Raw genomic sequence first — 115,528 nt, 5'->3', positions numbered from 1 at the left:
GACTTCCTGTTCACTCTCAACACTGAACACATATACAATCTGGATAAGAATTCTCATTTAGGGCCCTAGTGTGAACACAGACTCTACGTCTCATTCTCTCTGGCAGAAATGTACTAAATAGTTCAGATTTACCCAAATTTCACAACCATTTTGTACTTACATGTGGGTTTGTTTTGTTTTTTATTTTGGGATCAGGTTGTTTTAATTTACCACAGCTAATTTAAGATGGATTAGAATGATTCAGCACAATGAGCATCCTTTTCACTAGTGGCATCAGAGGGGAGACCAAAAGAACTGCTTCAGGGCGGCAAACATTCCTGGCATAGTTACAATAGTTGCGTGATGGTGAGAAACTGATGCACTACATCTCCAAAAATGGTGTCACGGACAGGAAGAGATAGAGAAAGTGAGAGAGAGAAAGAGAGAGAGTTGACTTCGGTCTTAAAACTTTCACCATGGAATTCAGCACGAGATTTCGACTCCTAAGTCACAGCGCGCTCCTTCCTCCCCAGGCGGACAGGTAAGGCGACAACTATTCTGCGTGCGTCAGCTGCGTCCTCGAAAACGCCCATTACGCTCCGGTGCGCGGCAGGTGTAGCCCCGGACCCACCCACAAGACAAACTCCCGTCAGGCAGAAGCAGCAGCCTGTCAGACTTCAGCAGAGCAACGCAGAAGAGAAGAAGCACCAACAGGTAAGAGGCCGATCATTTACCCGAAGCATTTTTGTTGAATTTTAACCCGTCTGCCGCTGCGTTTTCACTGCGTTTGATTCCGCGGGGTCCTGCGCGACTTTCACTTAGAATACTTCAGAGAGTTGGCGGCGAGTTTCCTGGAGCTGGAGTTCAGTATAGTGGCTTTAGAAGGACAGCAGCTGAATGTGTGGCTCGCCTTCTGTGGGGAAAGAGGTCGAAACCTTATTGTGATCAGATGGAAATATAGTCAGGGATGGTTCAGATCTTGTTTAGATTGTGGCGAGTACTGATACAAACATGATGGAGTTAGTTTCAGTATAGACTGCAAACACAAGGCACCAGGAATATTGCATTGCTATAAAAATATTATATAATATTTGAGGACAAATAACCACTGTTAACCTTTTACTGAATGATGATAGAAGTTGCCATGAAGGATCTTACCAGATTAAAGTTAATAAAACACAGCCTACTGTACCTGCCTACAGGGACAAAGTACTGGTTCATAGAACACCAGCTTATACACTTTAGTTTGACACTATGTACCATGAATCACCAATTTCCAGAACACGTTGTGACCCTGTTGCCCTACCTGGAAAGTATGAAAGTCAAATCGCACGCGTCCTTGCAGGAGCACCCACAGTTACAGCCACACTGAACTTGAGATTGTGCCGCACATTACGCCCTTAGCGTTGTGTTGACAGCATATATGTACAACTGTGTGTTTATCAGGAACCATCTGTGTGAACTGGAATCATTTTAAAGTTTTGATATTACCCTTAACACACGGTGGACCTGTACCTGATACATTTATGAAGCCCTACAGCCTTGATGAAATCAGTGTGTACTCGCCATGTGTGCAGTATGGCCAAATGTATGTGGACACGACTGGCAATGGTTTGCATTGCCATGGACCCATTACTTTCTGCTAATATAATGCTTATGAAATAGCACACAATTTCGGAATCTCCTTTTAAACACATGGCCTCGTGCGCCACTTCACTGTGGAAGAATGTGACTGTCCTGAGGAGAGCACTGACCTCAACCCCATCAAACACCTTTGGGAAGAATTATGTGGAACATCTTTTTCCTTTAAGTTGTTCGCATTTAGTTCCTGTAGTTTGGTGCAACTGTCACATGCAGTCAGGGTCTAATGGATGGTAAACACATACCTATGGCTATCTAAAGAACTTCCACAAATATAATGTTGGCCACTCAAATAATATCTTAGGAATAATGTAGTGTAGATAGATTATAGTTTAAGTTCCAGGAAAATGAAACCATGTAAAGCACAATAGAAATCTATTTGCTTTCGCTTATTTCCAGATGCTGTTGTGAAACTTAACAAATCTCTGCAAGACCAAACTTGGAGCAGAGACTGAAACCACTGATGAAACCATTATTATTTTTTTTTTTTTTTGTGCTCAGTCAAAGGGCAAGTCTAACTGTACTCTGCACTCCGATAAGAGAGCAACAAAAATGAGGAGTTATCTTTATTTCAGCTGGGTGGAGAGGGTATTACCACTAACAAAGACTCCACGTGGAACCACAGTGTGGCTTTTTAGTTAATTAATGATGACCATACTGACAATGACCAGTCCTGACTGGACCACGCGCTTTTTAAATGATATTTTACAATAAATGAAGTTACTGAGTGAATCATTTTAAAGCATTTTTAGCGTATACCTTTGGTTTTCTGACACATTTGCAGTGTGGTTGACGTGGCAGTTTCATGGATTTGTGTGGCTGCGTGTTCAGTCTGCAAACTGTTGCTGTCCTGCCTCCTGTGTGCAAAATGTTGTGCTGCTGTTGTCTTACCAGCTTTTGATCAAACAGCCGTCAATCACGCATGTGCAAGAGTTTTCTGAGCTGAGGAATACTGCCTGCAACCCTCGTCTATTAGCATCTCCACCTAATGCTTTTAAGGGTCTGTCTCTGTCTTTTCCTTATCTTTCATTCCATCTCTTCAGCTGCATTTGTCTTCGTCTCTCTTCATTCTCACTTTCTTTTCTTGGGTCCATTCCATTAATCCATTCTCTCCTTCATGTATCGGCCCTTCACTTTTTTCCATTATAAAACCATCCCTCTCCACTTATAAGTACATATAATGCATTTTATCTTTTCCCTTTTAATGTATTTTATTATGATAAATTGGATTTCTCATTTCTACTGTTATTATCAAGTCTGTAGCAGTGACCGAAACAACGCGATGTGGAGCAAATGTTTCCCTGAATTTCTTCTGCACTGCTTTTGCTCTTTTTTTTCTCCATGATTTTTCATGATCTCTATTTCCTCTTTTGTCACCCACACTTCTTTCACCATTCCCTCAAGTCTCTCTTTCTATTTCTGTCCCCCTCTCCTCCTCCTTCACTTTCCCCTCGCTCACTTTCACTTACTTTCCGTTCTGATTTCTTCACACCGCCTTCCTGTCTTCGGAGTGTTCCAAAGTATTGGAGTTGATTTGATAGGACTAATATTACAGTGGGTTGTAAATTTAAAAAAATTAATTATTTAGAGTTGTTTATATATTCATCAAGCTCTCTGTCTCTCATATAGGCACACACCCATGCTCTCTCTCTCTCTCTCTCTCTTTCTCTCTCTCTCTCTCTCTCTCTCTCTTTAATGCGTTTAATGGGAGCACATTCTTTCCCTTGACTCTGGCCAGACAGTTAACCAACCAGACCAACGAGAAAACACCACTGTTCTCTCTCACAGTTTTGCCCCCTCCCTTGTCTCTCACACACACTTGCAAGTAGTCCACAAATAGAGACGTATTAAAAAAAAAAAAAAAAAGTCAAAAGGGTTTCCTGCTTCCCACTGACGTTTCTTGTGACAGTGAGTGACAATGCTGGACAATGAATGGACTGTTCCAGCTAATAAGGCTGCTAATTGATCGTGGGTTGCTCTTTGTTGCCGCGTTCTCTTTGTTTTGTCTTCATGTATTCAGACTCCTGTTAAGGATTGGTTTTAAGTTTTAAGATTAAAATCAGATTAAGTCTAGACCTGGGATTTAGAGTTTACCGTGACAACATCCTTCTACAGTTTGTGGCTTTCAAATTTAGGGTAATGATTTTTTTCCCGCTTTGAAGTGTCTGAGATTAGATTTTTTTCCCACAGAAGTGAACAACTCCGTCAGATCAGATCTGGACCGCTTAGATTAGATGCAATTCACTTCCTGTCGGAATCAATGTCAAAACCTCACATGATTTTGTTTTGGCAAACTGTCGTTACTCTTGTGTGCGTGCAGTTCACAGTTCAGTTAAATATGTGTAAATATGTGTGATCAGATAAAATAGTCCTCATCAGTGTTCATGCTGTAGCAACATATTTGTCATTTACAAACATGAATGTGAACCTTTGATGTGAGGAAAATGGGCACAAGCTCACACAGCCCACATCTCCCACATATTAATGGGACCTACAATGAATGGATCAACGATACTAAAGGGGGTTTGGTTTAGTGTGAATTCTAACATGTTCAGTACCAGCCTGTGCATGTGTGTGAGACTTTAATAAGATGGTAGATGATGTCATTGTTTTTAGAAAACGTGCTTCCCTCCCAACCTGTTTGATACCTGTCCTGTGTGTTCTCTTGCCGAATCCTCCATTACCTCATTATTTATCTACTGCATGTCACACTAAGTGCCAAACCTATGGCATCTCAGCATCAGGGCGATGTGCAGTGAACGTTGGTACATAAGTGCTCCTTGTTGTCGACGCAAGAGTGACTGACTAATTCACAATCTCTTAGTCATCCCTTAAATATGAAAATCCAGACAGTCATCAGTTTCAGACAAAGTCTGTCTGATCTGATGATCTGAATTATTGTCTAATGTGAGGAGCAGTTATTCAAGGTATCTGAATTGTACAATGGTCAGAGAAATGTTCCCACAATGGCAAGAAGTGTGTGTTGTCATGCTGCAGTATACTCCCATGACAGAGTTTTTGATTAGGGTGTTGTCTGCCTGTCACCACATTGGGATGTTTTTCAAAGGAGAAAAGTATGTCTGTGTTTGCTGTCACTCTGCTCGAGCTTTACTCCTGTTCCTTTCATGTTTGCAGAAGTGACAGTAGGTATCACACAAGCCCCACTGAGACATCCGATAGGTACCGGTCCCGTATGAACTATAACTCCATGTTTGTGCAGCTTAGAAATAAAACATTTACTTATTTTTTTGAGCAAATGTTTTCCTAAAGAAATTCAATTTGTCAAAATGACCAGATACCATTTATTTGAAGGGGCTTGGCTTGCATAATAATTTTGAATAACACAAATGCAGATAATAATAATATCACTTTTAATCTGTTTAATCTCTACTTGCTGGATCAGAAGATTCAGACGTCAAATAGCATCAAATGTATCATAAAAATATATAATTGATTACTGCTATAGTTGAGATCTTTCACTGTTTGGTGGACGGGGCCATTGTCACTCGCTGCTTCTGCCAGTTTGCCAGGCCTCGATTGGGAAATTTGACACAAGGACACAATCTTGGCTCCATAAAGCAGTGTAATTATTTTGCTTCTGATGGGCTTAGTCTTAGAACAAACCATCTATTGTGCTGTACATTCATTTCTATTATCTTCACATGTCAAGTCGTCTGGTATGAGGAACACCCAAAAAAGGCATCTGGTCTCTATCAGTCATTAACACAATGGCATTTATGTACAGGAAAAGAACTCTTCTCATAAACACCTTTCTGTGCTGTCCATTAGTGATGTGCTCTTTGGTAGAACTTCGACATTAATCTACTTTTCATTCTTGGCAATTAGCAAAAGTTTAACATTGAACCTTTGTTTTCCTGTATTTTCAGTCCTTGTAAAAGTTTTGTGCAGTCACTTCAGCGTGGCTGTTGGAAAACTCTAGCCTGGAAGCCAGACCAACCCACCTGCCCACACAGATTGTTTTTGTGAAAAGTTGTCCTGGAGTGGCTCTGTTTGGAGCTGATTGTACCCCGGCTAAGATCTGGAGGGCCAGTCACACCATTTGAATGAGCTTCATGCGGTGGTGGACATATGAGTACCAGCAGTGTATTCATATGCACCGTCTGAGCACTAGAGCTGAAGTTGTTTACAGCAAAATGGTTCTGATTGGTTGGAGGACTGTCCAGTTGCATGCAGAGGTGTTTTTGTCGCTAGCAGTATGTTAGCAGACTCACATTCTAATGAGAATTCAATCTGGCTACAACAGTGTAGGAAAACAATCAGTTATGCAGGACAGGTCCAAATACTACAACACCCATGAGCGTTGAGCAATGTTTCTTTACAGATTATACCAACTTGGGGTGCAATCAGAACATTTGGGTTCCATTACTGCAGTTGTTAGCAAAATGTGCTGAGTGCTATGAGGAATGACAGAAGCTGTAGTTTATGTGAAATCAGTGGTGTCTCATATGGCAGACTTGCAAGCATAATGATCTGCTTTCCCTTGTCATTTGGGAGTCATCTTGACTCGTTCCCTCAGGGGCGATCATAATAATATGGAAAAAAATGGTTAAGTCGAATAACCAAATCTATTCTTCATGTTATTTACCTCATCCATATCCTCTCCTTTTATCATCCAGATAATATTATATTATTATGGCACGGACCCACGGTGATAAAAAGCCTCTGTCATTTCGAAGGCAGAGGAGGAATAACAATCATTGGACCCTTAATTGTTAATAAAGGAAAGGTCCAATTTTCATCGAACAACACAATCAAACTAAAAACAAAAGTGAAGGCATCGGGGGAAAGCCTGGTGACTGAGATGTGATCTGTCACATCTAGTAATTTGTGCCTTTTTTGTGGTTCATTCTTGGATAGTTGTAGGAATCAAGTGAATGTGTCATGAAACCACAAACGGAGGATAGAGATGCCAGGAGGAAAGAGATGTCAGGTATGTTAGAAATGAGGGTGTGAGCCTTAAAGGACACGGTAACACACCGACCAGTTTGTGATGGGAACAGGTGTGGATATGAGGTACAAGACTTACAGGTACAAGAAAAATAGTAACTTGACATGGATAGTGGCTCATCATTTCCCTTGGATTTGAACCTTGTTATGTAAAAATCCATAGCATCCACTTCAAACCACCTTGTATATTACTTCACCGTATTTTTTTTTAATCTTCTTTTTAATCTTCTGATAATATTCTCTATATATTGATTGATTCTTTTGTAATGCCCTCTTCAGCATTACACCTTTGAATGAGAGCCTCTTTGTGCAGTTAGTTTTTGTCTTCTTATCAAGGCATTACATAAGTCAAATATCAGTTTGGTGGGGAGGCTGGACATTTGTATGTTGTTATCTCAAACTATACACAATCTGATAAACAATCTGATAAACCGTTTTCTGATACATGCCTGTTCTTAGGACGGCATTGCCAGAAGTCTTTTCTGTTGACTTCCTTGGAAATCTCTCTTTGGGTGCGTTGGTAATGCCTCAGCCATATGGCAAGTCATGTTGATGTTATTATTTCGAGGCCACTACACACTGCGTGACAGGATCACAGTATCCGTGGTGAGTTATATAAGACTGACTGGTAAATATCATACCTCCACTATCTAAATGGAATAAAGATTAAAGTAAAGATAAATAACAAAGGCTCTCATTGCAGCAGCAGCTTAAGATGTGTGCGGTGCCTTAGGACCAACACCGTGTTAACAGATCTGACGTAATCCTGGGTCCACTTTGAGTAGTAGATGTTTCAGAAGCAACATTTCCTTCAAAATATTGACCAAATGCAAATTGTTCAAAAGCCTGCAAGAGTAAATGGGAATTACCGGAGTTTCCATCCACTACTACTAGGAGGCTGGCTCCAAAACTCCACAGGTGCCAGTACAGCAGGATGTTCTAGTCAAAGTTGAATGGAAAGAATGGAAAAAAACATTCATGACTACGGATTATTTGTGGAACATCGCCTGTAAACCTGAATGCACTTTCCAGAATGGCCATGACTCATATTTCTGTCATTCTTCTTCTGGGGAAATATCCTGCTTAATGGTCTGTTCACCCAAGACACATTTTGGTAATGGAATCAACAAGTCTTGAGCAAAAGGAGAGAGTGTCCTTTGTAATTAACATGAAAAAAGCCTCTGTCAGCCTCTCCTTCTTATTTGTCTGTTTTAACATAACCCTACCAATTTCCCTGAACAAGTTGCTGGGGTGTAGTTTGTTGAGAAATTACACACCCTGCAGTAGGGGTTGTACAGACTTGTCGGTTTATCGACCTCACTGCCGTGCCGTGACGCTCTAAGCATCATGGCAGTCTCTGATCACGTGACATAACAGCTCCCAGAAGACGAGATGAGGAGCTCAGTCAGTTGCAAACTAGCAGCAGTTCATCAGATGTGTGGATGAAGATCATACTACAGCGGCATGTAGGATAGTTAAGTCCTTAAAAACATCAAAAGTCCTACTGCAGTGCACACTCATCTGAAAAGGGACGGTTCAAATCCTCTCAACAGCGGTTAATTAACAGCTGCACCAAACATCCCACAGTGACATTGAGAAGACGACTGAAAGATCAACAATCTTTAGCTGCAGCACAGAAAAGATTTCAGAGAAAAAACACATTCATCCCAACACGCTGTGGGTTACTATTGAAAGAGTGCAGCCTGTTTTTATACAGGATATACATATTTGCAAGCTCACAGTATTTAGCACATGATCAATCTGTTCTTAGCATATGTATTCAGGTCAAGAATAGAGATTTCATTGTTGCCTTGTTGCAGCATTACCTTCGACTGTGCTTTTGTTAGTGATGTCATCTGCACCTATATGAAAAAATATATATTTCTTAAAGTTAGAAGACGGATAACACTCTCAAGCTTGACTGGCTAATCAAGCTAGCCTAATACAGCTATAGGTGGCAGCTGGTAGCTTTCATTAAAAAAGCTAACTTGGTATACTGCCAGGACGAGTTAGATTTTGATATCTTATGCTTTATAATGTTTGTGGATGAAGCCAGTCTGTTGATAGAAAAAGTCCTTGGCAGTAACTGTTTGGATCTCAGGGTGTACCAAACCAAGGAAGTCTCATCCTGAAGTGAATGTCCTGTACCAATATGTGACAAATGAAATGGTTACCCTCCTACTAAAAATATGCTAATGCTGGTAATGCTTTTATTTTTCACCATTCACTGGTATTTTCTTACCTGTAAAAGTAATTTACTATCTCACAAATCACCGTTATTTGTTTGTTTAACAGCATGAAAATCTGCCTGACGCTGTTGTACAGTCTCATTAAGTCTTTCATTTTTTATCTTTCATTCCATTTCCTTTGCACATTCCCCACCTTGACAAAATGTTCAGGTCAAATGGTTTGGTTTGGGTCATGAGTGTACTTTAGAGCCCATTTTCTACATCTTGTAATTCCTCCCGCTAATGGACACCTGAGAGCCCTAATTATTCATCGGCATCCTTTAGAAGCTGCTTCAGAGCGTCTCCTGGAATGCATCTTATGGCATTTTTGCATTTTACACCTCCTTGTATTTTTTATTTTTTTTTCCTCAAAGTTTAATGAGTGTTGTTTTGCATTATTCAGTACCTCCAGGCTTCAATTTGGCATCTGGGGAAGTTGGCTTAACTCCAAGACTGTGGTCACCCAGTGCTTATTACTCATTAAGCCTCGTCGGAGGGCCGAGTGGGTGCAGGCTGGGTGGGTGGCGGGTGGGAGTTGCAGTGCTTGGAGATTTGATGTTGTTGTTGTTTATGTTCTAGTTTTGAAACTGAACTTAGAGATGAGAAAGTGAAGGAGTCTGAAAAAGAAAGTCTTCATTTATTCCACAGTCTATTTGAAGGCTTAGTGTTAATATTTGTGCACATCATGGCTTTATCATTATTAAAAGTTTTAAAATTATCATAGTTTTTGCTTCTACTGTTTATCTATCTATCTATCTATCTATCTATCTATCTATCTATCTATCTATCTATCTATCTATTACACTGACATTGGCAACATTTCTGGCATATCGGTTGGACATATAAACGTGGCAGTGGCCATTGTGGTTAATTTGTGATTTGTGTTGAGTAACAGAAACTTCTTGGTCATGGTTCAATCATTAAAAAAAAGAACCCAGCCCGCACTCACTTTCAGTACGTAAGCTTAGCCTTTGGCATGTACGTCTAATCATTACTAAATCATCCACAACCCAACCTTTCACATCAAATAGAAAGGATAAAAGAAATGTCCAGAGTTTATAGCTATAAATGTTGGGGTGGAGGTTTAGTGTTGTAAGGCCTGCATATTTGGTTGCGTTCCAGCTACTTCCATGTAGAGACGTGCCCCAGTCATAATTACTACACTGATGATGTGAACCTGTTCATAAATTGTACTATTTCGTGCCATGGCGTTGATCACTTTGATGTAAACTCTGATAAGGTCTATAGGCAACAAAATACATGGTTGAAGTTAAAACTTCAGCAGCCAGGAGCTGTTTTACACCTGAAGCTTGTTAGCCGTAGCACCGGTAATGCTGCAGACATGAACTCTTACACTGCACTATGCCACTGTCCTAAACAGGAAGGTTTACCATCACAATATTATTATCATTATTCTTTCTTTTTTTTTATTTTATTTTTTTTACTATAAATGACTAATGTCTGTTGTCATCCATGCTTGTGGTGGTGCCATTGTTAAATTAAATACAGGTCAATTGTATGCTTTGCAGACACCTTTCATGCTCTATATTTTCCAGACCGGTTTGGGGAGAAGCTCCACCACATAAAATCGAGGAACTGCATGAGATAAATTCCACCTGTAGCCACCAACCACCTGCAGAAAACAATTTATGGTCGCACTGACAGATGTGTGAACATCTCGTGAAATACAATCAGAGGTGCACTCCCCTTTGTGGGCAATACCTGTTGTCTTGAACCTCCTCCAAACAGGTTTTGGAGTGCAACAGTGTTACTATGCCCTGATAATTGTGCCTGGAGGAAAGTGATTATTCATATGAGCACAAAAAGTCCCTCATCAGAGGTTAAAAGTCCAACCCTGCAGTCACCCGTGTATATTGGGATGTACGCGAAATTGAGAGTGGTGGTATAAAAACAATGACTGGAGTATAAGTGGTACATGAAGGAAGATGGGTTGGTTCTTAAGACATCAGGTAATTTATATATACACGTTGGTTCATTTCTACATACACAAAGTCTACATTTTCTTTAGTCTAACAAATGAATCCATAACATGAATAGAGGATTCAACACATCTCTGCTTGAGTGCTTTTCAAGGAACAAATGGGCTGGTTGTTTTGTAATGCTTGACACGACTAATGACAGCGTGAAGAGACATCTGAGCTTGACCTTGTGTAATTGTTAAATTCAGAGGAACTGGTTCAGGCTATGCTTCAATTAAAAGGGGAGGAGCAAAGTGGGAGAGAGCAAACAGAGGTGCTATGTTGCTTGTTCCCCTAATCATTAGTTACAGGCAAACAGGTTTCACTGTTTTTATATAGTGTGCAGCTACAGAGAGGAATGTCACTGCAATGCATCGGACTCTGCACAGTCCAGTTTGAGTTAGGACTGAGATTTCCAAAAATTACATAAAATCAGCCTGACAAGGATTTGAAAGCAGTACATATCAATTTTAATGGAAATCCAAAGAGTCACAACAGTATGAGGCTGGTAAGTACGTGACACCTGCCCACGTCTATGTGTTTGTTAGTCTAGCGCTGCCCTTTCCAGTATAGTCCAATAAAATCTTAACACGTTAGTTTCAAGATTAATATGTTTCCAACTTTTTGGCAGCAGTTCGAAGAAGACCCTTTCTAATTCCTGTGTGACAATGACCCCACGCATGAAGCCAGGTCAATAAAGAAGCTGGGGTGCAATAAGTTACGAAATTCATTGTTTGCTTGCAACTAATTTGGAGTCAAGCTTTTCCAGTTATTACTGTAATTGTATTACTTTAAGTATCTCGAATTCAGTTTATTGCAAGTTAAACATTTACCAAATAAAATATTCCAAGTTATTCCTCAATCCCAGGATATCAGCTGATAGCAGTTGATCTCAGTACGGAGGATCAGCCCACACCAGCCGATGGCTCAGCCAGTTCCCTAAATGCATCCAGGGCACCACGTTTAACCTGCTTTACTCTTCATACCTTCGCAAATTCCTTTGTGTGCCACTCTGATACCTACCTCTTTCTCCCCGTCTCATTTAATCAGTGTCGTTGGTGTCTGCTCTGGCGTATATGCCACTCTTTTTTGCTCCTCTCCTTCTCCTCCCACATGGACAACGTAGGACGGCCCCAGAACGGAGCCACGCCTCCACTAACTGTAGATGAAAACAGCTGCTTTATCTAATCTTCAACCAATCAGATTGTCCCGATCGACTGCTGTCCAACTTAAAACACGCCTGAAGCTATCAGTAGAGGACATGGCAGGATGCTGCCGTGTCCAGGGCAGTTTTATGACCTGTCTTCCAGATACCAGACTCATATTCTGATTAGGCCAGGCTGTCACTTTGAAACTAAGGGATAAAAATGTTAGCATAAAAAAAAAAAAAAGGTAAAACAAAGCAAATTTTTAAACGTGAAATACGCGTCACTTGTTATTTGTGTAAATTTGCATATTTTGTTTTACAGCGCCATGGACTTTGGCAAACAGACAAAAGTTTCATCCTGACGAAACATATCTGGTCAGTAAATAAGCCTGCAAGGCGTCTCCTGCTGTTAACTCCCAGTTTAAAGTTCCTACTGGTTCAAAGTGCAGCAGCACACAAGGTGACATACCAGAGCTCTGAGTCACCAGTGAGGCATTCTGAGTAGGGTAGGAGTTATCTCTTCTTCACAGACAGTTCTGTTTGCCGAGTAATAACTTGTTGTTATCATGACAATGCGACCATTTTTATGAGCTTGAATATCAGCTGATAACGACGTTTGACAGCTTTGTCTACATTTCTAGCAAATCTTTATTGAAAGTCATAAAACCAAGTGTTCAGGGAAAGCGATAAAATCTCAGACAGAATGGATATGTAACAATAGACTTAATATATGCCAAAAATGAGAATAGGTGATTCATAACTTCCTGCGGGTGGAGAAGCAGCTTCACCTGAGTGCACAATATTTATTCATTCAAGCAAAAAAGTAAGGAGTGTGTCATCTGGAAAGACTGGGACGCACCCCTGACATGCTGCAGGAGTTTTAGGAGCAATTTTACTTTCGCCAATGTAAGTTTTTGATTAGGACAAGACAGTTTGACAGTTCTTGACGGTGTTGCGTAATGTAAATGCATCATCTGAAAAGGTAACTCTCGCAATATGAAAACAAAAAAGGCTATTGTATGGCATCAAATGGTTGCCACAATGACACGCCCGTGGAAAACTACAACCAAATGAAGCCTTTCGTAGCTTATTGTTTTGGTTTGACGCAACATTTATGCCGCATTCACAACAGTGGCAAGAGATTACCGAGGAATCAATGGATTTTTAATGGATGTGTAGCTACAAGCTGTTGTCTGACATGTGAGATGAGCAACACGACAATATGAGCTGGATTAAAGTTTTTCTGTCGCTCCACTGACGACAGTCAGTGCCCGTTCAAAACATCCTCCACTGATGATGTAACCAGAGCGCAGACAGACAGACAGACGGACAGACAGACAGAATGTGTTGGGGAATATAGAGGAACATGAAGCAGCTAAAAAGCCAGCTGACACACACACACAACTTTAAATGGGATGATGATGTTGCTCAGTCTCTCCTGGATGTGGAAGTAGGCAGCTGGTTGCTAATGTGTCAGCCAGAACCTTTTTAGGCCATGATAATGTACGTGAAGCTATCTGGGATGCGCAGCTTGTTGTGGAGTTTTGCCACCCTACAATCAAAGCTGTAAGTGGCTTTTAACAAAGGTCATTTCCTCCGTTACTTCCTCTAAAGTTGTGTTGTACACCCTACAAACACACGGACAGTCTTTACTCCACTACAGGCCAGATTCTGTGAACATTTTGCACCCATTTAGTAGACTTGTCCTTTACCAAAAACCTACCTCACCTTCAGCTTTTACAGAAGAAATAGAAAAGGAAACTGCACAACTGGCCTCAAACTCGATGGAAATGATTTCATGGTCCCCAGGAGATGACCTCACATAGAGATTTTGAATACAGTCTCAAACTCCAGACACACTAAATCTTGGGTACGGTGTCACTTCTGTCTTTCAGTACACTGTAATGCAACAACAGTGGAAGAATCAGCAAAAGTTCTAGAGTTTTACTTCTTGTCACCTGGTGTGTTTGTGCGAGTCATTAAAAAACAGATACAAAGTAAAAAAGAAAGAAAGAAGACAGAGCCGCTGCAGACATGCAAGGAGCCTCCACCCTCCTCATACCTGCATGCTTATCAAGGTGTGTCTGATTTGGTCACCTGCCACAGAAATCAGGCTCCACCCAAGCACACCCTGGGGTGGGAACTGGTCCTCCTCCAACTAGGGTGGGGGAGTGAGGTCTGGATGCAGCCTGGATTTAAGTCATGTTTGATGCAGTCTTACTACTGAATGGACTAGGCTGTAACAGTGGGTTGACATTTTAATGATGTGTTTCCAACTTAGATTAGATGTTTTATAAAAAGGAAATGCATTCTTAAACTGGCCTAAATTTCCTGCATATTTGATCAGTCTTAGTAAGGGAACAGTGGATTATTCAAGGTAAGACAATTCACATGTTCATGGTGATTTATACTAACCCTGTTTTAATCTCAAATTTTTAAAAATAACAATTGTGAGTGAAAGTTATGAGGACGCCTTTTATACTTAATAAAATGTAATTGTACTAAAATAAGTTGTTGTTTTGTTGTTATGGTGCTGTTCAGCTGGTTTAGGTTTGTCTGACATTTCCAATAAATCAAATGTCAGGCTGTCCTCCTTTCATTCATACTTTTGTTCCCTCCGTCACTCACACACAAGCACAAATGGGAGAGTTTGAGTAAGCTGACCAATCAACCACGCAGTCCCTGACAAACTTTAGCCAGGCCGGATATTAACCAACAGGCTCACAGTCTCCTTCCCCCCGTCTCCCCCTGCCCCTTTCTCTACCTCTCTGTGTGCTTGCGGGAGGTTGTAGTTAGGGTCATCTCCATGTACACAGAAGTGCAGCCCACCCACTAACACTCACACACACAGAAACCCCCTGCGGTCTGAACTCAGTCAGGAAATTAGTTCTGAGTGTGTCTGTCATCATGGACCCCTCTCTTTCTACCAGCCCTGCAGTGAGTATTTTAGAAACACTCCAAACAGTGAGATAAAGTTTGTGTTTTTATTGCAGAAACAGTGAGCTGGGTTATTTGTTGGTCGGTTAATGATTTGGAGCACTTCTTTAAGTCTGTCCGAGGCTTCAGGTCCTTCGGTGGGTTTCAAAAACAAAAAAGATTTCTGTCCTGTTTCTTTCCACTAACTTGCCTCAGAGGCCATATTCAGCCCAAAGAATACAATCCAGCCAGCCATAGCAAGATAGGGTATAAGTTTAGCTTTTTAAGACATGTTGCTTTAAAGAAGTCTTTTTGTAGAGCTATAGTACGAAAGCACTTAGCCATTCTTGGCTAACATTTGTATGTATTGTTTTACACAAGCTTCTAAATCCTTTCGTGAGCCTTTTTGATGCCAAAGTACAGACATTTATCTGGATGTGGTCAGTTTAATGCTGCCTTTAAATTGTGTAGCGTTTATGTGTTCTCAAGGGAACGCCGTACGACTGTCTTTAAGGCATTGTGGCACGTTTGATGACGATTCGGAAATGACTGAAGATAAATACCGATATTCCTACCTCCCTCATCCTTTCATTATCACTACAACGTCCCTGCTCATAAATGTTTTGTAGCTTCGAGTTGGATCTGGAGCTACTCCATTGGAAAGTGATTATACCAAATATCTGCTGGGCCAATCAAATCGTTTGCGTGGGTTTAATGTGGCATTGCAGCAGAATCTGAATGGGTTGTAGGACTACATCCAACTACAGTGTTTGTTTTTCTTTTGTTTTTTATCTCTGAATCAGCAGAAACATGGCACATAATGTAATTGAAATGGTGTGTTACTAGACTCATATTCTGATAAGAACTGAGCCTGGTTACATGCTTCATTTCTAGCTGGAGGTTAACTTTGATATCTGATGCTATTTGGCATTTTATCTTTTCTGCCATGCGTGAAGTTGACCAAAGACACCAATATGTGCCTGGCAGTGGTGATCTCATAACTTACCATTAACTTTACCGTTAGCTTGCGTGGCATCATGACACAACCATGAGCTCACAAGTTCTATTTGAAAATACTATTCTTTCTCGAAAGGGTACATTGTTTTTATATTTAAAGGTGACTATTTCCCAATCTTAATAACGTGTTAGTTCAGGAATGTCTATTTTTAATTTAATTTAGACTGTCGACAGTGCGTTATATTATACTGACAGCCCTGTCTCTTGAAAATTACATTTCTATACTACTGATTTGTTTCACCAATTATGTTTGCATGGGAAACATAATTGGTGAAACAAATTAGCTGTATATAAACATCACTTTTAGGAGACGGGGTTGGACAGTAATGAGGAGAGAATTACGCCATCGCACATTCATCAGCCACTATTTTACTTTATAATTACCTTTTCTGAAAAGTAAAGGACTTTGTTGTATCCACTGAATGTCGCACTCTGCTTAAATACTACATATTGATTCTTTTTGCGTGTGTGTTACTTCCGTCGTCTTTTAACAATTAAAACTTCCTCTCTGCTCTCTAAAGCTCGTGCCAGTGCGTGTAATCTTTCTCGGAGGAATTAAAACGCAATAGACTTGTTTTGATTGCATTTAATCAGACAACACAGACTCACTGTGTCGTGAACACCCAGCCCACTCATGTTATGAACGCGTCCACTCGTATGAGGAGGAAAGGAATTAATTGCCTGCTGTCCATCTGTAGTCTTTATATACGTATGAAGATTGATGTCCTCCTTAAAGATAAAAACATACTTGTGAGTTAGCGGGTTCGCTGGGTTTCACACTGCGGTGGGTGGGAGGCTCCCACCAGCCAAGACTCTGCTCAGTAGGTAGAGTTGTGTTGCTTCGATATTTGTTAAACCAAGTTAAAAGTGTTGAAGGCGTTTTCAACTTTTGCTGTAACAAGTGGAAGCATAGTTCTTTGTTTTACTGTTGCTTAAAGGCAGCATGCAAATGAGAGATTTGGGAGTTTGTTTGTATTCTGCAGTCAGTCTGCTAGAGATTTAAACATCAGCACAGTTTGGACATGACCCTCTGAGCTCTGTCATTCACCTGATGCGCTGACAGATGGAGCTAAGTCTTTTCCAGGATGCAATCACATGTCGCCCGACAAACTGCACTGTCACCACACATCGTTATTTGGCTTGTCTGTTTGTCTTACCACTATCCTGGAAGCCAGAACTTCCCCTCTCACAAATGTTCTTTTGGTTGTTGAAAGTTGGTCTATTTGGAGCTAATGACATGGTCTCCCAGGCCAATCACATCGATTCCGCGATTTTAATTCAGCGATGGACAGAAGAGTAACAGCAACGCAATCATCCACGACATCTGAGCCCCACGGCGTTGAGTTCGCTTACAACAAAATGGCTCTGATTGATTGTAGGACTGTTTTTGTTCCTGTTTTTCTCTGAATCGCTTGAAACCTGGCCCATAATGAAATCCAAATGGTGTGTTACTAGACCCATATTCTGAAAGGAGTGGAGTCTGGCTACAGGTTCGATATCTGTTTCTGTTTGAATTTTAATACATGAAGGTCAGTGTTAGTGTCAGAAAGCATCAGTGCTGATTTCATCAGGATTAATTTGGATGAAGCACTGAGGTGGGGAAAGCCTGGGCAAAGGAGCCCTCATGTCAAAAGCTCAGATAAAATATCATTGTAGATTTGTGATTTTTAGACATGTCATGTTACCATATTTATTTTGACAATGTGATTAATTGAAAAAAAAAGCTCATTATAAGTTTTCCAGTTGGTCAGTAAAAAATGTAATAACTAATTTAATCACGACAAAAAACACATCAGGAAGTAAGGGTTAGTTAGGGTCAGTAATACTGAATAGTGTATTTTGGTGTTTTGGACACTTTGTTCTTTCATTCAGCTCAGACTGTCTGGTTCTGACTGCAGACAAACACCTGCTGTACATGCGCTGTATCTCAGACGGGAGACGGTTGTGTGCTGGTATTTAGGACACTGAGCCTCAGCGAGAGAAGGTGCATATCTGGTGCGTAAAGTTTGAGGTAGTCACATTCTGCGTGAAGGACGGGATTGACTTAGGTGTTGCCCTAATTCTCAGCAACGGCATCTGGACACGCAGGGCGAAACAATTTGCAGAATGCGGTTTCAGAACATGCTTTAGGTGAAAGACACGCACGTTTAGAGAAGGAGTATGTGGTTTGTTTTTAAACTGTGTTTACCGCCGCTTAAGCAGCCAGTAGGCCCCAGACTCAGAGGTATTCAGTTGCTGCAAAAGCTGCCAGTTGTGAAACATAAGGCAGATTTATTGTATGAGGGTTGCTGTGATGAAAGGTGATAAAATATGCTCTCTCTCTCTATCTCACGCATTTTTTGTAGATTCCAGATTTCCAGAGAAACGGAGAGGACTTTCCTGCTTCAGTGGACAGACTACGGCATCGAATAGAAGACAAGGTTCGCATCCTACAGTCGCACATTGTTGAAGACCGGCAGGTAAATGACATAGAAATAAAAATAAATCATATTCCTCACTGCATTTTTGATGAATGAGCGAACAGTGTCAGAGCACTTTGTAAAGTGAAGTTAATGACTGTTATATCATAATGGAGATTTAAGTCAAATGATCCCATTAGACATATTCTAAAGAAGACAGTGTATCTGTGAAGATTCTCCGTAATCCAGGTGATTATTTATTTAAAACGAATGGAGCTGGGCATGCCTGAGCTCTTGAAGATAATTCATCTCTCATCCGACAAGTGGCTGCTTCAGATCAGTTCACAAGAAACCACTTAGGTGGTGATGACAACTCAGCACTCATTGTCCAGTTAGAAAGGCTAATCTTTTATGAGTGAAATCTAGATCTCTGCTGATTCATTTTCAGCGTAGTCACTTCTGAGTCTTTGCTGAGGTCCGAGTTAGAACTTTTTTCTGCCTGATATTTTTTGAAACATGCTTGAGGGTACAGGGCTAATTGCTCAACACCGCCTCAACTGCATTCCTCCAGACAGCCTATATGTGGGTTTGTTTTTATCTCTATGTGTTGGCTTGATCTTTCTCTTCATCTCACTGTGGGAACCTGGGCCCCATTCTCCGTCTTTCTCTCCTCCACTTTGGCTTCCCCTCTTCTCTCCGCGAGGTCGTGTTGAGGCAGGCATCTCAAATCCAGTTTAATTGCAGAAAGTGAAATAGTTACAACAATGGACTTAAACGTATGTTTGAGCTGCTAGTCAGAGGGTGCCTCATCTAACTACCTGGATGATGGCTGGAAATGCCAGTCCTGTCAAAAAGTGATATGCAATTTTGCAACTGCAAGCTTTAACGCACATCTGGGGAAGTTTTTTTTTTTCACCAGCTCACACAGGGAGGTAATTTTGCTTTCTGATTTTACCTTTACCAGCCTGTTGATGTATCACGACTGGGAGGACTGGTGACTGACTTGCCACGTAGACGTCATTAAAGGACAAACAGAGCAATGACAAACCCTGTAATTTTGAGATTAGCTGATTAATTGTGCTGACAGATTTAGCCACTTTTGAGTTTCAGTGTGGACAGCGAAGACTAAGGATCAAATCCGAAAAAACAAATCAGATTTTGTGGGAACATAGTGCCAGTTTGCCTCAGACTGAGTCACATGGACACAGACAGACAGACGAAGGGGAGGAAGAGGGTGATCGCCGTGTTCTGCCAGGATGACTCAGTCGGCCTGTTGTCTTCCAGCCTACAGCCGCTCTCCGAGGGACTCCGTCACCTTGACAAGTTCAGACACACAGGCAGAATAAATGCTACCTCCCACAACTTTATCTTCGGTTGTCATGTCCTGGAGTGTCTCTTTTGGCTTTCACTCTTGCCTGCCTGTCTTCTTTCCCCCATGTGTCTGTGTATCTGTCTGAGCAGCGTGTGTTCAGCTGGTGATTCGTCACACTCCCCTCTTTTACTCAACGTGTTGCTTTGACCGGCGGAGACAACAGACTACTAAGAGCTGAAAGATATCATGACATTCCCACGCCAGACACTCTCCAGGCTATGTGTTTTATGATGACTTACAGAGCCTTATTTTTCTTATTAAAACAAAATAGTTTTTTTAGACGTGTTGGTCAGCAACAACAACAGAATAACAACAACCACAAGCTCACCCTAAGGTAGTGGCTTTGTCTTATTTTCCGGCAAAGCAATAGTCGGTATGCAGCAACATTGTTGCATTTGTTCTTTGAATGTAGCCTCTGCCAACTTCTGTGCCTTGGCTTATTTATTTGTTTGTATTGCCTGTTGTCAGATGATGGGCTGGTGTCAGTGGATAGATCAGTGTAGGTGTGCCTATAGTTGAATGGTAAGCAGGTGTTGACGTGCTGCTGTAACAAGGTAATTGCTTATGGAAGTGCAGCAAAAAAAATAAAAATAAAAAGCTCAATGATCCATGCTGTGACTAGCAGGTATGGTGTTTGCTTTGTTAGCACATTAACACTAAATGCAAATTTGTTTTGCGGGCCTTTGGCCATAAACCGAGGCAGTAGTACCATGGCAGATGAAAAGTTAAGGAATGGAGGAAGTGAATCTGTATAGAAATTTCTGACAACTTTATTTCATTGGCTTCATTTCATTGGCTCCCACACGAGGAAAGACAGGAGATAACAAAAATCACATGCCGCCGGTACGACTAAGCCTTTAAAGTCTGTGGACGTGTCGCTGGTGATACATTAGAGCATGTGGTTTTTGAATTACCATAACTCACAGTGGTTTGCTCTGTTGACAAAATTCGAAGAGTGGCTGAACACTAGGAAGTTGTGTTTTTGTCTGGAAGACCTTCGTGACATCTCAAGGGTATAACTAGATTTGTTTTTACCGACAAATTCCTCCAAACAACTCTGTCTTCCGGGGGCTCCCTGGTGTTGCATTGCTCCCCATCCTGCAGCCAACAGCAGCGGTGCGTCATCATTACCGTAATTCCAGCTTATTTTCCCAGAAAGTGGAACTTCCTAGTGTTCAGCCACACTTTGGATTTTGTCCATTGGTAGCTTACAGTAATTCAAATACTGCAAGCTTTTTGTTCACAGGCAGATGTTCAGGTCTTAAAGGGTTAATTTGAAAGGCCTTTTTAATTGGAGAACATCCAGGTCCAAACTGTATGCCACCACTAGTAAGGTCACAGTAATTATAGATGACGATCTGCTACATTTCTTGCTGAACAGGTCTCACGTAACCAGCAGGACAATTTAGCAAAGATGTTAACATGCTAATATAACACACAGTTTGGAAAATGAGAACGAATGGAACAAAGGTTTACTGAGATCGGCTAGTTAACAGACTAGCCGTGTATTCACAGAAAAATGAGATGCTTCGTTTTGAGCTGACCATAACTTGATCTTTAAAGCTGAAAGCTTCATTAATGACTTCTCCTTCTCAGGGTTCGGTGTGTGAGGACAACGCAGGAAGAGCAGGACTGTGGAAGTTCACTGCTCTGAGTGAGGACCTGACCTTTCACCTCCAACAGCTGCAGAGGCAGACGGAGCAGGAGCTCACTAACATACAAACACAGTGAGTCAGTGGCGTACTGTATCTCTGGTGCAGGGAGATACTCTGTGTTTACAAAACCTTGATTTCATTATCTCAGCCTGCTTCATTTCAACAAGGACCTTTTCAAATTTTGTCTTGCTCAACGATGCATCCGAAGGCTGAAGGCCTGATGCGTCTATAACCAGACTGGCGGACATACAGCATAAACAACCCGTTCCCAACATCTGTTTTTCAGAGAAACGCTTTTTGAAGACAGTTTTCCTCAGATACTATTACTCCAAGTGTTCTCATGTATAAGATACACAGTACAATGAATACTATTATCATCTTTTTTTGTCTGTCAATCACAGACTCTCCTGTCAGGCCTTTGGGAGCGTTCAAAATAATCATCTCTGACAGAAGTTTTTGAGCTCTATCTTGCTGTGAGAGCTGTAATTATTGGCTGTTTGACCGATTTTCTCTCTGGCTCGTATCCGCGGTAGAGACGTCAGAAGATGCGGGTAAAACCGGACCTTTTGAAAGTGAAGCATGTAGATCTTCCTATAAATGGATTGAAAACACACAAGCCAACAACCCATTCCTAAACTGTCTTTGTGGACGGCCGTGATGCACTGTTGCTCTACTATCAATAAGAGAATATCTGGTATTGTGAGCACATGGAGCACAAGCCTTCTGCAAGGAAACTTCCACTTTTTCAAACTTAATTTCCAACAATCTATTAATCTCCTTATATTTGCCCAAAAAAAAAAAAAAAAGAAAAACTCTGGAGAAGTTGTTGTTTAGCAAGCAAGAAATGCAGTCAGGGTGCTAACCAGTAGAAATAAATGTTCTTCTTTTCAAACATAATCCTGGTTCTTTTAAACGGGAAGTATTCACTAATTTTTATGCTCCTGTGAAGTCGGCGCCTCGATTGCCGTTCATGGAGCTGGACTCTTGTCTTTGTAGGAAGGAGGACCATGCTGTGCGCTGTTTGAACATGGGAGTGGGTGGGGAGGCAGCTGCGTGGGTTTGCGGGGTTTTGTCACAGAGCTGAGACGTGACAGTGGGAGTTTTGCTGTATCTCATAACAGCAGCAGGCTCGTCTGTAAAGGAGGAAACAACAGGATCTTTGCGCGTCCTTGTGTGTTTGTGTGCGTGTGTGTGTATGTGTGTGTGCTCCTGCAAATTCAGATCGTTTTGTTACAAATACTGTTGGTAAATGTAAATGTAAAAGAACGCTTTTTGTAGCTATTTATTTTCTTGTGCGGTCGCATGAAGCTGTAACTGTGCTAACAGACATGAAATTCTGGCATCAACCACACTACAACAGCCAGGCGGTCAAGTTGAACATGAATAAAATGATATATATGATATATTCAGGAAAATGGTTGTGGAGGGATGGCTTGCATAGTGAACCTGCTTAGCTGTCTGTAGTGTTAATGGTCTGTAGACATCAGTCTTTACTTTCCATTTTCACTGTGCATGATTCCAGGAATTTGTGAAGGGGTTAGCGTGCTTTTAATAAAACACATGCACAGTATGACTGTGGAACACGGACTCATGGATTTCCCATGCTTCATAACCTACAAATAACTGCAACACTCAAAGACTAGATGGTTTGTGTACAGCTTTGAAGCCTCAGATGTAACAGAATATGAGCAGATGACCATATAGGGACAAGAGTTAGGAGCTGGGGAGGAATCTGACTAAGATGTTAGGTTAAGTTAGTAAAAACAAAACAAACAAACAAAAAAATTCCATGACACCTCCTCAAAAGTGAAGCTGAAATATAGATCTCCCCCTGGTGGCTGACTGCAGTATAATGAATGTTACTTGGGCCAAACTAAAAGTTCAAAGGTGATTTCTGTCATTTTATGTAGTTGATACAATGCTGATGTGTGTTCCAGCGTCAGAGGTGGAGCAGAGCGCAGTATTCATTGAACGCTGGCTGGTCTCGGGCTATAAACTCAACAAGTTAGCACCGCCCACATCCCTAGCTTTGGGAGAAAGTCATTTTTTACAGTCTGTGCTCCAAGCCCTTCCAAACATTTTTATTTGATTTTTAAAAATCAAAAAAATCAAAATATGTACATGGGAGACTTTGACAAGAGATATTTTGAAACCAGCACCAAGTGACCATCATCAACTCATTTTCGGCCACTTGTGCAATGGCTTCACTTTTCAGACCTGGCTGTAATGCCCATCTGTGGCAACACCTTGACTGCTGAAATAATACTGCATTAACTTCATTACAACACGTTTGAACACAGCACCTCGCCCCTCTCTATAAATAGCTCCTCGTCCCTGCCTTCAAGTGCGGTCGCGCGGTTGAGCAACCTACACTGGCCAAAAGATAAATCAATCCTAAGTCAGGTGTAAGAGGAGTTTGGTTTGACGTATCTACTCAGGCCATCAAGATGTCCAGTAGAACTGTAAAAGTGTTCGTAACATTAAGCAGTGTTGGACTGAACATTTTGCTGCTGTCTGTCCCGCTCCCTGCACTCCCGTCATCAACTGGTTTCATTTTCGGTAGACAAAACAAGCTAAAACACATCTCAAGGTTCAAGGTGTGGCAGCGGATGCACACCTTCCCACACACACCACTGTGATCATATTCCAGGAAAAACCTCCCGAATTCTTAGCAGCATTCGTTGTCAATGCCAGGACTGATCGGCTCTTGTCACAGCATGGATCAAAGGCTTCATGAGACAAGATGAATGGTCTTGTTTTTTTTTTATGTATAAAGCTTTTCTACCTATTGGCACACAGTGCACCTTACTGTCACAGTGACACATCTACCCATCCATTCACACAGTCACACCCCAGTGCCAAAAGAGGACTCAAAGGAGCTACTGGGGGCGCAGTGTCTTGTTCCAGTACACTTCAGCATTTGTCATGTTTCGGGGATTGAACTGTTACCTCATCATCATTTTGCTCTGCCTCTGCTTTTCTTTTACTTGGGTTTTCCCTGGCTTACGGGAAAACTTATGTTGCTTATAATGCCAACACTGACTTGGTGTTGGTGTGGCGCAAGAAGAAGCAGATGAAGCCAAAGACTCATTTAGGGAAAGAGATATCGGATTTTGTTGGAGTGGACGTTAACACGCAGCTTACACATGAAAAACCTTCTTCTAAAACGCTGAAGTTTTAACTTTTTTAGTTCGGCTTCTTTGTCAACGTGATTATAAACTCTTCTCACCCGAAATAGTCTCAGTCTTCTGACAAGAGGACTGTGCTGCAGTTAAAAAACTGAAAACTCTCCGACTCAGCAGTAATCCTCCCAGTTCTAAGTAATTTTACTGGTCTTACACGCCATGCTGTTCTCACACAGAGGAGGACGAAGAACATTTTGTACGATGGAGCCATCCTGAAAACCTGTGACTCAAACTTAGGTATTACAGGCTGCTCCAACATGTAAGCAGTCACGAAACTAATTCTCCAGTCACAATTATGGCTGAGACATAATTTGGTTGACTAAATAAAAAAGCTTAGATCTTTTAACACTGGGCATATTTTAAGATAAAATATTAAAATACCTTTTACCTGATGATACTATAAGCTGATTCTAATGGTACTACTACAAGCTTTATGCAAAATCTTCTGATACTGGCTTAATTTGCTACCGGTGAATGATATTCTTATTGCCCTCTGAATTGTACAAAAAGGAAAGTAAAAGACACTAAATATAATCTAGTCTTTTGTAGGTTATATTTCCTTATTGGTAAAAAAGTTGTAAAATCTGTGCGTGAATCTTCTATTATTTTATGTGCCGCTGTAGTTAGCTTCCTAATCACAGCCCATAGAAGCAAGACAGCATGTTGCTGCGTGTTGCTCAGCTCTAATGGCCACGGCATAACCTTCCATTAAAAGTGAACGTGATGAAGTGAAGGGGAGGACATCACTAGATACTAATCTTCTTGAGCTGCATGAGTCTAAATAAAACAAGCGGTGGCTGAACTGAACCGAAAACAAACAGCTGATATATACAGAGATGGCACGCCAAATATTTGAACTCCTCCTCCGAATATGTTTACGTCTCTAATTTCTCCTAATCTCATGTATAAATATGACTTGTTTTCTCACGACTAGAAGAATCTGAAGCAGCAGGGCGGCCTGGTTGTTGCAGAGGCCGCCTCGGAAGTCGTAGTCAGTGCCTGTCCACGCAAATGTCCATCCTGTCCTCATGGAGTGGCATTCATCTCAATAAGAAATAGGTTTTTAAAGGGTCGAGTTGCTCAAATTACCATTAAAAAAAGCTTAGATATTAATGCATATTATTTTTAAAAGGTTGTTCTTTATATTCTTGCTTGTATTGCATGTCTAGTTAGTGCTGCTGTCACTCTGTTGACTGTAGAATCATCTTCCTCTATCTGCTGAGATAAACAGTCACCCTGTCTTCTGTCTTACCACCGATCATCATCGTGGTTGCGGTTCATGCTTTCCAGTGTTGATGTGTGTTCGGTGACCGCGTGTGCACAGAATGATCTCAGATAATAATCTACTTCCCAAGCGACTCTGAAGAGCTCACTCGGAATAGCTTGATTTGAAACGAGACAAACTTTATCATCATCAGCAGCGGTGGACTGAAAGCTCACACAAACGACAGGACCCATCAGCCCGGACTTATCTGCACATGGCTGTGAATGGGTTGAAGTTTGATTGTGACAGATTATGCGTTGTTGTTTTCCCATAGATAGAGCGAAGCGGAGTCTTTAGTCTGGTTACGTAAGGGGAGCTCTGCCTGTTGCCAAGACTAACAGACAGACTGGCAGTTTGGAAAACACCCAGCCGAACTCCTTCAACCCCTCTCCTCCTCTTCTCGCTCCTCTTCTGTTCGTTCTTCTTCATCTGTCCCGGAACTCTTCGGGTGCCGACCATGAGATCGGATAAGCTCAGATTTACTCAGATGTCTCTCTTTAGCCAGAGGTCAGAGGTCACAGTGAGCAGGGAACTGGCTATGATCATTTATGGTCATGAATTATTTTTTAGAGCAGCGAGCAGCAGGATGTTGGCTTTGATCGTGTTTAATGATTTTCTTTTTTTTCTTTTTTTTTTTTCCTGAAAGCTCGCCGCCAAACTGCCTCTGAGCAGCACGCTGAAACTTTAGCTTTAGCCTCCAGCTGCAAACACAGGTTGCATTTTCTCTTTCTCATACTTTCAGCCACATCTAATAGCCTTCAACAGGAGTTCACTCAGACGTCGTCATAAGACGTAAGAGCTGTATGACAGTAGCCGTCTATAGATGCGTAGATGTTTATTAACTGCACCGTGTGTTTTTCTTCTCATCCTTTGTATCCTTTAATTCTCTCTTTATGTTGCAGTTCCTCTTTTTTTCTTCATTGTCTTTCACTTTCATTTTCTTCCTTTTGTTCTCCCTCTGTGTTTCGACTGCGCAAACAACACATACGGATTAAACCCCGACTAGACATGGTGATAAGACATTTTCTTTTCTCCGCTCCTTTCTTTGTCCGTGTCTGTCCTTCTTCTGCTGTCCTCCTCCTCCTCCTCACCCTGTCAAAACACTGCATTTCATCTTAGCATTCCTCTCATAATTTCTCCCCCTCCTGTTTCAAGTTTTTAGTCTCGTATTCTCTTTCATTGCCTCTCAGGAGTCTTACATTTCTTTGCCCACTCTCGCCCCTTAAACTTCTGGTTTCAACCTTTTCCCATCGGTTCCTTTTTTTTTCGTTCTTTAATTTTTTGTTGAAGACGTTTTCCGCAATTAATCACTACATGTACGAAATGTCAGGTTTTTCAGCTTACCTTGATGATTGTGGATTTAGCTTCTCCTCACAGGGGAGCTGATGCCAACAAACAGCGTGTTGATACAGTGGAACCGCTTCGGTTTTGGAACTGTAACTTCATCTCACAGCTGAGAACAGTTTTCTTTGTGATGGTAAATATAATGCCGGGATTTTAACGCTGTATGAATTAGAAGTAGTCATTAAGACTGACGATTTACATACAGCTTTGTAGCGTCACCTTTGTCCGTGATAGAAATGCTACCTGGAGTGGTTGTTCACAAACACACACACACACACACACACACACAAACAGACAGAGCACACCTTCTGCGTAAACCCAACACTGCGAAAATTATATATGTGACAGGCAGTAAGATACGTTAATGCACAAAAATAAAATAAATAACACCCACACATTTTTCACCTGCAATTATGGAGTGAAATGTGTTTGTCGCATACGTTCACGTAATTAAGTAGCCCTATTCACGCTTCTCTGTACGTAAGCACCTAATCAGAACACACTGACAGCTGGCAGTGTGTGTCCGTGTGTGTGTGTGTGTCACAGAGGGAGAGGTTTGACACATTGTTGCCATGTGGTAAGTGTATGTCTGTTTACATGTTCATGTGAATATGTGTGTGTGCCTACGCTACACACACACACACACACACACACGGATATTCATTGGTAATTACCGTCTTTTCACCGGGACGGATGACGTTCCTCATCGCTCGTCTCTCACACGCTGTGTTTTAATGAAGTCGTTTGATTGGCTAAGATTGGATTTGATTGACAGGTGACAGAGTGGCTCATTTGCATGAACTCCATAGATTTTTTCTCAAGATGTTCATTTCTTCTAGACACTCAATGGAGATATGTAAATTTCTGAGTTCAAATACTTTGTTCTTATAATGTCCATATGCAGCGTGTGCATGTCTTAGTTTCAACATTACTCTGTTGTTGTTACAAACCGAGGCCTAACGTTACCCTGATGGTTGAATCTGACCCAAAAAAATAGCTTTTTTTTTTAGTTTGTCTTCGTTTTCTAAAACTTCTCGGAAATTCTTCAGGATTTAAGGTGCTTTTGTTTCAATACAGATAATAAATGGAGGATATTGGAGCAAGGTCTCCTGCAATCTGGCCAACATGGTGTCTCAGTATGTGCAGTCAGACATGGATTTGTGAATTGCTTCACCGCTGTTATATGAGTAAAATTAATTTTTCTTTTTTTATTATTAGTATTTCTTTGTATTTCTAGAAACACATTTCCTGAGATATATTTTATATATATATATATGAACAGCTGTACAACATGTAGCACCTCTTTTAGAAAGATGTTATGTGTTGCGACATATTGATTTTGGAAATAATTTATATTATATTATTCTGATAAAATGGTTTTGTTTCAGAAATAGACTGTAAAGCAGCCTTGGAAAGACAACCTGAAGAATATATTACAGTGAGGCTTAGCAATAAAACTATTTTCTATTTTAATATCTGAATAAAATATATAATGTATCTCTTTATCTGATGGGACAATTGTTTCATTAGGGTTTCAGACGTCCTTCAGCAGTACACAGCAGATGTAAATCAAAGATTATGGCCATCTATTGGTTTTACCTCATATTTGTGTCTTTCTCACAACAGCCCTTGTGGCACAAAGTGGCACCTCCTTGAAAACCTCATTAACTGAATGTTCGCATGTTTGTCGGAGGGCCTTTGAGTTCCTGTGTCATTGTTTCGTCCCGTTTCTGCTAATTTGTCTTTCTCTACATGTCGATTCTTCAGATAGTTCATCAAAGGCTTGTCAGATGAGCCTCCTCTAGGTCCTCACAAACAAACCTCTTCTCTTCCTCTCGTTACCTGCTCCTCTGACACTCTCGTACAGAGGTTTAGCGCCCCCAAGTGGACAAACGTGGGATTAAAGTGCTTCCATACATGCATTACAGGACTGAAATCGGCTTGATTTGGCCATTTGTGCACGCACATGCAGTGAATTTTACTCTAGTTGCACAATGCACTCTATGTACTAAAACAGATTGTGAACATTATAAAGAAAAAGAGATAACAACAGTGTGGATATATACATGTTATCTGGACTAATACAGATAAGTTTATGTGTAAATGTGAGAAGGATATATAATATGTGTATAAAGGGGGTGAGAAGTGTTTGTGCAGGAACTAATAATTGCAGCAAGTGTATACACTGCATTGCTCATTGCAAGAAGTCGCGTGTTTGCCATAAGTTAAAAAAAGAGAAAGTCACTGCAAATAAACTTATATATAAATGTAATATAAACGTTGTGAGTGTTGTTGTTTGTCTAACCCTAAAAGTATGCGCTAGATAGTAAAATAAATTAATAATTTAACGGAAGAATAAGACTATTAAACAACTGCCCTTCCTCACATGCTGATAGAATCTAACTGTGGCCATGACAGCAGTACTGTTATGTGGCTCCTGTCTGGTTTCGGTTTTGACTATTCATCAACTGTTGACTTTAACACGGAGCCAGGATCACACAATCTGCATCAGCCGCTCAGCCCTCAGTGTGCGTCTGAAAACACGTGTGTTTGTTCAGGGAAGGAACGGCCTCGCGTTAAACGGGAGCCCACAGTTGAGTCGGAAACACTTGATGCGCTTAAAAAAAAAAAAGAAAACTTCATGCTCTCAGGGCCTCGGGTGAAGTGCTTCGAGGGAGAGATGAGACGAGAGATAGGATGATTCAGAGCGCGCTCGGTCTTTAAAGTGTCAGTGAAAAATGGGAGTCTGTACATGTCACTGGTGTTTTCTCAGGCAAATCTCTCAGCTGCTACAATTCAAACAAAGAACGGAAAAGGAACCTTTCGCTCAGTTCAGAAGTTACTCAGGTTGTGTGTTCAGGGAAAAAAAAAAATAGCAGCACCTGAAGGGTAAACACTCCCAGTGTGTACTTTCACTACAAAAAAAAAAACTGCCAGGCTCTCACGCGTGTTTGAATCATCTCTGCATTGATTGTTGCTTGTTGACACTGTATTTATTTATTTTTTTAAAAACCATGCCATTCTCATAACACATGTTATCTGAATTTTTCTTGACATACAGTTAGTTGATAAAGCGTTTCTGCCTTTGTGTTTTGTCAGACTCTTTCAGATTGACGGCCGCCAGCAGCTGCTGACCACTGAGCTCCTTGATCTTCGGGAGAAGAAGAAACAGACAGAAGAAGAGCTGAAGAGAAGTCCGTGCCTTCAGACGTCGACTGTAAGTGATAACTGACGACATTCACACATGCACGACGAGCTAAAAACATGCCATCATATCAAGAGTATCACATCAGCAAATTGGCAAAGGAACTGCTATATTATGATATCTTTTTTCCTGATGATGTTTTATATTTTTCTTAAGTGTTTTATTTATTTAAATTTAAATGTTTGTGTTATTTATGTGGGAGCCTTTTAAGCCTCTGCAAAACTTTGTTATGTTCTCATAATGACAAAAAACCCCAAAAACTTAATTGAAAACAGCAGACATCATTATTGCCGTCTTAATAATTGTTATTCTCAGCCAAGCAAACACATAGAGCACCCTATATTCAGTGCAAACCATCATGTTGATGCAAAGAAAGGGATAATAAATACAAATTCAGTTTAAAAAGTGCAGTAAATAAATGCATATACAGTATTTTTTGCGTAGGAAAGTGCAACATGTGTTGCTAATGAAGAATTTTGTGATTACTGATCGACTTGCCAGCTGATAATTAAAACAATGGAGAGGTCTTAGCGTAAATAAATTCATTGGAAACCAGACATTGTGAACAAACAAACAAAAATCATCTCCCTGATTTCAGTTACTCAATAAAAACAGCAGGATGCTCTGGTTCTTTTGTTGCAAGGCCAACAATGATCTACTGTCCTCAGACACGCAGCATTATTGTAGCATTATTGGAGAGAATTTTGTTGAAGGTTGTTCCTAAGACAATAATAACAATAATATTAACAGTGGAAAAACAATACGAGGAGAAGGATTCTGAGCATTGCAGCAGCAAAGTCGTATGTGTCTCATTTCCTGTGAGCAGCTCCTTCTTGGCCTGCTAATAAAATTTGTTTTTTTTTTGTTATGTTTTTCCTTCCATAGCTTCAGTTGTGTGCTTTTCGGGAGCTTCAGGCCTCCATTACTGAGTGTCTGGTCCAGTCTGAGAGGCTAGTGTTCCAGAAGGACGCACTGAGCACACTGCATAACCTGCTGACGCAAGACCTGCAGAGGTATCAGGAAGAGACTCAGAGACTGAGCTGTTTCACACAGAAGATACTTGGGAAACCCAACAGGTACCCTGCCCCGCGGGAAATGATTGTTTATTTTAACTTTGACAGGATAAATTTGCTGCACCAACAGCCTGGCAGCATCGTTGAGAGTCAATATCGTGAAGAACTGCGGATGGCTTTTCTCTCCTCGATGTCTTTAAACATTTGTGACTTTAAATTTTCCTTCCAGGCCCAACAGAGAGGAAACCTTCACCAGCTGGCAGACTGAACACAGCATGCAAGGAAAGAACGAGACAGAACAAGGAAACAACATGGTAAACTGAACATCTAAGCTCAGTCTTTAATTATCTGTCTCACCTCTGCTCTTTACTTTAATGGCATAAAAACTATTTAAAAACGTGACTTATATTAGGGACTGTTGATGTTTTTTTTTTTTTTTTTGGCCTATCAGTGTCTCTTATCTAACAACACATAGTTTGGTCTTTTTGCAAATAGATAAAGTCACTGTTTGTAAAGTGGTTGAACCTTATTTCCATCCAACACCATCATCTGTTTCCCTGTTTTAAAACACCATTCAAGAGGTGGTTGGGGTGGATAAGAGAGATAAGAGAGGTTTATGTCCAAACTACAGCCCATCATCAGGGTCAGGCCACAAAACATCTCTGTAAAACAATGTGACCAAATGAATATTGTAAAACCAAGATAAATAGGAAAAGACAGGTAAAGAGATTGAAACACTGGCTCTTCTACACTCAAGGAGACAAGATGGAAATCCCAAATGACCACGAGTGTTTGAATATGAATGGAGCACAACCAGGTGCTTTTGTAGACTTTAGAGACAGTAAGCGGGATGCAGGATTTAGAAACAGCTCAAAAAACATGAAGAAGAGCACAAGGTGTTGACCTGACCTCCAAACTCACTAGATCCCAACTGATCAAGTATCTGAGGGATGATCCACAGAGGCCCCTCCCATCAACCCATAGGACATCACAACACAATATTAGGAAGGTGGTCATAATGTTATGCCTGATCAGTGTATGTATGTACACTACCAGTCAAAAGTTTGGACAAACTTTTCCACTGAATTGAATGATATGGTGTGTCCAAAGCTTTGACTGGTAATGTATATTATAAAGCTTCAGAACGATCAAAAATAAAGATTTTTTTATGGAATATGAAGAATTAACAGTCAACAAATACAAATACAGCTTGCTACAGAGTAAGCCCTCACTTACAGCTAGCAGTAATACTATTTTAAATACTGATAATTAACTGAGACATCTGGGGTCTTTGTCCCAGGCTGAGCATCTAATGCTTGATGGGCCCATGTGAGTAGCAAGGCACCAGCCCAATAAACCATTTAGAAGTTAATTTAGACAGGTGGTAGCTTTCAGTATTCTACAGATTTGACACATTGTTTGAGTACGCTCTGAGCTGAGCGGAGGACTCACTGTGGCTGTCAGTGCATTCTTGGAAGGGATTGATCACGTCACAGATCTCTTCCCGGTTCCGTGTTATATTTTCCCTTCGAGGCTGAGAACTGATTGGAGGTCAGCTTTCACACGCTGCCGCCGTGGGAGGGCTGAAAGTTTCATGGGTTTCATGGATGACATCCTGCTGATGAAATGATAGACAGAGCTTCGTGAAAGAAATTTAGAAAAACCTGGCGGCATGTTTGCATTCACCGTCACAATTAAATAATGACCCGGTTATTATTATTTAAAATAGTGAAACATGGCTGATGGAGTTTGACCAATTTGGATTCACAGTGTGACACGCTGAGTTTTACATCTGAAAAATACAACAAATCATTTTTCTTTTCTTAATGAATGCTTCCTAATTTAATTTGAACCGAGATATCGTCCCTACAGTGGAGCCAATATCTACTGTTCATCTAAATTTCGAGGTGGTAAAGCTTTCAGTTATTTTCACAAGGTAGTGTATGCTGTGTGTAGAAGAAAGTACCGCGCGAATAAGAATATTGCTTTGAACAATATTACTAACCAAACACGCAAAGAGAAAACGTTTAGTGCAGGTAAGGCATTGTTACCGCGTGCCTAGCCGCGTGTGTGTGTGTGTGTGTGTGTGTGTGTGTGTGTGTGTGTGTGTGTGTGTGTGTGTGTGTGTGTGTCTGGCATCGGTCCAGCTGTTGTCAGTCTTTCTCAGACAGTCAGAGTAGAGACAGAGGAAACATCTGCCTGCTCATCTGGCTCTGTCTGTCACACACACAGATGCAGACCTACACACACACACACAGTTAGCATCTTTTCCTAAAAAACAACCCATAATGAATTGACAGAGTTGTGACAGGAAACGATGAGGGAAGAAACCTGGTTCGGAGTCTTATTATAACAGGAAACCTGTCAAAGTGTCACCACAGTTTAACTCGTGAAGCTTAAATACAAACAGCAGACAGGCCGGCTGCCAACATGCTGCTACTCCCGCACAGAAATACAACATGAATCAGTCTCATCGTTTGCGGGTGTTACAGATTTCCACCGAGAAATACCAGATTTTTAGAACTGCCCCAGAAATCTATAATATATCGCCGTCTGTTTTCTTAATGACGGGTGCGTAGGTCTAAATGTGAACCAGAAATTCCATGCGCTGTCATTGCCTTTGAAATGTGACAATTGTGTGATCTATGGGTAAATTTTAGACCAGACTTTGGGAAGATCACCATCCAATATACAGATTTTTAAAATGACTGCTGGTAGCAGACCAAACAACGTTCCCAAATAATCTTCAGAAAACAAAAGTTTTTAAGGTTAGAAAAACTCAAAATGATAAGATTAGAGTCGGGCTAAGTCAAGCTAACTTCACACTACTTCCTATCACATTTTAAGCAGTTTAAACAACTGCTCTGAAATATCTTCTAAAAACCGATACAACCAGGCACCTACTTGGGGGAAGTGAACATTAGTAACAGTTGATTTCACCAGGGCTCTTTCACCCTTTGTTGTGTTTATATGTTGAAGGTGGTAAAACTTTGCTTTCAGACTCTTTCAATCCGCTGCTGTTTCTGACTGGTGCACAGGAAGACATCATGAATTATCCTTGATGTCTGCTTGTCACTACTTGTGCCAAATCGTGATCTGAGTTTGACGAAAATACGCACCTGTCACCTCGTGACTGATTCAGTTTCCTGACAGCTGAAGTCACTTGTAATGTGGATTTAAAAGGAAATAGGTCAGCTCGTTGCAAAACTGGATTTTACAGCTGACAGATGTTACAGAATTTGGCTTGTGGCGTTTTTTTTTAACCCCGATGCCCAAAATAATTCCATAAAGCAAGAGGCAAACGACTTTATGCCGTTTCTGATTTGTGCATCAGGTCTCAGTGGACCAGGAGGGTGGGGGTTGCATTCAAATCCCCGACATCTTCAGTCCGCAGTCTCACGCTTTGCCCTGCTGATCTAGACGAGCCACTTTGCCCTAATAGAGGCTCAGTAACCTTTTTATCAGATTATTTGGGGTTAATCCGCCGGGAAATGAATTGGTGTAATCACCAATTCATTAGACGTAAATCTAATAAATTTAGATTGGATTGAATAAAGAGGTTTTTAGACACAGTGATCCATCCCACATTTGATGTTTTTGGACGACTTCTGAAGAGCACACAACACAACCACTGTGGGAATCACTGCGCAGAGTGTACATGAGGTCTGTCTGCTCTGTTCACGTATACTGTATGAGGCAACATGAATATTAATATCCAAAGCCTGAAAAAAATACCAAGTTTAGATGATGTGCACCATGGTCATGGTAAAGAAACAATTCAGTCCAGGGGATTTAATAGTGCAACTTTGCAATTTCAGTGCCATTCAACAAACGTTGGCGGTCAGAAGCTTCAGTCAAAAGACATCGTCATTTAGTTTTCTTACAATCCATCCATAAGTTTTACCTTTTAAATCCTCACAAAGCCAGAAAACGAGGAATTATTGTTGACTTGATGGCTCCAAATATGTGTAAATTACAGCGTAAATCGTGTTAACCCAGGTAACGCTTATCTGCAAGTTTGAAAGTCTGAGAGGAGCAGCTGGATAAGCTGAGCTGTCCCCCTTCTTTCAAACTGCACTCGGAGACAGAGAAATCACACAGTAATTAACAAGTAAAAAAATAAATTAATTAATAAAAAAAAAAATCCATAAAGCTTGGACACAGGTGCAATTAGTCATCAGTTGAGGGTACCTGGTGTGTAAAACAAATAAAACCTCTGCTGCACTTCATCCTCAAGAGGAAACACTTTGGGAAAATAGGATTTACAAAGATCAGTCAAGGATGAGAGATACTGATGATGCTTTATGGAATTTGGTTCCATTATATTTGAGTTATAAGTTTATTTCTGTTTCTGTGCGCTGCAGAGTCATCATGGTTCATTTTGAAAGACATGTTGATTTGGATTTGATGAAGTGCTTCAAATTTTATTTGTATTTCTTGGAAAGCTATTTCTAATGTTCTTTATCTAATTCATCCCTAACAGATATTTAAATACCTCAGTGGTCCTTCATTTATCTTTACATTCATTATCTCTACATCAAATAAAGAGATCCAGGACTAGTTTGACCAGATTCTAGTCTGATTTGTGATAAATATTCCTGCTAAAGGAGGTTAAATTGTTGGCTAAACAAAGTGTAAAATCAGGGAGGCCTGGAGGACAAAGCGACGTGCAGATTGACTCATCTCTGTTATATACAACCATTGAGATGGGAAGAGTGTGGAGGGGCAACAACAACAACAACAACAACAACAACAACAACAACAACAACAACAACAACATGGGAACATATTGCCAAGCAGATTGCCTTGGGCCAAACGTAGCTAGCCACTTTGCTCTCTGCGAGACACATACGTGTCCACCACAAGACTGCTGCCACTAATTGGTTATTTATTTTATTTTTTGGTGCACTGTTGATTTTACTCCCTGCTGCCGTGACTGTGTCATTTTTGGTGTGGCATTAAAGTGCATCTGCTTGTTTGCATCTGTCACTCCAACAACTCGAACAAGCTATTTAATTTTTTTTTTTTTGTTTGTTTATTTGAGGTTGAGAAGTGTCTCAGACTAATAACTGCTTGAGTGGTCTCAACGGTGGCAGGAAGTGAAGTTAAATGAAAGAAGTTAAAGGTTAAGGCCCATTTGCAATAAACCGAAGGTTGAATGCTGAGATGGCATGTAAAACTCTCATCTACAAATCAAATTCAAAAGCATGACAAACAGCATGGACTTTCCCCAGTTGCTCCAGCTTCCTCCCACACTCCAAAAACATGCTTGTTATGTTAATTGGTGATTCTAAATTGGCTGCAGGTGTGCAAGTCAGCATGAATGGTTGTTGTCCTCTTTCCGTGTTAGCCCTGTGATAGACTGGCAACCTGACCAGGATATAACCTCTCGCTCAGTGACAGCTGGGACAGGCTCCAGCCACCTGTAAAAGAGACAGAAGCGATCTGAAGAGGAACACAACTACAACATCTTGAAAAGCACAGAGGATCGCACAGCTCAAACAAACTAAAACCAATGTAATAAATTAAGATGCAACCTGTAGGAACTCAAATGCAGCCTCATACAACTTCAAAATGGAAACAGCGAGCCAGAAAACTGTCTGAAAGAATTTGGAACGTACCATAGTAGAAGAGAAAGCATTAAGAGAGAGGTAAATTAGAATGCAAAAAAGCCAGGAAATAACCCTCCATGGTAGGGGAGACCAGAAGAGGCCAGAAAACTGCGAGTGAATGTAAGGAAAGCTAACAGGCTAAAGGAACTTGGACTGAAAGCTGAAAAAATTAAGAAAGAAGAAAGAAACAAAAATAATGTTTAGTTGTAGATGAACCCCAAGCAAGGAACACAGAGGAAAGTAGAAAACAAAGGTCTAGTCCAGGTCCAGTCTATCTCACTTCTAACACAGAGACAGACAACCATTCACACCTACGAACAATATAGAATCACCAATGAACCTAATGAGCATGTCCTTGTGGGGGAGGAAGCCAGAGTACCTGGAGAGAACCCACGCAGACACAGGGAGAACATGCAAACTCCACTGTGAACGGCCCCATTCGGCCAATGGATTTAAACCCAAATCTTTTAGGAAACAGTGTTACCCACCACACCACTGTGCTGCCCAACAGGAAAATCAACCACAACATAAACTAGAAAACAAGCTTGAAAGCTCTCTCTCCCTCTCAGTCCAGACCCCTCATTCTGTTTCGTCTTTTGTTTGGGTGTTCGGTGCTACCGCGACATCGATCTTCATCTTTGTCCTCAAAGCCACCAGGCGGCCTTGAGCATGGAAATAATGAAATGTTTGAGGTTCATTTAGCTCAAGAAGAGATGAAGGGGGCTCAAGTTTCCCAACTTGACTTGTTCTTTCATGCTCCGTTGTCTAATGTACAGATGGCCTCAAGTTGAATCCCAGATCTCTGAGTAAACCTGCCTGTCTATCAAAGAAATCCATGCAGACTCTCACAAACAATTGCAACACCTTCCACACCAAATTAGACTTCTATCAGTACAATGCCTACTGCCATGACATTTAAGGGAACAGTGATTGTAGCAGTGTTGTATGATGTCTTATATAAAATATGAACAGCAAGGCTGCATTGCCTGTATGAATAAGAGGTGCAGACTATAGGGTGAGCTATAAACTATATGCCTTGTGGGAGATGTAGACACTCGGTTTAGGACCCATACTTGTGTCTCGCAGTCATAATATCTCAAGTTTAGCTGAATTGTTCCTAAAACTTCATGTCTGCATCAGAATCGTTCAGATCCACAGAAATATTATGTGTTTTAGGTTTTAAACAGTTGGCCTCTGCTGACCTTTCACTCTGGACTCCCAGAGCACTTCTGCACCGAGCATCCGCATTCACAGGGTGCATTGCTGTCGTATATCTAGGTCAGATGGTGCACTGCTCCATGCCATATGGCTGTACTGTAGTGAGGCCGGAGGGAATGGACCATTGTGTGTGTGGGTGTGTGTGTCTGTCCAGGACTTTAGTGAATTTGTCCGAGGTTTTCCTGAATGAAGCTATGTCTCCCTGTTTATCCCCCTGTTTGTCCTAACATGAACTGTATTCGAGTTCAGATCCCTGCACTGATCTTACATAATTTAGATACCTGTTATAACAGGGAAGAGGAATTTTATAAAAGAATATAAATACTATAAAATAGAAAGATCATGAGTCAATATTTAGGAGTGACTACTATTGCGAAATGGATGGATGTGCGTAGGGATCCGTTTTTCTATCTCCCCCATAAACTTAGCATTGGCCTTCTTTTAACCATAATGAGTCTAGTAGTAAAAATACTCCTCTACCTTTTTTTTTCTGTTAATGATGCACCAAATCAGAAAGCTCATGGTGATGGTGGTGGTGGTAGTGGTGTTGGTGGTGGTGGTGTTGGGAATGACCTTGTTTGCCATTCACTTCTTAGGATTTTGGGAGTCTGTGTATACAGAATATCAGAGAAAGTTGTGTTCAAAACCACAAAAATCTGTGGATTGATTAATTGAATGGATACTAAAAATCAGTAGCAGCTTGTGGTGGTAAACTCGTTAGTGCCTTGCCAACTTTTCTGGTCATTGTAATGTAATAATCATGGTGGGTGCAGTGTTTTACATTGAAAGCAGTCTGGCTTGTATATACTGCATAAGTAATTAAGATATTATTAGTGATTTGAAAAGGATTTATATTTAGTCCTATTTAAATATATAGTAATTGAACATATCTCCTGTGATGACCTTCTCTCTACTTACCAAGTGACCCCATATGGAATTATGACCTGAACTTAGCTCAGGATTTTTGCCATTACAGTAACAATGCCTCATACCACGAGGCTCAGAGTCCAAACTAAGCGAGCTCAGCTCACAGGGCAAAAATAATAACATTAAAAATCATCAGCTCAGAGCTAATCCCTCCACGGCCTGTAAACATTTTAATACCTCGGTGATTAGCAGTGATCCTAAACCCTAGACACCCACCCTCCCTCTCAGCCGTCTCAGGCCCAGGCTCCCGCTCCCACCCAAGCCCTGGCTCCTGGTCCCCGGGGGAGGCAGCCAGGCGAGTCCCCTGGATTAAGGCCACTCGGTGCTTTGGACCCTCGAGCTCTGAAAGTTAAACCCCTGGATGCTCGCCACTTCATTTCCCTAAGTGGCATGGGCCTCCTTGTTATGATTGTTAATTAAAGTTGGATTTATTCAAGAGGCTTTTTGGCGAAAAACTGTAAAGTGCTGACATTTCCTCTTCTTTTAGCGTTCAAGTTGGAGTGGATTTTTGAATTTCAGCGTCCCACTGCCTGTTTGTTTATATACCTACCCCCCTTTTAATTCCATGTGAGAGAGTGAGAAAGTGGGATGTTTTTTTGTTTTTGGCTGGGAGGTGGGGGTGGGGGGTTCAGATGAACGAGCAGATGTTGCAGTTTCTCAAGAGGGATTTATGTCAGGATAGGAACATGTCCTTACGCACACACGCTGGGCTTCATGTCATTACGGATGAATTACATCAGTCAACAACACACCGTAAAAACACTAGACCGAGATGGAGAGAAAAACTGACTTTTAACATGCTGCTTCCAAGAAATAATTTAGAATTATGAGGAGACTATTCTTCTGTGATTTACTTAATGTTTGGTGGAACTAACTGCCTTCTAGACTACATAATATCGGAATGAATTAGCAACAATCAATAGATGGACAAGCACAGAAGACCCCCCCTTCCTCCTGCCACTGCCGTCTAGTTTTTACATTTTTTCCTTCATTGCCGTTCAACACGCCTCTGACTAACGTTCTGGCAACGTACTCACAGAGCAATGCCGACACATCAGTCCACAAGCGGGCCACTTGTAGGCTACAGTGTAGGTCTGTTACAGAAATATAAACCAGGATTCAGGCAGTGACTGACTTAATTATTCTCCTTTACTGATGTCTCTATTGGGCTGTATTTCAGCACAGGTAAATAATCAAATGACTTTATCACTTCAATAAACCAAAACAGACCGGCCCTTACCGGCTGAAACGTTGGTCGTATCCTGCATATGCTGCCGTTCCACTCGGTCTCTGTTAAGGAGATTAAAAAAGCATTCCACTGCAACTTTAGAAAAGACAGATGTTGTTATTCTAGCAGTGGCTAATTTGTCCTGGAGCTTTAGTCCGGAGGAGAGATGAGGAGCTGGAGTTCCCTCTACTCTCTTTCCAGTATTGTAGTGGACAGTACAGATATTGCACATACACTTCATGTCATGTTTGATAGCTACAACCCATAAATAGTCAGTTGGCAGTCGGCTTGGGCAAATAATTACACACCACATTCAAATATTAAATTTATCAACAAACTCAGTGTGTCACACAAATTAAAAACCTATGCACGTGTTGTCCTCCAACTCTGCTGCAGTCCGTGTTCTCTTTGTGACTTTGTGAAGCCAGGCCAGCACTATGGGCATGTTGTTTTCTTCTGAATTTCACTGTTACTCCAAAATAGTGGTGAATAAACAAGTTTCTTATCAGAGAGAATGGAAGGAGGTGATCAACACATAGTACCTTCCTGGGTGATATGGTTTAAGTGCCATCATGAATAATCAAAAAGAAGCCCACTTATTTATTGAAAGTGAGTGCATACTTTATGGGGATCTGTTGTTGTGTTCGCTTCTTTCAGCATGCACCAGATACCTCCTCTTCCCCGTCGCCACTTAGTCCCCAACAGACTGCCAATGAAAAAGAGGCAGTTAAGAAACCAACTGCAGGCCAGTCCAACAGTTCATACCTGCAACGAGCCAACAGCATCAAAGACCTGATCAGTAAATTCTCTGGTCCACATCACGGCTCTGCTTCCAAATCTTTCGAGTCCAAGTCACTGAGCTTTGCCGCACAAGATGAGAGTCCAGTTCCCGACATCACTGTGACACCTGCATTCGGGGAAACAACTCAGAATGGGTTTCATTTTAAAACCGCTCAGACAACTGCAAGGATTGAATGTCCAGAAGGAGGCGGCACTGAGAAGACAGACTCAGAACCAAGGACCAAAACACAAACCGTAGACTCTGGTAGTGATTCAGTGACTGACTCTGGCATGGGATCGGTAAGAGAATCCAACCATTCCGACGTCCTTGCATGAAATTAAAAGCTCTGCATCGTCTCTGCATGAAGATTGTCCGGCTGCATGGTATTGCAGGTTTTGAAAACACGTTTCCCTGCATGATTAACGCGGCGTACCCAAGTTGCATGATGACTTGAAAGCATGCAAGATTATAAAGCACATCCTCTTCGACTATACTAATCAAAATGGCCTTGAACACTCTGACTAGATCTAATAAACTCTTACTCTTTTCCACAATTCTTTCCCTGAACACTAGATTCACATGTTTCCGTTTTAGCCCTTGATATAAAATAATAACCACAACCTTCCCACTATTGCTGTCTCACTTTTTACTGCATGAAAGGTGATCAAAAAAGATAAAAGTTTTGCAGATTTTTTGCAGTGTTTGCTTGAGTTTATGTCACTGTCACTGAGACAAGCATAATATATTGTGGTAGATTGTTTGAAATCATTGTTTTACAAGTCTAAAGGAAGCCTCCAACAAGCTAAAATTAATACTGAACTCAAAATGATTGTCAGAGGGGACTAATTACAAAATGAAAGAAATGAAATATTAAGACAAATACACATATCTGTAAGTTGGGTTAGGGTTAAAAAATAACATCACTTCGAGGATTACAAGTTAAAGCCAAATTAGAATCCATCTGTTCAGAAGTGTCAGAAGATCGCAAATTGTTCTACAAAAAATTGTTAAAGAAGAACCAATACTTTGGAAGGGCCACGTCAAAGTCCTGACCTCAGTTCAATAGAAATGTTGTTGAAGCAGTATCACCAACATCTCAGAACTGAAGTGGCCCCATACTGAGAAATTGCTCAAAGATTCCTCCAAGCTGCTGTAGAAGACTGGTCAGCAGTTACCGGAAATGTTCAGTTGCTGTTATTGCTGCAAAAGTGGATCACACCAGATGCTGAAGACAAGGATTCCCATATTGTATTTTTCAGTTGTTGGAGGTCAAACCAGGGCTAAAGGCGGGGTGAAAAAATTACTTGAATCAAGCATCTGTTTCCTGGTGCATGTCTGCCAGATCAGCTTAATAAAATAATAATATGGAACATCAGCAGTGTGTCTTGTTTAATCCCAAGATGCCAGATTACAGATGAAACACAGCTTTGAAGTGATGTAAATTTGCACCTCCTAAAAACCAATATTTTCAGGCAAGTTTAGTCTACTATCTCATGTGTTCATGTCCTGTCCTATCTGCTGTCAGTCATTGTCAATGACACACGCTCAGTTGACTCATCATCCATCAGCGATTTGTCTCACTGTTGTAAGTGATTTCAACCCTCCATCAGATGTAGTTTTATGTTTCATCCGGTTTCATTTCATCTTTCTTTTTCTTTCCTCCAGGAGTCAGAATTTGATTCAAACAAGCAGTCAGACAGCCCGACGGAAGAAGAGCCCACCACCCCTAAAGTTGTGTCGGTCAGCAATAATCCCAAATATCAACTGTACCTCAACAATGAGCTGAAGACCAACGGGTTGAGTGGCAAGGATACAGATGGTCTGGGAGGCAGCATGTCGGCTGGGGAGAACGGCCCCAGACTTGCCCAATGGGAGACCACCCGGCAGGGAATGAACCACTACCGTGGTTCCCTAGAGTCTCTGGCCTCACGGGACTGGGACACTATGTCTGACAGGGTGGGTGAGGCAGACCATGAATTTCGTGTGTGTGTGTGTTGTGTTTCAGCTCAGGAAGATTAAGGATCCTTTAACAGCAATTATTAAACAGTGCCATCTTCTGGACAAAACACAGCTTGAAAGCACTGTGTTGCAAATTCAGTGTAGAAGCCTTTAGTTTAGTAAAACCTGAAGGTCTTTTTTTCTGAATCAGGTGAAAAGAAAATGTACTGCTGCACTAATATTTAAAGTGCCACTTCCAGCTAAGCTATTTCATTACAGAATACAGGTACTTTGAGAAACTGTCTCACTTTTGTGATACTTTTTATCCCATTTTTAGATCCCAAAATTATTAAGAATCCCAGCGATTGAACAGTGGGCTTTTGACATCATTTAGAAATCCTGTTATCCTGAATCTAATTCAGCTGAATTATATTAAATGTTTCATATCATGGCACTGTTCAAAAAAATCTTTGGGCTTGTAATGTTGAACCGACAAATGTCTTATGTAGCATTAACATAACACTTTTTTTTGGCAAAGTATACAACCCCTTGTTTTCAGTATCTGGTGCGGCCCACTTGTGCAGCACATTTCGGTAACTGCTGATCAGTCTTATACAGAAGCTTATGATGCAGAAGTGAGAAATCTATTGTGTAACATTCACTTAACGCTATTTATTTTTCCATTTCAGTTTTTGTGCAATCCCATCTACAGGAAAAAACACAGATTTAAGGTTTCTTGTAGGCCGTCCTGGTCACATAACTGCTATCACACCATTGAATCGAGTTTCTCAGCCTCACCATGTCTCCTGTCTTGCATCAGCTTAATGTCTCTAATCAGCTTAATACTACCTGAAGAGGAGATTTCCTGTAAGAGATACATATATCCAAATATTTATTATTGAATGCACACATCTAGTATAATTATTTCACTCAACAATAATTAATGTGATGATTTTTCATTTACAACTAACGATACCACCACCCTGTTAAGGTAATATTGTTTCTTGAAATTGTGTTTCTATGGATGCATTATTGTTACAAGATTTGGCTTGTTTTAATAGCAAGTAATCACATAATCATATCAAAGTGTATACAGATCTCCTAAATGATCGAATTAAATAAAAAATGAAAAACTCCAGTTAAGAAATGCAACAGTGTAGAAATGTATTACATTGACGGGGTCCATGGTAAATACAGCTGCATTTTTCACAGCTCTGCCTTTGATGCAGTCCTATTTTGAAGTGAGAACAAATGTTACAATCACAACCACCTCTGCACATTTGCCTTCAGTATGATTGTTGGCTTTTGCCCTTGTGTCAGTTTTTTTGCGTGCCTTATTGATTGGTATTATGGTGCTTGTGTATTTACAGGCGGGTATCATTGACAGCCCTCCCAGGGTGTTCAACAGTCCGTACGCAACGCCCACCTCTGTGGATTACAACCCAATGTACAGAATGTCTGAGTTTAAGGTCTGTTATGTTATATTATAACTTTTTTTTGTTTTGTTTTGTCCAGCTTTCATGTTCTAGAAAAAGGTTTTTGTCCGTCTTAGTGTATTCACTATCAAAGACCAAGCCTTAATTGATGCAAGGAAGTTTATTGACGGGATGCTAGGGGAATGAATGGAGGGATGATGGGGGTGAAGGGGAAGGGATGAGAAGGGTGCAATGCAGAGAAACCCAAGGGATGGGTGGGGGCAAACCTCAGGAAGATTGCGGCCCTTGTCCCCTGGTTTCTGTAATGAAAGATGGAAGAGGAAGAAAGGAAAAGAGAGGGAAATACAATGACATGGTCTTGCTTCTGAACTTAAGTTATAACAACTTAATTTATTGCAATATTGTAATCCACTACTGAGAATTTACATAACATATGGAGTGAAACAAGGTCACTGACCCTCCTCTACTGCCTGCGACTAATCTCCTGGTCCAGGGTGGATTGTCTCCTGCCACCTCTGAGATGAACCTGTACAGCTTCAACAGTCGCAGCACCAGTCCCGTGAGCATACCTACACCCACCCTCGCCGCTCCTCGACCACGTTTCTCCGCCTACGACGCTCTAGTGAGGAGGAGGCTCGATTCAAACAACACGGTGCGTTTACTGACACATGCACACATATGGAACGCACAGTCTGTATCTCTAATATCACTTCCTCACCGTGTAATGTATTTTCATGTTTGTACATGGACGTATTTTTGTCGCTACAGGTGGTACACAACCACTACACCATGCGCTCTAACACTCTGGGGACACACAACAAAAAGGACTTTATAGAGGAACTGACCAAACAGCTGGATGAATGCCAAAGGGTAGGTATTATTTGAATCTCGGAGATTCACGTAGTTACTTTGCAGGTGTCTGGCATACATGGAACATGGAAATGGAGGAAATACTAGCAGAATACAAGGATATTTGGATGGTGGAGAGAGAAGGAGAGAGAATAACGTACATTTAAGATGTTATCTTACTCGAGTTGAAAATGACAGAGCTTGTAACCTAGCCAACAGAACCCAGCTCCTCTTGACCAACAGCACCTAGTGATGTATTTTGGTCACAGTGGTTCAGCTCAGGTTAGGGTTAGGGTTAATACATAAGCAAAGAATGTACTAGTTTTGCATATGTACAAATCTACAAGAACTAGGGATAAATTATAAGTTGTGCAAATATGTATGGAAGGAGCATTAACAGGAACAACATGGACTTATCTGTTATCTGCAGATACCTGCAGTGTAGTTCGTCTCTTCATGTTCTTTACAAATATACAGTATATTTATTTGTTTTTGTCTTCACATTTTTAAGAGTAATATTCTCTGTAATCCTGTAGGCCAAAGCAAACTGATAACTACTGTTCATCATTATCCTCCCTTATCCACATTATTTTGGTAGATTGACAGCTGAAGTAGTGTTATTGAACAAGGAAGTTTTGGGTTTTAAACCCATGTAGTTTCAGCTATTGTCATTCCACAGTAGGAAACGGCCTTTGTAATGGTGTGTGTGTGATCCCTGTAGCGAAACCAGTTCCTGGAGGCGGAGAGTGTGGAGATGGAGAAGGAGAGGAACCAGATCAGGTGGGCCATAACGTGATTTTCCTTTCATCACTGGTTTGTGCTTAGGGTGTACGTCAGTATAATGTTAGTGTGTAGTATTCTTAAAACTAGAAGAGGCTGGTAAAGTTTTAGGTGGACGACATGCTCCTGCTTGAACAATTTGCATGAATGTGGTTTTGAGCATTAGATTGGTTTAGTTTTTCCCACACCCCACCCAGAGTCACATCCCCTGCAGGTAGTATTTAAGTTCCTTTTTAACCCCTCTTGTACCTTGCTTGCCGCTTCTCTCTCAAGGTTTGAGATGCGTGGTCTGCTGGTGAACAACGAGGACCTCCTGAGGACCAACACTCAGCTGAGTAACGAAGTTAAGAGGCTGAGAGATCAGATAATGGAGATAGAGAGGGGGAACCAGTCCATGGGAGAGAGATACAGAGCGATGGAGGTGCGATGTACAGATGAATGGATGGATAACATAATTCTGTGGATGTACACATGTCAGCTTGATTAACTCGTATTGTGTGCTGTGCAGATTGAGGTGAAACAAGCCAGGGACATGATGTTGGAGGCCAACAACCAGGAGTACGCCTTCAACTTCCTCCAGCAGTCACTCAAAAACAAGATCCAGGATGCTGAGGTACTGGGAAAAACTCAATGAAAAACATAAAGTACTGTTGAGGCGTGGCCTCATTTGCCCTTAGAGTGGAAATCCACCAATGGAGGAGGCAGTACAAGTACTTGAACACTTGATGAAGTACATCAAAATACATCTTAAAAGGGATGGCAGTAACACATGTATGTTGTATGGTATGTAGAAGCATAACTCTAAACTGCATGTATGTGTTGCTGTGTGTTGCGTTCAGGACAACCTAGAAAAGGAGACGCAGCATTCAAAGAAGCTAGCTGAGAAGTTGTGGATGGTGGAGAGACAACTGGAGGAGCTGGAAGTCGACAAAGACAGCAAAGACAAGAAGACATCTGAACTGAACTGCACCATTGTCCGACTGGAGGCTGAGGTAAAGACATAGACAAAGACAGAAAACGTTTGTTTTGTTGGGTTCATATGCAGGTACAGATTTCAACAGAGTCACTGATACCCAAGTAAACATTCACCCATCGAATCAAACCACTGCCTTTCTATCGCATTCCAGCTGGCCGAGGCCCTGCAGATGTCCACGCAGGCTAACGCTGAGCTGCACCTGCAGCAAAAACTGCGCGAGGATGATCATCTCAGGGTGGAGGAGCTGGAGGAGACTCTGCTGGAGAAGGACCAGGAATTGCAGAAGCTGCAGGCTACAGTCAGCAGGCTGCAAGGAGAGGTATTTCCACTTGTTTAACATTAGAGCCTCAGCTGTGCTTTGAGATGCAGAGCCAGGTTTGACAAGGAGGGCAGTTAAACAAGTAGACCTGATTAGGATGTAGACAATGTACTAACAATACAGGTTCAGATACTTGGAAGTAGCTTTTATCAGCACTTTCTGTGGGTTGTAGGCTGCGGATTATTTCTCATATACGGCTTCACGGGATTGAGTCTTTTTTTTTATTCAATCAAAAGATCCCTCTCCCACTACCTCATCAGCCCGAAACTCCCACAATAAGATTGGACATTAAAAATAAAACACTGTATCTATGTGTTCAGGTCTCTGGTAAACTGATTGATAAGGAGAGGACGCTGGAGGAGGAGATCCAGACCAGAGAGAGGCTGCAGCTGATGTGTAAGCAGGCCGAGAGGACGGTGGAGGACCTGACCATGGAGCTGCAGACCGCAAACCAGGCCAGAGATGACCTGGCCAAACAGCTCAAACTGGCTCAGGTACCACTCTAAGGGCAGAATCAAGAATAGCAGGATATATCACACGTAGTGCTTTACACACACTTGTTAGTAGGATAGATTTATTTGGAAATAAATACATTATAGCTCCTATATATACCACAATGACATACATATTTACCACGTACTAGTATAAAAAGTCGTTAACTAGTTTTACATTTTTAATTTGGGATGACTTTAAAAGGAATTCGTAATATTATATGATTTCCTGAACTCATATTTTCAGCCCCATACGAGGCAGCATCCACAGTGTCTTTGTGCACATGACCGAATGATTCAAACAGAGATGTCCACTTGAATTAATCAGTCATGCAAACCATCAGAGTTTGGGGTTAATGGGGTATTAATTATGCAAATCCTGTTTAGCAATCAGTGCGCTAATTCCATAATCCCAAATATACATGTTGCCGTTTCTGAAGATACTTAATCTGTCCCATTTCTAAATAAGCTGAGTGGCAAACAGTTGTCATCGCGAGGAGTGACAGAGTGACCTCACCTCACAAGCTCTTTAATTAAAAGTTCTCTTGTTTGGGTCGTGACTTTTTATCTTTTCCGTTTCAGGAACAAATGATCGACCTGGAGAGTGATGTGGAGGAGCTGCAAGACAGTGAGCAGAGATGGGCCGCCAAGCACAAGAGAGCCATTGAACAGGTGAAATATTAACCCATTGCTTGAAACCAGCGATGGGTCATTTCTATTCATATCAAGTTTTCTTTGGTTTTTGACTCTTTTTTTATGTTTTCCTTCAGACGGAGCAGCTGCAGATGAAGCTGATTCAGGAGAAGGATCTGAGTGACCAGCTGGAAACTGAGAAGACCTTCATGGAGAGACAGGTAAAGTGTGTGCATGTTTTGTGTATTACATTTGTGTATTACATTTGTGTATTACATTTTAAAGAGATACATTGGCTAATATTGAATTTGACAAAAAAAAAAGGCAGAATGTGTGTCAAGCATACCAAAAAGTGTCCCACCATAGGCTCCAATCTGGCTCGCGGGATTAATTTTTCACCTTACTGCACTGCGTGGACCAATTTTAATTTTTTTGGCTACACTGATATTTCCCTTAGCTCTTACCACAGATAGTGTAAAGGTGGACGGTTGAACTGCTCCTCAAAAGTAAAGCCAAAGCAAGTAGAGCACCTCCTGGTTTCTTGGCTGCAGTATAGGTCCAGAAGCTGCATCTGCCATTGTCCATATTTAAGTACAGTCTATGGCTCTGACCAGTCTGCCTGTCCCTGCTGTTGAGGACACACCCGTAACATGATGCTGCCACCTCCCTCCGTGTTTCTGCCTTAAAGTTTGACTTCTTTGTATCATCGCCCAGAGAATACCGTACATTCAGATTTCTATCTATGATCCATTGCTATGAGTTATGTCTCATTCAAGCTGTAACAATCACTGTAGAATACATACAAATAATAAACACTTTGCAAAAGCATCTCAAATAGATTTGTGTCCGTGTGTGTGTAGTTGCGTGACTTGCGTCTGGAGGTGGAGGAGCTGCAGAGCTCCAGAGTTCAGGAGGACGTCATCTCCAGGGCTGAAACTAAAGTCAAGGAGCTGGAGAACACCCTGAGGATCGAGGAGAGGTCAGCCAAAACACACAAAACTCTCTTTTGTCACCAGGCCAGAGCGAAATGTGTTCTGTCCATCACTTTTGACTATAACTTTTATCACGTGTGTTTCTGAAAAACTAACATGCCTAGTAATGTGAAATCACTTTGAAGTAGATTCATATACCTCAACTCCAGAGCAAACTAAAGAAGTGGGATGCTCTGGTAAAACTTCCATTAGTTGGTGACTTGATGGACAAATTCAGATGTGTGCAGCTTATCAGGACAGGTCGAGAATCAGAGCAGAAAATCGTCCCAATTAAAGGGGCCGTGTCAGAACATGGGGTTTGTCTTCCAGTGTGTTTGGAGGTTATTTGCCACTGATCCGTTATGCTTTACATGCCTGTTGACTGTTTACAAGTGCATGCTCTATGCTTTTAGCATTAGTTTCCAGAAACAGCAGCTGTGACATGAGCTACAGTATGTGTTGAGTTTAAACATGCAAAAACATGTGTGGTGCCCTGGTCATTTCAAATGAGCGGCTAGCTGATGTGTGTGCATGTTTCGTGCAGGAGCAAAGCGACTCTGGCAAGCACCATTAGTAAACTGGAAAGGAAGATCAACGAGCTGAATGATCAGCTGGAGGAGGAGCACCGGATATCTAATGAGCAGAAAGACCTGGTAATATACACACACACAGATGCATGCGCACAAATGCATGCACTCTCCCCACATGAGGGCAGTAGAGCATTGCAATAAAACGACGCAAGACTGCGCTGCATGCATATTACCTACACATTATATAAGTAGCATATAACATATACACGTTCCTCATCACACCCAAACTTAATTTAAGGATTATTTGGAGACTGTTTTATACTTTATAGAGTTTTGTGGAAGTCTAAATATGCAGAAAAGTATATTCTGTTTTTCTGTGTACATTCTCATGTGCATTTTATACTTTATGATGTGTTTTTGTGAGAGATTTATGCTTTCTAAGTAGAAATTTCTCATTTCACACACAGTTTGGGAACTTTTTAGTTATTAGACATTGATGCTTGGACATTTCACTAGCTATTACCCATTCAGGAATTTATCCAATGTGTTTTGAGTCCACATTTCTCGTAACAATTCAGATTCCCAGTTTATGTTAAACTGCACAGATACCCAAGCAGCATACAGCTTGTTGCAGTTTACATACAAGGAACTAGGCTGTTTTTATACTCCCACTGCCGCCCGCTAACCGGAGCTGTGTGATGCTGTTCTCCAGCTGACCCAGAGGATCCGCAGTCTGAAGCGGCAGCTGAACGAGGTGGAGGAGGAGGCGAGCAGGAAGGAGGCGCAGTTCCGCCACGCCAACAGAGAGCTGGCCGAGGAGAGGGAGACAAACAGCCGGCTGCAGAGGCAGCTGCTTGACCAACACCTGCAGAACAAGTAAAAACTTTTTATTATCATTTTGAATCTTTCACATATTTCCCTCTCTCTTATTCACATACCTCCCCATAATTTTTGTGCTAAACAAGTAACACGTCACCTCTGTCGCTGACAGGCGTAAGGAGGCCCTGAACATCCGTCAAACGCTGGACAGCCTGAGGCTGGACCTGAGCGTCGACGATGAAGACGAAGACCAGCCCCCGCAGGAAGAGACGACCACTGTCACCAAAGTCTAAACATCGCCCCCCCGACGCCACCGTCTGTCAGTATAAAACGAGAGTGTACATAGAGATATAATGATTGTTTAAGACATTAAACAGATGACTTCTTTCAGCCCGTTCAACTTTTTAAAGGAGAAGAATCTCTGTGTCTCTGGTGTGTTGCTGGATTTTTGGTGTCTTCACAGGACTAAAAAAAACAAAAAACAAACAAACCCTGCAGCACTTTGTAAGCTGTCTTCTCAAAGCTGAAATGTTTGTTAGCATTTTATTTTAAACTTATTGCAATTTCCTAATAATTTCCTCAGAGAGAATATAAATATTCATAAATGATGGTGCTGAGCTGTGGAAAACCAGCTCTACGCTCTTCATGTTGCCAGTTTAACTCCATCACTAGATTATGTTTGAAAATTGCAAATAGTTTATGTTGGAAATCTGCACAACACACCCACTGATTACCCTCTACTAGAAGAACCATATGTGTGAGTCCACCTGGAAGCTCCTAGACGTTCCTAGCTCCTGGATGATATGTTCTCCATTAGCCTGGGAAAGCCATACACAGTTCTTATTAGAATGTGAGTCTGGTAACGCATTTGGGATTTCATTATGGGGCGTGTTTACACTGAGATAGACAAAAAGAGCCTCTACCTGCACTCCATCACCGCATAAAGCCCACCCAAATGGTTTGATTTGCTCTTCCAATCTTTGCCAGAGCATAATCAGTTCCCAAACGGAGCGATTCCAGATCAACATCACGCCACAGAAATTGTACTGGAAAGGAAGTGTGTCTTGCTTCCAGGCTCGTTCTATGTAAGAATAACATAAGAATCATGATCAGCTCATTTACCAAAGAATAACATAAGTGTACAGATTACATCAGTAGCTTAAAAGCTTTAAAGTCTCAAATTCTCAATGGTAAAAGATAGACTTTGTTTTTTTGTTTTTTTATGGGAATGGGAATATTTTTTGTTGGGTTTCCAGAAGAGAAATTTCTTGTAAATTCAACTAACTTCTCCTATTTAACAGTGTTTCTTTTATACGACGTCTACAGTCTGCATGGGGATGAATTTTCCGTGTTGTAGTATTTTGATTATTTGACGGTTCTCAAGTAGAACCCGTGCTTAAGAAATGGGAACCCACGCACACGTCTCATGAACTCACTCTTACAAGGTTGTGAATACCAGAAGAGGGCGCCGTTCACGCAACCAGGTATAACAGAGAGGTAACTGCTGGATGTTCGGAGGTGACAGTAGCTGTTCTCCTTCACACGAAGACCCAGTAAACACATTATTTATATTGAACGTTCCTGCTGTTTTTATGATTGAAGATTATTGCGTTCCCTGCGTTTTCAATTGCTTGCTGGGCAGACGTTTAATTTTAGAGGATGCAATGATTTTGAGAGTTCACTTTCAGGTATTTCAGGAGGGTTTTGCTGCTGCATTGATATAACTCACTACGTTGCCCGCACACAGTATCTGTATATAAGATTTAGATATAAGATGTGTGTCAGCCAGGAAGAGAAAAAAAAAAATAAAATAAAATAAAATAAAAAGCCAGGAAGAAAATCTCTCATTACAGTTTGTATTATTGTATTATCATGATTCAGTCAAACCAAACAAAAACCCAGGGCACCTTAGACCATACAGGAATGATAGTTATATGTTTACTTAATGTACTGTTTGGAAATGTGTTAAAGGGTGGTAGAGGTAAAACAAAAAAATGTATGGAAGTGTGTGGTATTCTCATCATGTTTTCTGACGTTCACCGTGAATTCAGACATTACATCTAACGATACACAGTAAAAAGTACTTAATCGATAGATCAGAGGACAGGTTCAAATACAGAGCTCATGTGCAACTCACTCAATCAAGATGGTGACCATAGATTGAGAAGTGTTGTCAACTGTTTCTTTATACTGCGGTTTCACTGGCAACTGAACTTTGAAGCAAAAGGAATCTTAAAAACCTGTTGTGAGGAGAGTGCCACGCATTTCCATACACATGCTCTGTGGTTTTCTGTCACACCCGTTGAATGTCTTTCATGCTCTTGTTTTAGAGGACATAGTTAATTATTATTTTTTTGTTTGAATAGAAAACGTAGTGCAGAGACAGAAACAGGACTGTGTCATTCAATCCGAATCAACAGTTAAATATGACACAATTCATTCTCAGATACACGAAAGACCCAAAAGACTTGTCAGTGCTTTAATTTGAAGGAGACTAACTTCCTGCCGATTGTCCTGCCCAGTTTTGTTCTCGCTGTCTTCTGCATGTTAGCTGCTTGAAGGATGCCTGTAAAAAAATACATAAAGCTAATAGTTGTATGCAGTTTGAATTCTTGTTATGTTTACATTTGATGGTGTATTTTGCTTTTCTTTTTTTGGAGGGGAACAGTAGCACAAATTCACAAGAGTGTTGTAGTTCAGCTGTAATTGCTAAACTGCTTTTTGTGTGTGTGTGTGTGTGTTTTTTTTTATTATTTTGGTTAATCTAAAAAAAAAAAAAAAAAAAGATGATGGTATCTACAGAAATGTAAAAATTAAATATGTTGACCTATTTTTATAACTACACTTCACATTCTTACTGGTTCATCTGTTTGTGGGTATTTATTATTCATGTTCTCTTTTTTTGGTGAGAAGTTTCTTAGTACAAAATGCAAATAAATTCTTCTCCACTAAGATTTGAGGTACTTTTGTGTGTTTCTTTCTGATGAAAAAATATCCATTACATGCACTCATTTATGAAACAGGTGTATTTTTGTAATATTTCTCTAAATCAGCAAGTGAAGGCCTTTGGTGGTGATGTTGACTGTGTGTAATTGGTCGATATATGTATGTGTGTAACAATAATATAGACTTTATATATAGCAAAATAATTTGTAATTTAAAGGGCTAAAAGTTATACACTGATTATATTCTTAGAATTCTTGCAAAAGTAAAACCTTTGTCATAATACACTTAGATTACAAAGTGACTCACAGCTACACCTCAATCAGCACCTCTTTCCTCACAAAGAAAATGAGATGACGATGAAACAAAGAAAAATAGAGTTTCAGATACATGTGTAAGAATAGTAGATACGACATACACGAAACATCACGTCGACTTAGGATCATGTGTCATGGGAACCAACCAGCTAGTGGCCATTAAAAGGCGGGGCAGTTCTGTTTTCATATAGTTTATGTCCTTTTTTGCCCTTTACTTTTATATTTTGACATTTACTCAGGTCAACGGGTTCACATTTCATTGAAGATACAGTATAACACTTATAATCCTATCTTTCAAACTGAAAAACAGCAGCCTCACGTTGTGGGAAAGAAAAAATAACTCAACACAACAAAGGATATAACCAACAGAGATTTATTTGCAGCTCTGGCATCAGAAACACTGAATGCATCACAGGTCATTCCATTCCCATGGTGTCAAACATGCTGACGGTGCAACAAACACACACAGGCATCAATACACACAGAAAACAAACGAGTACAAACCGCAGGCATCAGAAAGAATTTACACACAGAGGATCTCCAAAAATAAAAGCTCTTAGAGGTACTTAGATTGATATATCGGGCACAAAAACAACACCAGGACTTCTGTTCTCGTTTGCCTCTGCTTTATAATCTATAATCAATAATGCATTAAAATATTAAGTAGCTCACAAACTATACAGAGGATCAGACAAAAGAGTTATAATAACAGGCACAACATGACTGCAGACAGTGTAAACTTTCAAAGTGAACTCGCAAACTACATTTAAGACTTTATGGAGGAGATGTTTAAATACAACATAAATATTAACTTTAACTAAAAGCATTAGAGTGTACATGTGTTGAAGAGATTTGAATAAAAACACACTGAGCAATGTAATGAGAAAGGCTCTGTTAAAAATCAACAATTTGTCCTCGGAAGATTGTCACTCCTAAAAGGCATTTGTTTGAGGAAAATGCTTGTCCAACTTGGGGGTAATGAGAAACCCCAAGTACTTGCAAAGTATATTCATTCAATACATTTTGCTATATCTGATTCCAAATTAGCTGCAAGTCATCTAAATTAGAGGATTCCCATAAGTTTCCAATTTCACCAAACTTAATCAAATCATCACAGATTTGGAAGCCTTCAAAGGAAATGAAAATAATCAACAGTTTTGTTTAGATGTTAAGCTGCACTAATCCTTCCTACCCTCATAGTGACCCCACATTGTATTTTGCAGCAAAGCTTTTTAGCTTCTTTGAGCTCATGTTTTGGTTTTATGGTTTGGCACCTACAGCAAACTATTTCAGGCAGGCACGAAGCTTGTGATTAGCTGGTGAAGAAGGTGGAGCATACAAGCCTGCTGAAGCCAGAGTCTGAGTTGGATTTCATTGTAGTTCAACCAATACAGAGAGAGAGAGAAAAAAAGACCTCTGCATCCAATTGGATACTCTTACAACCATTCAGAGCCACTTCATTATAAACAAGTTCACCTCCACAGGTAAGGTAAGAAAGGAAGAAAGAAAACTTAATTCCATTGGTGAAGACTGAGTCAAGATGTGTAACCAGGAAGCTCAACACAGCTTCTTAAGGTCACTATTGTGTTTTAGTTTATCCTGCCCTCTAGTGGCCAAACACTTCCATTTCAGTTAATGCACTTAACACAAGTCGTCCAAAATATAACTTGTTTCATAAATGAAAGACAGACCAAACAAAACAAAACAAAATCGCAAATGAAGTTGTTTTCACAAATCTGCTTCTGAAATAGATGTTTTTTTTTTGTTTGTTTGTTTTGTTTTTTAAATACGTACAACAAAAGTGAAAGATCAAATCTACAGAGGAAATAAGTAGATGGTGAGCTGGAAGCAGCACAAAGCGATGAAATATTGCTGCGAAGTAACTATGGGAGCCAGCTTTTTTATGTAACCAGCAAATTAATGTTCTGACCAATTAAAACTGAACAGTGGCAAGTGTTTGTTATGGCACTGAGATCAGCTGTTGGCAAATAAATCTGTGTGGCTTTCAAACCAGAACAGGATGGGAAAAATTAAGCACTTAAAAAAATAATAATAATAAAATGTAAAAAAAAAAAAAAAAAAAAAAAAAAAAAATGTTAAGGTTGAGAGAACAGCAGGATGAGCTTTGGGTTTGTGGCATTTCAGTTTTGCATTTGGCACACTGGCCTGCAGTAAATGTGGCTGACAGGTAGGCAAAGCCACAGCTCCATGGATAAATAAGGAAATAAGGGTCAGAGCAGTGTTTGCTAATTGCCAAACATAACATTCATAACAACCACTGGCCACAGTTTGAGTATACTTTGAAGACCAGACATTAATACTATGCTGGGCTGTGCTTATTCTAGATTGAGTGCTGATGATCTCAACTCAGCCGCGCTCACAATTTATCAAGTAGTCAGGCAGATCAAATTGTTATTTGATTTAAGAAAAACTGTTAAATGCAGTTAAACTAAATAATCTAAGACTCAACGTTGATAACTGACATTTTAATAATGGGTTTTGTGTGATGGGGTCACTGTGCTAGAGATGGTATGGCATAATTTGACTGGGTTTTCTGCACAGTATCTACTCAATGGACTGGTACACATGGACGTAAGAAAAACAGCTGTAGTGGCATCAGAAAGTATTCACACAATTGTTTACTCTATTGTAGATTGATTTCTTTACTTTCAGCATGATCCCCATCAATCTAAGCTCAGTAATTCATAATGACAGAGTAAAACCTCAAAAACGATTAAATTGTTTTGTTGTAGCTCCAAACTTTGATCAGGTGCATCTTATTTTATTTATTGAGCTCTGAAATGAGGGTGGAACAGTGCAGTGGTGGTTAGCACTGATGCCTCCCAGCAAGAAGGTCCTGGTTTGAATCTAGGCCCACTGGGGTCTTTGCAGTTTCTCCCTATGTCTGCTTCCTCCCACTGTCCAAAGACATGCTTGTTAATTGGTAATTGTAAATTGGCCATAGGTGTGAATTGTTGTCCATCTCTCTGCGTTAGCCCTGTGATAGACTGGAGACATATCCAGGGTGTACCCCGCCTCCCGCCCAATGACAGCTGCGATAGGTTCCACGCCCCCAACGACGCTCTAGAGGACAAGCAGTTACAGAAATTGAACGAATGTGCTTTGAAATGTCTCTAGAAACCAACTCGAGTCAATCTGTTTCAAACTGAATGAAATGGACATAGTTTTTAAAGGCACACAATTGTGTATGTACACTGGTTAGTGTCAGGACAGAAACCAGGAAATGAAGGCCAAAGCGTCTGTAGCCTCCTGTGATAAAACATTTCTATAGCTCTGTGTTTCCAAGAGGAGATTGGCTTCAGTAACTCTTCCTCAGGATGGCAGAGCAAGAAGGAACTTTGTAAGGATGGCAATACAACAAACCTATTGGTGAGGCACGGTGGTGGCAGCATCTTGCTATGGAGGCATGTCCCAGAAGCAGGGACAAGGGGACTGGTCAGAAGTGAGGAAATTATGACTGTATAACCAGTCACAAAGAGATGAAGACCTGCTCAACAGTGCAACCACATGAGATTTAGCAGCAGGTCACCAAAATTGCCAAGACAACACAGGAGTGGCTTCAGGAGGAATTACTGATGGGGCTTAAACTCATTCAGTCATGGAGATGTAATGGCTGTCAGAAAAAATTCAAACTGAATTAAGCACCTTTACTTTGGTGAGTGAGACATTTCAATTTGTGATGTTTAATAAATTGTCTAAAAAATATATTTTCACTTTGTCATTATGGGTTACTGAGAGCTGATTGATAGGGGAAACCGTGACCATTTTCATGAGTTTGAAATAAAATCTACAATACAACAAAGTTTGTAAAAAGAGAAGGGGTCTGAATACCTTCCGAAGCAACTGTGTAACAAAATCCCATTTCAAAGCAATAGAAAATAATTTTCTATTGTACTTCTTCAAGACTTTATAATAGTATATTTTTTTCCTCTATCTTGACATTCAAAATGAAATAAAACGAAATGGGAGGGTGGTATTTAAAGACTACAAAGGAGCATGACAAAAGAAATAACAATACATGTTTTACTTTTATTTCAATATAAATAATTGGTCGCCATGTAATCTAACAACAGGTACAGTATGGGGCGCAAAACCAGAATTCACTTTGCCACTTTGAGAGGGCAGGTCAAAATCTAAAATCAGCTGCCGTGAAGATCGGATGTCAGCTGATTGACATTTGGTATCTCACTATTTTCATGATATGTAACAGTTCTAAGGCATTATTCAAGTGACTCATAATTTCATTTACTTTTTTCTATCGTATTATTTTCTTTTAGGAATGGCATTACAGTTCAATTAGTTTTTAATTTAAATGGTAGCAGATTCCAGTGACAACGCATCTCCAACGCACGCAGTATTTTTAGCTGACTTGACTCAAACGTCCGTCACGCCACAGTGGAATAATGCTTCAGAAGCCAAGGCAGTTTGGAACAATACATCTATCTGGGTAAACACACTATTAATGATATATTATGTTGGCCTTTTTTCTTCTTAATTGCACATGTGCCAGGCTGTACCCATACTGGTGTTGGACAGTTTAATGTAGCCGGACTCTAATGAGAATGTCAGTTCATTATGTTTCAATCGAACCAGAGAAGAAAAAATACCTCTGTGCTCAATTGGATAGTCCTCCAACCAATTACTCTTCTGTCCATCACTATAAATAAATGTATAAAACCCACATAAGCTATTTGATTGGCCCAGCAGGATTGGCCTTTGTAGGAGCATAATCAATTCCCAGTGGAGCAATTCCAGTCGAACTTTCCGTAGCACAAAATGTGGCACACTGTGGCAATTTTTTTGTGGCAGACAGCTTGTCTGGCATCCAGACTAGGTTGTATATGCAAACAATCAAGTCTGGCATACCATCAAAATGTAACCTGATTTGGATGTTAGCTAACTGAACCAGTCGTCTAATGTAAGGCTGGGAAAAAATATAATACTTACAAAACAACTAATATGTATATATGACATGTAAAAGTATGCAAAATAACAAACCTGAACCATTAAAAAAACATCACATGGCAGTTCTCTATTAATGCACAGCAAAATGTGTTACGTTAGCGTAATTTAGCACACGCTATTGAGTTGATATCATTTATGCGACACAAAGATGGGACACACACTCCTTTAGAGACAACTTTTGGCACATAAAGTCAGACAATAGTGTCTTATACTCAGTTGAGAAAGTGTTCTTGAAAAGTAGCAAGAGGCTAAGAGAAATCTGCTCTGAAAATAACACGATATTTCTCTGTTTTTTTGCGTTTTCTTGAGGAAGTTTTTATTTTTTACTAAAACAGAACTTTGAATAAAGGCCTGCTATTTTGCTGCACTGCTCATTGTGGAGCAAGCTGTTACATATGTCTTACATATGCTAAATATTACATATGCAAACCTTAGCTAGAGAAGCTAACAAGCAGACATTAGCCTGTGAAGGTTCTCAGTCATCAAGGTCATGGCAGAACCAAAATATCAAGCTGGACTTGCAGGGTTTCTTGAAGACTTTTTGCCACTAATCCAACTAGCTTCTCGAGTTCTATGATTGGTGACGATCTGGATGTGTGGTGAAATGTCTTCAAGAAACCCTACAAGTTCAGGTGCCCTGGTTTCAGCCTTTTTAATAAGTAGACATAGTAAGACAGGTTGTACAGTATGTTTCCAAAAACAAATAATTGTACTCGCCAACGTGTCAAAGACCTTTGACATAACACCAGTTACACAAAACACAACGTGCCGCATTAATAGTAAACTTCTAGCCTGTGTGAACTGGACAAAACTGCTCTGGACTGAAAGATCACCATGTGTCTAATACGGGTACAGCACAGGACATGGTGTGAAAGAGGGAAAACATAAAATTAAAAACACACTGGATCCTCAATTCCCCACAGACACGCAGCCTGATATTAAGCTCTTTGTGACCCAAATTAAACATAATGTTAAATCTTTCTCCCTGATGCAGAGTAATGAACTGATCACAAGTTAAAGAGTCCAAATTAAAGTTTGAAATGTCTCTGTCTGAGGGTTTGGGTCCATTTAAAGCACTTGCGAGCAGAGAAATTGGGAGCATGCAGAGCTTAATTCCCAGGCTGCATGTATCCAATGAGGCACATTATATTTCAGACAGTGATGAAACGTTCCCCTCCTGCTTTAATTCCCCCCTAAAAGGCAGTCAGGCCGTCGCTGCATTACCTTGAATGTCCATTAGAGGGGGATAGAGGGGTTTCATGGCAAACAATTTAGGGAATAAGGAAGAACAAAGATAGGAAAATCAGACTGTAAGATGGCTCGAGGTTAGTTTCAAAGAGAGTGAAGATGAAACAAACATGCTCTGAAAAATGTAGTACCGAGTGAAAGAAAGAGGGGATGTGAAGAAGAAAAGGACAGAAGACAGAGGAGCGCTGACTGGTTGTCGTCCTGAACCGCTTCTGGATCTAGCACGCACATTTCTTCGCCTCGGGCTGTGCTTCTGAGAGCTTCGTAGCCCCGTTTCCATTGGCCGGCTCGGCGGGCGGTTTGTCAACACACTGCTCCATCCTCTTCATGACCAGGTCCAACAGTGTTATCACCGCCTTGTCCACCTCTGCTCCGGTTGCTGCGCTTGTCTCAAAGTAGGGGATCCTGTCAGGAGCAAGAAGCAAATGGTGTATTTTTACAAAGTTTCTGTGAGGTTTCATCTTATCATATCCAAATGCTTCCATGATTTCTATTAAGCCAAAACATGAACGGTGAATAATTATCTCCCGACAACAGCATATATCAAGGTCTGGGATATGTAATAACAGAACAGTCAGTTTTCATAGTCAGTGCAGAAGGAATACACCCAGACAACTGGGCTAGAGCTGGCTTGACTGTTTGCAGTCCCCAAGTAAATCAAATCTACAAAGCACTAAATTCAATGTTTCTTCAGTCACAAATGTGCAGCACATTCTGTAACTCGTTACTGAGACAGTCTTTTTAGAAAGCCAAAGTTAAGCATACATGTGTGATCCTACAGACAGTCCTAAAACACACAAATGACAAGATAAACAAGAGATCCATTAATAAGAAGTAAATCTACAAAAAAAAACTTTCCCCATTTCATTCTTTCCTACATAAATATGAAGACAACATTTAAGATTCCGGCGATAATTTCATTTTAGACAGTTCATTGACTGAAAGACTCATTAATCAAATTAATATTTTATTTAATAGAGTGGTTTGACAGGTTGACTACAGAAATGCGGCAATTGAGTTCTTGATGAAACACTGTGGCCTGTGCCTCCAATGCTTTAATATTCTAGTCATAGTCTGAATAAAAAAATACCTAGACTAAATAATGTACATGAAAGACAAACTTGCCCATATTTGTCGGCCAACTCCTTCGCCTGTTTCTCCTGAACCTCCCGCTGGTCGGCAAGGTCCGCCTTGTTTCCTACCAAAACAATATCTGGGTTCTCACAGTAGGCGTTGGCCTGTAGCTGGCCTGGAAATGAATACAAATAAACAACAACAACAAACAAATCATTTTGTAATACTGAAAAACTGTACGCTGTTGCTAGATTTCCTGTGTCTTCTGTCCAACCTTCATTGTCGTCCTTTAATTCGTGTGCACATGATGATAAACCCATGTTTGGAAGCACTTACTATTTTGATGGCAGTGCTCGTAGAAAAAGATTCTGATCTGAAACAAGCAGTAAACATACTCATCCAGTTTCTGACGTTGAGAAAGCTCTGCTGGCTGGTGAGATCGAACATCAGCAGGAACCCCATTGCATCCCTGAAGAAAGCAGTTGTCAGGCTGCGGAACCTGCAACAAGAACACCAACAATATTGGTATTGTATTCAACATTGCACAAAAGCAAGCTAAATTCCTAACTTGTAAATAGGTCGTGCTATATATATATATATATGTATATATGTGTATATATATGTGGAATAAGGGCAACTGGACTTGTAGGGTTTCTGAAGACCTTTCAAAACTCACCCAAGTAGCTTCTTCCATTATAAAAGACTGGTGGAGACCTGTGGTTTAAACAGGATGAGGTATGATGAGAGTCTCTAAGGACCACATACTTAACTGCAGTTGGAGGAAACTCTTTTGGGGAATTGCTTAAAGAAGGAAAACTGGATCAAAACAGTCCACTATGCATCTTGTAGAACTGAAGGAGCTACCTCGATGAGTAGTGAAACATATTCAAGAAACCCAACAAGTCCAGTTGCCCTTGTTTGAGTATACAAAACAGCAATGGTTATGATACATTTCTAAATATATAAAAGAGAAAAAGAGTGATTAGTGGCAACAAATAATATACTCTTCCACAAACGAGCTAATAAGCTAAGAAGTAAGTGACCCGGAAAACTGAAATGAAAATGTCATATGTACATAGACATATATAGGAAGGTTTGCAATGAACTGTACTACCAAATGATCCCTATAATATGCCGACAATCAAGATAAAGAACCAGCTGTCAGGGGAGGTTTCCATGACATGAAAGACTGATCTTATAGGTGCAATAATGACTTTAGCTGCTTGATTAAATGATCGCAGAGATTGGTTTTTAAATGCAGGAAACTGTTTTGTTACAATGAGCTGAGTAAATGCAATTAAAATTGTGCAACTAATACTGACTCATCCAGCAGTGACTCATAAGGCCTTTCTAAACAGAACAACAGATCGCTGTCAGTTCCAATTAAAGACCACACACACATAACACGTTCATGATTGACACATGCAGTCATAAATAAAGATCTGCTGTTTCCCCCTCCAGCCCTTTAGCATACTTATACATGATGTATTTCAGCTATGGGCAATCTTTCTTTGATTTTACATTGGCTAACCAGAGACATTTTGAAAATATGAGAATTAAACCTAAGCAAAAAAAATTGATTTAATATGAAGTGAGAATGAAAAAGTATCCTAATTAACAAGAGCTGTTTTCCCCCATTCATTTCCATACAGCCAGCCTTCATGGAAAACCAGCCTAACTCATAGACTGTAGGAAAAAATCATGACATTACCTCAAAAGTGAAGCCAAAACATGCGGAGCTCCCCCTGGTGGCTGGCTGCACTAAAAGTCTTTAGCCGTATCTCCACATTAGTGGATGAACCAAACTAAAGTACACGGCAAATCCTTCAAAAATATAAATAAAAATCTGCTTTCTGATATTTTAGGTAGTTAATATGATACTGATGTATGTTCAAGTCAATTGTCTGCAAAGTTTTGTTTCAGTTATTTGATGAATTATTTGAACAGCATGTGACATCATGATAACTAACAATTGTCATACCAACAGCTCCATGAAGCGGTCTTGAACATGAGAGTAGGACCAAAAAAAAAAAAGAAAAAAAGTGCAGCATACAATCCGACATTTCTTTCTAACTGTAACAGGGTACAGCGTACTGTGGGGGATGGGTCTGAGAGTGCTGTGCAGACTGTGGCTACAAATTCACAAGATGGCATCAGTTTGACCAATGGGAAGAAGTAGAGACGAGTCATACATTTTGTTCTACAGTCAGTGTTCCAGCTCATCACACAAAAGTGCTACATTGTCTCTCAGAGACAAAGTAGGCGGTCCTAATAGGATAAAAAACTGCCCACCTCTCCTGTCCAGCTGTGTCCCAGAGCTGAAGGTGAACCTTGAAGGTTTTTCCTGCGGTTGTCCCATTGGGGTTAGATGCTGTGTAGAGCTGAGGACAAAGCAACATCACATGTTTAGTTGTAATGACTCTTGATGAAAGGTCAAATGGTTATATCCCAATAAGAGGCGTTTTTAAATTGATCTCAGTTCCTATGAACGGTGTACAACAATAGAATTACAAGCCCCCAAACTTACGCTCAGTCACAAGGTTAACTTTTAAGGAGCAGCCAGGGACTGGCCTTAGAAGATCTTTATGAATCCTTACAGATGGTGCTCTCGCAACAAAATATATTAAAACGTCATCAGAACATTGGGTCATACACTGAACAATCAATTATGCAGAAGTCGGGCTGGGCAACAAAGGTGATGTATTTGATTTATTTACTTTTGGTCTGTTTGGATAATCGGTAAAAAATACTTTTTAGAACCTGAACTCAAAACGCAGATTAGAAGTGACTCACACCAGTAAAATCATTTACCAGTAAATAATTGCTTCAGAGCTTGAAAACTGTTGCAAGATGATAGTTTCCCACACTTGCTAAATCCTTCCTTCTGTATCACTGTGCAGCATTTTTGAAAGATCAGTTTTCACTAAGCATCTTTTCACTTGCTATTTGAAGAGAAATGTCCCAATTAAAGCTGTTCCTCCATGTTTTCCCCTCTCCACTGCTTCACTGTGGTGAACATCTCAGCAGTTATGTCTAACACTCTGGACAGTGGTCCTGACTGCGTAATGATGAACTCTCGGGTGATGCAGCTGGTTTGGTCTCACCAGCTAGCCTCAGGCATCACTTGCATCTGTGACTCTTCCAGATGAGTCAGTCTGTCACCTTGTCTGACACTCTCTTGATGCCGAGTATACAAGGGAAACATTCACAGCAGTGCTTTTCCATTCAGTTTTGCAGGTGATAACTGACCTTCGGTTCAGGAAGCAAATTATGACACATTTACACTAGACAGCAAGTCCTTTGCCCTGAGTCACAACTGGGCCGAAAACACAGTCCAGGCCGAGCGATGCTTGGTCTCTTCAAGAGTTCTAAAGGTGTCATGTGGTATGTGGACCAGGAGCATTTTTAAATCCAGTTACATAGTAAAGTGACTGTAGATCAGACTTTGTTTATACCTCCTTACAACTCGCTCAGCTTGCTTCCTGTTCATGGTTTTTACCTCCTTGGACCACTGTGACTGGGTTCTCAAAACTGTTGACCATGAGCAATTTTATTTCTGACTGGATCTGCATTCATTATGAGGACAAAGCTGTTCATTTACTATTGTGTGTATATATCCCAGACCTTGACATGTAGTTAAGAGACACTCAGTGCCATTCATTTCATGAGTGTTCATCGTGTGGTTCGTCAGTGTATAATGAAACCTATGATGCAGCTCATTACTGTGGCTTAGGATTGCTGGAATACAACACTGGGTTTTCTAAACAAAAAGTAGGTGCGTTGGTGTATTTGAATGGTTTGTAATACTCACAGACAGTATTTCACTTCTAAGGAAAATTATCATGGTGGTAATTATTTTATTGTTTTTGCCATGATACACCAGATATATAGGTAATGTGGCAAAGTACACAGTACCCTAAAGGAAGACATTGTTTTGCAGAAAAACTGAAACCTGGGTCAATAATTTTGTCAAACTACATGTAGTGTGTTGTTTTTGTGTCGTTAAAGAGGCAGCAGGCAGTTTATGTGTTTTAATTGGTACATACTCCAAAGCATCATAGGAGCCCACCAATGAATGTGTGTATATATATATAATGTCTCGCATTTGGCGCATTAGGCCCCACATGGACCCCTAGGAGGATCCACTGACAGGAGTGAACAACAACTGTGATCACACATCTGACAACTTCTGTCTGAATCAGGCTAGAACGGTTTGAAAGCTGGTGTGACCTTAGCACACGCACAAAAATACATACTTAGGGGAGGTGAAGAACTGTAATCAATGTTATGAGTCATCTGCAGCAGTGGGATTAAAGCGGCAATGACTGGATTTCAGACTTCCTATGGAACCAAAGAGTACCCACCCTTTGATTTAGGTAACATCTTACACTGAGATGTATGTTTGTCTCAGATCATCAAACAAATTTAGATATTAGTAACACAATTAAACACAAAATGCAGTTTTTAAATGAACTGTTCAACAGAAAACTCGTGTGCCTTGTGTGAAAAAGTGATTGCCCTAAACCTAATAACGGGTTGGCCACCCAACAACTGCAAATGATCATGCAATGGGTTTTCCAGCATGAACTGCCTTTTTAAGGTCATGCCACATCATCTCAATAGGTCAGGACTTTGACTGGGTCTCTCCAAAGTCTTCATTTAGTTTTTCCTTAACCATTCAGAGGTGGACTTGCTGGTGTGTTTCGTGTCATTGTCCTGCTACAGAACCCAAATTGGCTTCAGCTTGAGGTCATGCCACAGATGGCCGGACATTCTCTTTAAGGATTTTTTGGTAGACACCAGAATTCACGGTTCCATTTATCATAGCAAGTCTCCCAAGTTCTGAAGCAACAAAATAGCCCAAGACCATCACACTACCACCACCAGATTTTACTGTTGCTATGGTGTCCTTTTTCTGTTACTTTTACGCCAGATGTAATGGGACACACACCTTCCAAAAAGTTCAACTTTTGTCTCGTCAGTCCTCAGAGTGTTTTCCTTGAAATCTTTTGAAACATCAAGATGCTTTCTGGCAAAACTGAGATGGGCCTTTATGTTCTTTTAGCTCAGCAGTGGTTTCGTCTTGAACTCTGCCACGCAGGCCATTTTAGCTCAGTCTCTTTCTGATGGTCGGGTCATGAGCATGACCTTAACTGAGGCAAGCAAGGCCTGCAGTTTTTTGGATGTTGTTGTGGGGTCTTTTGTGACCTCTTGGATGAGCTGACTCTGAGATCGTGGGCAATTTTGGTGGACCGGCCACCCCTGGGAAGGTTCACCACTGTTCCATGTTTTCACTATTTGTGGATAATGGCTCTCACTCAGTGCGTTTACATGCAGAGCTTAATCGAGCTATGCCTGAAATTCGACTTTCTGACTACAGTCCTTGTCCCAGTTTACATGCAGCGGAGAAAATTGAATAACTGTTCACCTCCTCCATACTAGGTGGCGATATGTGTCTTTTCAGCAGGTTAATACCACATTAATATGGCTCACTTTCCCGAACTATGACGTCATATAATAAACAAGATTTGTTCATGCGGCAGACTGGCATTTTAAACAACAACCAGACGGATAATACTACATTTTTTAATCTTGTACGTAATGTTCGCGCTACTTCTGGTGCAGATAAGACGCGCGCTATCCCTCAGATCGTTCTTCTACCAGCTCTGTTTATCTTCTGCGACCAGCTGTCTTGGATGTTTTTGTTCCGGGGTTACATGCCAGCATGGTGGTTGTGAAGCATGCGCACAGGCATTATCCAATTGAAAACTTCGATTCATTGTATACATGCCGGAGAAAATCGAATTTCAATCGCATTGTCTGGGTCTCAATTGGATAATGAGACGCAGAAATGCGTTTACATGCACTTAAGTTCTCCTGTTATAGTCCGATTAAGGCACTAATTTGTTTTTTTCACTGGTTGAGGTTCACTGGAGGCACAAAGCTTTAGAAATGACTTTATAACCTTTTCCAGATTAATAGAATTTAATGACTTTCTTCTGATTTGTTCCTGATTTTTTTGGATCTCTGCATGATGTCTAGTTTTTGAGGATCTTTTCATCATCTGTTCACTTTGTCAGGTAGCTCCTATTTTAGTGATTTTCTTGATTCAGCAGGTGTGGCAATAATCAGGCAGAAAATGGATCAGAAATGAAATTTCTCATTAGCCCTTTATAGTTTAAATACTTGGAAATTCTAAATTTTAACAGTAGAGTGTTAACGTAGGTCATCAAACTGTGAAATTTTTCTTTTTTTTAATTAAATTACATTAAATCACTCATTAATGTGCTTATCCATAAAAGTGGAGCTGACCTGTGCGAATGCGTCACATTAATATCTGAATCATAGGACGTCCTCAGGTAAAACCAATCCTGTGTGAATAGGGCTTTAGTTATGTTGTTTATGCCACAGTAATTCGTGTATAACCAACGCTATATCCTCACAGATTTATTTTAGGTTATTCCAGGATGGATGTGACACCATTTTGATATCCATATGGTAGTTAAATTAATTTGACTGTGATTCAGCCCAGTAACCATTGTAGGAGGTAAGCAGCACAAAATCCAGACCTGACCTGACCCACTGTTTGTTCTTTGATAAGTGGAGTCCAGAGAAAATGCCACAGTAACTATGGTAACCAAGCTTCCATATTCGGCATGCAGGGGGTATCAGAAAACTGACAGGAGACTTGAGATGAGCTCATTCAAACTACAAGGGCAAAAATAAATTACTCAACTTCACAACAAAAACATTGACCAGATTTTCCTCCTAAAAACTCACCACTCTCTTTTCCCTGAAGTCGATGCCGACTGTGGTAATAAACTTGGGGTTGAACTTGTTGTCTGTGTATCGGTACAAGAATGTGGTCTTCCCTACACCGGAGTCCCCCAGGGCAAGGAGCTTTATAAGGTAGTCATAATCTCCATCAGTCATAGTGATGACCGCAATAAACCTGTGGAAAACAGACAGAGACACAAAGTCACGTACTGGCGCAAACAGAGAAAAATAAGTCACATCCTCCATGGTTTTTCAGTATGCATCTGAAAAAATAGATAATGACTTAAATAATGGAACTGAAGAAAAGAGGAAATAAGAGACCATTCAACAAACAAGTAAGTGGACAGAAAACATGATCAGAAAGGAGTATGTGTTTGTGTGTGTCACTGTCATGTTGAATTATAGTAGTGGGGATCATCAGGTCATCTTGACCAGAACACAGCTTTCTGGGAAAAAAATAGGTTTGTGTACGTTTGTCTGAGAGCATGACAGCCGGTGAGAAAAGTGTATGTGAATATAAGAAAGCAGAAGAGACTGTGAAAAAGTAACATACTGTATAAACAACTCATTTACCAGGTTCAATACATCTATTAGTTTTGTCTGTGTTCATCTGTATGTATTTCAATAGTGAATCATAGGACAAAGGCAGTTGGAACTTAATAATTTTATTCTGCACCTGCAGAAGTTACTCCATTTTAATCGAAATGAGGTAGATAAAAATAACGTTTAGTCCCACTCCGAAAGGATTGATAAAGGCGTCCCTCAAGGATAGCAAGTAGGCCCACTGCTATTTATTTTGTAGCAGTAATTATTTTATTTTGTATCAACAGTATAAACCTCCACCACAAAACTTGTTCTGAAATATAAACACAATATATGCATCTCATTGCAGCGTGTGCCTTGATTTTGCCCATCCTATACAAGCTTTAAACAGACATAGATTCACTGAAACAGCATTTTAAATACTTGGGAATATGACTAGCCAGGAGACTGCCCTACAGAACATGTTAAAAAAAAAAAAAATAATTAATTAATTAATTAAAAATTTATTTTGATATTCTCAGGCTTGACTATTAAAGGTGTCCCTCAAGGACCAATATCTGACACACTACAACTTTTTTGTAAGTATTAAGTATATATTAAGTATTAAGTATGTATTTTGGTACAACAGGGCACACGTCGTTGACGTTTCAAAGATTTAAACAGACATCAAGTCATTGATCCCAAGTTATAGATACTTGGGAATATAAGTGTTCGTGGATCTACTGGCTTGAGTTTGTCTGGGGTTGGTTTGCCTCAGAGTTAAATGTGGTATATTTAGAGACAGGATCACAAGACACTAATTCAGTCAGCTGAGAGGTAGCATGTATAACACTACACTTTATTATAGTGATGTCTGGGATTTAGCAGGAACTCTGGTCTTCTCACAATAACCTACTTGTACATCAGACAGTACAGTGAGACTCAAGTGTGGCCAAATTTTCTGTAACATTCAGACTGAAGCAAAGATAATATACTGACATTCATAGAATTTTCAATCAGAAGTTATTTTCATAAAGCTAATTACCGTAAGGTAATTGACAGTGCCATTGTATGCTCTTAATCCGCGCACTGGTCACAGTAGTTATTAACATGCTGTATTTGTAGCCTTCTGCATTATTGCGCTGCATTTTACATTAGCACACCAGCATACTAATGCAATAATTCCTACTGAAGTACAGCAACAGAAGGCTCAAACGTCTCAGCTAACGGTCTAACAACTCGAAAATAAATAATCTTAAAACTGACTACAACAAACAAATGCTATTCCTCCTTGGTGGGAACACACAAGTCAGTAGGTAGCATCAACTCAGTTAGCTGAAAAGACTGCATTTAAAATGTTATGTTCACATCAGAAATGTAGAACTGCAAGGTCTGGAATAATATTCAGTGTCTGGAAAACACTGGTCAGTAAGTAATTTGCCTTGATTCGCGTTTTCTTCCTATATTAGGATGCACTTATACTTTATTTTTTATGTTGCTCCCACACATTTAGCCTCCTTTAGTCCTGGTATTGATGAAGGCCTCTGAAGGCGCACAGGGGTGATACAATGGAGATCAAGTTTATTGATTTGCTGTCATTGGTGGAAAACTGGGAATGCTTGTTGTGTGATCAAATGTAATTCCCCCAGGCTAAAGAAGTTAACAGCAGCTTGGTCAGCTGAGCCCAGAAAACGGGACAACACACAGTAACCCCGACAACAAATAGAATAGAATAGAATAATTCTATAAATGTGGCAATGTTGTTGTAAAAATAACTACTTCAGACTTAAATTGACATTTTACATTGACATTTTTCTATTTTTGGATTCGAGTTTTGATTTAGCTTCACTACTGTAGCATTAAGCAGCTAGGCTAAAGACACCAGTTTACAAATTTGTTACATTGAGGGTATACTATCACAATGACAAGCAACAGCAAATAAAATACACAGGCATTAAATGTTTATGGTCAATCACACAACTGGAGGAAGAGGAAACAAACAGTGAAAGACAGGACGAGAGAAGAAATTCTTTCTGCAAAGAGATCACTTCTCTTTGTGTGAAAACACATCATTACTGTCACTATCGTGACACCCATCAAGGAAGTTGTGTTTTGATCTCCCCCCTCTGTTACCCTTTAAAACCATGTGATAAGAACATACGGCTCCAAGTCACACTCTGACACACAGTCTGCAGATTCACAAACTAATCGAGTTGTGTAGCTCTAGGTTACCAGATTGAGCTTATGTATAAGATGGTAATGCTGAGTAAAGGACGAGCAGCCTTTTGCCACAGAGAACTAAAATGACTATCTGAGGCAGCATGCTCCGTATCTTCATGTTTGTGACCTCAGACCTCCACAAGGCTGACTGACAATACGTCAGTAGAAGCATCTAGAATCTGATAACTACTTGAAAGCCTAAAGCAACTAACTTCATTACGTGAAGAATGTTCAACCAAACAAGTCAAACATGTCTTATACGGCAGAAGTTCGGTTACAGTTATGCTTTGAACTAAATGCTGAGTTGTGAGTTATACAAGAAAGCTCAAATACGTGCAGTTGCCTTTGCTGTAGCTTTGTTTAAGAACACCATTAATGTTTGCAAGTTGTCCAGATGTCTGAGTCCATACCAAAATGGTCAGAATGTCATTGTAGAACGTTGTTGCCAACATTGGCAAAAAAGAATGAGACAAAGCAAGAAAGAAAGAAAGAATGGAAAACGGAGAAAAGTAACCGAGACACACACTATATGTCAGAAAGACTAGTTGACTTTGGTAGATGAGGTCACTGGTAACATCTTTACTGCATCTCTGACCAATGTTACATGATTGTATGTTTTTTTAAATGTGGAAACCACCTTTCCCTAACTCGAACAATTGATGACAATATTGTTGACAATATGATGGTAACCATCATAAAACCACAGAAAATAGTTTTAGTTTTATATATTTATAAAGAAAAATTTAGTTTTATATATGTGATACCAATCTCACTGGCCCTCGATCTCAGTTCTTCAGTATGTAATGAATGAACATCATGGCCCAATGAAGTACAACATATATATCTTGTGTCGCTTTTACGGCCAACAAATTAAATTCTACACTGACCTTAAATCAGTTTCACCGCCTGGAGAATCTACACTTGCACAGGAAAGCATAAATCCACCTGACAGAGCTGGAGTGCAATTACAACCTTTCAGTGCTTCGCTGCCTTAAACACACCTGTTTATTACCCGCTGTGTATTCAATGTGAAGAGCAGATTGCGAAAAACAACATGTGGCAGACATTACATACAAAGGTAGCTCCAATATAAGATACTCATCTGAGTAATTTCACTTTGCTGCCCAAGTGGTTACATTGTGTAAAAGACTGGGTGTCCTTATAACCTTTGTAATGTAATACAAGATGTCAAGATGTGTGATCCATGATGTCATTTAAAATAAATAAAGGCTTTCCTTTGCTACCTAATATTTAAATCTCAGTGTTATTATTGAATTTTGCGTAAGCAGGAAGGGGACAGGACATGAATTTGCCCCAATGTTTCTATGATGCAGTGTGAACAGACTGTAAGAAATTTCATGTTATTTGAAGCAGTAGTTCCAGTATTTCAGTCAGGACAGACAGACATAGCCACCCCAAAATTTCACCTTCCACACAGCATTGATATCTTAGACAAACAATCCAATGTGTAAAAAATTCAGACAAGAGAAAGTGTAAGAGGGACTAAGAGGGAAAGGCAACTGTAGGTTATATTTTTAAGTAACTTGAATATACTATTTAGGATTTATACTAAAAGGGAGAGAGAAACAACAGCCATGTACTCATTATCTTCTCAAAGAAGTGTTGTATCTTTGGGCTAATAAATAATTCAACCATGATCCTTTAATTAAAACACTGAATAATTCATTTCGGTTTAATACATTTTCATTCAAACCAAAGTTTGATTCCCAAATTAGATTTATTCTCCTCTGTAAGACCAGATGGACCTGAGCAGAACATCTGACTTTGGGTAGATTTTACAACTGGACAACAGAATATTTATAGAGTTTACAGTTTTATACTTTCTCAAGGAGGAGGTCACACTACGACCAACACCTCTGTTAAAGGGTGCTCACACCTGGCATTAACATGTAGCGGGTACCCGATAACAAGTAGACAGCTCTAAATACGTTCGTTCATTCCTGCCATTAATATGGCGATCCTGAGAACATTGAGTAAGTGTATTCTGTACGAGCTCCTTCAGTGCAGCCCAGACCTCCTCCAAATGTTCCCAGTGATTGGATATGTGTGCGTCCTCAGTGCATTCTGGGTGTGTTCACGCCTGTCCTTAGAGCTGTCCACTTGCGATATTAAGGATAATACCAGTTGTCAACAGGGCTTTAGTTTTTATATCTATCAGCACCAGATCCTTTCAACAAACATTTGGCAGCCTTGTGCTGTCCTGTCCTTCAAGAAAGTTTCCTAAACATAAGACCAAACTAAATCAATTACAGTATCTCAACTCAAACAAAATTAGGCTCAGTGCACTTAGGACGTAACATCCATGATTTAAGAGATTTAAAGAGTGACAATAATTATTTACTTTTCGTGATCATAAAGACTTTGCACTTCTAATGATTAAACGAGTATGGATGGGTATTGGGTTGGAAAGGCTGATTATAGTGCCAGATCCCTGATTTAGTACTGATGTCAAAGAGATGCATACTTTTCTCTAAAGACATTTGTTTGATTTGTTTGACAAGTACTTTCTTAATTTATAAGGAGGGCTTCTATTAATGTGATCAAGAGCCTGATTGCACCATTTCCTATATACTCTTGTAAGCATTACCACAATCTGAATCTGAGTGCAGAATTGCAAAAAGGGGTATTACAAATGTACGCTGAACCTACGCTGCAGATAAAGATGAATACTTAACATTTTGTGACGTTAGCACGAGAATGCAAAGCTTTCAAATGATAAATGATGATAAATAAAAGCATTAAGGTTGGATATCCACAAATTGTATATATTTCAGCTATATTCTTTTAAACTGTGTTAAAATACATTTGTTTCCCAACAATGTATTGCTCAGAAAATGTCAGCATACATTCGTCAGGGACCTTTACATTTGACTGTTGCGGCCTCCCAGACATCTTAAACAGATCAGACGACTAATTTGTTTTCCATCTGTTTAGTGGCTTCTGTTGAGGGCCTTGGCTGTCGTTTCAAATGTATTCTCTGGAGTCGGCGATCAATAACTGCTAACATGAATGAAGATTGACCCTTGATTATTCAATTTGGCCAGACATCCTCCTGGTTTACCCCTCGGATTGTCCAAAGCCTTTTAGCGTTTAGACCCACTTAGCAGAACAGTAAGGCACATCTAAGGAAACACAGAAAGATGAACGTGGTGACTTCTCCAGAAAAGATACAGTTGCATTTATCTATTAACTGTGTCTTATATAGAACGTTATATAGAATGTGTGTAATATATGTATATGTATATGTATATGTATCTATGTGAGTCAAAATTTACTAAAAACATAAAATTAAACTGTCAAATTATCTAAAAGAATTGTCCATCCTTCTTCAGCGCTCTTGGTCTCCAGATGATGAATCTTAAAGATTTTTTGGAATCCCTGACCTTTCTTCCAGCATCACCACCCAAACATTTCCTACAATAGCCCTGTGTAAGGCCCTTATTATATTTACCACTGTCTTAGTTTGGACAGTACAGATGAAGCCGATCAAAGACTGATGGCTTTGATGCTCAAATTGCAGGTGTATTAAATTTTCAAAGAAGCCAATAAAAAAGGCCTATCAATGTCTTGTGCGAACATCCACACAGAAGGACTAGTGACTGAACAGATTGTGTTTACAGTCCTGCAGTAAAAACCTGTGACATTTCCGTCTAAATCAATATGTTCTGCCATTCTGTGTGTGGTTGCTTTAACACAGCAGAGACCCAGCTCACAGTTTCTCCAGCGATCTCCTGAGAGAATTTCTATTTGCTCACAGTCTGGTGATTCTTTGCTGCCAGACAAGAAGTGACGGCTTTTAACATTTCATGGTTTCTTTTCAAAACAGGAGGACTGACCACACAGCGGCAAATGCAAAAGCATCACTGTTAGTCTGACAACTAATTTCTTGCAAGTGTAAAAAAGCAAAACTCAACAGCAAGAAGCAGTAACAAGCAACAAGATGTTCTTTGATGGTATTAGGGATCATCATATTCCAAATGAGCATTTCCTGTCCTCTTGTGAAATAAATAAATGAAACATTTTATGTGCAGGACCCCTAATTCCATTACATGCAGCCACATGAAACCTGATCAAATACAAGAGCCCTGGAATTCAAGCTGGAGAGGCACAATCGTGAATTGTGCTGCATGCTGCTCGCATGACTCTAATAACTGTGGTGTTTTCAGTTTAACCTGGTTACACAACGAACAACTGAGGACTTGTACATGGAATAGTGTTAGGATAGCTGTGTCTGGGAAAAATGTTTGTCCCATTTGTTGATTGTATTGTTTTTCAGTGTACAGACTATAATATGGTGAAATCTTACAGGCCGCAGCAAGAGAGAAACAGGGACTACGCTGAAATGCTGAACTCTCCAATTCAAGTGAAATGTCTTGGTTGAAAAAAACAAACCATTATGTAGGCGTCCACTTGAGGCCATAGGGTGACCTATGCCAATGTTCTCTAACACACATTGGCTGGAAAAATAAGTTTGATGGGACAAAAGAACCAATTGTTAGTTATTGTATTTTCATCCTGCAATGTTTTTATTTTGGGAGATGTCACTTTTCAATAACATTTTAGGGTACCAGAGGAAAGATCATCAATCACCACGAAGGACATCAATTGTTATATTTACGTGCACAATATTTCTTCACCCCAATTGAGATTCCAACTTAACTTTTTACATGGATACTAAATAAAATTGTCTGATGAGAAATGCATAGCCTGATCAAAGGAACTTTCTTGAGATGCTGTGGAGTGTGGAGTGTCCAATCTGCCTGAAATACAACTTTTATGATGATGCTGAATTCATTTAGCAGAAAAAGCCCAAGAGAGAACTTCGTTTTTACTTATGCAACCCATAGTAACTTCAACTTCCTTCATCTTTAACACTGGTTAAAAGACCACTTGCTTTGTTACTCCAAATTTCCAGTCTCTCCTTTCAACTCAGCATATCATTTGATTTTACCACACGCGGGCCAAGGATGCACAGCATTATCCATCCAGAGAGATATAAGGCGCCAGTATTTTCCACCACCCTTTCATGTTTGCTTGAATAGTCCTTGTGATCAACTCCAATACGGCCAGTTGTTCCAACTGAGGAGCTTAGAGGAAATTTTTAATTTAGTCTAATTGGGGTAGCACAGGTTTACATCAACTGCTCCATTTCCATTTCCCCTAGAAATGTACAAAATCTAAATATCGCAATAAAAAAAAAGGTAATGGAAACTCCTACATTTCGAAAAACCTCTCAAACATTACGAAAACATTTTTACACTCTCATGAGGTGGTTTTTCAGACAGATCGATATAAAAGTTTATCGCAAAAGTGCAATGGAAACACTTTTTTCACATTTCACCATCACCGGAGATGAAGCACGGGGTCATGTGACCAGTTCATCTCCCTCAAAGTAAAGCCTCGAATGAGGAGAATTTAAGAGAATTATGGGATATTGCTTAGATGAGACTTCACGAGAGTTACAACTCATTCCCAAAAAAACTGCAGTGGAAATTCAGGAAGTGGTAATGAAGCCTCAACCTTTAAGAGAAAAATAGCATGGGTGTAATTAATTTTGTTCATGGCATCAGTTACAATAATAGGGACCTTAAACTGACACAACTAAATACAGATAATTAGCAGTATTAGCACACAAGAAAGATCTCTTCAGTGACCAACATCTGTACTCTGACACAATTGTCCCTGGTTGCCTATTGAGTTAGTCAGGAAGTCACATGATCAGTCAGCTGACTGGATTTCTGGTCCTGCTGTTTGCCTCCAGGACCTTAGAAAACACACAGCATCCTTATCAGCTCCAGTGTCTGCCCTGATCTCCAGTCCTGAAGCCTGGGCCCTAAAGCAAAGTTATTCACCCCTGCTGCTTGTACTGTTTAGTACATACACTGTAAAAGATCTTTTTATCAACGTTACATAACATATAGCACCTCATCTTGCATTTTCAGAATCACAATCAGAACTGAAAAAAAAAGGTTGTTTATCCCCGAAGGGCAATTAGGAGGGTGAAGAGCAGTACATAAAATAAGAGCAAGAGAATAGAAAACAAAAGAATAAAAATTGCAAAAAAAAAAAAACAAGAAAAAAACAAAAAACAAACAGCATCTTATGTACAATGGCAGACCTGCTGCCAGTAACAGAAAAGAGATGGATTGTGGAAAATAATAAAACAGCAGATATGGTATGACAAATAAATAAATAAAATAAATAAAGTGAGGCGTGGTTAAAAAAGAAAAAAAATTAAAGTGACATTGTGGTTAAAGTGTCAAAGTAGTATTGCACAAGAGGTAGTATTGCACAAGAGGACATGTGATACTGCACTTGAGTGTAACACAGGAGGACTTATGTTATTCTGACCGTCTTATAGTTCTTAGAGTTCAGTAGGAGAATAACATTGGGAACAAAGGATGCTCTGATCCTCTGGGTCTGACAGGCCGGACATCGGAACCTGTGACCAGACGGCAGCAGCTCAAATGCAGGAAACAGAGCATGGGTTGAGTCCTTGAGAATTCAACAAGCCAGGCCGCTAGCCTGCTGCTCGTACACAGTGCTCAGGTGGTGAGCAGGGAGTCCAATAATCTTAGAACACACCTTGACAATGTTATGCAGGCGGTTCCTATCCTGAACAGTTACGCAGTGATACCAGCAGCATATGGAGAATACTGGCCTTAAGCAAGTTACTTCTTTTCCTTTGTAATTTTTTAATTAAATCTGATTTAATAACAATTAACAACATGTCAACTGTGTGAATCAAGCAAAGAATAGTAGTTTTGAGTCGTCAATAACAATCAGTCTATAAACCCAGTAAGTAATGCAGTGTCACCATATTCATCATTAAAACTTAATTGGATTGAGAAACAGCGAACAAGGAGATATTAAGTTACTTTTATGACTCGTTCTAATCCCATTTTAGATCCCAAAGGTCTCATGATTACTGCTGTTAGAGTTCTCATGCCTGCTCTGAGCTACACATACTACATTCAGAAGCATTATGTAGACATAATGAATATTTCTGAGCTATTTTAAGCTATTTATTCTCTTGCTTCATAACAAATTAGTCATGAAAATGAAAAGAAAGTCTACCACAATCCCACAAGGACTCTATGCTTGCGGCAGAGACACAGATCTAATATCTCCACAGGAGCCTTAGCTCTTCATTTCAGCGAAGGTTTCAATTTAAAATCTCTTAAGTATTGTAAAAATAGATTTTTTCCTTATTCAATTAACCTTGATGAAACAGCCTTTAAACACATGAGTATCAAGGGCCAATTATGGCATATTTACGCTCTCTACCCCTTAATTTCCTCTTTACAATCTTTTATGTTGACAAATCATGACACTTACTGAAGATGAAGACAACATACTGTGTATTGTGCATGTGAATAGAAAACACAAGACTGAGCTACTGACGCAAGGAAAGAAGCTGAGGGGCTGAGCATCTTACAAAAACAGAATTCTGACATTGCCAGATACACACACATACCAAGGAAACAAAACAAGCTACAAACAAAATGGACAATAAACAAATGTGGACATACCTAATTGGAACACCCACATAGTCAAAGTTACGACAAAGGGATCTCAGACCAACACAGACGAGGAACATTATGCTTTGGAGAAGCTGACTGTTGTGGAATTTTGTGGAAATTGATATGCATTGTGTCAGGGAACTTTTGTATGGACTAATAAACAAGTATATAAATAACAGACTTTTGAGAATGTCCTGTAAATCAAGGAAGTAAATGCTAACATAGCAAAAAATGTGCGAGGTTTAATATCACAATGACCCAGAGATCCACTTCTACAATAACATTAATACTTCTAAAATTGTGAGTATTAAACAGGTGGACAATTCCACAATGATGCAAAAGTGGAAGGTGTTATCAGTAACGCACTTCAACTGTAGTATAGGAGTAACATCTGTCTATTAACCCTGTTTTCCACAATCCAGATATATAAAACTACTGGTGAAAAGGCTTATAAAACAATTTAGTGACCATCACTATGGATTTTAAGCAAACAGATCCACGTCAAAGGCAGTGGAACAGCATGCTTAACTGGATACTTATGGGGTACCACAAGGTTTAGTCCTAGGCCCGAAACGGTTTTATACTGCATACACAGTATGTCAATTATTTGTCTCATCTCATTTACTGTTTGCAATACTGTATACTTCTGTAAGATACGGCCTCTGAATGCAATCAAAGAGGAACTGAAAGTCTAATAGAAATGGTTAAGTACTGAAAAGTTACCACTTACTAATAATATTTATTAATCAACAAGTTAAAATTTTTCCATTTATACTCATATTATATACTGAAATAAACTTGATTTTACTACTAGGAATCAAGTAATAGTATTTTTAACTTTAAATTCAATGATCGTTTTCGGTTTTCAGTTGTTATTTGACACTTTGAAGTTGGATGTTTCAAAAACGTAGCATGGAGGGGATACTGGAGATCATTTAAGCTCTGACCTCTGCCCCAGTAATTGCTAAAGGCCACTAATGTGACCCTGAAGGCAATCCTGGTGAGAGAATAAATACTAAAGATGTGCTACAAAGAGAAGAGACCACAGTGGAAATGTAGTTCCTCAGGTCACACGTTCACTCTATGAGATGTTTTTGTTACAAGAGCCTTCAGAGAAATTATGAACTCCACAAGAATTTCTATTTTTCGAAATCTCCTCTACACTTGCACGATCGCTGTACACAAGCCAGACTCAAATATTTACCTCCTTCATAATAAATCTTGAAAGAGGAAACAAGTCTGATATGTGAGCAGGAGGAAGTAGCATCTACAACCACACACTTGAGGTCACTTCTAGTGAGGCCTGTGGATTACTAAAGTGTCTTCACAGGCTTTGAACAACCATTTCGCCTGTGCAGACAAGCCACTTTTCAGATTAAACAAAGTAAATGGGCTTCGTTTTGTTTTATTCCACCCAGCAGAAGAGGCAAATTTAGATGTCAATGTCGGATGTATTAGTTTTACAATAATCAGCAAATTAATTCATTTGATGAATACAGGTCTGAGCTATGAAAAAGTGAGCTCTAAAGAAACATTGTATTAATCTCTTAAAAGATATAGCAGATCTACATTTTTATAGCAGACCTTCGGGCCTAAACCCAATGCTTCCTACTCTAGCACGGGAATAAATCTTGCTGTTTCAAAAATGCAATCGTTTTTAGACTGCACTGTAATAATTTAGGAAACATTACTGAAATGAGAGTAAATGGTTAACTTGTATTGGGACTGTTTCCATAAGGGGATTAATATATATTTACAGGAGCATGGTGGTGTATGCAGGCCTGACTCAAACGGCAATGTGAAACTCGGCGAAAGAACACGTTGGCCATTTAGAGCTAAAACAATTAGTGAACAACAAAGAGTCAACTGACAGGAAATTTTCAGGCTAAAATGCTAAACAGCACCAAGATGCAACTTCTCATTTAATTTTATTTTATTAGCTGGGATTTAAAAACATATTATTTGAAGATTCCACCTTAAGCATGGAAGCTTGCTAATGTGCTAGGCTACTTAGTAAACTACAGTAACTGCTAGCATGAACATATTAGCTATCTTCACTCATAAATAATAAAACAAAACTCTAAGCTGTCCAGCTGGCTGGCTGTCATTTAAAAATGCAGCTATCACTGTTACTTTTACAGTAATAAAGTTCCCACACGGCTTCCAGTGGATATATTTGTAGCGCTTGACTCATAACTTCAACCCAACAAGACATTTAGAGGCCAGGTCTTACATTTATGACATATTTTTTTACTACAGCAGGAATTTATACCCCATAGGCTGGTCTCTGTGCCACCTATAAATCTGTTTTAAGGGACACACACATTTATATTTATCAGCCATTAGCCATCAGAGAATGTGTCAAAGTCTCAGAGTAGCCAGCTCAAAGTAAGAGTGCAAATCAGTCTTCTCTTTTCAGGCAAAGCTTCGTTAAGTTTCAAGATTCTCTTTGCTGAGTGTTAAGAGTGTTCTCACATCATTCACCTGAATTGGCCTCATTTATTATCTCGCTGCTGCTGTACAAATGAGTATAGTCAACTTTAGAGAAAGGTAAATTGCTTAACTCAACAATGTTACACAATATTACCCTAAGAGGACCTATATCGTCTGAAAAGAAAATGCCTGAAACCATATATTCAACTAAACACTGAAAACGTTCCATCTAGGTTTTTACAAAAATTACAAATAACAGACAATCGGAAGCAAAAATGGCCTCATTTTGTCTTAGTCACAACACTTACAACGATTAAAGGCAGCCCTCAATGAAACAGCAGCTGGGAGCAGTGTACTTTCCTTCAGAACATCAGCACTATCATGAGACTGAGAACGTGAGAAAATTCATGACTGCTCAGAGCCCAGATAATGAGCTGTCTGGATGATGCAGCTGAGTGCAACAACACGCTAACAGTTATCAACTTGTAGAAAAAAAAAAAACAAGGGTGTGATCCAATTCACCAGACTCACTTATCACATTATCCTGTAAAAACTGCCTTCTTTTTGATACTTTGCTCTTCCTATCCACACACAAAGCCTTCCCCATCTGCCTAAGTTCACCCTGCAGTCTGTCACATGCTTACAAAAGTCAGCAAACCATTCAAAAATGTACTTTGCAATCCAGACAAACAAACATCCTGCTGAGAGTCACAGAGTTTCTTACCTCTCAGTGGATCCTCAGCTGATTTAATGGTGTGAGATCCTGAGGGAGCTACAAGTCATCCAGAGCAGCTGACCAGCAGCCCTGCATTTACACCGACCAACTGACTGACTGACTGACTGACTGACTGACTGACTGCCTGGGCGGGAGGCTGGGTAGCTGGGTAGCTGGATGGCTGGGTGGCTGGCTGGGTGAATGACTATCATTCAGCCGGAGGCAGCCAAGCAGAAAGCCACTCCCTTCAGCGAGCAGCTGACTGGCTGACTGGCTGCGGGGATGGACGGATGACTAGTTTAATGTCTGTCCTACTGCTCTTGTTAATAACTTGCTGACTGCCTCTCTGCCTGAAATCTAACCAACCAACTGACAAATGCCCAACAAAAACTCAACAAATTAACTTCTTGACAGATTCTCTGACCAGCTGTGTACTGAATAAAAGAATAAATAATTAGCTGTTTGACTAACCAACTAATTTTGTATATGAAAACGACACAGCAGCCATTTACCTGATCTACTGATTAAATGAGCGACTAACAACCATCAAACTAACAAACAAACAAAAGACCAATTTACTGACAGATCACATGAGTTCAAGGAATCACAGACTGAATACTTAACTTATCAAATACCAATTATGACTGACCAGGTAACTGAACAAAAATCACCAAACAAATTACGGTTTCACCTAAACCAGTCCATTTCTATCTAATAAGTACATTTCTTTAACGTGTTGTTTTGCTGACTGGCTAACTGGTTAACTGCTCGACTAGCCAGTTACCTACTGGGGGTCAGATGCAGAGTCGATGTTTCCCTCTTTCTTTTTCTGCTACTTTCTGTTGCCTGTCTGTCTCTCACTACGTTTCTTTGTGTAACGAGAGGGTGGGGCCAAGCTACAGTAAGCTGGCCCTGGACACACACACACACACACACACTCTTATCAGATAGTAAGTGCAGAGCAGAGCAGCCAGCAGGGCACGCTGGTGGAGGAAATTACGAGTGTACGTGTGTGTGTGTGTGTGTGTGTGTGTGTGTGTGTGTGTGTGTGTGTGTGTGTGTGTGTGTGTGTGTGTGTGTTTAGCAGTAGCAAAAGAGGAAGTCGGTAAGAAATGATGCAGGACAGGCCCAGGTAGGTTCTGGAATGGAGGAAATGCATTCTTCACATGATCTAATCCAAACTCTGAAGAAAAAAACTAAATGTCACACCTGTTGTAAAGCATACAGCAACTCCTGAATAGCCTGGCAATAAACTTCAACCAAAATTGTTTGCTGTGTGCTCATGCAGTGTTTCTTCCTCTGCAGTCCTGTCTTCTAAACTCTGTTGAGTTTAACAAGAGGCCGTCATCACAGAGGAATTTCGGCAACCTTTGCAAACTGGAAAAGTTCTTGTACTTGTGTTTGTTTAAAACACGGAAATATTGACATATTGTCATTGACACAATATTGACTGCAAAAAAAGTTTGCAGAGTGTGAAACAGGGACAGTATTCACACCCCATCTACCTTAAATAAAATAGTCTTATTTTGACAACTGTGTCATTCTGAACAGCAATTAGAGAATATGAGTTGTGGAAAGAAAAGCACAAAAATCCTTGTACAAAAATCTGTTCCTCATTGGCTCCACCTGCTCATATTTGCCACGGCCAACCAGAATATCAATGCTTTCATGACAGTTCTACCCAGCTACAATCTGTTGCGTCTGCTGCAGGCAGAAACAATATTTCAGAGCTCAACTTGTGTTAGCACTCTGCTCTGAGACATATTGTAGCAGCGGCGTCTTCATCTGGCCGACAGCCATCGCAGCTTTAGAGACTTCAATCACCCAAAGTGAAGATAACAGAAGGAGACACCGGAGAAGCAGAAGGAGGGAGAGTAAGAGACATTTGATATAGCTCAGCTCTTCACCTTCTTTTCCTCTTCCCACTCACACACAGCAAGTCGCTTTGGTTTTCTTTATAAAGTCATTCACTGTGTCCTTCATGTGTACCTACATACAGTGGGGGAAATAAGTATTTGATCCCCTGCTGAATTTGTAAGTTTGCCCACTTCCATAGAAATGATCAGACTCTGGTTTTTATGGTTGTTTACTGGTTATGGGTATAGACAGAATATCAGTCGAAAATGCATAAAAAACACACAATCTAAAAGTTATAAATTGTTATGTATTTTTATTAAGGGAAATAAGTATTTGATCCCCAAGCACAACACAAGTCAGTACTTTGTAGAGAAACCTTTGTTGGCAAGCACAGCGATGAGACGTTTCTTGTAGTTGGTCACCAGGTTTGCACACAGCGCAGGAGGGATTTTGGCCCATTCATCTTTACAGACAGTCTCTAAATCCTTCAAGTTTCTTGGCTGCCTCTTGGAAACTCGGAGCTTCAGCTCCCTCCACAGGTTTTCGATCGGGTTAAGGTCTGGAGACTGACTAGGCCACTCCATGACCTTAATATGCTTCTTCTTGAGCCACTCCTTTGTTGTCCTGGCAGTATGTTTTGGGTCATTGTCATGTTGGAAAACCCACCCACGAGGCATCTTCAGTGTTCTTGCTGAGGAAAGAAGGTTTTTGTCCAAGATGTTACAGTACATGGCTGCATTCATTGGCCCCATAATGCGGTGAAGTTGCCCTGTACCCTTTGCTGAAAAACAGCCCCAAAACATGATGTTTCCACCTCCATGCTTAACCGTGGGTATGGTGTTCTTTGGGTCATACTCACGTTTTTTCATCCTCCAAACACGGCGGGTCGAGTTAATGCCAAATAGCTCAACTTTGGTTTCGTCAGACCACAGCACTTTCTCCCAAGCCTTCTCTGAGTCATTTAGATGTTCACTGGCAAACTTAAGGCGGGCCTGTACATGTGCCTTCTTGAGCAGGGGGACCTTGCAGGCACTGCAAGAGTTCAATCCATAACGGCGCAGTGTGTTGCCAACTGTTTTCTTGGTGACGGAGGTCCCAACTGCTTCCAGATCATTAACAAGCTCCTGCCGTGTTGTTTTAGGCTGCTCCCTCACCTTTCTCATCATCATCCTCACTCCAGACCGAGGACAGTTGATGGTCCTTTTATGGGTCTTCTACTTGCGAATAATGGCACCAATAGTTGTCACCTTCTCACCAAGCCTTTTGCTGATGGTTTTGTAACCTATACCAGCCTTGTGCAGGTCTACAATCTTGTCCCTGACATCTTTTGACAGCTCTTTGGTCTTGCCCATGGTGCTGTAGAAGTTGGAATGTAAGAAACTGATTCTTAGAGCAGGTGTGCTTTATATACATGACGAGTTAAGATCAGGAGTATTGGTAATTAGTTGACTGAGCACAGCTGTGTGCCACATGCGCACCAGCCAATCTGTAGGAGCCTGAATTCTAAGTGAATTGTTGGGGATCAAATACTTATTTCCCTTAATAAAATACATAACAATTTATAACTTTTAGATTGTGTGTTTTTTATGCATTTTCGATTGATATTCTGTCTATACCCATAACCAGTAAACAACCATAAAAACCAGAGTCTGATAATTTCTATGGAAGTGGGCAAACTTACAAATTCAGCAGGGGATCAAATACTTATTTCCCCCACTGTATATGGAAAACTAAAATTCTACAATCTGGTGTGGGGCTGCAAGTGACCTTAAGAAAATGCTATAGAATCTGCATAAGTAAAACTGAACTGAATTGTAAGTGTGCATTGTACTGTTTGTTACCTTTTGCCTATGCTAGCCCCCTGCTATCAGGTATGCCGAGACTAGTCCAAAAAAGGCCAAACCCGATTATTAAAAGTGTGCCAAAACTAAACTTTCTACCACAGTATCACAACCACTCTCAACACAGGCCATTTTAGGAATTTCCAGTCAGAAAACGACAGCACTGAAAGCATTTCCACTATTACAGCGAGTTATAGTCAGATTCTTGAGACAGGAACTCAACAGAGACTCTCTAGATGCTAAAGGCTAGCATGAAAGCAGTGTATTTGCAAGTTGTAAGCTTTAAAAGTGAAGCCAAAGTCAGTAGAGCTCCCCCTTGTGTCTGGTTGCAGTATAGGTCATAAGGTCCACCATGTTAGCGGATGGAACTTGGGAAAAACACTAAAACGTCTTTTTTTTTTCTCCAAGGAATATTTCTGCCATTTTAGGCAGTTAATATAACGTTGCATGTTTTAGTGTCAATTTTTCTGAGAAGTCTCATTTTAGTTATAAACAAGGGATGTGACATCATGATGACTGACAGTTGCTGTGGGAGTAGGAAAAAATAAAAGAATTAAGCATAGTATAAAATCCAAAGTTTCCTTGTAACTAGTGGAGTTAGAGCAAAGCCCAGTATTAATCGAACGCTGTCTAGAAGAAGTTTAGGTGGGTCATTGATAACATCCATGGAAGCCATATTTTGTGCAGTCTATGAGTTAACCTATGCAACTAAACTACATGCTACAGATATCCAGTGGCATTAGGCACAAAGAGGATCCATGCAAACATTTGCAGATAAATAATAGGGCTACATTTGAATCAGCACAATTGTATAGTGTTTACTGCAAGACATAGGAGGCATTAGACATTAATCATATCATGGATCAGTGCAGCCTAAAGTACAGCCTGACCATTTGATTGTTGTTGTCTCTGTTCTCCTATCATTTTGCCCTAAAGGCAGGTCCAGACTACTAGTAACCTTCAGCAATAAAAGAGAAAAACATGCTTTATTAAATTAAAATAATGTCAAGCTCATATGCATTTTTTGTATGATATAAGTATGAAGATTATGACAGGAGAGATGTGGTTTACATAAACAGCTTCACTGTGTGTCCAGACTGTGCAGAATCACGCAGCTCATGTTGGTGACCTTTGGGCAAAGCTAAAGGCCACGTTACAGCGACAGTTACCACGACAAAACTAAATATCGCTGTCTCTGCAAGGAAACACCGACAGCAAGAGACATTATTGTGTTGCACCACATCTTTGTTCATTTAACATGATAGCTGGACTTACACCTGTTATAGGCCAGAGACTAGAATTTTGTGGTCTCTATTTTCACTACTTACACTCCTCTAATGGTCTTTATACTATCTGTCAGTGGTTACATTCACACCACAGACTATAATGCTCGGTTATGAATTGCTGTTCACTTCTGATAACATAATAAGAAATGTGGTGCAGACACAGTAATGTCTGCTACCGTCATCCATTGGTACGTTCACATTAACACTTGTATTGCACTAGTATTCCAAATAACAACCAGCCAACACTTTGTAAACCTTGAGAACACACAAACCCCCAAGAGAAAAGTCCATATTCTGGCATATTCTGAAGGAGAAACACAAACATTAAGACTTGAATATCAACACTAAGTCCTACAAATAATTTAGTAGGAATATTGTATATACATTGTATATACTTTTTCAGAATGAGGGCAAAAACTGCATATTAGGTACACGTTCTTTAAACATACAGGGTCAATATAGACAGTGGGACAGGTCCCGGAAGCAGCCACATGCTGATGTCCTGACTTCATTAGAGGGAGTGTTTGAACTGAGACTGAGAAAAAATGCCTCTGCGTCCAATTGGATAGTCCTACAACCAATCTGAGTCACTTTGTTGCAAAACAAACTAAGTCACTGCTACTCTTCCATCCATCACTGTGTAAAACCCACCCATTTGCAACAAAAGAATTGTGAGTTGAGAAGTTTGTCTTGCTTCCAGGCTAGACACAACCTCCTGTATGTTTCACTGGTAACCTGGAATGGATTGGATCAGGACCATTTCCCAGCTTTCTCCACACGTATGGCTTTCTATCACTTTGGTAACACTCTTCCTGTATAGTAAACAAGAAGAGGACCACATACCCAGTTACCTCCATGACGTCTGATTAAATTCCATTCACAGTACCAGAAAGCTTCAGATACACCAAGGGCAGTAAGTGGAGCTTGCGCTGAGGTCCCACATTATGCCAGATTAAAATAATAACTGACTGGAACTCTCTTTAAAACAAAACAAGGTTTTTTTACTGGTAAATCAACCGCTAGTTTGCAGATAAACTTTTCCACATTTCACCCTGACATGAGTGTTGTGACCATAAAGATCGACTGTGGCTTTAAAAGGCGCATATCCATATATAGTTCAGCCTTTAATTCTGCTTCACATGATTTGTTTAATCAGAAACTGTACTGAGGGCAGGTCAAGACATGAAGGCCACTGGACCAAGCAATGAAGCCACTGAGACAGTACATTTCCTCTTAAGCAAAAGTCCTTACAGATATCTTATGCATTTACAAGTAGGGTTTTTGGTGCCAAATTTGATGGCAACACCAAAAGTCTATCTGCAGACATGGTGGGGAATTTTTTGCAATCCCTCAACCTCCTTCTACTAGTAAGATAGCTAGGTCAAAAGCACAATGTTAAGGCTTTGACATGAGGCAACATGCTCCGAGCCAAATGCAGCAATTCCAACAACTCCCAGTGAACCAGAGAGCAGCTCTTAAAAATGAATTGCTAATGTACGGGATGGGTCTCAGTGGTATAGAACAAAGACACACAGCTGTCACAGAAATGGAAATTAGTTCACAATGAGAATTAAAGCAAACACACTCAAACAGCTAGCAACCATTGTACAACACTAATTGCTGCTATCAATTTTGCCAACCGGTGCGTCTTTCTCTGTGAGTTAAGTCCTTCCATAAAAGCCTAACACAAATCTCTGGAGTGTGTCCCAAAATCTGCAGGAGAAATCCTCTGGTCTACATCTGCCCAAATTAAATGAACCTTAGCTGTTTCCATCAGATGTGCAGCAAAGATGGAATGGAACGGAACGCCAAGGCCAGAAAACAGAGCGGACTTGCTACAGATATGTCTGCGGCCACTGAACACATTTTTTCAAAACTGATTTTGGACACATTTGTGGAAATGGTATACATAAGCTGTAAGCTGTGGCTGGATGTTTCCCTTTTCAGAAGTTGACTGACAACTCAGAGATGCTGTTGCTAGGAGACATAAGGTCAATGAATAAGGCATGTCATGGCCTGCAAACACTTATACAAGACTGTCTTTTTACCCTGTTTACCCCGGTTGCATGTGTATGTGTGTGAATGTGTTGTAACAGCATTCAGGAGGAACCACCATTCTGTTATCTCTGCACTGCCCTCAGACGAAGGAAACTGGCTAGCCTTGCTTGTTAACGTAGTGAATCTGGTTGTATTAAATTTCTTCTATATTTTAACAACACCTGTTGAAAATAAGAGGCCGTTGAGAACTGAGTTGTATAGGAGACGTGAGGATTAGGGGATTATTAATCCTGTTTTTTACCACTTGTCTTGTTTCTTGTATTTTTAATTTCTTTTTTTTTAGTTTTTTGTTATTTTTATATTATTTACTGTGACATGTTTGATGTAAGTCTGTGTATATTTGAGTTTGCTTGTGATACACAAAAAAATCTACAGTCTGCATTTTGTTTAAGAAGTAAGATTTCCTGATGTATGTAGAACACTTGTCAGCTCTGCTTGAGGCTGGCCTTTCTGTGCTAAACTGCTATTAACACACCAAACAATCTGACTGAATTATCAGGTATCCTATTTTTTTTTTTTGGTCAGGTTCAGCAATTGTCGGCAACCTCAGAGTGACTTCACACAATTTTGCATGATGTAACTGTGATAACATTTTGAAACACAGTAAATCAAAAACTATTAAATGATCTGTGTTTACCTGCAACATGACGCAAACAAGGATATGCAAACAAAGAGACACCAGTGAAATCCGGAAGGATAAAATGATTTTGAGTGTTTATTGGTGTTGGAATAACTGAAGGAATACTGCCACAATCATACATAATTTGAGTTCACTGTTTACTGTAGGATAAACTTAGCTGAAGTTAATCATGCTAATCTAAGTGTTGACTTTACCTTGAGGAAACTCACATATTTCCATGTAAAAACATTATGCTTGGGTTTGGCTGCTTTAAATGAAATTCTTGTGATTGGATCACAAAAACACATGCCTTAAACAGCACTGCAAGCTATTTAGAAATAGGATGAGGGTTTAATGGGAATGTTTTTGCAGTTGTAGCAGTTATTTACCAGTTATCTATTATTACACAATTTTTACTTACATCTTTATTGGCATCAGTAATGATGATGCAGACTGGAAGTGTGGGGAGTTGTATGATTTGGAACAAATCTGGAGCTAGGAATCAAACTAAGGACGCTGTAACTTTGTGGTGTGCACATTAAAAGTGAGGCCATGAAGCCCATCTTTAATGGTTATTTTTGTAGTGTGCAAGGTTGGCTAGCCTCCCCAACACATATTTGAATGATCAAATGACTTAACCCTCTCAGAGTTTAAGATAAGAGATCAAAACTGTTAAGGGTGGAGGGAAGAGAGGGTCAGAGTAAAACCAACTATGTTGCTGAACAGATAACTAGAGAATAAACATGAGATAAGAACAGAAAAGATGAGAAGATAATTTCATTTTAGTGCATGTTTAAAATTACGGAGTTCTCCTCGATTGAACTGTAATCATCTGCAGGGCCAGCCAGTCTTTTCTGAGCTGAGGGACGAAAACAATGAGTCAGTCATGCTGCTCCTATTACAGCCTTGTTAAAAAACACTGCTGGAATGTCCACTCCTTTTTAAAGCAGTTTACTCGGAGACAGACAATTAGCAGAACAAAACAACAGGTCATTCTTATAGGAGGAGCAAATCTGGGTAAAGCTCACTGGTCAAAACCTAAGTTTGCTTTGGCTATAATGCATAGGAGAGACAACGTTTAATATTTTATCATCTTAGTATAGCATGTTAGCTTGGTAATTATCTCCAGTCACAAACTAGAACCTTTGATGATTCGCAGGAAAAAATATATTAGAGTCCACCTTGAAAGATCAGTGAATATGTGTATCAACGTTCACCCAATAGTTGTAGAGATATTTATTTTTGTTATGGACCTACGTGGTAGACACATTTACTAAATTAACATACTGTGAAACCATGTAGTCTATGGGATACTAATAAAATACATGTCAGTGATTAAAAATGACACCATTAGCCAGCAGAACATTACTGCATTGCAATCAATTTTAACAAATGATCAAGTGTCAAGAACAGTTTAAATAGAACAGAAAGCACTGAATAGGAGTAGGATGACTGAATTTGGTAATGGTGGAGTGTAAATCTGGTGAAGTTAATATGTAAACAAAAACTGGGATCAGTATCGGTATATTCTCCTGAGGGAGTGGCTTGGTTGTAGGGATGACTTTCATTTGAAGGAGACAAACAACAGAACAACAACAGAAGTAATCTGTCTGCATGAGACCAACATCCTGAGTCTGAACACAGCAGCCTCTCACAAACTGAGAAGATAGCTATTATTTGTTCATATACACAGTGGTAAAATGTGACCAAGTGGGAGCACTCAAATTGTTGTTTCGTGCCAGCACAAGTCAGACCATTGTAGCTCGGCTGCTCATCATTGCGTCATAATGTCGCTTGTCACAGGTGACAGATATGACGAGTGTAATTGGCATGTCCTGTCTCTTTTAGATCATCTCTGCAGTTTATGAAGGAAAGCATTGGTTTTATAGTCAGTGAAAATAATGGAGGCAGCAGAAGGTGAAATTGCAGGTTCCTTGCACTGCCCAAACTGTCAGATATAGGTGGTGCCATTAGCCACTTTGCAACCAGAGTCTGTGCAGTGGTCCCAGGCAAATCACCTACTCCTGAACGTGGACAAAACCAAGGAGCTGGTCACTGACATCAAGAGGAAGAGGACACCAGTGGAGCCCATCACCATCCAGGGCCTGGAGATGGAAGTAGTGGAAGGCTACAAGTACCTGGGAGTCCACATGAACAACAGCCTGGACTGGAGGGACAGCAGTGATGCTGTGTACAAGAAGGGCCTGAGTATATTGTACTTTCTCAGGAAGCTCAGGTCCTTCAATGTGTGCAGTTCTACCAGTCTGTTGTTGTGAGTGCCCTGTTCTTTGCTGTGGTTTGTTGGGCTAGTAGTACCAGCAAAAAAGACATCAGTAGGATCAACAAATTGATCCGGAAGGCTGGACATGTGATTGGTAGAGAGTGGGAGACGTTTGTCTGAGTGAGGGATAGGAGGACACTGGATAAACTGCTCTCCATTATGGACAATCCGTCCCATCCACTACACCAAACACTAGAGGGACAGAGGAGCTCATTCTCCAGCAGACTGATTCTGCTGCAATAGTCAAACGCTACAGAACTTCTTTTATTCCTTACTCTTTCCAGATCATCTTTTTGTAAGAATTAAGCTACTATGACCAATTAATTTCCCTTTTGGATCATTAAAGTGTGTCTAAGTCTAAGTTAAAGAGGATATTTTCCTGCCACCATCACCCTAGTGCTTGCTCTTGGGGTTTCAGGCTCTGGGTTTTGTATAACATCTTGAATCAAGTTGTATTGTTACTGACGCAATGTAAATAAAAGAATTTAAGAAATGAACTGAAATAAGTTATATGTTCGTTAAAGAGATCTAATGTTACCCACCTTGTAGTTTGTCCCTTCACGCTTAATACAGAGCTGCACTTACTGAGGAGAGACTGTGTGAAAAGAGTGCTGTTTCACCAAGCTCTTGATAGATGAGAAAAGACAGCAGTAACCACGGTTACTGAATACTACAAGGATGTAAAATTAAATAGACTGACAAAAAAACGACTAGGAATTTGTGTACACCTTCAGTTTAACATCTCTGCCTTTCTTTACAATGATCACTACAATCTCAAAGAATCTCATGTGACTGTCTGCTGCTGAACCCCGAGGCTTTGTAACAGTTTCGTGCCATTTCCGTCTTTGCTGCTGATAGATATGAGTCACTGGCACAGCGATTAGAAGCCCTTGAAAAATATTAAGTGTTGGGGTGTTTTTTTTTTTTCCGGCCTTTTCACAAACAACGGATGCTGTCGTATTCCTCGAGGGGACAATCTCCTTCATTAAGTTACCTTCATTCATCAGTCCAAAGGAGAACGAGTGACCTTTTACTTAGGAAACAAATGCTTACGGACAACCTAAGGAGAGAGAAGAGAGGAAGAAGAGGCTGCCGACAACAGTGCAGTTTAAAAATGTATGAGCCTCAAGCAGAGTGCTTGAGTGTGTGTGGAGCTCTGTGGTGGCAGCATTTACCAGTCGGCGGATGGAGACGGAAGCGTTTAGGATGACATGAGGAGGAGCAAAACAGAAAAGTTAGAGGAGGAGAACGGTGAGGAGGGAAGGGACAAGAGGAGGAAACGGAGGGTACGGATAAGAGGATGTAGCAAGGAGGCTGCAGGGAGTGTCAGGAAGAGGTGAGGGAGCACAGACAGTTGAAGAAAAAAATCAAACAGATTGTAGAGGAGAAAACTTTGAGGAAAATCAAAAAAAGAAAAAAAAGAAAAAGAAAGACAACGTAACAAGGACCAAGTCTAATGCTCTATCACAATACATCAAATGTGCAGCAGGTAAAACGTGGTCCCATTCAATTCAAACCAAGAGCTTCACCAACACAAGTTAGTCAACAACCCAGCAGCACCGAATAAGAGAGCTTCACAGGTGGTTTCCTAAACCACTGTACACTGAGCCAGGCTCAGACAAACTCAGACACTACACGCCGCAACTGTGAATTACAGCTACTGTTTTGACTGCGCCTGCACTTGAACGTCTGGTTTTTTCATCTGGTTTGTCAGCTGAGGACATGAGGTCTGAATATGAATATCACTTTTATAGTTTTTTTAAAACTATAAACTTTAAGTGACATTTGCCCAACTCATGATAAAAAATCATTAGCATGCTGTTTCACACACTAATATAAACCTGGTAAGTTGCTGTTGAGAGAGAGGGGAGAAAAGCAATGATTTCACTGAGTTCAATATAAAACCCAGAAGGTTTCATACACTATGTAAAATGGTGAGGATTGTCCTTCTTTGAATAAATATCAGTGTGGATGTAAAGCTAGATCCAAAATGCGTTTTAAAAACCTTCACAGACATGTAAAGCTAGAAACTGCAGTGACTCCCAGTGGAATCAGCTCTGCACGGCCTCAGCCATAAATAATGAATTCCTCCTCCAAACCGTCCAGGGAGGAAAACGAGCCTTACAGCATTTCTTAGACTTGTGATTCCTAACATGAGGTGAAGGAACAGGAAAAGACATTTTCGAGTATTCTAAGTACTTCTTTTAATTTTGTCATTATGGGTTGTTGAGTGGACATTTTTGAGCGAACTCAGAAATTTCAGACTTCTGATATCAGAGCGTTCACCCTACGGGTTAAATGAGAGGAGAAACAATAAGTTTGGTATACTGTCACTTACTTTTGCTGAACTAAAACCAAACTAAACTAAAATAGGTGGAGCAGCTATTTATTTTTTTATTTGGAAGCAGTGATATCTGAGTTTGACAGATTCAGTGCTCATTTTTTCCCAAGCTGTCTTGAATGTAGCATCAGCTGCAGCTGGATCCCAACCAAGTAACACCCACCCCCACCCTACTTCTGACTGGCTAATGATGTTAGTTTGGTTGAGAGGGATGACGCAGCGTTACTCTCATTCCAGCGCTAGGTGAACTCAATTAACTGCTCGAATCACAGTCAAAAACCACATACCAGAGATCCAGCACCGTGCTGAAATACTTAAGACCTCTGTTCAGACTTTCAAAAGCAGCAGTGGATGATTCCAAACTGAGAGTCATAGTCCCCTCCAGTTCCTAAATGACTGAACAAATCCATCTTTTACAGGGCAGCACAGAACAAAGGCTTGTCCCAGCAACATTGTTCAATTGCACATTAAATGAGGCACGCTGCATGGCTGGAAGCCTTGTAAAGCACACTTACTCTTTATATTTGAACCAAAATACCAATATGGTCTTTAAGGATGAGTTTGCCAATGGCCATCATCTTTCACTACCTGGCTGGCTGCCTGTTCCACAAATTAGTTGTAGTTAGCTGCAATGTAACATTTTACGTTACCAGAGCTTCTCTGTATCGATTTAGTAGAAAAGAAAGGTATTTCTGAAAATAACAAAACATTGAACATTCAGGATTTCTAAATCTTGTGGAATATCCTAATGTCAAGATAATGCCCAAGCCAACAGCAGGTAATTTACTTTTTCTTTGAGATCTGAACTAGCCTGGAAGTCAGCCTAAATGTCCTTTGCCCAAAGAAGATCAATTTATAGACTGCATAAAAAATGGACACCATGACAGCTCCTCAAAAGTGAAGCCAAAACATGTGGAGCTCCCCCTAGTGGATGGCTGCAGTGTAGGTCATAACCACAGCCTCCTTAGTAGTGGATAGAAACTAAAACACTAAAGACGGTTTCTGTCACTTTAGGTAGCTATTAATTATGCGTCATACACATCCTGAAAGTTACAAATGTTTGAGTTAGCAACAAAATGGCTCTGATAAGTGTGCAGTTCTTTTTTTCTCTATCAGTTAAAACACACAGCTTCTCTTCCATCTGTGCTCTCCAATGAACTATATGACTGGAGCATCACAAACTTTTTTGTGGATATCGTTTTATTTTTCTTGACCACCAGACTGAACAGTGAAATTACAAGATGTTCATAACTCTTGTATCTCCAACACAGGATCCCCAACACTCCTAGTTGCCATAGGCTACTCCATCTCCGTTGCTATGGTTGCTCCCCTCTATTCAGCTCTGGCAAACAGATGAGATGGCAGCGTATCACTACTGGTGCACCAGCACTGGAATGTCACTACAAGATCACCAGATTTAAACCATAGGTTTATTTGGTCATTCGTTGAAAGCAGAACTACATGAAGGTAACACCCAAACCTCAACATACGAGCGTAAAGTAAAGCACCATTAACATTCAACCAATTTATTCAAGTTAATTGTAGCCATATGACGGCAAATATTGATTTATGGTTGAGTCCAAACAAACTCATGTAGGGCCTCAAAACACCCTTGTTAGCCCGTTAGCTGGTTACAATTGTGTGTCAGGGCTGGATTAAGTCTAAACCTTTCAGTATGAAGAGGGCAATAAGCTCTGTAGAACTGCAGAGTTGAGTTCAGTAGCATTTGATTTATTATTGACCTTGCACTAGTCTAGGAAAGAAAAGTATTGTGATTGGAACTGAAGTCATGATGCTTTCATTTAACAGAGCCAGGTGGCCAGTCTTGAGACAGCCTCTGCTAATCCTATCCAACTGCAGCTGAGTGTATAAAATTATAAACCTATATGGTTTGGGCTGATAACATAAACGTAAACCTGAGTGCAAACATTCATACTTCTCTTGTATCCTCTGAGTGAACCCAGACAGAGGGCAGAGGGAGGGATAGCAGCAACAGATGTGGCATCGTGACCAGTAACTTGGAAAACAACTCTACTCTACTCCACTCCTCCTCCGCCTCCTCGTTTTATCTCCTCATTTCACCTACTTTCTCTTTACTCTCTTTCTGCCTCCGTCACCAGGCAACTAGCCTTTCCTCTCTGCCTCGGCTTTATCGCTCTCTCTCTCAATTTGGTCGCTCTGACTTTCTTATGCATTAAATCGTCCTCCTTCTTGCTCAATGCATTTGATGGAAGGTTTAATATTCTTTCATTTATTATCTTAGGGGCTTGGGGACTGACATTGGGCGAAGGGCAGGGTACACCCTGGACAGGTCTCCATTCACACTTACATGCACACCTACGGCCAATTTAGAATCACACAATTAACCTAACAAGCATGTCTTTGGACTGTGGGATGAAGTCAGAGAACCCAGAGAGAATCCATGCAGGCATGAGGAGAACATCTACTACTACACCACTGTGCACCCTGGAGAGCCTAATGGTCTAGTATAATATACATTAAAAAAAAACTAAAATTTTGTGTTTAATAGTAAAATAGGTATTCATACTGGTAATAAACATTCTGGTGATTGCCGCTTACCCAGGTAGCTTATTCAGATCTAAAAGACTGGTTTAGGATATTATTAGGAACAGTCCACCTGAAACTCACATGACTAGGGTCTGCAAGGATACTCACATGTGATTGGAGAAACTTCTTCTGATCATGTTTAAACCTTTCCCAAATGAACAGTACGTAAAAGGTTTTTCAAGAAACTTTACAAGCCCAGTCATCTTGGTTTTAACTTTTTAGAACGTCAGGGGAAACAAACACTGTCCTTACGTGTAATCAACACTACTATTGCATATTCTACAAAGCAAATAGGTACACAAACATCGTTTGTAGAAAGTGGCTTTCATTGAGTAATAAAAAAACGTTAATGATGCACAAAGCACAGCTCTAACCCTGGCCAACACGGCTAATCACTGGTGTAAATAATAAAACCAATGATGAGCAATGAATGTTTTTCACTGTGAAGGCTTACTGGGAAGATGTTAATAGCGACACTAAAGGCGTCATCATCATCATCATCATCATCTGCTTTAATGTCTAAGTCTTTGTTGTTGCAAATCATCATCAAGATATGCAAAAACTTGTCCCGACTTTGCCACAACAAACCAGAAAATGTACGAGTGCCACAATATTCACAACGTGCACCTTTTATATGGTTAGCAGCTAAAAACTCAAAGACAAGCTGTAAATCCTCCAAAGAACAATCTATATACCTTTTATCAATAATTTAATTTATTGATTGTGTATCTGAGCTCCAGTCCACACTCCTCCATTCACACTAATCTGTCACCAAGCATAAAAGAATGGCCTGCAAGTTCCGAGCTACACAGTTTGTTCGTTCCGACTCTCTGGTGTTTCGTTAGCACTTCCAACAGCAAATGGCTTCATGTTAGCCCCTTCCTTTCCTTCACCCTATCTCTCTCTCTCTTCCTCCCTTTGGGCTCCTTCATTTTTTCTCCTCCCTATTCTCTTTGAATCACATTCATTCCAGGCGTTTCTCTCCTGCTATCTCCCCAGCTTCCTTTTTATCCAAACAAGCACAGTTTTCCCTTGAAGCAGTGGCTACAGTGAGCCACGCAGAGCCCTCTAACATACATACCCCAAACACCACTCAGCAAGGCAGATATGGAAGCTTCAAAGCCCTCACAACATTGAGAGGCGTAAGACATCACAGGGCAAATCTCAATACATTTAGGCAACATATAATCCCTCTTTGCAGCCTGACTCCTCTTCAGAAATTAGTCCATTGTGTATTTTACTTGGTTACTTGGCTCAGCAGGATGCAGCCTGACACAGGCACACACACAAAAAACTGTTTAGGAACAACTAAAAAAAAAACAAAAAAAAAACATGAAGAACAACACAAGGTGTTGACCTGGCCTCCAAATTCACTAGATCCTAAACAGATCAAGTATCTGTGGGACGATTCACAAAAGCCCCTCCCCTCAACCCATAGGACCCACAGGCCAACAACATTGTGTTACCAGACACCACAGGACACCCTCAGAAGACCCATGTCCATTCTCTGATGAATCACAAGAGAGACCTACACAATATGAAGAATGTGGTCATAATGTTATGCCTGATCAGTGTATCTCAAGACAATGAATGCATGGACTTGGAACAAAACATCAAATGTATCAATAATAACACTGTTACACGCTAAAGTAGTGCGTCATCGTTTTGTAGTTGTGCCGATTTGCAATTTGCAGTGCACGCATTTTAACCACAGAATGAACACACAGGAGGTCAAAAAGAACCACTGATGTGATGTCGCTTCACCACAAGTGTACTACATCAGACATCACTTGCTCTAAATTATTGATAAAATCAAATAGTACAGGAAATCGCATGACTGACTCCTTAATTCAAGTTTAATAACATTTTTAATTTGTAGTTTAATAGAATATGTACTACAGATTACACTCTTCCACAGCACTCTGCACACCAGTTTGCTGGAATGCACACTTGCAGGAAGCAACTTCATTATAGTTTGTTTTGTTACACACACACACACACACACACACACACACACACACACACACACACACACACACACACACACACACACACACACACACACACACACACACACACACACAGACCCCACTCTTCCCAGTGTGACATTTCAGTGAATACTTTACATCCACTGCTGCTGGTTGCATTCATTATTAATAAGCTGCAATTAGTTTCTAATCTGCTGCTTCCTTTTACAGCACAGACACAGTGCGATTACCAGGAGAATAAACATGTCCTTAAAAATCAAGAATAAATAAAACATGGTCATTTTCAGGGCAAACTGGGCACAATGTTCTACAACACAGTGATCTATCATGGCTAGTTAGAGGCTCCTCAGTATGATATTTTATTAAAGTTGGCTTTAAATTTAATGTATGGGCCTGTTATTTGACATAATTGTTAATCATTTAATTAAATTGACCGTCCAAACACAAACTTTTGCTAAAAGTTGGTGGTTCACACATTGATTGCGTATGGGCCCGGACCTAAGGCTTTTATTTTCCAACCCTAGCAACTTTACTGCATCGTAACAGGAAACTGTTTTTTGTTTTGTTTTGTTTTTTTAAATACACACCACTTTCTGCATCCTCTCATTACGTATCTTCCTGCAGTCCCGTGGGACTGTGCAAAGATTAGGCCACGTGTGATAAATATTGGGGAAATACCAGCGCCTTGTGAATCGCAATTGCAGCGATTGCAGGAAATCAGCAACGATACCCAGCCCACTGTTGGGGTATTCACAACCTCAAAAGTGAAAATGTTTCTGAGTTTCTGAGAGATGTATTTGTTGATTTTTCAATGGCTGGCAAGTAATACATATTGTTATTAAGTCATACAGAGTATTCCTCATAATTTTATGAGATGTTTGAGGAAACCGTCGATATTCCTGTGCAGCTTCTACAAGTCTAAGCCGTTCAGGAAGCAGTGTCCTCATGACTAGGCCTGTACACAACTTCACATGACAAAAGCAAGCAACAATACAGTTGATAACTAAAACTCTCACCTTGAAATCTCTGTTCAGATCCACGTGTCTTCGCCTCTTGTAAATAAATTTCATCTTTTGTCCCCGCTGCACTGTCAAGCATTGTCACAGTGCAACGAATGGCCTATGACTTTATCTCTAATACAACCACTAAATCTCCTCATTTCTTTTCAGACTCGAAATGTTGATACATCTGCTGTCATCATTCTGCATTTTTTTCTCCAGAATCTCCACACCACAATAACGCTCGCCCTGTCGCGCCCTTAGCAAGGACCTAACCCCCAATCCCAGCCCACTCCTCCAACTGCACACACTACTGTGTGAACAAATGGATTATGGGACCCTTGTGATATAACCCTTAATTGCTGGGCAATGTCACCAGTTCACAACTGCCATCAACTTGGCACCAAAGTACTGGGTCTCATGCTATACCTACCCCTGATACTGCCTGTGTATGAGCCTTGCTTTAAGAGAGTACCGAGTTTTGAGTAATAGCATCTAGGGCCTTTGTTGACTAGAGCGGACATTATTGGGGGCAGGCTTTTATTTCTAATTCCCTTTGTTTCATACTGGTATGTACTGAAGTTTTCCTGCTCTGCTGTTCGTTTTTTTTTTTTCACTTTATCAGGTACACCATACAGACAACAGCAGCCAGGCAAGATAAACACTTAAGTAAGTGTGGTCAGAACAGACTAATGCATAAATTACACCACTGTATCAGTTTGAAGTCTGAAAAATATACAGGGTCCGTTTATCAGGCAAATTGACAAGGTTCTTAAACAATAAACATGTGAAAAATTTACCGTCGATATGCATTTATGCATTTATGTCGATAGCATACCAGAGGTAACCATCCCGGTGTCAGGACTACTTATTCTTCGTGGCTCAATATTAAACCGTTTCGCAGCTCCCTCTCCTGTATTTTGCTCTGCATATTTCAAAACCAAGTTTTTTTCATTTGCACCACACTAAAGCTCTCCATTGTTTCGAGTGATTCATTGAAAATCTGGGTTCATGTGGCACTTCAAATGTAGCTACTGTCATCTGTGGAACCTGTGTGTTTCTACATCGGTAATTGGCTGTGTAGTAGCACACCTGGCCTGTATTTATGGCCAACCTTTATTTGTTTGTGTAAACCACGCCCCTGGCCATTATATGACACCCAGCTATTAACTGAATACTGGCCACTATTAGAGGAAATACGGTATACTTCTAATCAATGGCAATGTTACCTTACTGGTAGTGAGGAACGTCTTCCAACTCTGACAGGTATCAGAATATCTAGGGCTGTTCTCGTACAGCAGTGATAAAGCTGTGCATGGTAAAACTACACATGAATCACTTTTTGCAAAAATGTCTTTCTAAACAACTAATACAGAAACGGTTTCCTCCCACAGAGCTGCAGGGAAAAGAGAAAAATGCAGGGTCAAGACAATAGTTTGATAGAGAATCCCTTTATTCCCTGGCTGGCAGTCAAAGTGTTGAGAGCATTGAGGAAATATATATATATTTTAAAAATCGAAATGTCAAGGTTCCCATAGAACCAGAGGATATTACAAATGGTGGCTAGTAGCTTTGCCTTCAGGTGCGTATATCTGTGAATCATAGTTCGTTTGATCTGTCAAAGCATGCTATAGATAGAAATCAGAGGGACTGAATGTTTCCATCTTCAAATTCAAGAGAAAGCCCTTAAATGAAAGACTGAAGTCTACAAGTAAAAAAGAACAAATGGGGTCGAGGGCAGTTGAAGGGGAGTTTTTACGGTATAATTTTGCACCACAAAGTTTCCCCTGGCTTTCCAACAGCATATTGACATACTCTCCCACATGAAAGGTAGATTTAACCCAAAAGAGAATGAATGAGTAATGAAAGAGATGAAGGAAAGCACAGTTTGTGTGAAAGCACAGTCCCTTGGTGGATTCTTGGCAGTGACATATAGATCTCATTAGCACAAGGCTTACTCTGCAGTTTATTAATTCATGGTCAGTTTATCTAAAAATCATCTCAGCTCTCTGCTTCCCTGATTGATCAGATGCTTTCATCTTCTAACTAGAATTTAATAACACTTGTAATTACATGGATTACCATCAACATAATCAGTGTGCAGCTTGGAACAGAAGAACTGCCTCAAGGATCCTTCCAGTGGGTTTAAGAAAAGACTTTTGACTTTTTACAAACTTCAGTTTTGGATACGTTGATTATTAATTAGGACTATTTTCCCATTTAACTGACCAGTCAAAAAAAGACAATATCACTTAATCACTTACTTGGCTATGTGATTTGATGTTTGGAGGCCACAACAAAGACATGGAGAAACCTCACCTACATATCTTACAGAAGCCTCAGAGAACCACGTGTCTCCGCTGCATCATGAATCAACATTAGCCTCCATCATTAAAAACAGCACTACGCGCCAAGGAGTTCCCCCATAATGAGAAGTTGTAATTCCTTTATTTATGAGCGAGGATGAAAGTGGCAGCTGCGGGCAGATAATGTACTGCCAAGCTGATTGTCCACCAGACCGGTCTTTATTATCGATTCGCCTGTGCTTTCAGATCCGTCTTCCACAGTCAGCCCAAGATTTCCAGACCATTTCTCTGCTCTGTCTGTCACTCTGTGGGGTGCAGTAAAACTTTTTGGACTTCAATTTGACACTTTATTTTATCGTTTTAGGGGTAGAGCTATACAACTAAGCACAGCCATAGATCATTTTAGCCAGTGCAGCATCTGAGATGTTGTACAGTATCCGCATTAAAAGATGAACAAGTCAGAATTTTGGCTCACTCTCTTACGTGACTGGTGCACAGGGCACTCTAAAGCACAGAACACAGCAACACTAAAGAGGGCCTAAAGATCACACAAACCATATCACCTTTCTTGTGCAACCTAAGAATGAGTCCGGAGTTGTCTTTCTCCATTTAACCTTTCTAAACATAATTAAGTAAGCCTCTTGCACTGTTTTGTTGAAACACTGTTGTTGACTAGTTAGCCCCTAGAACCTTCCCTACAAAGACTAGGAAGATATAACTGATATGTGGAACAGCAGTAAGGATCAATCATTCCTCTCACATTTTGAAAAGTTGAATAAAATAAAATGAAATTCTTCTGGACCGGTAATTTTAAGTACAATGTTAGTTGTTTGGTTGCGAGTCTTTGACATCCTATTAAATCCTTTCTTTCCCTCAGCCATACTCCTGTTTATCCATCTGTAAATCATACAGCCTGACTGGCTGTACAGAGTGAGGCCTTTGAGATGATGCTGTTAACCTGAATGTGTCGCAGCTTCTTTATCCTCTAACCAGAATACCACTGTAAACACCAAACAGTGTTGACCTGGATACTTATGTGACCAGAACAGTTTTCCTTATCAAGTGATGTCTTCATTTTGATTTCATGCAGCGCTGTGTTGGAACTAAAAATGATAAGTTAATTTCTGCCCCTGTCACCAGCTTGATCGATGTTTTGAAAATTGTGAAACATGATAATATAAAGAACACAGTCAACTGAATTTAAACAAAGTAACTGAGTTCTGTCAGTCAGTGCGGAGAGGAGAGATCTCTTGCCATTCAAACTCCCTGCCCTAATGTGCATTTCTTACGTGTGTCCACAGAATGACAAATAACATCACAAAAATGTTTTGCAATCAGTTTCCAAACACAGTGTGTCATACTTATTCTAAATTGGAACCAGCATCTCCTCTGATTGGGACATTTTGAGTGTCTACCGAAGTGGTGGTTCAACAGTACATAAAAGCTAACACTCAAAGGATGGCATTTCAATAATTTAACATTTAACTGAAATGAAAACAAAACATAATTTCTTGGCACCTTAAGATATTTAAAGATACTGATGTACTTACTTAATATTTGGTCAGCACATGATTTGAAAAATCGGAGTTAAAATAGAATCAAGCCAACAAGTATGCCAATATTGTTAAAGTTGGATTAGTGCTTTTCTACCTATTGGTCCTCAAAGCTCTTTACAGTCACAATAGCACATCTACCCACTAGTTCAGACAAACACACACACTTTCACACACCAGTGTCAATAATAATAATAATGCTTTGGTTTTATATAGCGCCTTATCATAGATAGAATGCATTGACTTGAATTAAATGCATTGTTCATTCGCTCACACAGTCACCCCCTAGTGGTGGTAACCATCTCAGTAGTCAAAGCTGACGGAAATATAGCTGCCAATTCGCACCTACGGCCTCACAATCATACACCAGAGGAGTTCACACTGGGAGCCAGGTGGCTTAAGTGTCTTGCCCAAGGACACAACAGACAGACTAGGGATATGGCTGAACAGCCAAACAGTTATTAGACAACCGCTCTACCTCCTGAGCTACTGCCACCCAAAGCACTGGAAGCAACTTGGGGTTCAGTGTCTTGCCTAAGGACACTTTGGCATATGGACCATGTACCAGGCACCCATTATCCCCTATGGTTTGTGAATAAACTGCCCTACCTACTGGCCCACAGCCACTTCCAACAACTCGTCCAACAACCTCACTGTTGTCTGTGATAATAATAAAAACCCTTGTGTTAATACTTGTTTCTTCATTCCCACTTTGGTTTGCCAGTTAGCTCATTAGCTCTGCAACTAACGTGGGTTCTTTGGCTGCAGCCAGCTATCGAGTTTCAAGTTAATCTCATTATTTTTGCCAAGAAACATTTGCATGTCTAAAACTTAATTCTCCTGACAGACCATCCTCCCAGGGAAGCCAACACACAGACACCACACTTAACATGGAGAGGAGTGTTACTGCAGTCAGGCCCTCGCTATGAAGTGGAAATCTTATCTATGCATTAATCATCTTAGGAAGGTTGCATCCCGCTGTCTCTGGTCAATACACTGCAGGTGGGCGGCAGAAGGGGAGAGAGGCAGCGACAGAGACAGAGAAAGACAGGGAGCTATAAGAAAAGGGCACAGGGAGGCTGTCCCAGAGCCAAAAGGTCACAGAATGATCACAGTCAAACACCCAATGTGAGTTCTGAAATTATCTCTAGATAAACCCTCAAAGGTCCCACAGGGTTTTCAAACTTTACCATGGAAACTGCTCAAACACACCATGAAATGGCAAGAAAAGGTCTGCAGGCATGAACAAGTAGAAATAGTCTTGTTGTGTAATTGTTATCTCATTCCATTGAAATGTTATTACTCACAAGCCCTCTGTAGGAAGATAGGGTGGCAGGCAGGGAAAAGAAATGGTTAGGGTAAAATGTGCATGGACTAATTCTCATTCTGGGTTATACAAAATAAAGAACCATCCTGCATTCCTGGATGGACCTTTAAAACACATAAAACTCAACAATAAAATACATTACAAAACACAACTCTACAACAAAAGAAAATACAAAATGCTACAAGGCACACACAAAACTTAAACTGCTATAAAACCACAAGCAACACATTATCTCGTACTTAGGTCCCATTGTTTGGATCACTATCTGATACATGCCTCAAGGTAATTTCTTTTAAATTTGCCATAAACGCTAACTTGGACTCAAGAATGAACTAATCACAATTTAGTAGTGACTGTGACACAATCATTTCCTTGCCTCCCTGTCTTTCACATTTCATATGCTCTAATATTATTACATGATTAATAACTAAAGATAAAGCAATGGTAGCTTATATCTAAAAGGTCAAAGCTGTCAAAGTCAATTTGAGTCTTCTCTACATATATCATATCCCACTTCTAACATCATCTTTTGGGGGGTTCGCCTCCCTCCATATCCATGGCTACGGTGCCTTGAGCAACCACCTAGCCCTTTAATTTCAGTCATAGATTCAACTGGAAACTTTCCTTACAGATTTAAGTCTATATTAGCATCTGATACTCAGGGGCCAAAAGTGTGCCATGAAAATATCCACTACACCATTACACCACCACCAGCCTTAACTCTTGTTACAAGACAGGATGGAATTTTGACCATACCAGACGAATGGGTCGGGTTTAAGGAGCCCTAGCAAATCGTAGCCTCAGTTTCCTGTTCTTTGGTGACAAGAGAGGCATTTGAAGTGGTCCTCCTCTGGTTTAGGCCAATCCACTTCAAGTTTCAACGTGTTATGCATTCAGAGATGCTCTTTTGCATATCTTGGTTGTAACAAATGGTTACCTGAGGTACTGTTGCCTTTCTAAGGAAGCACTCTTGCTGAGATAAGAGCCGCTCACTGAATATTTTCTCTTCTTCAAACCATTCTCTGTAAACACTAGAGACGGTTGTGCCTGACAATCCCAGTGGACCAGCATTTTCTGAAAGACTCAGACAAGCCTGTCTGGCACCAACAAGCATAGAAAGTCCCTTAAACCTTCTTTCGTTCTCATTCTGATGCTCGGTTCAGTAGTCCATCTAGACCATTGTCTAGCCCCCTGGGCCCCCGGTGGGGCCAGTCCGGTGCAAGCGTGGAGTGGCCCCATTGGAGGCCGCCAGTTGCCCATCCCTGTCTAGACCATGTCTATGTGTCTAATTGCACTGTGCTGTTGCAATGAAACTGGTTAGTTTCTTTCAGGTGCACGTGGCTGGTCAGTTTATAATTGCACTGCTATTGATGGTTATTTTGTGATCTATCTTTTGAAACTGTTTGATTTTTAAATAAGCCAAGTCAGAATCTCTTTTGAGTTCTGTGTGGAAAGACACATAGTGCAACTGCAAAAACTGCAAAAAGCTCTATTTCAAAAGCTATTTCTATAGCGTCAAATAACTAACTAAAATTAAACGTTCAAAAAAAAAAAAAAATTGGCACTTGAAAATGCATCAGCATCATATTAACTACCTAAAATGACTGAAACGATCCTGTAAAAAATGTACTTGATGTGTATTTTAGTGTTTTAGTTCGGCCCAAGTCCCATCGACTAACATGGAGGGGGTGGAGCTTATGACCTATACCGCAGCCAGACACCAGGGGGAGCTCTACTTGCTTTGGCTTCACTTTTGAGGAGCGGCCCTGCCATACATATTTATACATTCTATGGTTAACACAGACAACCATGGGGTCAAGCACAAAACCAGCATATTTGCAAACTACAATCAAGAAATCAGATTGGTTTAGATGCTGCTTCTGACCAAGAAGTTACACAACAACTCTAGGCAATGTATGACAGGGTAAACACGTCATCAACATAAGGCTGAGATATCTTATTTCTGAAACCTGTTCAAATCATTGTCATTAATTATTAATCTTTAGATTTAACTGATAAGCTTCCTTGGAGGATGAAACTCTGAAAGGGCAACAAAGAGACAGTGCCCATTAGATCAATCTTGATCATTCATCAAATCCTCAGATCAATGTTTTTTTTTTATATGAATAGATGCAATTTCTTGTTCCCACTCGTTAGAAATCTGGCAAGAACAGTTTTGCCCAACAAAGTTGCGAGATTGCACAATGAGATTAGTCCACGTGTGAGGGAGATCCAAAACATGACTGAGACCATGACTCAGAGAGCACAGGTGGGCTTGAAAACTGATTTAAATATGATGACTGAGAAGAGTCGGACAAAAGCAAAGACATATGAAAGACGTGAAAATAGTGCTAAAATACTGTGGAGGGCTTTTCTTATGTTATTTGTTCTCCTGGATCATGTGTGGACTTAGGACTGTCAATGCCAATGTATAGATAGAAACTCTTACCTTGCTTCAAAAATCCTGTGTTATGTACAACAGAAATGCGGTGGTCTAAAACTGCAACCTGGAATATTTTAACTTGATGCTGTCTCCAGGAAACTTGTCTAAACGCAGCGTTGATAGTGTATCCTGACTATCCTATTATTTATTTTTTTTGTAGGTCACATATCAAGTTAGTACTGAATGATGATCTTCTACTAGTACCTCACCAAACATCCCATTGCACAATTTACAAATTACTTTCTGACTGATTTCATTTTCCACAGTAAAGGATGTTTTCATCAGCTTTGTTTCTAGCCCAACGCCACTAAAACAGAAGAAGTCATCTTCTTTATCATTTTTGTTGTTTTTGAAGGGCACCTTTGGCGCTAGGCAACAAAGAGGGATAAGATCTTTTGACACCATAGGAACGTGGTTTTGGTTTATGGCAGACCTAAAATACAGTAAGTAACTACAAAAGATCAGGCTTGGCTGAATCCCAATACCAACCTAATCATTTTAAAAATGCCTGGATTGGCCGCGATATCAATTAGGACATCCCCAGGGAAAACAGATAAATAAAAAGAATATTACATGGAACACAACTGTGGTACTGATACTGCAGTGAGATTCTGACGACATTCGCTTGTGTCAGTGTAAAAGTGATCTTAAATACTACATTAAATTTACAACGAATGTTGGGTTGGAGTTAGATGACACTAAACAGCGCCGCATTAAGAGAAATGTCTATGTTCTATTAATTTGTGAAGCAGTATACTTTACTTTGGTTAGCATGACATTCCTGAACGTAATATCCTTGAATGATTAGGTACATTATGAACAATGAAAGTGTCTTTTCTCTGCTACAGGAAATGATTAGAGGGTGATACTTAACTGTTGAGTTTAAGCGTTAAAACTGAACAAACATTGCTTGGCATTTACAACAGGGACTTAGGTTTATGGTCATATTAAACAACTGGCAATGAAGAACTGTTCATATAACAGGAAAAGTAATTTAGGATAAGCGGCGGCTTTCCCTGTTCACACTAACCCCACAAGCAACATATATGTTATATACATATTTTTATATCTTTTCTGTTATGAGTCTATCAGAGAGAAATCAAGTAAGATACTGGAGACGCGAAACAATAAAGCTGCCAACAACTCAGGGGATGGCTACCGCATCAAACCAATAAAGGCTTCTTCCACTAATTACCTCTGCTCCTTCCACCTTGGTTTAAAAACTGATTTATGAGTCAACAAATGCTTCGAGTCTGCCTACGAGACGGAGACTCATTACTGTCATGGTGGCAGGTGAGCTTCTTCTCATACGTGTTATTTTTCATTAAGGGGAACGCCTTACTGAACACTGTACAGAGGATTTAACACAAGCAAGCATGCAGTCAAGCGGAGGCATTTGATTAGTCTCTGTCACTGTCACAGTGTTTTGGCAGTACGATAGATGGCCTTCATCGTCATTGCGTGGGAACATACAACAAGCTTAAGAGCGCTACGTCTGAAACAAGTGCCAAGCATTCACTCAATAAAAACAAATGAAAGAGATACGACCATAAGACGCCAATAAATACTGTAACGTGAATAACATGATATTGCTTAGAGTGCACGGCAAGTAAAAACTGGTAGGATTTTATCCATTCAGCTTGTTTGAACGGTATGAACAGCACTACAGAAAACTATTTAACGCGGTAAAATGGACCAGGCTGGTTTCCCAAGTAACATCAACTTTACGCAGATCCTAACCTCGTAGCCTGGACTGTACCTCCCCAGAAAACAGAAACTACGCGTCGCAACAACATAGACCACAAGAGCTGTGATGGTCCGCTTGGTAGTAGCATGTTTTCGCTTTAGTATTTCCAGCTGCTTCTCCATCTCCACAGCTTTCAAACTGAATGTTTTGCGTTAACAAAGACGAAACAAGTTGAGGAAAGGTTAACTGAAGAGGTTCAGCAAAGTAAAGTTTCGCCGAAACTCTCAGTCGTTGAAAGTGAAGCAGGAAGTAGGAACAAAAATGAACCCAAGAGATCATCGGGTGTGCCGCAGTAAACTATCCAACTTTACTTAATGGATCAGGAAATTTTATCTATTTACTGTAAATAATTAATGTTTATTCATCTGTTATATAATTGCCATATCAATAGCAATGGTTAACCACTGCAAAAGAAAAGGTAAGCTCAAGACAATACAATGAAAGTTATCTTTCTTTCGGATTTACTTTTACCAGAGGAACCAACCAAGCCAACTCTGTAATGCTTGGTGTGTGGTGAGCCATGGTTCCAAGCAAACTTAAACACCATCTCCAAACAGTAGATGATGGGTATATGATGATCATTTCAATGTACTTTTTGGGGCGGTGGGATTTTTCTAATATAAAATATGTGCCATGGCTCAGGAAAGGTTGGGAAACACTGCCCTAAATGAGCCTCAACTCCTACTCAAATATTGACCTACAAATATTGTAATAGCTAGCGTGTGCTGGGTTTTCTTGCCTTCTACAAGAACACCACGCCATCGGGATTCATCTGGATCCAGGTTGGTAAATGCGATGGCAGCAACCAAAGCTGTGTACGCTTGTGTCCTCGTGGTAAATGTTTTTTAACTCTTCCTCTGTCATGTTCATGTTAACCCAGCGCTTAGCTCAGAATGTCAGCAATGCTCACAAAGCCAGTCGGCTACCGGTGTTTGTTTCCCAAGGAGCATTTTGGTATTCAGCAGTTCAAATAAAGCAATCTGCATCTCAGACTGGCTTCCTCAACAACAGCTGACCATGGCTATCACAGTTTTCAGAGCCATCTGCTACACCACACAGACAGACAAAACAAGTAGCAGTAATCAAGAGTGATGCCACGCGTAAACCCGTGATAATTACAGTATATTGAACGAGACACTTCAGTGTTTCAGTGTCTACACTGTCAAATATTTATACTTGAGTTCTGAAAGTCATTCTTCAGGTTTCATGTTTAAAAATGGTCATTTCACAATGAAAATACCACATGAACGTCTAAATGAGCTGTGTTTTTCTGAACCATGATGTAGCCGTGGTTCAATAAGCACCGGCAAAGTAAAAATGTTCCTATGTTGTTCATTGTTTTTGTTCTGTAAGAGTTGTTTTGTTGGAGATTTAATAAATGCTCCATTCCTATAGAAATTCATTTTTACAACAGCGAAATGCAAAGGAATCTCCGTCTTCTTAAGTTTGTAGCAGTAATTCTACATTTAAACCAGTGAAAACACAGGAGATAAACATTTTCAGTAACTACATTCAGTCGAGAAGAAGTTTTGTAGAAAGAAAAAGTACAAGTAACATGAAGTTTTCCAACTGCCATCATTTTCTCCCTTACGCTGTTCAGTCTCAGCCTTAACTGTACACATTTTTTTCTACTTATCTTCATTTTTATTTCCAGCGTTTACATTCAGTGCTTTTGTCCACTTTTTTTTTACATACAGTGGATTGAAAACCTGCTATTAGATCCTAATCTAAATAATTAACTGATGCTCACATGTTGGGATTCCCTGATCAGTGTGTGAGTCGGTTCATGCATTCTTTTAAAATGATCCCATCTGACTGTTATTGCCTTCAGTCAAGCCCGATCTTTCGTAATTATTTATTTAAGGTCTGTCATAAACCAAAACCACATCCCTGTAGCTTCAAAAAGTCTTCTTCCTCTCCTGTATGAGCTGCTAAAACTCAAACTGAAAGAAGATGAACCAAAATTCCGTTGAAATGTATTTTTGCTGTGTGGGAAGAACTTTACTCTGGAAAATTAAGTTTGGAAACTCTCTAAACTTTATTTACTGCTCTATTTTTTGCTAGCAAGGGGATTTTATAGGCCGGAACCCAGTGTAAGGACTCAGAAAATAGGTTTTAACATCACATCCAGTAAGACAGCCTGGCTCAGGCGGTGCTCCAGCTACCCCACAACAAACTGCGACCTTATTGTGCAGCTTTGTGCAGGGGTCACCATCATGATGCATCAGATATAATTCACAGCCTCTAAATTGGATGCATACTATAGCCTTATGTGTCGGTGTATCACGTGAATTTCCCTTTAATGAAACTGGAAACCGAAGCAGAAGCAGAGCATGTACTTTAAGCTTCATCAAACACTTTACACTTCATTCCAGAATATCCGTGTGACACACACCAAACCAAACACCAAACCCGTGCCAGGTGAAGTGTCATGTCACACGGTCGTGCACGCACACCCACGCGAATCCCAACTACAATCACACACTGCAGGCAGAACTCTATAGAGCAAACTGCATGGATCGCGTCTGCACGCAGAGATAGATATGCAGTCTACCACAGAGTAATTTGCGTAACCAGCGCCGAGGTGCAGAGCTTTGCATGTGCAGCGGCTGATAGAGGTCTGCTGGTCTGGAGGTTGGTCTGGAGGCTGCAGACACTTTGCTCCAAGGCAGATCCTCCTGCAGCCCTGCGCCGGGCTATGACTCATACCGCCTGCCTGCTACTGATGCTGGACACGACAAGTAACACGGAAACGCACCAGTAAGCAACACCCGTGCGCATCAGGCGCGACCCTACTCCCAAGGAAGCCACGGAAACATTTCTTTCCCTTCCTTTTTGACACTTACCTTCTTTTGACGCTATGGAAACAAACTCAGATGCCGCTCTCAGGTGCCTGCTTCTGCTGCTGATGCCTGGCCAGTTCGTCTCCTACTCCTCCTCCTCCGAGACGGCGCATCGCTCCCACGGTCCTGGCTGAGGGGGAAATCCGCGCGGAGAGCCGCCAAACCTGCCCCTGGTGCTCGGCGTGTCGGTCCTGGCGGACAGCTCGGAGACGCTGCAGGATGATGACGGCTCGAGAGCAGCTGCGAAGGTCCGACGAGTCCGATTGATGTCGCTCGGTTTCCCGGAGGGGTGGAGGGTTGACGCTCCTGCCGCCTTCAAGGACTCCCGGACACTCGAGCTGCTCGACTCAATCAGAAGCCACGCGCTTCTGGTGACTTAACTCTGTTCAATAAGCAGTTGAATTGTATCATGTGATATTTTACGAGCAGCCTGTCCATACATGCTGAATTGTGAGGAGAAAAAAATGCCCTGAAGAATTTGAATTTTAAGAAGAATTTGACAATCATCCCTGAGTAAGATGGCTTTGTGCATCTACTGTTCTATTTCTATGGCCCTGGTGCTGCATTTACTCCACATCCTGCAAGCTGTAGTTAGATTCAAACTATTAACTATTGTGAATTATGACTGTCCTCAAAGACTGCGCCCAGCTCCACACATTACAGAAAGATAACTGTGAAATACTTAAATACACATATTACCAGTATGTTTAAGACATGACAAGGCTTTTATTCTAGTGGCAAATAGTTCATAAATACACACTAAACTACTGACTGACACACTTACCACGAATGGCATTCGCCAAAATGACACTAAGCTGCTTGTATGAAGCATAAAGCTCATAATTCTCACAGCTTATGAAGGCATCACGGTATGAGAACGACAGATACAGATTTATCCAACCAGAACAGATGTGCATCCTCGAGGTCCTAGCGCCTACAATAGCCGCTTCGTTCACTTTGTCCTAAATGTTCAACAGGTGGAAAAACGACCAATTATTCCACTCCTATGTTTGCATTTTGAATAAAAGGAAAATAAGTTAAACCCTACGGCAGGATCCAGATATTGGTCTGGATGCTGAAGTAGATGGTGGGATGCTATTTTCTTTTGGGAAGACAACGGTGAGTGCAGCTGGTAGCAGTTTATGCAGTAAATATCAAACGGTGATAGAAATGAAGCAGGTCGGTAGCAGCAAGTTCACATGAAAACATTAAAACTGAAACAACAATTCAGTTTTGTCTTGTTTTAAACTAATACCATGTGCAACATGATCTAAGGATGCATCTCTGAAGACCCCCTCGCTTGAAATTGGTTGCTAGGAAACAGCTTCACTTCCTGTCACTGATCTTAACAAGATCTGTAACAGGAAATAACCCTGGACCCACTAATTGACAGGCTGTGTTGTGAAATTCCCAGCGATGCACATGCTCTCATTTACCTAAAGTCAGATTACTAAAGTGCTGACTGATAAATGTGGTGTCTTTCTAATGATGTATGCATTATTTTCATAAAAAATGCGTTAAACGTTCTTATTTTTAACATAATGGTGACAATGTCTGGTTCTCCAACATATATCTTAAGAAAAAACACCTCCTACAACCTACTGTTTAAATCTTGTACACATCTCTTTAAATAAAAATAGAATGTCACTTTAAATAAAATAACGTTTATTATTGCATCACAGAAATGACACATACTACAATCTGTAAAGTATATAATAAACTATATCTCTATCTTAGGGACGTTTACAATAAAATACTGTATTCTTAGTGCAATAAAGGATGAGCCTTTTAACCAAAATGTTAGTCTCATGAAAACACATCATCAGTCCTACTAACAAGTATAGTAAATGTGTGCATACCCAAAGCCCGTAAAACACAGTTTATCCCCTTTATTCCTACTTCTCTCAATTGAGTGATTCATGTGTATCAATCCTCAACGGAAAATAGTCCTCAACAAATGCTCTGTGTGCTACATTACTGTCATGATGCCGATGTTCTTTATTGGTTTCGGTATTTTGTGGTGGGATTTTTGATTATTCAGTTTGAGGTTTCCTGTTTTTTATAACATGATCTTTTACCCCGTGTCTTTTAACCTTTGTGTTTAAAGCCTATTTATTGTTATTTACTCTTTTCCGCCTTGTCTTTCCTCTGTCCTTTGTCAGGGTGTCCTTTAAGTCTTTCTGAATGTACCACTGGTCAAAGCTGCTGCTCCCACCTCATGTTTCATGGTATTTCTTAGCTCCTCATTTTTTTTTTCTTTTGCTTTTATGCTGGCTCTATGGCTTTTGTATTGTCTTCTAATTAAACTTTGTTTTATCCTGCTTCAGCTCTGCAGCGCCTTTTGTTCCTGTCAGTTTTTTTTTTTTTTTTTTTAATTAAACTGGATTTATTATTTCACTCTGCCTCATTCTCTAGTGTGTGCCCGACCCTTGGGTCCTATAAAAACCTAAAACCTGACAACGATGCGTTTGTAACAGCTTTTCAAAGATTTTCTGGTCTTCGGTTTGTATCTCTGTGCTCAGAGCTGAGAGTAACATTGGCTGCATTGCAGTCGTCATAGATACCACGAGCCCATGCTAACATGTGATGTCCAAATGCTCTTTCAGCTCCTGAATAAAGATACAAATGTCTTTTTTGTAGCAAGTGTATAGTGACTGTGTGTTTGATGTAGGCATACGCTTGAGTAAAATCCAATCTGACTCTGTGCGTGTGTGTGAGTATGAGATTGTGCGTAAAGCCGGTGTCAAGCTGCGTTCGGGATCTAACTTTTACCACTGCAAGCGGTTACCATGGGGATGTGAGAGCGGATTCAGCATGCCATGTTTCTTCATTTAATTAGTCCGAAAGTATAGAGCCTGTTGAATTAGGGCCCGGGGTTAAATCAAAAAGAGTCAGAGCAAAAGGTACTGAACACACAAGTAAAAGGTCTGCTGTAAAGAAGAAGGAGAAGAAGAAGTGTCTTTTGCATTGGATCCTGCATACCCTTCTTTTTGGCTGAACTCATCTTGTGAATTCCTTGTCAGTGTACAGAGATAAAAGGGATCAGGGAGCGTTTGCCAGCTACTCCTGAAAGGATCAGGCACAGTCCAAGTGAGCACATTTCAAGTGGACTGTCCGTGAAACAGCTCCAACAGCTGCTTCAGGGGCTATTTTGAGGCAGGTAGTGACGGGCTGCTTGTCATGTCAGATCATACATTTACACATTAACTCAAGTGGCACAGTGGGAGCACACCCCACTGTGCCACTTGAAGTGATAGCCTTTAGCTGTTGTTGGAGCTCTCTGAGACCATATGAGGTTATAGTGAGGCACCACTGTGTTGTGAGTTAAGTTACACTGCTTCTTCGCAGTTCGAGGTGGTAGCACACAGACATCTAAGCTGGCTGGTGCTGGTAATTTTGCTTAATTTTGATAACATAAACTGAAGAAATTCACTGCAGTTCAGTCATGGCATGAAGTGAATACTCTGAGGGGATCATCAACAAATCTGCTGCAGTTTGGTGTTCACCTGGTGGAGAACCTCACCTGGTCAGTCAACACCAGCTCCATCCCCTATCCTAACCCTAACCTTAACCCTAACCCTAACCCCCTATTCTGACCACATTTTATAGAGGGACCATAGAGAGCATCCTAAACAGCTGTATCACTGTCTGGTTTGGTAACTGCGCAACGTGGGATCACAAAGCCCTGCAGCGTATAGTGAGGACAGCCGAGAAGATCACTGGAGTCTCCCTACAGCAACAGCATCGTGGAAGACCCCCCACACACTCCCTACCAGAACATTCAAGCCCACACAACCAGACTGTGCAGCGGTCTCTTCCATCAAACCATCGGACCCATGAACTCCACACCCACCTGTTTTTTCTCAACCCTGT

The 115,528-nt window shown here is 40.4% G+C and overlaps 2 protein-coding genes across 4 annotated transcripts; one reads left to right on the top strand and one right to left on the bottom strand.

The window, feature by feature from the left end:
* The first annotated feature begins 375 nt into the window (after nt 1-375).
* On the top strand, nt 376-53,774 carry LOC124997008. The gene is made up of 25 exons (XM_047570469.1): nt 376-406; nt 488-693; nt 18,221-18,334; nt 21,243-21,373; nt 30,194-30,311; nt 31,185-31,375; nt 31,542-31,626; nt 40,955-41,377; nt 42,744-43,034; nt 43,706-43,747; nt 44,387-44,485; nt 44,946-45,104; nt 45,221-45,322; nt 46,023-46,081; nt 46,355-46,502; nt 46,590-46,694; nt 46,921-47,073; nt 47,209-47,376; nt 47,697-47,870; nt 48,450-48,539; nt 48,638-48,721; nt 49,361-49,479; nt 50,016-50,124; nt 50,714-50,877; nt 50,993-53,774. The coding sequence occupies exons 1-25, from the start codon at nt 376-378 to the stop codon at nt 51,111-51,113; spliced, it is 3,486 nt and encodes a 1,161-aa protein (XP_047426425.1). The 3' UTR covers nt 51,114-53,774.
* A 663-nt stretch (nt 53,775-54,437) lies between these two features.
* rab27b (RAB27B, member RAS oncogene family) lies at nt 54,438-112,054 on the bottom strand. 3 transcript variants are annotated; one of them, XM_047570702.1, is made up of 6 exons: nt 111,659-112,054; nt 68,169-68,340; nt 63,681-63,769; nt 61,784-61,887; nt 61,440-61,563; nt 54,438-60,719 (listed from the first exon to the last, which is right to left on the bottom strand). In XM_047570702.1, exons 2-6 carry the CDS (start codon nt 68,319-68,321, stop codon nt 60,533-60,535), a joined length of 657 nt encoding a protein of 218 aa, XP_047426658.1. In that variant the 5' UTR covers nt 68,322-68,340; nt 111,659-112,054; the 3' UTR covers nt 54,438-60,532. The 3 variants fall into 3 exon arrangements, with proteins under 3 accessions (XP_047426658.1, XP_047426659.1, XP_047426660.1); XM_047570703.1 differs by lacking the exon at nt 111,659-112,054 and adding an exon at nt 81,609-82,336; XM_047570704.1 differs by lacking the exon at nt 111,659-112,054 and adding an exon at nt 81,193-81,283.
* Nucleotides 112,055-115,528: the final 3,474 nt, after the last annotated feature.

This window comes from Mugil cephalus, chromosome 19 (genome assembly GCF_022458985.1).
Source record: "Mugil cephalus isolate CIBA_MC_2020 chromosome 19, CIBA_Mcephalus_1.1, whole genome shotgun sequence".
NCBI lineage: Eukaryota > Metazoa > Chordata > Actinopteri > Mugiliformes > Mugilidae > Mugil > Mugil cephalus.
This window is presented reverse-complemented; position numbering and strand designations above follow the sequence as displayed.

What these genes read in the sequence shown, in the direction of transcription:
- LOC124997008 (XM_047570469.1), top strand. Translation starts at nt 376, where the DNA reads ATGGTGTCACGGACAGGAAGAGATAGAGAAA. An exon ending in GGCTCGATTCAAACAACACG is followed by an intron (nt 45,105 to 45,220) that starts GTGCGTTTACTG and finishes TTGTCGCTACAG; the next exon opens with GTGGTACACAACCACTACAC. An exon ending in ACCCTGAGGATCGAGGAGAG is followed by an intron (nt 49,480 to 50,015) that starts GTCAGCCAAAAC and finishes TGTTTCGTGCAG; the next exon opens with GAGCAAAGCGACTCTGGCAA.
- rab27b (XM_047570702.1), bottom strand. Translation starts at nt 68,321, where the DNA reads ATGACTGATGGAGATTATGACTACCTTATAAAGCTCCTTGCCCTGGGG. An exon ending in ACTTCAGGGAAAAGAGAGTG is followed by an intron (nt 63,770 to 68,168) that starts GTGAGTTTTTAG and finishes CTTTGTCCTCAG; the next exon opens with CTCTACACAGCATCTAACCC. An exon ending in GAGTTGGCCGACAAATATGG is followed by an intron (nt 60,720 to 61,439) that starts GCAAGTTTGTCT and finishes TGCTCCTGACAG; the next exon opens with GATCCCCTACTTTGAGACAA.